At 38.2% G+C, this 144,179-nt stretch overlaps 1 protein-coding gene across 1 annotated transcript; it reads left to right on the top strand.

Moving 5' to 3' along the window:
• Nucleotides 1–81,108: 81,108 nt before the first annotated feature.
• HTR2A (5-hydroxytryptamine receptor 2A) lies at nucleotides 81,109–143,743 on the top strand (the record flags this gene model as incomplete). Its single annotated transcript, XM_084235580.1, has 3 exons — nucleotides 81,109–81,517; nucleotides 84,274–84,474; nucleotides 142,929–143,743. The coding sequence occupies 3 exons, from the start codon at nucleotides 81,109–81,111 to the stop codon at nucleotides 143,741–143,743; spliced, it is 1,425 nt and encodes a 474-aa protein (XP_084091706.1).
• Between the last annotated feature and the right edge of the window lie 436 nt (nucleotides 143,744–144,179).

Below are 144,179 nucleotides of genomic sequence, written 5' to 3'. Positions count from 1 at the left end.
AAAAACAAAGCAATAGTCAAAACCAAACCAAACAAAACTTTGAAAACTGAGTGTAGAATTGAGTCTATCAGAAGGGGAGGTTGAGGGGTGGGGAGGCCCAATGGACAATGGTGGAGGACTGTGAGGGATTTGCTGTGGCAGGATACATCTAAAGAGGTATGAACTTAAAACCCTAAATCATATACAGTGTAGTAAGTCAACTGTACCTCAATGAAAGTTATACAATAAAACTATGATTTGAAGTTAATCTGCCTTCTTCAGCTATAAACCAACCTCACCTGCTGGAGGACAAAATTGTAACTGGCAGTTCAAAGTTTTGTCTTTTGGTTTTGGGGTGAACTTGCAAGTTGGCTCCTTTCATACTCCAAGTATGGCTCCTTTCATTGCCAAGTTGCCAAGTTGGCTCCTTTCATACTCCAGCTCCCCACAAAATCTGTGGCAAATTATCTATTTATTGTTAAAGCTGGATCAATTTAGGGGATGCACTGAAGCAGAGTCTCCCTCAATGACAAGAGTGGGGTAAGAACCAAAACTGTCGATGTCTTCCCTGCCTCCCCTAGATCCCAGAATTTGATGTTCTAACCACAAAGAGGCATACACAGGCAAGTAGGACAGTACAGAGAAGGTCCACTTATTCTCCGTGTATAAGTTCCAGAAATATGCAAGAGAAAGAGACTGGTTAAGGTGGCGCTTGAATTGGGCCTTGTAAGTTTGAGAATAACAAAGTATTTGCGTTTGATTCCCAGACATAAAGATGAATTTTAGTCATTAAAAAAACATAGAATGGAGGTCAGGGGATGGTAAGCATAGCTCGTTTTAGTGTGTCACTTAGTGTCAGTCAAAGACCCTGAGGAAGAAAGTGGGAGCAAGGAACTCAGTGCCCCTATCCAGGAGCCTGAAGTGGGGACCAGGAATGGTGGCATGAGGGCTCTCCTCGCCTTTTGAAGAGCATGGTGTAATAGCTTACTAGGGCTCTCACCACAGACTGGCTGACTTAAATATCATAATTTGTTTTCTCAAAATATTGGAGGCTGAAGTCAAGATCTCAAGGCAGGATTCTTTTCTTCACCTCTGACATGTCTTACAGATGGCTGTCTTCTCCCTGTGTCTTCACATCATCTTCCCTCTGTCCCTCCCTGCCCTAATCACTTTTTATAAAGAGACTAGTCCTATGGATTAGGGCCTACCCAGATGAACTCATTTTAACTCAATTACCTCATTGAAGTCCCTATCTCTAAATGCAGTGACATTCTCAAAGATTAAGAATTCAGCATATACATTTTGTAGGACACAATTCAGTCCATAACAAAAGGGAAACATCTGCCTGAATTTTATGGACTTTTGTCCTATGATTGAAGTAGGATTCGTCTCTTCTTTAATTACATGTAAAAATTATCAATAGGTAGGTTGGCCGGTGTGGACAAAATTAGTGTGAAAATGAAGATATATAGATGCACATGTAGAAAAGACATATATCTTCATTTTAATATGGAAAAATATTGATCTTCATTTACATATCTTCATGTAGTATTGAGATCTACATTTTCTCTGAAATAGGTACCTTCAGCAGACAGTATTTCATAAAGGAAGATTTAAAGAAAATTAAAAAAAACTTAGACTTAAAAAGACACAGGACAGACTGGTGGAGAACTTTGGATCTAAGTCTAAGAAATATGGAGTTGGTCAAAGTGAAGGTATAAAAGGGTGTTTTAAATAAAGGTGTAATAAGAACAAAGAAATTCCTTTTGAAGCTTAAATTTAAAACATTATTTAGGGTGGGCTAATGGTAAAAGGAACACATTTCACGGGATAGGAAAACCTAGCCTGTGAGAGCTTATATCAAATGGGGGATAGTGGAGAGAAACTAAAGAGAAAATGAAGTGAAAGATCATATTTAATAACAAGTTGGAACTCAAGAAGGATGAATAAAAGATAATGCCAAAATTTAAACATGACTTATTCATCACCACCCTTGATAGCAAACAGTTTTCACTTTTTCATTTTAAACTCCTAATTAAATTGTCACTTAAAAAATATAGAACAACAATTTCTCTGTGGTTGAATGTCTGTTTATTAACTGATTTGCTTTAGCAAAGCTGTGAATATTATTTAGTGAGGACACCTATTTTCCCTTCAGAATGGTCTTTCATTCAGTGAAATGTTAAATTATTCACAAAAACTTACTAATTAAATTGGCTGTAACTGCCACTATTAAAATGTGATGGCCAACATAATTGGCCCAAAACTGACTGCTACTGTCTCATTCATAGAGAACATGCAAATTAATTTTATTGTTTCCAATTTCAAAACACAGTGTCTCCCTCCCTCCCTTACCCATCTGTCAGTCCCTGCCTTCATAACCTCCCTCACCAGACTATGCCATTGCTGCAACTCTTGGCTCCTGAATAGTGGTTATGGTGGGAAATAAACAGTCTCATCTTAACCTGGGAGTTTAGACATAGTCTCACGGCCATCAACTCATGTTCCCACATGCCTAACGTAAAATTCACAAATTATGGTTTATCCTCCTTTATCCCTTTTCCTCTTCCATGTATGCAAACAGGCATTTATACACACACACACACACACACACACGTGAGCACACACACAAACACACACACCTTGTTCCAAGAGCCGCTGTGAGCATCTGTGTCAGCTTCTCAACTCACAGCTTTTGTTCCTGTCTGATATAACTCCGCCCCAGGCTCAGCCCACCTGGTTAGAGCCTTTATGATTTGATGCCTTCTGACAATTATCTTCACTTAAAAGTGGAATCCTGCCCTAGACAAGAATTGAATTATTTTGGTGAAATAACTAGAAACCAATCACCCAACTGAAGTTCAACTATTTCAGACTTGAGTCAAGTCACCTGGCTTCTTAAATGTCAGAACTAAGCTGAGTTTGGTCCTCCTCCTCCTCCTGTAGGAAGGGTTCATGTCCCATGTAGACCAAACATCCTTTCATGTCTCCACAGATCCTTGTCTGAACTATCAGGAGGTGTCAGAGCTGAGCCCATGTGAGCTGATGCTGATTCCTGCTGGCATTTCAATGTGGCTGCCTTCACCAGTGAAAGAGGAAAGCTCATATTCCACAATTCTAACTTATTCCAAAAACAGACATAAAAATATTGCTACAGATAAGAAGTCAAAAGAAAACTTTAATAAAATGCAAATCAACAGTAACAAGCCTGAGGAATGGTTAAGCAATTCCAAAATCCTTGGGGAATCTGTTAATTCACTATCTCCAAAAGGTAATAACATGGCAGAAAGAACATCTATCTCAACTTTTGTTGTTGGTTTGTTTTTGTTTTTGGGTTTTTTTTTTTTTATAGACAGGTAGTTTATTAGCTTTTACAATGGAATCATACAAACAGTAACAACAATCCTCTAGAATTGTCTGGAATTTAGAAATCAATTTAAAGCCTTCAGCTTGAAAACCCTTTAAAAATAGTTGTCACAAAATGTTTCCAAGCACTTCAGAAGTCTATTTGACTTAATCATACAAACAACAGTCAAGCGATTAATCAAATTTGTTTGACAATATATTTTCTTCTTGAGAAGTTGTAATAAAACAGACTAGGGAATTAGAACAAGATGATCTACTTCAGTGACCAGTGTATAGTCAAAAATGACAAAAATCCATTCTAGGAAATAGAAGCAGACAGGACTTGATAAAAGAGAATTTTGTAACTGAGAGAATCTCTGTGGGAGGCTGGTGAGCCAGACTTACTCACTGCATACTCAGGCACGATGCAGCTAGTTAGCACTCTGCCAAGAGGACGCTCACATGTTCCCATGAGTGATGCTATAATGTTCCAATAATGGTGCTATGCCAGAGGACATTGCCAAGGTGGGGGACGGTCACTGTGGGTTCTCACCCATCTGCTCAGTTGCAAGACCACTCAGGCTCAGGTTCCAACGACGGGGTTTATTTAACAAACAAGAGATTGGGGAAAATGAAAGCGTTTCTGAGACCACAAGTGGCCAGCTATGTCACCTCAGATAGTGTCCACAGTGTGCTATAGTCCCAAACGAAGGCCACTTATGCTAGATGGCACCGTCCCTTCAAAGAGGGCCTGCTGGAAGTGCTCACAGGTGGGGCTGCCAGGGTAACACCATAACAGCCCACAAAAATGGTCTGAAGCCAGAATGGACAACACCACAATCCACATCCTCTGCAGCATGAGTTCAATGACTGGCCAGACAGGGAGCTACCCACATGGCACAGCAGACCCCTCCTGTCTCACCCACTATTCCCGTCAGCAGTGTATTTCAGTCTGCCTTCTGTTCCCCACTCTGTCTCTGCTGAATCCTCTCACTCCCACACCTCTGGACTGTACCCCAGTTCTTGTATGCATAAATAAATCTTAAATAAACAAAGAAACTTTGAAACATTGAATACCTGTGTCTCCCTCTCTAATACTAAGGGGTCCTCCCTTCTTCCAAGTCTGTCTGACCTCCAGTCCTAGAATCCTAATTATTGATAATAAACCTGGTACCAGTTACTAAGTTAAGTCCAAGATTTGGACATTGGTTTTTCCACCTCCTAGTCTTGTGATCGGATGCATTTTTGATGCATTTTTAACAATAAAATGGAAATAATACAACATAGTTTTTTTGAGGATTAAAAGTATGTGAAAATGCCTAGTGTTACACTTAGTAGATCCTTAATATATGTGAAGTAAAATTCATCTGATAGGAAATGGTAAAAATAATTTTGGGGTGTACAAGCATACAGAACAGAACGAGCAATGGGACAAAAGCCACTAGTTGAGATCCATGATTATCTAGAAAGACTGATGAAATACATAAAGAAAAAAGACATTACAAGGCATATAATCGCAGCAGAACAACACCCTAGGGTAGAAGCAGCTGCCATAAAGCAGAGTAAAATTTAATGGAAGGGTTTTCTACATCTAGAGATTTAGCAAAGGGTAAACAGGATGATCCTTCATTATCACAGCTTAAGAAGTAGAGTGAGTAGGAGCAGAGGGGCTGTTTGGAGGCCCAGAGAATAGAATTATCCATCCATGAACTCTTTATGGCAAGTCAAGCCATTCCAGGAAACACTACTCAGCAACAGGACTAGACAGCATGTGAATGGCAGCTCTTTCTGCTGCACAGGAACATGGAAGTTGATGCTCATAATGGAAATGTCCTCCATGAGGCATCTGCACATTGTCTCCCAATAGCAGCTCTCACCCAGCAGCATGGGCAACCTGCTGGATGTCTTTGGCCTTGGCAGCCTCCAGGGTAGGTCATCCCCAGCAGAGGAAAGTAGGTGATAACTCAGGTCAGGGCATAACTGCCCAAGGTAATGCATGCTAAAGGCGGGGACTGCAAAGCAGGGAAGTTGATGCAATCCCTTTAAACCAGGTTAGGCAAGAACCTGGAAAATTATCAAAATCATGAGGAACATGCCCTCTGGCTTATGTGTGGAATTAATTTGAAGACAGTAAGACTATACATTGATTTTAACTAAGTTATGAGTAGTCAGATTAGAGAAAAAAAAATTCTTATCTGAATATTTAGTCTATTTTAGATCAAAGTGCACATTCTAAATATTTAAAGGGGAAAAGTCCTGGAGAAGTGAGGTTCACTACAAGATACAGTTTTTGGGAGAACAGTTGACTGCATTTATTATCTTTCTATCATATTCTTCAAAGTTCCCCACCATACTTTGCAATATTTTCTACCTCTGACCTTGATGCATAGATTCCCAGGTTTCCAGTGAGATAATTGGACTCAGCAATTATGGTTCCCAACCTGACTCTACCATGTATTAACTGAGTGACGTGGACATGGAGGTGAGCTGCCCAGTCCTTCTCCACGGAAGACTTGCTGCCCAGCTGGAAGTATTGTCAGCGCACAACCATCAGCCATCAGCTAAAACACATCAGATAAAACAGCCAACAGATAAAACACATCTATTTTCCTGCTAAAAGCCTAAAATTGTTTCCAGTTTATACTGAGAGAACAAAATTCCTTCCCCAAAACTAAAATTATTTACAGGATATGTTGCCTACTTATCCCTTCAACTTCATTTCTATTAATGTTGTCCCTGAACCATCTTTACCCCATGACCATCTAATGCCTCGCTTACCCCAGGATACTGTTCCTTCTTCCAGAAAACTCTCACCAGTTTCCTTTACTAGTTTATTTTCCTCATCCTTTAGACCTCATCTCAAGCATCACATCATTAAGGAATTTTTCTCTCTGTCTAGGTGATATCTCTTTTGAGGGTGGGATAAGTATTACATACATTCAAATTTAGAGATACAGCATTTCTGTAGTAATCACCCTAGTTGTAATTTTACTCTTTATTTTTATGTAACTGTCTGTTCCCCCACCAAAGTATAAATTCTCTAAAAACAGAGAAAGATTTCAATACTACTCACCACCAATCCTAGCAACTATAATAGCACTTGGTACATAATAGTACTTGCTAAATGTTGAATCTGTGGATAAATTGAAACACCAGCTATTTCTAGACTGATATTTTGGTGGTAGTTATACAGGTGTGATATTGCTATCTTGTCTTTTCCCTCTGAAAACACAAAATACCAAACTTCCTGTTACCTTGTAGTTAGGTATAACATGTAACTAGTTGTGGTTAATATGTTGTAGATGGATGGAGCATTTAATTGTCAGCAGAATGTTAATAACTCTTTTCCTTTTGATTTCTATGGTGATCTTGGAAGCACATTGAAATGAACATTACATCATCTTGAATCCCTGAACAAGGACAGCACAAACAAGAGTCTGTCAATCATCCTGCAATGGATAGATAGTACAAGTGAGAATAGACCATTACCATTTTCACAGATATCAAAGTTTATTTGAGCAGCATAACTTATCTTGAAAGCAAGAAGTTGGTACTAGGAATATAATGTTCCTTCATTATACAGTGATAACATACTTAAGAAAATGATTATGTATCATAAGTTGGAAAATAAATATATTTAGTGAAGATGTATCTTTAAAAGAAATAGGAATCAGAAAATTAATAATATGTTCTTAGTGTCCTTGACTTCATGTGTAGGGTGTATTAGTTTCCCATGGCTTCCTTAACAGAGTACCACAAACTGGGTGGCTTAAATAGTAAAAATGCAGAAAGAAGTTGTGGAGGCTAGAAATTTTAAATCAGATTGTCGATAGGGTTAACTCCTTCCGAGACCTGTGAGAGATAATCTTACCAGGTATTTCTCCTAGTGCCTAGTGGCCTAGTGCCTGGCAATCTCTGCTGGCATCTCTGCTGGCAATCTCTGGTGCTATTTGGCCTGTTGATGCATTACCCCAATTTGTCTTCACCTTCACATGGTATTCTCCTTGTCCCCCTGTTCCTCTGTGTGCACCTGTCTCCGTGTCCAAATTTTTATTTTAAAATGATGTCTGTTATATTAATGTCTATTCTAACAACTCCATCACAGCTTGTTTACCTCTGTAAATACCATTTCCAAATAGGTCACATTCTGAAGTACTGGGGAGTTAGGACTTCAACAAATATTTTTTGGTAGGATAAAATTCAACACATACTACAAGGTATTAGAAGAAAGATATAATCAGGAAATAATTAGCCACATTGCAAGCAAAATTGTTAGGCAATAGAGTCCATAAAACACAAAAGCTTCTAAGTTTGGAAGATAACCATTTTCAAGTCTAATGAATAAGTGGAGAGGGTAAATGAGAAATATCTTGAGTAACAAATGTCAGTTAGAACTCACTGCTGCAGAAAAAAAAAATATACCAACATTTTAGCTGTCTTATCTACAGTTAAAATCTCTGCACTGATTTACGTGACATCCAGTAAGTCATGTGAGTTAGGGGGGAAATGGCTCAGGAAAAAGTAGACTAAGTAAATAATTCTGCCAAAAATTCTGATAGTCCATGGCATTAACAAGTAAGAGAGAGGGAGGGAGGTGAGAAAACATAGATATGAAGCAAATTCAGGAAAATACATAGAAAATAACTGTGGTATGGCTCTTTGCACATTTTGGCCACTGGACTAATACAAAAAACTAAGTTATTTTAGAGAACTGGATTGCCAAAAGAAACCAAATTTCAGAGGAAACTTTGCTATGAAACCTAAAAATAACTTTTGTATCTCAAACATCTATAGGCAATAAGTGGCCCAAGAAGACTGGGAAGGTCACAAGAGAATAATCCCAAAATTCATATGTGACCAAAGATGAAACAGGAACATCAAAAATTCCCCAGAGAATGGAGCCAAGTGCAATGGAGAGCAATATAGAGGAAACTTGACACAAGTCTAATTGCTTCCAGTTTCTATCTTGAGATCTATAGCAGATATAATGGTCCTCTCCCCATGCTCGTGTGGATTACTCTGCATTACCCAGAGATCTTGGACATTGAACTTGATGCTATTACTAAATGAAACTGCAGGATTGTGATCCTCAGAGAGGGGGGAGTGCAGTTTGTGTGTGGCTAAGAGATTAAGCCCTATATTTGATGAACATGTGGATAGATTATGGTAGTTCTCACTTATGCTCACTGAAATCCAGTTCTCTCTTCCTTTTGGGAACTTGGAAATCAGAATTTCTGGACTCAGTTTTGTGGAGTAGAGGCATGAGATGATGTTGCTCATTTCCAGGCCAGAGTATTGAATTGCTGGTATAAAACCCTCTAGATTTATTTCACCACTTCTCCTGAGCTGAAAACTATCACTATTTGCAATAACTTAACAGATAGTAAACGCTAAAGACTACACAACAACAAAATGTTAGAATAAACAAACTCTATAAAGTTGTATGATGCAAAACCAATAAATAAAAATCTATTGCATACTACACTCTAATAATATGTTCATTATAGCATTAATTACAATAACAATGTGGACGCTATCAATAGATGAATTTAAAAAGATGGTTTCCACACGCATCAGCACTAAAATACATATATACTAATAAACAATTATACATAAACACTACACACACACACCCTGTAATATTACTCAATCATAAGAAATTAAAAAAATCTTGCCATTTGACACAACATGGAGGAGACGTGGGGGGGCCACTGGCAAAGTAAATTAAAGAGAGAAAGACAATAAAGAAACATATGATCTCGCATGTAAACTCGAACCCCACCGCACCACCAAACAAAAAGCTGAGCTCAAAACCAAAATGGCCAACAAGAAAAACAGACGCAGCAAGTGGGACTGTGAGTGGAAAGGAACTATTGCAGCCACCACACCCCGTGAACAGGAGCTGTGGAGAACCCTGCAGGATCCACCACAGAGGTGAGCTCCAGGCGCCATTAAAGAGAGCCCCGCCCCCCAGGAGGAGACCAGCACCAGCACACAGCCCCGGCCGCCCGATGACTCCTGGAGGAACCAGAGGGGAGCAGAGAAGCCCACCCAAGATGCCGGCCAGTCCCAACAACACAGTGTCCCAACGCATACGGCAAATTAGAAAACAGACAGTAGGGAGGAGAAGAACCACACGCAACCTAGCAACTCTCCAGAGAAAAAGCACACCACAAAAAGAAAACCAGCCCCCAGATTGCAACGACAATAACTTGGAAGAATTTCTGAGCCTTCCAGAAAGAGAATTTAAAATTGCCGAGATTAAAAAACTGACAGAAGTCATAAAGGAAAACAATGATAAGGGAAAAATAATCAACGATCAGAAGAATGCAATTGAGTCCATAGAGAGGGAAAACAATGGTCAGAAGAAAGAAATTGAGTCCCTAAAGAGGGAAGTAAAAGAAATGCAGGAGATCAAAGAATTAATGGAAGAACTAAAGAATTCTGGGAAAAGCAATGAAAGCAGAATAGATGAAATGGAAGAACGAATAAGTAATCTTGAAGACACAGAAATAAAAAGAACCAAAACAGAAAAGGAAAGAGAAGTACGAAGGAAAAAGAACGAGGAAAGACTTAGGGAACTATCTGACTCCATGAGGAAAGGAAATATAAGAGTTATAGGAATACCAGAAGGAGAGGAGAGAGATGTAGGAACAGAGAAAATATTCAAAGAGATAATTGAAGAGAACTTCCCAAATGTGAAGAAGGAGCTGAAAATCGATATACAAGAAGCAAGAAGAACACCAAACTTCCACGACGAAAGGAAAAATACAGCAAGACACATAATAGTAAAGCTCCCAAGAATCCAGGACAAGGAAAAAATAATGAAGCTGGCAAGAGGGAAGAAACAGATAACATTCAAAGGAAAACGAATCAGGCTGACATCAGACTTCTCCGAAGAAACACTACGGGCAAGGAGAGAGTGGAGGGACATAGTCAACAGACTCCAAGAAAACAGATGCCAACCAAGAATACTCTATCCCGCAAAGCTCTCCTTCCTCTTTGAAGAAAGAATATGGACCTTCCCAGACAAACTGAAACTCTGGAATTTCATTGCAACTAAACCCCCACTCCAAAAAATACTACATGGAGTCCTAAAGCCAGAACCTCAGAGGGATGAATAACAATGAAAGAAGGCCAAAAAAAAAAAAAAGTTATTACAAGAATAAATAAATAAAATCAAAGGAAAGACAAACACAATGGCAAATACAGATGCTAACATATCAATATTAACTCTAAATGTAAATGGACTAAACTCTTCAATAAAAAGACACAGAGTTGCAGCCTGGATTAAGAAACAAAACCCAACCTTTTGCTGTCTCCAGGAAACACATTTAGCTACAAAAGATAAAAATAGGCTCAAAGTTAAAAGATGGAAAACAATCCTACAAGCAAATGGACCAAAAAAGAAAGCAGGAACAGCTATACTTATATCAGATAAAACAGATTTCAAACTCAAAAAGATAAAAAGAGACCCCAATGGTCACTACATTATGATCAAGGGGACAATACTTCAAGAAGAAATAACACTCATTAGCATATACTCACCAAACGAAGGAGCACCAAAATATATCAGACAACTGTTGTCCTCTCTGAAAACAGACATCAGAGAAAACACATACGTAGTGGGAGACTTCAACACACCACTATCAACAATGGATAGAACAACAAGACAAAAAATAAGTAAAGAAACCAAAGCTCTAAATAAGGACCTAGAGCAATTGGGCTTAACAGACATCTATAGAACACTAAACCCCCAAAAAACGGAGTACACATTTTTCTCAAGCGCACACGGATCATTCTCCAGGATCGATCACATACTGGGGCACAAGACAAACATCAACAGATACACAAAGATTGAAATCAGATCAACCATCTTTTCTGACCATGAAGGCATCAAACTAGAAATAAACCATAAAAAGAAGGCAAGGAACTTTCCTACCTCATGGAGATTAAAAACCGCACTACTGGAAGACCATTGGACTAATGAGGAGATCAAAGAAGAAATTAAAAAATTTTTTGAATTGAACGACAAGGAGGACACCAATATCCTAAATGTATGGGATGCAGCAAAAGCAGTAATAAGAGGAAAATATATAGCTATAGAAGCTCACATCAAGAAACAAGAAAGAGTGCAAAGAAACAACCTAATCTCGAAACTCAAAGATCTAGAAAAAGAACAACAAAAAAACCCCAAAACCAGTAGAAGAAAAGAAATAATAAAAACCAAAGCAGAAATAAATGAAATTGAAACTAAAAAAACAATCCAAAAGATCAATGAAACCAAGATCTGGTTCTTTGAAAAAACCAATAAAATAGACAAACCCCTAGCCAGGCTCACAAAGGAAAAGAGGGAGAAAGCACAAATAAACAGGATCATCAATGAAAGAGGAGAAATCACAACGGACACAGCAGAAATGAAAAGAATAATCAGTAACTACTATGAACAGTTATATGGAAACAAGTTTAACAATCTAGAGGAGATGGACAAATTCCTACAACTCTACAATCACCCAAAGCTAGATAAAGAAGAAATAGAACACCTAAACAGACCAATTACAATTAGCGAAATTGAAATGGTAATCAAAAACCTCCCCAAAAACAAAAGCCCAGGACCTGATGGATTTACAAATGAATTCTACCAAACATTCAGAGACGAATTAGTGCCTATCCTTCACAAACTCTTCCAAAAAATTGAGAAGGAAGGGACAATACCAAACACGTTCTATGAAGCCAACATTACACTAATACCAAAACCGAACAAGGACAACACAAAAAAGGAAAACTACAGGCCAATCTCCCTAATGAACACTGATGCAAAAATCCTCAATAAAATTTTAGCTATCAGAATCCAACAATGTATCCATAAGATAATTCACCACGACCAAGTTGGATTCATTCCAGGGGCACAAGGATGGTTTAACATCCGAAAATCAATCAACGTTATCCAACACATCAACAAAAAGAAATATAAAAACCATATGATAATATCAATAGATGCTGAGAAAGCTTTCGACAAAGTGCAACACCCATTCATGATAAAAGCCCTTGAAGTTCTTGGGATACAAGGAACATACCTCAACATCATAAAGGCCATCTATGACAAGCCAACAGCCAGTATCATTCTCAATGGTGAAAAGCTGAAAGCTATTCCATTAAGATCTGGAACAAGACAAGGATGTCCACTCTCACCATTGCTTTTCAATATAATACTGGAAGTCCTAGCCAGGGCAATAAGACAAGAGAAAGACATCCAAGGAATCCAAATAGGAAAAGAAGAAGTCAAACTATCACTATTTGCAGACGATATGATATTATACATAGAGAACCCCAAAAACTCCACAGAAAAGCTAATTCAACTCATCAATCAGTTCAGTAAAGTGGCAGGATACAAAATCAACACGCAAAAGTCAGTAGCCTTCCTATACACAAACAATAAATCTGAAGAAGAAGAAATCAAAAAGACCATCCCTTTTGTTATTGAAACAAAAAAAATCAAATATTTGGGAATAAATCTAACAAAAGAGGTAAAGGACCTATACAAAGAAAACTATAAAACACTGTTAAAAGAAATAGAAGAAGACACAAAGAAATGGAGAGACATCCCCTGCTCATGGATTGGAAGAATAAACATTATTAAAATGGCCATCCTTCCAAAAGCAATATACAGATTCAATGCTATTCCAATCAAAATTTCAATGTCATTCTTCAAAGAAATAGAACAATTATTGATGAAATTCATATGGAATCACAAAAAACCCCGAATAGCCAAAGCTCTCCTGAAAAAAAAAGAAGGGAATGGAGGCATCAGACTCCCAGACTTTAAACTATACTACAAAGCCATAATCATCAAAACTGCATGGTATTGGAACAAGAACAGACATACAGACCAATGGAATCGAATAGAAAATCCAGAAATAAACCCACAGATTTATGGTCAACTAATCTTTGACAAAGGAGCAAAGACTATGCATTGGAGCAAAGAAAGTTTGTTCAATAAATGGTGCTGGGAAAACTGGGTCGCTACATGCAAAAGAATGAAGCTTGACCATCACCTCACACCATACACAAAAATCAACTCAAAATGGATTAAAGAACTAGACATAAGACCTGAAACCATAAAATATATAGAAGGAAATATAGGCAAAACACTACATGATTTGCACATCAAAGACATCTTTACAGACACATCACCCAAAGCAGTGATAGTGAAGGCAAAGATAAACAGCTGGGACTATATCAAATTAAAGAGCTTTTGCACAGCAAAAGAGACAATAACAAAAACAAAGAGAAACCCCACCAACTGGGAGAACATTTTTGCACCCAACACTAATGATAAAGGACTGATCACAAAAATCTGCAAAGAGCTGATGAGACTCAACAACAACAAAGAAAAGAATCCAGTCAAAAAATGGGCAGAAGAGCTTAAAAGAAACTTCTCTGAAGAGGAAATGCAAATGGCCAACAGGCATATGAAAAAATGTTCAACATCACTTGTCATCAGGGAAATGCAAATCAAAACTACCATGAGATACCATCTTACACCAGTGAGAATGGCACATATTAAAAAAACTAGCAACAACAAATGTTGGCGAGGGTGTGGAGAAAAAGGAACTCTTCTGCACTGTTGGTGGGAGTGCAAACTGGTCCAACCACTGTGGAAAGCTGTGTGGAGATTTCTGGACCTACTAAACATAGAGCTTCCATATGACCCAGCAATTCCACTCCTAGGTATGTACCCAAAGGACACAGAAACATCAATTCCAAAGAACACCTGCACCCCTATGTTTATAGCAGCACTGTTTACAATAGCTAAGCTTTGGAAACAACCCAAATGCCCAAAAATAGATGACTGGATCAAGAAGATGTGGTACATATATACCATGGAATATTACTCAGCATTCAAAAAAGATAAACACATGCAATTTGCTGCAACATGGATGGCGCTGGAAGGGATCATGCTCAGCGAAATAAGCCAAAAAGAAAAAGAAAAATACCGGATGGTCTCACTCATAGCAGGAATCTAGAAAACTTAAATAATGGACCAGGAAAATGAATAACTATAAGAAAGTGAAAATCAAAATCAACAAAAAACTATGAACCAGAGACACTTTTAGGGGGGCGGGGGCGGGAGGGGAGGGATTGGGGTCAGAATGGGGGGCTGCAATTGTATGGGGAATATAACAATAAAATTTATTAAAAAAAAAAAAAAATTTTAGCTATCAGAATCCAACAATGTATCCATAAGATAATTCACCACGACCAAGTAGGATTCATTCCAGGGACACAAGGATGGTTTAACATACAAAAATCAATCAACGTTATCCAACACATCAACAAAAAGAAATATAAAAACCATATGATAATATCAATAGATGCTGAGAAAGCTTTCGACAAAGTGCAACACCCATTCATGATAAAAGCCCTTGAAATTCTTGGGATACAAGGAACATACCTCAACATCATAAAGGCCATCTATGACAAGCCAACAGCCAGTATCATTCTCAATGGTGAAAAGCTGAAAGCAATTCCATTAAGATCTGGAACAAGACAAGGATGTCCACTCTCACCACTGCTTTTCAATATAATACTGGAAGTCCTAGCCAGGGCAATAAGACAAGAGAAAGACATCCAAGGAATCCAAATAGGAAAAGAAGAAGTCAAACTATCACTATTTGCAGACGATATGATATTATACATAGAGAACCCCAAAAACTCCACAGAAAAGCTAATTCAACTCATCAATCAGTTCAGTAAAGTGGCAGGATACAAAATCAACACTCAAAAGTCAGTAGCCTTCCTATACACAAACAATAAATCTGAAGAAGAAGAAATCAAAAAAACCATCCCTTTTGTTATTGAAACAAAAAAAATCAAATATTTGGGAATAAATCTAACAAAAGAGGTAAAGGACCTATACAAAGAAAACTATAAAACACTGTTAAAAGAAATAGAAGAAGACACAAAGAAATGGAGAGACATCCCCTGCTCATGGATTGGAAGAATAAACATTATTAAAATGGCCATCCTTCCAAAAGCAATATACAGATTCAATGCTATTCCAATCAAAATTTCAATGTCATTCTTCAAAGAAATAGAACAATTATTGATGAAATTCATATGGAATCACAAAAAACCCCGAATAGCCAAAGCTCTCCTGAAAAAAAAAGAAGGGAATGGAGGCATCACACTCCCAGACTTCAAACTATACTACAAAGCCATAATCATCAAAACTGCATGGTATTGGAACAAGAACAGACATATAGACCAATGGAATCGAATAGAAAATCCAGAAATAAACCCACAGATTTATGGTCAACTAATCTTTGACAAAGGAGCAAAGACTATGCATTGGAGCAAAGAAAGTTTGTTCAATAAATGGTGCTGGGAAAACTGGGTCGCTACATGCAAAAGAATGAAGCTTGACCACCACCTCACACCATACACAAAAATCAACTCAAAATGGATTAAAGAACTAGACATAAGACCTGAAACCATAAAATATATAGAAGGAAATATAGGCGAAACACTACGTGATTTGCACATCAAAGACATCTTTACAGACACATCACCCAAAGCAGTGATAGTGAAGGCAAAAATAAACAGCTGGGACTACATCAAATTAAAGAGCTTCTGCACAGCAAAAGAGACAATAACAAAAACAAAGAGATACCCCACCAACTGGGAGAACATTTTTGCACCCAACACTAATGATAAAGGACTGATCACAAAAATCTGCAAAGAGCTGATGAGACTCAACAACAACAAAGAAAAGAATCCAGTCAAAAAATGGGCAGAAGAGCTAAAAAGAAACTTCTCTGAAGAGGAAATGCAAATGGCCAACAGGCATATGAAAAAATGTTCAACATCACTTGTCATCAGGGAAATGCAAATCAAAACTACCATGAGATACCATCTTACACCAGTGAGAATGGCACATATTAAAAAAACTAGCAACAACAAATGTTGGCGAGGGTGTGGAGAAAAAGGAACTCTTCTGCACTGTTGGTGGGAGTGCAAACTGGTCCAACCACTGTGGAAAGCTGTGTGGAGATTTCTGGACCTACTAAACATAGAGCTTCCATATGATCCAGCAATTCCACTCCTAGGTATTTACCCAAAGGACACAGAAACATCAATTCCAAAGAACACCTGCACCCCTATGTTTATACAGCACTGTTTACAATAGCTAAGCTTTGGAAACAGCCCAAATGCCCAAAAATAGATGACTGGATCAAGAAGATGTGGTACATATATACCATGGAATATTACTCAGCATTCAAAAAAGATAAACACATGCAATTTGCAGCAACATGGATGGCGCTGGAAGGGATCATGCTCAGCGAAATAAGCCAAAAAGAAAAAGAAAAATACCGGATGGTCTCACTCATAGCAGGAATCTAGAAAACTTAAATAAGGGACCAGGAAAATGAATAACTATAAGAAAGTGAAAATCAAAATCAACAAAAAACTATGAACCAGAGACACTTTTAGGGGGGCGGGGGCGGGAGGGGAGGGATTGGGGTCAGAATGGGGGGGCTGCAATTGTATGGGGAATATAACAATAAAATTTATTAAAAAAAAAAAAAAGAAACACCATCTCTGTATTACACTTTTGAAACCTGGTGTGTACTTTACACTCACAATGCATCTCAGGTCAGACTGGCTACATTTCAGGTACTCAATGACGTGTGATTGGTGGCTGGTACCAATCAGTGCAGCTTTGGAATATGAACTCCCTGGGCAAAGATTTGATTTACCCACATATAACCCAACAGCTAGAAGGTACTCTGCACCTGGTTTTTAAATTAACTAATTATTTAATTAACAGGTTTCTTATCTTGCATCTAGCAAGCTCACGTTGAATATAAACAACTTAGGGGACAAAAAAAAAAAAAAAACACCACCACAGTAGGAATAAAAATGATTATACTAGAGTACTCACAGTCTGGCAAGGAAGGTAATAAGTGATGTATAGAAACAGAAAGTCAGAAGGGTAGGAAAAAGTGTAAGGAAGGAAAAGGAAAACAACCCATATCACTTTTAAGGGGAGTTGCGAGGGATATGATTAATAAAAAAAAAAAAAAAAAAAAAGCTGAGCTCAGAGATATAGAGAAAAAATTGGTGGTTTTGATAAGTGGGTGTTGGAGCAGGGATGGGGGAGATGGGTTGGAGCAAAATGGAGAAAGACATTTAAAAAGTACAAATTCTGAGCCATAAAAACAAGTCATGGGGATATAATGTAGAATCTGGAAACTATAATTAATAATACTGTATTACATATTTCAGAGTTGCTAAGAAAGTAAATCTTAAAGTTTTCATTATACAAAAAATATCTGTAACTATGTATGGTCATGGTGGTTAATTAGACTTGTGGTGACGATTTTACAATATATATAAATATCCAGTCATGTTGTACACTACACCTAAAGTGAATATGTTATTATTTTAATTATATCTAAATTTTTATTTTTTTGAGATGGAGAAATACTTTCATAAGTTTTTTTTTTTTTTTTGAAGATTTATTTGTGCATACAAGAACTGGGGAACAGGCTGAGGAGAGAGGACTCACCAGAGACAGCTTGGAGAACAGAACAGGGGGATCGACAAAGTACACTGCTGAGGGGAGCAGTGGGCGAGTCCCGAGAGGTCTATTGCACCAAGTGGCCTGCTCCCTGGCTGGCCAGGGATCTAACTCATGCTGCAGTGGCTGCGGATAGCTTCATAGGTTGCATCCTAACCCTTTGTGCCACCAAGGCAGGCCATATGTCTAAATTTTTAATTGAGCTATCAATCAAAGCATGAGGAAATTTTAAATGTATACTACTAATTGAAAGAACTCATCCTGAAAAAGTTATCTACTGTATGATTCCAACTTTACAATATTAAGGGAAAGGCAAAACTATGGAGACATTAAAAGATCAGAGGTTGCCAGGGGTTTGTAAGGAGGAGGAGGATTTAGGGCAGTAAAACTATTCTGTATGAAACTGTAATGATGAATGCATCTCATCACGCATTTGTAAAAACTCAGAATGCAAAACATAAAAATTAAACCCTAATGTAAACTATGAGTAATAGTTCCGATACCTAATATATTGAAATTGACTCTTAAAAAAATAGAGATTAGTTATAACTGAATCATAACTTTCCCTATTTGTTGGCGCCTTACCTCGTGGCATCAGGATACTTCCCCCTTCCGTGATTGGCTGTGCTCCTTTCGGCCCAGTGTGCATGACGACCTCCGGCGCACCAAATAAGGGCATGTGCCCTTCCAGGATTAGCTGTGCTTCTTTTGGCCCAGTGCGCATGACGGCCTCCATCGCAACAAATAAGGTTATGTGTTTAATCATTGGCTAGGCACTGTTGGCCAGCTTCTTCCGCTTCCGGTCCCCAGCTATAAAGCCCCGCCGAAACCGAAAGTGAAAGAGACCTGCGATAGCTGAACGAGGAGTGTATGTGTCTCCCTCCGTGGTGTACCCCTTTTCTTCAGGTCGCTGCTCTCCCCTCGAGAACCTCGTTGACCAGTCCGCGGGCTCGGGCACCTATTTTTTTAAGATTTATCTATTTATACAAGAACTGGGGTACAGGCCAGAGGTGCGCGAGGGTTGAGAAAATTCACTAGAGACAGAGCGGGGAGCAGAACAGGCAGACAGACCAAAAACACTGCTGAGGGGAGCAGCGGGTGAGACAGGAGAGGTCTTCTGCGCCACGTGGTTATCTCCCTAGCCTGCCAGGAATCGAACCCACTCTGCAAAGGATGTGGACAGCTTCACAGCATTGAGCTCAACCTACTGCATTACCAGGAAAATCCAACTTTCCCTATCTTAACTGATAGAAATGAATCAATTAGTTTACTGAGTAAATATAAGGCAAAACAGTATGTGTGAATGTAAAATAGGCAAAATTCAGATTTATCAAATTTTTACTTTGGAAGCAATTGTATTGAATAATAAAGTGGTAATAAGTGAATAAAATAGCATAAAAGCAATTAGGCTTCTAAAGGTAAAATAGTTTCTCAAAAGTAACATGTCTAAGGCCTCCCCTGGTGGCACAGGCGGTTGAGCGCCACACTGTGACGCTGTCCTCGGTTCGATCCCCGCTGGCCAGCGAGGGTCCCACATGGTGCCACAGACCTCTCCTGTCTCGTCTGCTGCTCCCCTCAGCAGTGTATTTCATCAGTCTGCCTGTTCTGCTCCCCTCTCTGTCTCTGGTGAATCCTCTCACCCTCCGGCGCATCTGGCCTGTACCCCGGTCCTTGTATAATAAAACAAATCTTTTTTTTAAAAAAAAGTAACATGTCTATATTTAATGAAAAAAAACCCAAACTAATAAATCTTAATATATCACAAAAATATGGGCTTGATTAGCCCAAATTAATAAGAATTTTTGGGTAAATTATAGTGAATCATTTCAATCCTCAAGTTGCCAAGTCTGCAATTCTAAAGCAATTGTATTGGATTAATCGAATGCTCCTGTTAAAAATGCAGGTGCTGACTCCATCCTAAATTTATTGACTCAGAATCTGAAAGAGATCCAGGAATCCCAAGAATGTGAAACTTGCAGGTTTGACAGTCACTGACCTACATTTTGTATAAATTTTGGAACTCCATATAATAAATCTTTCACTCTAAAGATGCTAGTTTCTAAAGGCATTTTGTGGCCACATAAGCACTGCTTTCACAATTAATCTCATGCCTGCCCTCTATCCAGAGGTAGATGCACACCTGCCAGGGCACTAGAATTTCATACAGCCCTTGAATGGTAGTGCAAGGCATAATTGTGCAATAATCTGGTTCAGAGTAGAATTTACTGACAGAATGAAGTTCAAGCAAAAGGAAAGCCCATAAATGATTTTTCATTTTTCCAAATGCAAAACTGAGCTGATACTTTTTTAAATAGTTTTTTATTAATTTTTTTACATCATTGTTCATTTTTGAATAATATTTGCTTCCCCCCTCTGGTGGAATCCCCATAGAGTTTCCTTCACCAATGCACCAGTGCACTATCACCTCAGTCCCCTGTGCTCCTCTCTCCCTCCCGCTGAACCCTCTCCCTCCTCCTCCCCTGCAGGATGTCTCTGATTTATAATTGTCTGTTTTGTTGTGTTGTGTTTGCACTGTTATTATTTTTTTACACTGATGTCTTATTTGGCTCCCCTATATTCCTGCTACAAGTGTAACCATCCGATATTTTTCTTTTTCCTTCTGGCTTATTTCGCTGAGCATAATTCCTTCTAGCTCCATTCATGTTGCTGCAAATGGCATGAGTTTATCTTTTTTGATTGTGGAGTAATATTCCATTGTGCATATATGCCACATCTTCTTGATCCAGTCATCTATTTTTGGGCATTTTGGTTGTTTCCAGGTTTTACCTATTGTAAATAGTACTGCAATAAACATAGGAGTAGAGGTGTTCTTTTGAATCAATGTTTTTGTGTCCTTTAGTAGAGCCCTAGGAGTGAAATTTCTGGGTCATGTGGAGATTCCCGAGTTGATTCTGAGCCTAAATTTTCCTCCTGTTCACATTCCCAATAGGGGATAACTAGGACAACTTGAGGTAATGAGGCTTTGCAGTAAGGATATTGATAGAAAACAAAACAAGTTACAAAGATCTTCAAGTGGTTCTTTTGGGAGACCCAGCATTACGGTGGAGGCAAATAGCAACCAAATATAATCCAAATGGAACAGTTCATCCGTTGGTTTATTTTTTCCTAAGAGTGACAACACAATTTATTATTCTCAGCGTTTCTTCCAGTAATTATTTTATTCCATAATTGCACATCTCTGATTTTTACAATGAATCTATCAAACACAATTAAGTTCAGGAATGTTTTGCATCTGAAGAGTATGAAAAGCCTCTGCCATTCTTAGAAATCAAAGATTGGTCAGCTAAGAACAGTTCTATATGCTAAGTACAGCGAAGTTTAATTTATATATATATATATATATATATATATAGAGAGAGAGAGAGAGAGAGAGAGAGTAAAGTCAACTAGAGGCAAGAGTAGGCTAAGTCTCATTTAATGTGATTTATTCAACCTATACTGACCTTTCTCTTGTCTTAATGATATTTAGATTCATATTCAACACCACTTAACAATTCTCTAGTACTTATATATACTACTTGTCCTCCCCCAAATTTTTTAATGTAAGCTTTTAGAGAACAGAGGCTATATCTAAATGAAGTTTTAGCTGTGGAAACAGTTATTGACTATAAAAAACAACACAATGTTAATTATTATCATTACCATTCGTATCTTATTCTAAAACAGCAGAGGAAATAGAATCATTTAAGTCATATCTAATGAATACTTTTCTCTCAAAAGACTATTCAAAGATTTAAATTTATTTCATACTAATTAAATATAATACACAAGCTATATCTTGGTTTCACTTTTAATCTAGACTTTACATTATATGCTCACCAAGAAAAAAGCCATGGGTTATAGAACTATAATGATATCATAGTTTTAAAAAGGGCAAAACTAAGGTGTTATATGAATAGATTCATTGACAGATTTCTAAGTTAGCTATTTGGTAGTGGTTTTTTTTTCAGGGATGAGTAGACTTTCAAGATTTTTTAAAATATGAATACAAATTTGCATTTAATCTAAAATAATTATCACAATCACAATTGTCTCAGTGCCCGAGCATGGACTGAGTAAATAAACACTTCCTGATGAATGGGTATGAGATCAAAAATATGTTCCCCAAAAGGACTTCTTACACTGGAGGCAGCCCCACCCTGGAAAATCCCCATCACCACAATGGCTCAAGGCCTACAGACCTTCCTGGGGATAAACATGCTTGCATGTCAAGCCATCAAATAAAACTGAAGCTACAAAGAAGGTCACATAGCTGTCTTAGAGGTAGAAGTACTGGGGAGGAATTGTAGTGAAAAGGAAGCTGTGAGTCAAAATCTGGAAGAAGGAAACAAGACAAACAGGATCTGTCATGGGTTTGACTTACAATGCAGGAAAAATTTACAATGGAGAAGAGAATTGATGGGCATGTGGTTTACTTACTAAAATAAGATAATGTTTGTATTGGAAAGCACCATGTACAACACCTAACTCACACTATGTGCTTGGTGTTTGGTTTGGTATATTAATACTAATTTTGTAATACATGCAGTCAGAGAGCCTGAATTTCCACAAAACTCTATTCAGAGTTCCTCTGTTCTGTCAATGTGTTGTAAGACACATTCTGAAAGGAAATGAGACTCCAAGGATAATCCAACAGATCTGAAGGGTTAAATTATGGTGTCCTGCCATCTATGATGCGGTTGCTCTCTATAAAAGACCATTCCACTGCCAGTGCCCATTAAGATCCACTGTTAGCCCAGGACACAGACCCTGACACCTGACTGGGATGCTGCTGCAAAGCAGATGTACACAACTCTACTCCTTTCTTCTGGTCAAGCCTGCATCTCTGAGATCACAAGAGAAGAGAGTTTCCTGGGCTTTATGGAAGTGACAAAAGATCAAAGAGTCTGTCTAGGGGTCCACAGCACCTCTGGACTCCACCACCACTTCCAACTACTGTCAGTAACCATACTACACTCTGCTTTTATAGGTTTGACTAAATTAGATACTTCAAATAAGTAGAAGTATGTGGTGTTTGTTCTTCTGTGACTGATATTTTACTTAGCATCAGATGCTTACTCAAGGTTCATATGACATTTCCTTTTATGAGACATTCCTCTGTGTGTGTGGGGGGGGTGTGGATATGTGTGAGTGAGAGAGAGAGAGAGAGAGAGAGAGAGAGATTATACCAAAATATACCACATGTTCTTTTTTCAGTCATATGTTGATGGACATTTAGGTGTTTCTACCTCTGGGCTATTGTGAACAATGCTGCAAAGAAAATGAGTGCTCAAATACCTATTCAAGATCCTTTCAACTCTTTACCGAGCAGTAGGACTATTGGATCAGAAGGTGGTTCTGCTTTTTAATTTTTAGAGGAATCTCTACACAATCACATTAACAGTGTACAAGGGTTGCCATTGTTTATTTGTTTGTTTGAGAATAGCCATTCTACCAGGAGTGAGGTGATAAAAAAAAAAATAGCTCAGTGTGGTTTTAATTTGTACTCCCCTAATGATTAGTGATATTAAGCAGCTTTTAATGTACTTGTTGATCTTCTTTGAATAAATTTCTACTCAGTTCCTTTCTCCAATTTTTAATCAAGTTTTTTTTTTCTATAGGAGTCCCTTGTGCATGTTGTCTATTAACTCCTCATCAGATATATGATTCACAAACATTTTCTATCTTTCCATAGGTTGCCTTTTCACTGTGTTAAGTGTTTCCTTTGCTGATGTCCTACTTCTCTAATTTTTTTTTGTTAACTTTGCTTTTGTTGTGACATCTAAGATAACTGAAAGATCAATGTGATCAAGCTTTTCTTGTGTTTTCTTATAGGAATTTTATAGTTTCAGGTCTTGTATCTATGTCTTTAATCCAAAAGGGTCCAATTTCATTCTTTTGCATGTGCATACTTAGTTTTCCCAGTACTATTTGTTGGTACTCTCCCCATTGCTTAGTCTTAGTACTTTCCTCAAAGAAAATTTGACCATATATACATATCAGTTTATTTATGGACTCTCTAGTGTATCCCATTGACATATATGCCTGTCTTTATGACAACAATCATCACACTGTTATAATTATTGTTGCTTTATAATATGTTTTGATGTCAGGACATCTAAGAAATCTACCTTTGTTCTATATGGAGATTATTTTAGCTATTCAGGGACTTTTGTATTTCCATATGGAATTGATATTGCAAAATAAATTGCATCGATATATTTGAGATTTACAGCTGTAACAAACTCAGAAAATATCCTATCTATATGCAACAGAAATATATGTACTTTTTAAAAGTGTTTTTTAACTTAAATACAAATTAAGATGTCTATTATGTAGCTCAAGAATTAAAAAAAATGACATGGAAAAATAATACTATTCTCATTTGAAATATAACAATGCTGTGATTAGTAGTAAAAAATGATACAGTGGCTATGTTGACTAGAAAGATCATGGCAACAGTGGTTTATATATTTAAAAATAGAAAATATTCAATCACAGATGCAAATTTGTAAATGTACCCATTATCTTTGGTCCAATTTCTGTCATATTCATCACTCTAGTTGCTTCACAGACAGGAAAGCATGTGTCTCAAACTTTCCCTGCTGGAAACTCAGCAATATAAAACTTCAAGCAGCTGCACATACTTCATTTCTCTTTTGTTTCTCCTATTATATACACAGTTTGACCCCTTTTTAAATAAAGTCAGCAGTGAATAAATGCTTATTGACATATGTAACCATAAACCTCGAGGAACAAATTGTTTTTCCTTTCCTCCAACTGTTCCTAAAATGAGAAGCCACAGAAGTGATTTATCAGGAAAAAAATACAAATCAAGTCAATAAGAAAGTGCTTTCATTCTAATATTTCAATTCATTCCTATTAAGATAAAAGTGTAGATATTTCACAACATTTGGCAGAATGTTCTACATTTAAATACCTAATTTTTTTTAACAAATGTAAAAATGCCAACTAATTTGGCTAAAACCTGAACGACAGAAAGGAGTCTATGACTGAAGAAGCTGAGGACAAACTTTTCGAAAAGGAGGAGAGTTAGGGCACATGTCTAAAGGCAGGATAAGCACGGTGTGCTTTACAAGGGAGAGCAGAGAGTGTAGCTAAAGGGCATCATGCATTAAAGGAGAATTTTAATGAGAGGAGAATTACCAAAGTAGTACGGGCCAGGTCTATAGGACACGTAGATCCTGGCAAGTAGTTGAATTTTATTCTATAGAAAGCCGAGAGCCACTGGAGAATTTTAGCAGGAGAATGACATGACCCAGATGACATGTCAAAATGTACATATGGACAAGATCTTGGTTGGGGGTATGGGGGTAGAGGAAGAGCTGATAGACTATCATAGGCTTCCAGACAGCAGGTACTGGTGTCTTGGAATAGGGTGGTAGTAGTTCTAGCTGGGAGAGAGAACAAATTCAGGTCAGCATTTGAAGATGTTTCTAGGGCTTTGTTGATCAATGTGACGAGGAGATGAGGGGGAAAGAAAACAAGGATGTAGAAGAATACAAACACAAATTGAAGATGGATTTCTAGGAAAGTGTCAAAATACGCAAGATAAACTTTCATAAGAAACCACTTAACATTCTCTTCTTCAACTTTATAAAAACCCAATGCACAAGTTTAAGACTTGGTTTAACAGAGTGTGTGTAAAACAGGTTTTGGAGTTTTTAATCAAGCCCATACTTAACAGAACCCAACATAACAAGTAATAGAAAACATGGTCCCCACTATGTCCATGAGTATTTTTAAATACATATGTGCAATACACAAACACAGTGTTATCACTCAACAGTGAATTTATGTACATTTATGTAATCACAGACTTCATACAATCATTATTTTATTAGTGGCATAATGTTCTATTGATTAAATATATCAAATGTACAAAATAGTTCCTTATGGAATACATAGGTTATTTCCAGGGGTCCTATTACAGATAATTATCACAATGACTATCACACTGTATATAACTTTCTCAAATTTTAGCTCAATTCCACTGAGAAAAATCCTGCACAGAGAATTTTGAAAATAGAACTGATACATATTTAGTCACCGGTATAGCCATCTTGATTTATAACATATTAAAATATGTCCATATAAATTAGCAAACAACCACTGCCTAGCACCTCCTGAGAGGTCCCTATTCCTCAACAGCAAAGCTCTTGGAATCACCTGATATCTCCAGGATCCCAAAACAAAAAGTTAACATTTGGCTGCAAAAAGATTTCTGGACCCTGCCCAGGCACCATGACCATAGGCCTGATTTGTCACTGGCCATGTATTAGCAGTTATTAAATATTTTGACTTTTCAGGGTCCCCAGCATTCATACAAACTATTACGTTTATACAACTTAGCTCAGTTTTAATCATTTTAACAAGTTAAATTTAAATTGTATTAATGAATCAGTGCTATAATATTATAGGGCAAATGATTATCTCATCCAATTCATCCTCTTCTGATCATTCTCATATCTTCTGAGTCTAAAAATATCCCGCACAACATTGCCCACAGCTCTCCCCACCCTTTTCCACCTGTCCTCTATGCTCTCATAGGTGTCCTTTCTTCTTCTGAAGTGCTTAAAAAAACCTAACAGGAACCTTCTGTACTTCTCCACCACACTCCTCACCTCCATTTCAGTAAGTCTTGGTGGGTTCCTGCTGGTAACCTTTTTTCTCTCCTGTGTAGAAAAGGAGGGGCTAAAATATTTTTTTTTATTTGTTCATGGTACACAATCTATATTTTTTACTGTTGTCCTAAATATATTTTGGCTTTGGAAGATCATAAAATCGTACGTCCAGGGGTGCTCAAGCATCACACAATTCTGAACTCAATGAGTAAGTTATTATTCTCTATATTAAATAAATACTGATCTGTACAGGAAAGATAATCACTATTTAGTGAAAAACTCATATAAGCAATTTGTGTTGAACACGTCCTTCAAAAATCTTGAGCCAAGGGCATTATTACATAGCATCATAGTCACTGCTCAGGGTGTCATTGCATTATACAATAAGTGCAGCGCAAATCCCAACCAATTTTGCAGTTCTTCTCATATGTTATCTGCTTACTTTTGGCTGTACCAAATAATTTTGAAAATTATTCATAAAGCAACATGAACATAGCATAATTCAATTAAATCAGGACACATGGAAAGAATTCAGGATAACTGGGGATTCAATCATCAGAAAGGAAATTTGAGATGCTATGAGAAGGCTATCCTAGAAAGAAATGCTAGACTGACATCCAATAAAGAAAGTCTCAAAATTGTCTTAAGATACTCTTCAAATAAGTGAGAACATTTTTAATGAAATTAACATCAAGAACATCAAGAAACGAATACAATCATCTCATCTAAGACTCTTTTCAAATACTATTGAAAGAGAAAATCCATCAATCCAGTGACTATATACTTATAACTTACTATATGTGAGCGACAGTGATAGGTGATCCATGTGATAAATAAAATATGCAGTCCTCAGGGATTTTAAAGTCTTGTTCGCAATTGGATACATAGAGTTGAAAAACTATACTAAGGTCCAAATAGGAAAATCACTTACATAAGTGAGTTTTCCCATATGTTACAAAGTGAGCATGTGCTGGACCATAAAGGGTAAGAAACCTCTGAGAAAGTGGAGCAATGTGTAATTGAGTTCTAAATAATGTCATTAATAAAGAAACTGAAATAGAAATCTTTCAAGAATAATAAGTAGTTCCTCCTCAAGTCTATAAAGAGCAGTCAGAGATGTAATTAGTTTAATAGAGGACTTTGCATGTTTAGATTTGGAGCTTCCCTTAAAGGCAATAGGAAGTCAATAAACAGAACAGTGGTCAAAAGACATATTTGAGGAAGCTTAAACATGAGTCTATATGGCAGATTTTAGCTGGTAATACTGTAGTAGTACAAGGAAATGATGGCATGCCGGTAACAATGCTTATCAGCTCCCTAGAAACTTTTCAAAGATCATATATTCTTTCTACATTTGTCATTAGGCAAGTGGGAAATCTAGTAAGACTAGAAGAAAGGAGATATTTCCTTGTTAGATGAGCTCGTACCCTGCCTACCTGCCCTACCTGCTTATCAGTATGAGTGCTGCTCAGAAAACTTAGAGAGAACCACCCACAGATTCCCCTCTACCATCAAGTTCTCAAAAATTTCATCATAGGCTAATCAATTTTAAATAAACAATAGCAGAAATTGTTAATATGGCCATTAAATATTAAAATCAATCTGGGGCCTCCACGGTGGCACAGTGGGTTAAGCACAGTGCCGTGAAGCTGTCCACAGCCTCTATAGCACAGGTTCAATTCCCGGCCAGCCAGGGAGATACCCACATGGCCCAGCAGACCTCTCCTGTCGTGCCCGCTGCTCCCCTCAGCAGTGTTTTCACTCCATCTGCCTGTTCTGCTCCCCGTTCTGTCTCTGGTGAATTCTCTCACCCTCCCGTGCCTCTGGCCTGTACCCCAGTTCTTGTATTAATAAATAAATCTGTTAAAAACAAACAAATAAATAAATAAATAAATAAATAAATAAATAAATAAATAAAATCTGCCATGGTCCTAAGTGCCCCACCTCCACATCCTTGAAGTGTATACTCAGCTGCAATGCCTACCTGTCCCCAGAGGGATTGCTGAAACTAGTCACACAGTAAGGTAACCACAGAGCAACTTATGTGTGACTACCCACACCCCACAGGCAGGAGACTGGCTTATTCACTCTTTGCTACAAAAATTCCTAAGCCTTTGGCCCAGTATTCCTCTCATGTCACAACCAGCAAAGTGTGTCGTCCTTGTCTGGACCCATCAAGATACCCTACAGGACCTAAGGACAGGGAAAATGTTTTCCCCCCCTTGTTGACACTCCTGCTGCCTGATGTATTCAATGGTAAGGTGCTTTCTCAGCTCCTCTGTGTTTTGTTGTCTATTTTGTTTCTTATGGAATGATGGCACCGTTATCTTTAATGAGGCTGGGTTCTTCTTAAATAGCAGGTTGGGTGCCAAAAGAAAAATACCGGATGGTCTCACTCATAGCAGGAATTTAGAAAACCTAAATAAGGGACCAGGAAAAAGAATAACTATAAGAGAGAAAAAATCAAAATCAACAAGCAACTATAAACCAGAGACACACTATGGGGCAGGGGGTGGGGGAAGAGGAGGGATTGGGGTCAAAATAAGGGGGGGTGCAATTGTATGGGGAATATAATCAAAATGAAAATGCATACATTGTGCAAAACTGAAAAATGATGTAAGAATTATATAAAATAAAATACAACAAAAAAAAGACAAGAATCCTATTGATTAGGCACAGGGACATAAGAAAATTTCTAGGAATCAGGAATAAATGCTCCCACATCCAAGTGATGGGCCAGGAAATGGGGGGAATAAATAATCCCCATTGTTCTTTCTTGTTTATGAAAAGAAATTGAAATAATTCAAAATAAATTCAAAATAAGCTGCCCAAACAGTACCACGGTGTTCTTGTTCACCCATAGAATAGTAGACTAGGAAAGCAGCAGCAGAACCACACCCTGTTTTGACATCCACAAATACAATCATCTTCGCAGGGGAGCATGTCCGATAGAGTACACCACGCTCCACAGGAGGGAGGGATGGGAACTTGGAACCACTTGTCAGACAGAGGATCTATTACAGACATAGCCAGTGGATTTCTGTGATGAGAGAATGACAAAAGTCACACTCCGAAAAGATGAATGGCAGCATCGAGGCCAGCTCGCACGACACCTCACGCTGCCAGGTATGCCAGCAATTCAGCTGGCACCACCATGGTCCTCAATAAGGCCTCCTACTTTCAATTTCTGTTTCAATGACTCTATTATGACTGTCCCAGAAAGTCTTCCAATGGAAGGGAAAGTGCCTCTACAGAACCAGACTTCTCTGTGGAGATCAATGTTGCTCTACTAAAGAAAGTTAAGAGTTGGGTGACTTCCATAAAACAAACTTTCTTCAGCAGTTCTACTGCCTGGCCCTGCACTTCTGTATCCTGACTTGAGAATCTTTAGAAAAATAGGAACTAGGGATGTGTCCAAGTTTTCTCCGTTCTCAGGAGGATCAAAGTCTTATATATAATGGACTATGCATGGCTCAAAACCCCCATCTCTTTCTGACAGATGTCAATGATCCTCTGCTGCTATCTCATCACCACCACCAGTATCTAAAGACCCTTGAGAGTTACTCCAGTTGCTGACACACCAATGCAATGCTGCATACAAAGACATACCCTGTTATTGGATATTCAGACCCTTTACAATAAGACAGTGGTCCTACTCATGGCTAAAGAAAGTCAACAGTTCGCAAAAAGATATGGTATTCAATGGGTATTTCACATTTATTTTCCTGAGACTTCAGGCATAATAACAAGGTGGAAAGCACATTTAAATACGTGAATGAAGATTGTTGGACAGAACATGTCAACATTGTATACCAAAATCTTAGGGTGACAACAAGAGCATTAAATATAGTTGTTCCCAGTAAGAGACCATGTCCTTTGGAATGATTGCTTGGGGGAACTCAAGACACAGGAGGAAATGGGGAACGGAATGGGAAGTTCAGGTCTCTCTGTGATTCCATCAGTCTGACAATACCAACCCTCCTCTTTTTTTTTTTTTTTTTAGAACTCAACTATCATTTTTTTTTTATTTTTTGCATCATTGTTCATTTTTTTAAATAATAAATTTTATTTTTATATTCCCCATACAATTGCAACCCCCCATTCTGACCCCAATCCCTCCCCTCCCACCCCCCCACCCCCCAAAAAGTGTCTCTGGTTCATAGTTTTTTGTTGATTTTGATTTTCACTTTCTTATAGTTATTCATTTTCCTGGTCCCTTATTTAAGTTTTCTAGATTCCTGCTATGAGTGAGACCATCCGGTATTTTTCTTTTTCTTTCTACCAGCCCTCCTCTTTTGCCCCACTGATTGTGGTATCTGGGAAATCTAACTGGTTTTATCCTAGAGTGGTGACTAGAAAGAGGGTATAAGTGAATTCAACCTAATGTTTGAACTATACCTGGCTTTAGTTATTAAGTCTAACAGATAACAGACCATGAGGAAAAACAACCGGCAGCAGCTCTTAGTGTGGAACTCCTATCCCCCACATATGAGACCTATGTAAATTGTCACAACCTTGTTTCTATATGACTGATATGAATTCAAATGTCGTCTCCTGAGGCCCAAGTAACCTTGGATTATACCATGTGTGGCAAATGAGTCTCTGACTACCTGGTGACTCTGCCCATGAGGCTTAATTGAACCCATGAAATGGTGAACAAACTTAGTTTAACATCAACAGTCAAACTGGAGTGATTTATGCCCTTGGAGTGATGTATTTATATGTGAAGGAGAGTGGGTTATGGGGTGACTGCTATGGAGACAGAAGTTGCCTTTTTGCCTCTGTATTGCCCTCTGTAATTGTTGCACTGACACTGACCTATCTCTGGTGACATGTGCTCTTCTCCTGCAGAACAACCCACTGCACACTGGGTTCATTACCCTCCCTATGGGACTCCCCATGGGACTCCACCAAGGCCACTAGTGCCTCCATCATTTTGTTCCTTCTGTTTTCTGTGCTGTGAAAAATTATCTTATTCAGCTCATTGTATACTACACAGTGGTGGAAGGTTTACTACTTGTTGTTCATTAGGAGCTTGGAGGTCTTCCCTGACAATAAATAACTGAATAAGCCAATAAAGAATGCTAAAGAGAACATGAGCCTCATTAGAGAAAATATGAACCACATACTCAACGACTTTAAAGAAATGATGAGGAGGGAAAGTAAATGTAATGGCATTCACTAAAAATAAATACACACGTACATACATAGTTGAAACAGAAAAAGAAAGTAATAATAGCAATCCAGGTTGACTAATAAATTTTAGATAAAGTGAGAAAATCCATAAATAATTGAGAATTATTTATTTATAAATAAATCATAACAAATGATAGTACTGAAACTGGTAGTTGAAAAGAAAACATAGTTCTGGTAGATTTTTTTTTTTCAAAAATTGATTCATAAGAAAATATCATGTGGGTTCATGTAATATAAATTAATCTGTAAGGCTTTTTAAATACTGGATCAAAAATTACTCAGTTTACAAGAAAGCAAAACAGGTCCATAACTTAGCACATTAAAAAAATCCAAAAATGACATCCCCGGTGGCGCAGCGGGTTGAGCACAGCGCTGTGAAGCTGTCCACAGCCTCTGCAGTGTGGGTTCGATTCCCTGCCAGCCAGGAAGATTCCCACATGGCACAGCAGACCTCTCCTGTCTCACCCGCTGGACCCCTCAGCAGTGCTTTCGGTCTGTCTGCCTGTTCTGCTCCCCGCTCTGTCTCTGGTAAATTCTCTCAGCCTCCCATGCCTCTGGCCTATACCCCAGCTATTGTATAAATAAAAATAAATAACAAAAAAAATTGAAGCCAAGATGCAGAGGGAAATAAGAAGTAAATTTAAAAAAAATCCAAAAATGTGGATCACCAATATGTTGGCATATATTTAACAATTTCTACAGAAAATGAAACATTTGTAAAGTGTGTGCCTGTTTCCATGATATACATGAAATCACTATGGCCAGTTTTAAGTTGTCTACATGTTATTAATCAGAGTTGGAAAAAATTGTGCAGTTGGCTCTTGTGAACTGATATCTCAGCCCTGGCAAGCACTAAACTAGGGCGATGGACAAAATGCTGCATGAATTTCAATGATAGAGACAGCCCAAGGAAACAGTACAATTTATTGGGGGAAAATGTAGGCTGTGGTCTTAGATATATTTAGGTTAAAAAAATTCTTTACTATTTGCTTTTGTGTGGTCATAGGATTGCAATAAAGTTACTTCAATGTTGTTAGATTTACATTTCTATATGCACAATTGGAAAAACAAGAGATTCACCTTATCTTGTTTTTTTAAGACTCTATGAATGTAATTTTAAGCATGTAATCACTTGCTACTGTGCTTCACAGAGTATAAAGAAAAACTGCCTATCTTAGCTAACAATAGAATATGCTCAAACTCCTTAATATAATACACATGGTCCTTTCCAATCTAACTGGAAAACCATAATTCCTGCCTTCTCTCTTCATGTTTAGTCATTGACTATAGTTTCCTGAGCAGGCTAAGCAAATCCAGGCTACCTTACCTTAGTTTGTGGTTATTTCCTTTGTCATTTTGCTCCCTAGGAAATATCCTTTAGAGTCCTGCTAAAATCTTTGGTTTCTCTATGAATCTTTCTGTGACAAGTTCAACCTTCCCTCCTTTCTCTGTTTCTTCATGTGGCCATACAGACTTTTTTATAGTATTTGTCATATTATGTCTTAATCATTTGTATACACATATCTGTCTGCCTAACAGTATCTTTACCATCACATGTATTTACTCACTTCATGTCTACTATCTTGAGAATAGTTTATCATACTCATTTTTATATCCTAAGCCCTCCCCACAGTGCTTGGTGCAGTGCCTCCCATTGTTTGATGATTTAACGAATGAGTCTAAGCAATAACTATAAAGGTCTGGGATAAGGTAGACATATTAATCAGTATTCTTTTTAAAGTGACAGAAACCCAAATTCAATTCCCTTAAGCACAGTATTTACAGACAGTAAAAAACTTGGACAGCTCTCTGTATGCATTGGGGTTTAATTAAAGACTAAAACACCAGTATTTTGAACAATGAAAATATTAATACAGAGTAGTGTTAATGAGGTAAAGTGTAGTTAATTTCAAAAAGATCTAGAAGAGAATTCCAAGGTACAACAGAACAGCAACTTTAGAGAGTTGCTGCATTCCTAACTGCTGAGAGAAAAATGATTAAGGAAGAAATTTGGAAACTTCCAGGAAGGACCTTCCCTCTACATGAGTCTGATGTTTGAGGAGCAGCTGACCGCTGCAGAAACATGCTGCAACTGATCCATGTAAAGAAACAGGCTTGAAATGACTTGCCAGACCCTTGGGAGCAAGTTGCTGCTGAGGAGACAGTTGCCAGGACCCACTAATCCCACACCAGCATCACTCCCAGGGATAATAGAGGACACAGAAAGAAAAGCCTCTTCTCCCTTGTCCCATTGTTTATCTCCTCCAGCAACACCTATTGGCAGGGGCTTATAAACCAGTCAGGAAGAGAAAAAATGTAGTCTCTGAAGTTCAGCTTCACTATCACAGTGAAGGACCAAAAAGAGGAGGGCTTAGAGATGAGTAGTAGTAACCGGCACATTCCCCAAACTGGAATAAATGCTATAACATCAGGACAGAGACTCCAGGTACAAAGAGCAGAGACTCAAACTCTGGCAGTGTCCTTCCTGCCCCAGCTCCCAATGGGGCCTTTCTCTAAGCATCACACTTCTGCCACCATTCAATCCTAAGTCAGAAATCTCCGACACCCTTGTTGTCCAGGACCACACTTTTCAAATCAAAGCCAGAGTAGAGCCCAAGCTTGGAAGGCAAGTATCTGCTCCAGCTCCATCATAAATAAAGTCTCTATCCCAAGTCAAGGGTCCTCCTTTTTCAATAAGTCGATGTGACCAAGAGGGCACATAACTCTAGCACTTATGTGCATATGCTCATTTCTGAAGGGAGGGAACTGGGGGTTATAATTGTTCCCTCCACATGGGTGAAATGGAGAAGAAAACCTTCCCCAAAAGAAGGGGTAGGAGAAAAAAATCCTACAAATCCTTCAATGGGTCATTCTATGCCACACTTTCTCTCCTTCAGGCTATATGTTTTAAAGCACTATTTCTTTTTTTAAAAATTACTTTTGTGTAGAAGAACTGGGGTATAGGTCACAGGTGGGGTTAAGGAGGGTGAGAGGATTCACCAGAGACAGAGTAGGGAGCAGAACAGGTAAATCTACTGAAGTGCATTGCTGAGGGGAGCAGCAGGGGAGACAGGACAGGTCTGCAGCACCATGTGGGTTAGCTCCCTGACTGAGGATCAAAAGGCCCCAATGAGAGTAGTGCTGAGACTTAATTGCTAGGCCACCAGGGAGGCCCTCTACATCAGGCATTATCTAAGACCCTGTCGGTAAAGCACAGATGGAAGCCTACAAATCTCATGAAGACAATTGCACTCCTATACAACCACCTTGCTCATGTCTAATCTTGGCCTCCATTTCAGCAATGGCCGAAATACACGTCAACAGGCCGCAGGAGAACAACGACGAGACAGGGAAGTCCTAGCGCTGGCTGAATTTCACTGCTGAGCTTCTTAAATGCAGGACAAAGATGATTTGAAAGACAAGTTAAAGTTTTCTGTATTAGAGATAACAGGTTTTAAATTAAAATCCTTCTTTACAGCAAACCAATAAAGATTATGACTAAGGGGTTTTTATTCAAGAAGAGTAATATACATTGCTATGGTATTTTCTTTAAGGCTCAATTTATGAAACTGACAACAAACTTTGAAAATCTGACAACAAACTTTGAAAATCAATTTTTGAGCACTTAGAAATTTATTTTATAGCTGATTAATTAAATTTCCTTAAATAATTTAAATTATAATTATAAATTTAGTATATTTGATCCCTTTCTATTAAGCATCTAAAACAGCCAACAAAGCAGCTGTAAGTACTGACTACAAATTTTTCCAATTATAACTTCACTGCAACAGAATTAACTTTATTATGTATCTTATTTGAAGCCACAATACCTACACTACCTGTAACACTACAGCTAGTTATCAATGTGCTAAAATCTTCTTATCATTATTTTGATACATTGCTAGTGCTCCTATTTTTTTTAAACACTCTCAGACAGAAAGCGAAAAGGTGACTCGCATACAGGTCAAGACTGCAGATTCTGAGCCATGGACTAGGTTGTCTGAGCAGGGCTCTTGATGTGACTACAGCGTTATAGTAACTCAAGCTTGTGGAACAGCATCATAAGCTACATTCTTTTATACAAAAAATGTTTTTTAAGTTTCAATCTTTTGTACTGGTAGTTTTTTACCCACAATCTAGAATCAACTTATGTTCTTTTTTTTTTTTTAATCAAATCAGCACTGGTTTACAATCGACATTTATGTTTTAGAGGTATAGGATCTTCCCCTCCAGGTATTATTGCTCTACCACATTGGACAGCAAAAGAAACCATCAGTAAAACAAAGGACACCCTTCAACATAGGAGAAAATATTTGCCCACCATACATCTGAAAAGGGGCTGATGTTGTAAGTTTTATGGCTGATATCCAAGAAACTTGTACCTTTTCTGAAAATGATGTACATTGAAACCTGTCTGCGTGCTTGCTGATTCCTAATCTATGGTCTGTCATTGTGATATAATGGACCTAACCTACTGACATTATTAAAAGTTATATATTTTTACCATTTTTTTTAATTTTGCTTAATGGAATCACCTTGTGTTTAGTATGTATGGATAGTTCACCTCTTTAGGAAATTAGGCTAATTGGTTTTACTGGGGTAAAAATAGCTTTAAAATAGCTATCTTCTTGACCAACAAATCTGATAAACTTCTGTTCCTGATTTGCTAGATCCTTTCATATGACCAACAGTGCTGATCACTACTTTCTGCTCCTGGTAAAGTTTCTACCCTGTATATGATTCCTTTCTTGCTTATTTACTTACACACACACATACACACACACACACAGAGCAAAGCAAAAGTCCCTATTATACCCATAATTTTTTTAAATATCCAAGTACATATAAGTATCTTTTATATATTAAATACTCTTTGCTGAGTATTTATAATAAGAATATGAAAACATTTTCACTTGAGGTCTTGGAATTCATGCCCTTCTACAGATACATATTTCTGAGTGTTGTTATCATCATTATTGGATCCTCGTAGGAAGTCCTCTTTAGCAGACCTGTTCTCTCCATTTTACTGCCCTTTACATCTTGGGATATTCTCTTGTTTTCTGACAACAGAACATTTTGTTATATGTATAAGTAGGAGATAAATCCCATATGTTGTAGAAACACTACCAGTAACATATTCTAATTTTTTTTAATGCCTTAAGACAGGAAGAAAACAAGTACCTCCAATGAGACCCTATCCCTTTTATATAAAAACAAAATCAGAGATTAAACAAAATCTGGACAATAAGGTAACACTATAGAGATGGTTTTGGGGAAAAAAGACATGAAATGCTGTCAGACTTTTCAAGTGTCTGAGAGTAAAAAAAAAAAAAGTTTGCATGTGTTTAAAAGTATAACTTTAAGCTAAGTTTTCCAATTTTCTATGGTAGGTTTTTATTTCCTTCTTTCCTTATAGTACACTATTTTAATAACCTCTAGGATTTTTTCCTATATTGATAGTAAAATTTCAATAGCTCAGAAAGAGATCCTCAAGAGAGAGTTAAAAGTTTAGGATTACACATTGCTTACATAGCCAAAAGTTTAGGATTACACATTGCTTACATACAATGCACTAAAAGTAGAATTAAAAGAAATTTGTAAATAAATACATATGCTAAGGATGAAAAAATTAGAAACGGTGTGATTTGGGATTTCGGAATGGGGGATTACTGTAAATAATGAGACAGCCACATCTAGACAGAAATGCCACTCTCGCTGTGAACATGTGTGGCACTAGCAGTTGAAGGGTGGACTGCAGAGAAAAGCCAGCTACCAAGAAACAAGCAGCCAGTTTCATAAGAGTTTGTGGATAATAGTGGTGGATTAAATCAGTCCTACTTAAAGGAAATTTCTACATACTCATGTATTACCAAAGTATTTATTATAAAATCATATTTGCTGAAACTAGTCCAGAATTACTCAGTTATGTATTACTTTTATTATAGTATTTGACTTTCATTAGATATTCTGGAACATACTGAAATTTGATTAGAGAAATGGCAGCAGTGGCAGCCCAGTTTCTGAACCCCTTCAGATCTCACATTTGAAAGCAAACAGATAACTGAAAGCAAACAGAAACAGATATCAGCATCTTCAACAAACTTAGGTCACAAGGTGTCTTCATGCACACTAAAATATGGACAGAAGTGAACAAACTTTCAACAGCCACAAGACATGCACAGCTTCTGTGCCAGAGGAAGCCTAAGGAAGCAACCAAGTATGCGATGGTCCTAAGAATCCTACAATAGCTGACAGGAACTCACTAGATATTTCAGAGGATCAGTGTGACAACAGCAGCTGGAACCGTGGATTCTGCATTCTTTCCAGCGAGCATGCAAGGTGAGTGTCAAGCCTCTTGCACTAAGTTCTGGAGAAACTGAAGTAGTCCGTGCTTATGAACTCATAAAATTCCTTCCAGGACAAAGCCCAGTGCTAAGGATAAAATGCTAAGAATAAAATCTAATTTGAGAAGCATAGGACAACAGAGAAAAGAATAAAGAATAAAGAGGAGGTTCACATAAAAGCTGTGCATGGAAAAGAGCCAAGATACTTCAGAAAGCAAACCACCATATTTTCATGCTATACAAAATGGTACAAAAGTCAGCTTTGGGCTGCAAAAATTAGAAAAGTTATTTTAAACAACTCTTCCTTCTACAAGTTCACAAGTTGAAGAATAATGATTTTTTTAAAAAAAGGTAAGCCAAGGATAAGATCAATCTCATAAGTTAATGTGGGAAATATATTGTTACTAGAAGAGGGGAAATGAGTAACATAATGTTTATAATAAGTGAGGTCCACATGAGTATGCACCAGTAAGCAGCTTTTGAATATTTACAGAGTGAACTGGAGGTTACACTGATTATACTTAAGACAGTGAAATGGTAGACTCTTGGCTATAGATACAGAAATAATAAAATGTTACATCTGTAGAATGCTTTACACTTCCATATAATTTAAAATTTGGTCCAGCATTTGGTATTTATCATAAAAAGATTAGGAATTATTCTCATTTTATTACTGGAAAAGCTGAGATTCATAGAGTGAAATTTTTTCAGGACTACATTGCTTAAAGTGCTAGAATGCAAGTTTGCCGCAAGCGCAGTCTAAAAAAAATATGAAAACTATAGTATGTCAGAATGAACTAAGTACACTATAAAAAGTGGTTTTAAAGGATTAAAAGATTAGCATAAATCAGAATTAGATGCCCTGCGATGTTTGCATATGCTGGCTTTGTAATAAATAGTGCATACTTCAAAAAAAAAAAATCCTCAAATGAAGTGATAGAATTCAGGAGAGAATTAGAAATAATTTCAGAAAAAGAAAATGCTGACCTGGAAGCAATAGAAGGCTGAAAAGCAGGCATTAGACATAATAGAGGTAAAAGGGAGGGAAATGTTAATAATCAAAAAGTTAATAACTATGAGATACCAATACACACTTACCAGAGTGAAGAAAATCCCAAACGTTGACATCACCAAGTGCTGGTAAGGATGCGGAACAACAGGAATTCTCATTCACTGCTGGTGGAAATGCAAAATGAGCAACAGTCTGGCAGTTTCTTACAAAAGTAAAGTAAGCATACTTCTACCATATGCTCCAGCAATCACACCCCTTAGTATGTACCCGAGTGAGCTGAAGACCTATATCCACACCAAAAGCTGCATATGCATGCTTATAGCAGCTTTGTTCATAATTTCCAAAATTTTGAAGCAACCTAGATGTCAGCAGGTGAGTGGATAAATAGTGGTACAAACAATGGAATATTAATCAGCACTAAAAAGTAATGAACTATCAAGTGATGAAAATATATGGAAAAATTAAATACATATTAACTATAATATTAACCATAAATTTTTACACTATTAGTATTAATTTTGAAGATAATTATTAATGCCATTAAGTAGAAGAGCCAGTAGAAGAGGGATCAAAACAGAGGCAGGAGGAGCACAAGGGACTATGGTGATAGTTGCAGGAGAATTGGTGGTGGGAATTCTATGGGGACTACACTGAGAAGAGAAAGTAAACATTGTACAAAAATGAACAATGATGGAAAATATATATATATAAATAAATTCTAAAAATGTAAAAAAAAGAATAAGAAGAACCAATAAGAAAAAAAAAAAGGCTATATATGGTATATGTTTAACTATGGAGACAGTAAAAATCAGTGGTTCCCAGGAGTTGAGGTAAGAAATAGGAGTAGGCAGAGGACAGAGGATTTTAGGTAGTAAAACCATTCTGTGTGATATTATAACTGTAGATAAATGTTTTTCACATTTGTCAAAACCCACAGAATGTGTAATCCTGGAGTGAACTCTATTGTAAATTACAGACTTTGGGAGACAATGATGTGTCCATGCAGGTTCCCAGGTTATAATAAATGCACCATTGTGGGGGAAGATGCTGATAGCAGGAAAGCCCAGGGAATGGTGGGCTTATTAATAAGGGCAAGAAATCAGAATTCTATCAGAAATTTCAACTACAATGCTTTATGTAAAAAGAAAATAATGTAACATATTTAAGATATCAAGGAAAGCAATGCAAGTCAAGCTGATTTGCAAATAGACTGAACACATCCAACTAATATCAGCACAAAAGAACGCAGATATAGTTTTCTCATGATTATCCTGAGAAAACCAGTAGATAACAAGTGTCAGATCCCCAAAATTACACATTTCCATGAGGATACGAGATGAGCATTAAGTCCTACACATACTTGGTTAAAAGAGTAATATTATAATGTTTCATATCTGTGACAAAGATATCACACAATTAGTTTTTTGAGTGAAGAAGAATGAATAGAACCTAAGCATAAACAAATGCTGTTTCTATATTGGTGACAGTATTAACATGTAATTCTGAATCTGTTGTGGAATAAAGTAAATGAATAGGTGATGGTCTATTCATCCCATGACCATAAGAATCAGAATTCCTGATGTTCAAAGATTGATTCATGAAGATATAAGTTATGAAATAGAGCCCCATGAGGTCATGAACTTGACTTGGAAGTATCATTTCTTAGTATGAAATTTTTAAATTTATTTTGAGATATCACTTTTTCTTAATTCTGTTCACTGAAAAGATCTAAAAGTAATGAAAAGGCCTACCAATCCATCATCAGTGAGAAATCCTAGCACCTAGATTAATTTCATGACTTTAAAAGCTGGATAGGGTTATTAGAAGAAATGGAAGGGGTTATAAATGGAATAATAAATTGCAAATATGAACTTGCAGGGGCTGCAAAATTAACATAACTGACAAAAACCTATGTCTTCATTTGGGTTATTTGCGAATGTATCTGCCTTATAGTAATTCACTAAGTTATCCATTTGTTTTTTGTATTTTGTACAATGAAGATTTAAAAAAAATAAAGTGAATATTTTTATAAATCCTTTATATCTCAGGCTTATCTTTTGTTTTTTAACCTGATGTTCTGAGCATGCTTGTTTTATAACATCTCCCCTTTCTAGAGTCACCATTTTATTGGTAAACTTAATTTACCTATACTCTTATCTACGCTTGGAACAGAACAGTACATACAGCAAGAACTCAGGAAGTGGTTACAAAACAAAGTGAAATGTGACCCTAATAAAGAAATCTAAATGTTTGAATACTAACAGAATATCCATGGAAAAATAAATATAAAATTTTTATGTTAGCTCTAAGGAGAATGTGGTTTGTTCCTTCTAATATAAAAATAAAAAATAAAAACAAAACAAAACTGCAGTGTTCAGAGTTGGGGCACGCAGCAGCTGTTTGGGCAATGAAAATTCTGCCCAAGCAGCGGCAGTGTGTACTTTTCATCTTTGAAATGAAGAGTAGCTTTACACGAGGCACAGAACTCTATAAAACTATCTTTGATTGCAATTGATCCTCTCAGATTGGGACTTCCGTCCCTCGGAGGCAGATGCCCAAAAGCCAAGTGCGAGTAGGTATTTATTTCAAAAGATTGGTGAGTCCATTGTAGGAAGCGACGCTCGCAGGCTGAAAGGATGGCTGTCCACAGGAAAGCTTCCTTTAACATCCAGAATGTAAGTAGTTGCTCATATTTAATAAAATTCAAATTAATTTTAAAAAATCATTGAAGGTTTTTTCCTTATATCTATGGGACTCATATACTTTGTTTCCATTCAATACTATTTTCCCAGCTTTTTATTTTGAACATTTTCAAAGCAACAGAGCAGTTGGAAGTCTAACACATGAACACCCATATGCCCTTCATCTAAATTCACCATTTTTTAACATTATTGGCAATGTTATTCTCTTGCTGTTTATATTTTCTAGATCGTTTTATAATTAAATTGCAGGTTTTGCCTCATCATTCCAATAAATTAGCATCATTTCCTAAGATTACAATTATAAACATTCTTCTACACAACCACAATAAGACTCTCATACTTAGTAAAATTAAGACCAGTAAGGAGGAGGGGGCGGGAGAGGAGGAAGACATTCAAATCTTACCAATTGCTGAAAATATTTTAAAAGATTAGAGTTTTCCTTTTTTGACCCAGGATCCAACCAAGATTCAGGAAATGAATTTGGTTGTTTTATCCTTGGTCTTCTATATAAAATAGCCACTTCACCTATTCCTTGTTTGGGTTTTGTTTTTTGTTTTTTGTTTTTTCCAATGTCATTGATTCATTTTGCCTCAGGACAAGCTAATGGTCTTGTAGAATATCTCACATAATGAATATGTCTGACTGATGCTTCCTTAGTAGGTTCAGCTAAAACACTTTTTGCAAGACTAATACACAGGAAATTTTGTGTGATTCTTATTTTGTTGAATCAAGATGCCCATAACACCTGTAGGAACTCTTAGGAATGCTGTTTGATCACCCGGTTAAGAGAATCTTAGGTATATATCTGCATTGCAAAGGCTCATTTTTCCCTTTGTAAATATAGAGTTTAGGGGCTACACTTCAAAATCATGTGAGAATCCTGTTCCCGCAATAACTTTGCCCATTAATTTTAACATCTATTGATATTATTCCATTGGAGGTTACAAGATAGTAATTTCTTAATGCATTTATTAGCTAACGTATCACAGTAACTTTTTTTGTTATGTATTATCTTATTAAATAGATTTAAAAAAATGATTTTCATACAAGAGAGTAAATTTTCAGTAAGGTTTGAAGCCACAGATGTAGGCAGACACTGAACATTTGGCTGGAGACTGTGGGAAGGTTCCACTTCCCCCACACAGCTCACTGCTTCACCACATAGGGCAATTAGTTCTCTCAGAAGCTCTGTTGATTGACAGCATTGCTGTCTGAATTATTCGTGAAGATTTCGTTATTAGATTTAATAAGGATTAACATAATTTTTAACAAAACTGGAACTTCATTGTTCTTGGCACCTAGTATTAGGACTCTGCAGCTGTAGGAAGAACTGAAAGCAGGTGAAAGCTCAGCCAGGAAACATTCAGCACATGACAGTGTAACCCCCATCTTTATACATGCAGAGAGCAAGAGGATTTTAATATTTACTGCTTAATTTGTCTTCATTTTGCTTAATTTCTGATGTGTTTAATCCAAAGACTGCATGGGGCCCTGTTTTTAAACTTGTATGCACGTTATTCAGCAATTTGTGATTCCCTGGGCTTTTCTTGATAATCAGCCAGAAATTGCTACAGGTACAGAATTCCACAGTTTAAAAATTGTATTCAAGGAGGCCAGTTTCATTAAGCAATAACATGGTATATACATACTTCAAGTACTCAGACATAAGGGTTTTAATTACTTATTTTCTGTGTCAAACCAAGATTTTGGCAGGCCTGTCCTCCCCCTCCCAGTTTAAAAACAGTTGAAATAGGAGTTCCAATTCATAGAAATATCTCCACAGAGGTGTATATTTAGTTTTTTATTCTTAAAATTTCAAGATTTACTCAATTATCAAGTCTACCCACATAAATAATGACAGTCTCTTTTTCTGATCTGGGATCATCTCCCCCAAGGTAAATAATGGTAGTTATTTGAAATACGCAGAACTCTGAGATCATTATAGTCGAGAGGTCATACCTGAATTATTCTGTGATGATCATTTGTTTTCATCAAATTTGAAGGACAGTAATGTAGCAAAAACTTGCTTGTAGGAAACACTAGCTTACAAGAATTATGAAAATAAGTTAAATGAAAAACATTAGTCCTTGGATAGTCTTTAGGAATCATTCAAATTTGGGAATGAATCCTGGAGAAAAACCTAAAACAATGTTTTGTGCTTTTATCAGAAAATCACACTGTATTCTAATAATATGCTATATATTTTAAGATTAGCAACTATGATTTAAACAAAATTCTTATTTTTTTTCTTTTAAAGATTTATTTATGCATACAAGAGCTGGGTGTGAGGGGTGAGAGGATTCACAAAGGACAGAGTGGGGAGCAGAACAGGCAGATCAACTGAAATACACTGTTGAGGGGAGCAGTGGGCGAGACAGGAGAGGCCTGCTGCGCCATGTGGGTAGCTCCCTGGCGGGGGATTGAACTCATGCTGCAGTGGCTGTGGTGAGCTTCATAGGTTGAGTCTTAACCCCTTGCGCCACCAGGGAGGCCCCAAACAAAATTCTTCTATATAAAAATCTAACTATTTCCAAAACATGAAGAAGCTTGCCATTACAAAGGCAAAACACATAGACGCGTAAGTTTATAAAACAGATATACGTTTGCATGCTAAAGGCAAAGAAAAGCCATTGGTCTCTCAGTCTACAGTTTGAGCAATGTAAATGAGTGAGTGTCATTCTTTCAAGAACCTCTACCTAATACTAATACCTTTGGATTAGCAGAGTTCTTATTTGGGGCTGCATGTCACAATCAACCAGGAAGATTTCCAAAAATATGCATGCTGGAATGCACCCCCAGAAAGTTAGATTCACTGCATATAGGTATATTCATATCTGAAAAGTTAACCCAGATGACTCAGATATGGACTGCCATTTGGAACGAGACTCAGCCTAACTAGTTATGCAATATTGAGAAAGGTCCTTAAAACTCCAGAACCTTCCTTTAATTGTGTGTAACTGGGTCACAGCAAAATGAAAATAGAATCAAATGTCATCTTATTTCACTTTCTACTATTTGTGATTTTAATTTTGAAAATTTATGCATATATTTAATATTGTGTTTTTCTCCAAAACATCATGGTTCAAGTTGTAGTGATTCTTACTTATGATGAAAAATATTCTATGATGATGAAGTAGAATTTGGACCCAGTGGCAATACCAGTACCCCAAGTTGATGCTGCCTTTAGCTGCCTCAAACAGTGTTCTTTTGGCCACACAATTTCACTCTACTGTGCCTCAGTACTAGTCACAAAGGACCTATGAACCGTAAGAAAATTGAGTCTGAAAAATCAAGTCAGATCATTCAGACACTGGAAGCATGAATCTCTGTAAGAGTGATACCTAAATTTGGCTAATCAAAATCAGTTTACATTGTACCATCCCAGAATGTAAATATAACCTTAAAGTAGTACCAGAAATGATTCTAATCTAAATTTAGGTTCGTATACAAATTCTTCATCTCTTCATACCACCTTCAAAAGACACAGTTTTATTGCTTCTTTATCTTAATCATGTCTAAGATACTCTTAGGGTAGATAACTGTCCTTCATATGTTTGCGACACCACATATCATTACTCTTATCATATCCTTTTATAATGAGGAATACCTTTCTAACAGCAAAACTGGCATCTTCATTACCATTTTATATCCATTGGGATCTATTGTATTATGACCTATCTCAATGTATTAGGTATATCTAGCAAGAATTTTAAACTCCCCTGCCTCTCTCCATTTTATATCCTTTGCATGAGTCATATTAGTAAAGGAATGTTAAGTGTTCATGAAGGAGAAATTATGAAATGCAAAGTAGGTAAATGATTCCACAGCAGAAATTTATTTTATCTTCTTTTATATTCATAAGAGCTTATGATACAGAAAATTTAAAAAAAGCTAATACTTAGCTCTAGTTTTCACCAACTTTTCATTTAATTTTGGTTCAATGTTTCTGTTCTCTTTTGCTAGGCAATAAACTATCTAAAGGTTAGGATTTTGACTTATCACTGCATTATGCCAACAGCTCTGCACAATGCTAGGTGTATAATAGAATATCATTATAATTCTATTAAATGAATAAAATCATGAATGGTCCACTCGATCATAGAAAACTCAACTCAGAAGTCATTCCTGAGTCAGAATGGGAATCCTCAGACTTTAGATGGCAAGTAGCAGTGACTTTCTTCTTATAATATCTATAATATCTCCTAATATATCTAACATCTATCACAAGGCTCCTAATACCTAACATCTCTATAAGGCTCCCAGAGGCCCATGTCCTGGTAAGGGGAACTACTGTCTTGATCCAGGCTATAGGTCCTATCACATATGTGACAATTCTCATTTTGCTACATGAGATATTATGTCTGACATCAAATATATGGATACAGTTGTTGACATGAGACACTATAAACCTAAAACCTGGACAGTGTTGTAAACTAAAGTTACCTCTTTTAGAAGAAAAAATGACTATTACAAAAATGCTCCAGTAGGCAAATTATAAACACTTTTAAAACAAATTTAATAAATAGAAAGACTCATCAAATCCACAGGATATAAAAAATGGAAATTTTAGAATTTACAAAATATAATAAAAGCATTTCAAGGCAAAGGAATAGCAGTTGAAACTCCCTGAAAAGAGGCAGGCATGGGATACATTCATTTTCTTAACTCATACAGACATGACTTCACCAAATAGTTTAATTAAAAATTCTCAGTTTCAAATTGTACAAAAAATTTCTAAAAATTCAATGTTGCCCTTACTTATACCTCTAAGATAAGTTTTCTAACTACACAAATTATCTTTACAGTAACATATACAGTATCCATGAGCTCATTTCTCTATCATTTGCAACAGAGCTTTTTGGAAAATACTTATCAAATAGTTGCCAAATCTACTAGGACACTTAGTTCTAGCTAGCAAGGAATACAGCAAAGACAACTAGGTTCTGTCAAAAGGGCACAGAAGCTAAGCAGAAAGGATTCCTGTCAAAAATAATTAGAGCAATGGGTTTAAAAAATGAGTATTTTAAAATTCATGAAATCATAATGCTAATTTTATTTTTTATTTTTTTAAAGATTTATTTATCTATTTATACAAGCACTGGGTACAGTCAGAAGCGTGGGAGGGTGAGAGAATTCACCAGAGCCAGAGCGGGGAACAGAGCAGGCAGACAGACGAAGTACACTGCTGAGGGGAGCAGCAGGCGGCAGGAGAGGTCTGCGCGCCATGTGGGACCCTCACCCGGTGGCCGGGGATTCGCAACCCAGCACTCAACCACTGCGCCACTGGGGAGGCCCCATAATGCTAATTTTAAAAGAAATAAATTATAAAAGTTATTGAACATCTTTTGAAAATAACTAAACCACCAATTTCTTGTTCTGAAACTTGGTAAACAGAAATTAAGTAGAAAGAATGAAACAGTCAGCTTGCCTTCCCTACATGAACTATATTTCAGGGTAATTAAATACTATTAGCTGATGGAGATTTTCTTTAAAAAAATTAAAATTGAAGTAGTATCATTAGGGAGGATAACATTTAGAAAACCACTACTTCAGAATCCATGAGTGAAATAATTGATTCAGGCAACAAACATCAGAGAGATGAAACCCTTGGGTAGTAGGTTGATGAGGAGTTTTACAATGAAGAAATCAGGTTTCAGAAACTGAATGTTAGTATTGTGAGGATTAAAACAACCAGATGTCATTGTGTGCTAATGTGATACAGCTGGAAGCACATAGCACCAATCCTATGAAGTGTTCTTGCTAAAAAATGGTAAGCCAGCAGCAAATAAAGTATTAATACTTTATAGGAAAGTTTATAGGAAAGACAGAGGTGGAAAAATGGATTAAATAATACCATCTGGAAGCAAATAAACTATTCTGTACTTAGGACCTTCTACAGGTTTCTCTTGACAAGTCACTGACCCAGAGCATCAAGAATTAAAAATGTCTCTGGTTTATAGTTGCTTGTTGATTTTGATTTTTACTTTATTATGTCTTTTTCCCAGTCCCTTATTTAGGTTTTTTAAATTCCTGCTATGAGTGAGACCATCCAGTAATTTTCTTTTTCTTTCTAGCTTATTTCATTGAGCATGATCCCTTCCAGCTCCATCCATGTTGCTGCAAATTATATGAGTTTATCTTTTTTCATTACTGAGTAATATTACATTGTGTATATGTACCACATCTTCTTGATCCAGTCATCTGTTTTGGCACATAGACACACTACAGGAGGCGAGGAGCGGGGGTAGAGAGTAGGATCAAAACAAGGGCGGTGGGAATTGTATGGGGACTATAACCAAGATGAAAGTGCATACATTGTGCAAAAATGAAAAATGATGTAAAAAAATACATCATGGCACAGCAGACCTCTCCTGATTCACCCACTGCTCCCCTCAGCAGTGTATTTCCATCTATCTGCTTGTTCCGTTCCCCACTCTGTCTCTGGTAAATCCTCTCACCACCCCCCACCCCACACCTCTGGCCTGTACCAAAGTTCTTGTATGCATAAATAAATAAATCTTTAAAAAAAATACTTGAGTTTAAAGTTCTAATGAGTTTGCTTTAAAATGCAGTCACTTTTCTGTAGAACCAAGGCCAGCAGAGGAGGAGCACAGGGGTAGGGATTACAGGGGAAGGGGTTCAATGGATTATGGTGAAGATGGTGAAAGATTATGGGTATTTTGGTGATGGGCATGGTATGAAAAAAATCATATATATATAGAAAACATAGAAAATAGAAAACATAGGGAAAAATAGAATGCAATAACTTCTGTTTGGTCTTAACTATCATATTATTTTTAAGGTAAAAATCACCATAATTCTTAAAATACCAAACCCCATTTTTTCATTGATAATGGAAAACAATGTCAGGTAGAAGAGAATTGTTGGGCTTTATAACCATTCCTCTCATCCAGAGATTTACCTATGCATGCAGAGATTACAGCTCCTTCACAGGAGACCACTAATCCCCTAGCCAAACATTACAACCTCTAGCAAAATTGAATGAAGACTGTCACAAACAATAATTTAGTTAAAATTTGGGGACAATATGCACTAATAGTAACACATACTCAGATGAAGGCTATGCCAAGACTGACCTCTTGATCCAGGCGTATTGGTATCATTTGAGAATCTAACACAATTACAAATTTGCAGACTCCATTCCAGACTTAGTGAATCAGAATATCTGTGTACTGTCGTTTAAGATTCTGTGGTTTAAGAAACTTTCTTTTCTTGCAAAAGTTTAAGAATTACAGAACTTGGTAACCTCCAGAGATTCTGATTCAACTGCTTTATTATAATCATTCTCAAATATGGTGGTGCAATAAAATCACTTCGGAGAGCTTTTACAAGCCTTAACAGCCAGGTCTTACAACAAATCAGTTAAATCAGAGATTCTGGAGTACATTCCAGGCATCAATAGTTTTTAAACTCCTCAAAGGATTCCATTGTGCAGTCAAACTTTAGAGCCATTGGTGGAGAATCTGGCATGACACAGACATTGGTATTGTTTAAAAATTTCCTGGATAATGCTAAAATGCAGCCTGACCTGAGCACCAGTGAATGATTTATGGCTTATATTGTTGATCTATCACATCTGTCTTACATAATGGTTCTTCCAAACTATCTCACTATCTCCATATGACATTGATAATTTTTCCCCTGTACAACAAAAATGTCCACAAGCATGCTTTGATTATACAAAATTCAAGGAAGGAAGAATGAAGGAGGTCATAAATCCCCTCTTCCGCCATTCAGTGTTGCATTCCAAGTTCTGATAATTATCTCCCATAGAAGAGTGATATCACCCTCACCATGAGAAACTCCATTTCCTACCCTTAAAGGGTATCTTATGCCAAAGACATCAATAGACAGTCATGTCAGAATCTACCTCAACACAGTAACTTGAACAATTGAACACTGAGACACTAACTTTTGTTAGGAAAAACAATGCATGTTATCTTCATAAACCAAAAATAATGCAAGTTAAGTATTTACATATCCAGGAGTAGAGAACAAAGATATATGTACTCTATACACATGCGTAACCTTCTCTTGATTTGTAATTGAATTAATTATAAACCCTAAAGTGATTAAAAAATTTTAATATTAACATATAAGATTTCTGAGGGCTTCAGTCTCCAAATAACAAATCCTTCTCTGACTGATGCCATCCTGAACTACTAATAGAGGATATTACCACATTATGAGTTGGTGTTCTGGATTTAGACAGATGTGCTGTTAAAACTGGATCCTCCAGTTACTAGCGATATGATCTTGAAATGCACTATCTATTTGAACCTTGCTTTCCTCATATTTGAAATGAGAATGATAATGATACCTGCCTAAAGGAACTAATATATATGATATACTGAAAAATTGCTTAGCATATAATTTGTGGTCAATAATAGGTAGCTGTTGTTTCCAGAACACACTGTCATTTCATGCTTTTGTGATTTTGCCACACTAGTTCCTCTGCCTTAAATGTCTTTCCCTTATATCAACGTGGTTCATTGATTCACCTAGTACTTATTAAATACTTATTATGTGCTGGACCTCTATTAGGCATGAAGGATAAAATAAGTAATAATAACAATAATCAACTCACATGCAAGCCATCGACAAATCTTATTGACACTAAACTCATAATATGTACCAAATCCAATGGTATTTTACTACTTTCGCCTACACCAGCTAATCTAAACCTAGATTACTGCAGCTTCTGCTATCTGGACTTCCTACTCCTACAGAAGTAATTATCTACCCAATAGGCAAAGCATTCTCATGTTTGTTTGCTTTTTTATACATTAGCCTAATTTTTTTTTCTTGAGGTAACTGTACATAGCACTGTACAGTTTGTAGCACTGTAGATGATTTAGAGGTATAGGATCATACCCTTCATGCATATATGACCACATCACACCCAAAACCAATATACCCATAGTCCTCCACCACAATCTATTGTGCCCGCTTCCCACTTTTCTCTCCCCCCCATCTTCATCCCCCTCTGATATCCTCAGTTCTACATTCAGATTTTTATGGCTTTTTATTGGCTTGGCCTTATCTGACCCTTTGTTTTGTGCCGGGGACCAGCCTCTGGCAAAACGTCGTGTCAGGGTTCCTGAAAGGATGAGACAGCGTCGGCGAAAACGAAAGATCTGAAACTTAAGGGCTGAGGGGGAAGGGGATGAGGTAGAATGAGGAGACACTGACACTGGTGAGGTGCTAGTATCTTCTGCCGAGAGACTCAGCAGGTCTTTATTTATTCATTATTAGTAATAATAATAACAAAATACATTATCATGTGTAAAGCATAAACAATTAGTATATTATGTTTCCCATAGACTACTGGCCCCTACAGGTCTCAGCTAGACGGAAGCTTTCAAGGTTAACAGATAATAAACCAAACCTAACATTAAAACTACTTATTTTTTCATTTAGACAATTATTTAAAACAGTGAATAACCGCCAGTGCATCCCTATCAGCTAAAGCCTAAGCATCAAAGGACTATTTTATTCACATGACCTTCAGCCGGAGACCAGCTGTTGCTTAGCTATCAGAACTTTTTCTACCTAGAAATTCCTTAACTCAAATAGCTTTATATTAAAAACTTTTCCAAGAAACTTCAAGAGAAAACAAAATAGAAGGACCTATTATAATTATTGTATTGTAATGCTTGTCAGGCATGTTTAATAAACCATCTCCCATTGTCAAGTGGGCCAAACTGCCCAACAACTAATTTCTAAACAAACAATTTTTCATGCTATTTACTTACAATATGCTGATACATATAATTTATTGCCTAATATACTTTTTGATAAATTTTTCTCTCTCTATGACCAAGAACAAAAAGCAAAGGAATGCCAGATCTTCAGCCCCACGGTGTGAGGCCCTTTCTCTTTGCTGCTTGTCAGTATCCTATCTGGCTGGAGCAACAAGGCCTCCTGCAGCAGTTTTGTATCTCTATATATTCCACATGGAAGTGACACCATATGGCATTTGTGTTTCTCCTCCTGATTTATATCACCGAGCATAATCCCCTCCAGTTCCATCCATGTTGTTACAACACAGTTCCTTAAGTCCCAAGCTTCTTACCATGACCGGCATAACTCTGCACAATCTGATAGTTGCCTATTTATCAAATCTCAGGTCGCATTACTCTCTCCACCTCACTCCCTCTACTCAAGTGTTCTTCAAATATCCTGAGTCAACCCCATATTGGGGGTTTCACACTAACTTTCCCTGTGTTGCAAAAAAACTTGTTCTAGTTATAAGATCGGGATTCTCCATCTTATTCAGATCTTAGCTCTAATAACTTCCTGTAGACCTTTCCAAACAATGCTATTTAAACTCCTTCCCCACCCCCTTATCCTTATCTAGCTTCTTCTCCTGCACCATTGTTCTTCCTGACACTCACCATCACCTGGTCCAATATTATATCTAGTATGTTGTCATCTAGCTCCCACAATAGAATGGAAGCTCTATAAAGGAGAAATGTAATTCCACACTACCATCTCTATTCAGCATCCAGAGCACTGCCTGGAAAATTGTGGGTCCTTTAATGAAGAGTTCATGAATGAGGAAAATGTCAGAGGACATTTAAAAAAAAACTGGGAGCAAGGGTAGGAAGGATGAGGAACTGTCATGGAAACTGGAACTGAAAAGAGGTTACAGAAAACATCCTTCTCTTCAATTAGAGAGTTTTTATCAGAGACAGAACATCTCTAACCTAATTATGTTAGCAGGGATCTAACTAATTTTTAAATACTGTTTAAAAGACACAGTAAACACTGTAGAGAATGTCAAACTTCTGACAGGAAAATGACAGTTGAGAATTGTCATGAATATGTAGTGAACATCTACTGACTGAGAAGACTATGATTAATAGATTGCATCTTAGAACAAATATGTTTAAGTAGTGAATATGGAATTTGATAGCTTTCAGTTATCACATAAATTCACATTATATGGCATTTCTTCCCCATTTATTATTAAAGATTATTAATACCTATGATGGATTTTAAATTTACTTTTTAATCTCTCACAATCTAAGAGAAATATTCATTCTTTCTCATATTTTCATATTTAATTTGTTCATCTTATAGTTTTCAGATTGCCTAGAATTGCTAAATTTAATAATAGATATATTTTCCCAAAAGTGCAACAGGGGAAATAAAGCATTATTTCTTAAAAACCTTAAGAGTCTACACAATAACCATCTCCCTGTATATCAGCCCATTCAAACTCTTTTCAAAGGCTGTGCTTCCACCATCCCAGTTAAGTAGGTAGGAAGCCAAGGTATCGCTGCTGTGGACATACTGTAGATAAACTGAACAGAAGTGGATAACTTTCCCAAAATAGAGACATTCAGATGGTATTTTCTGACCAACAGTGAATCAAGAAATTGAGTTAGCAACCAAAAGACTCTCAGCACAGAAGAGTCCAGGAGCAGATGGTTTCACTAGTGAATTTGAATTTGAAAAATTATCAAAATTTCTTCTCCAACTCTTCCAAACAAGTGAAAAGGAATACTTCCACATTCATTTTATAAGGACAACTTTACTAACTCCAAAGACAAATGAAGACACGCAAAAAAATTGTACGCCCATATCCCTGATGACTATAGATGTTAACATTCTCAACAAAGTATTAACAACTAAATTCAATAAAACACTGAAAGGATCATCCTAAGATCAAGAGGGATATATTGCTCAGATGCAAGGATGGTTCAACATATGCAAATCAACAAATGTGACACATCACATTAATAGACTGAAATATAAAAATCATATGATCAACAGATGCATAAAATGACAAAAATACATTATTTCATAATAAAAATGTTCAAAAATAAAAATTTAAAAATCTGGGTATAAAATGAATGCTTTTCCAGAAAGAAAAAAAAAATACTGGATGGTCTCACTCATAGCAGGAATCTATAAAACCTAAATAAGGGACCAGGAAAAAGAATAACTGTGAGAAAGAAAAAATCAAACTCAACAAACAACTATGAACCAGAGACACACTATGGGGGCGGGGCGGGGAAAAGGAGGGAATGGGGTCAAAATACTGGGGTTGCAATTGTATGGGGAATATAAAAATAAAATTTTTAAAAAAAGAAAAAAAATAAAGTACAGGAAAAAAAGAATGCTCTTCTACTTTAAAAGGCTTTATACAACCCACAGCTAACTTCCACTCTAAAGTGAAAATGCCTTTTCCCCTAATTTCAGGAACAAGTCAGGAATGCCCTAGCTTACCACTTACACTCAACAAAGAAGTAGAAGTCCTAGTCAGAGAAGTTACACAAGATAAAGAAATTTAAAAAATAAAATCTATCTATTGGATAAGAAGAATTAAAATTATTATCTGTTTGCAGAAAATATGTTATCAACGGAAAACCATTTAAAAAAAACAGTAGAATATCTGAATTCAATAAAATTACTTAGCTTCTTACTTAACTTGTCAATAGGTTCTTAGAAAGTAGCATTAAGCAAAATTACATATAACAAAACCAGATTCTTGAATAGCCAGATTTTGTTCAAGTTCACCAGGATTGTTGTTTTTTTTTTTTTCTTATCAATGTTACAACCAGATTACATTGAACAAACTGATAATATTCAAGGATTTGCTGTACAATGAAATCTGAAAGACATTGATGAGAGAGATTAAAGAAACACAATAAAAGGAAAAGTAACTCAAGTTCTCAGATAGGAAGAATTAATATATGAATGTCCACACTATCCAAAGCAATCTACAAATTCAATGCATATTTACCAAATTTCAATGGCATTTTTTATAGAAATAGAAAAAATTATGCCAAAATTTGACAGCAGAAAAGTCACCAAAGAGCCAAAATAATCCCATGAATGAAGAAGTTAGAAAACTCAAAATTGGGCCTTCCCTGGTGGCACAGGCAGTTTAGTGCTGCGCTGTGAAGCTGTCCACAGCCTCCAGCACCGGTTTAATCCCTGCCGGCCTGTGAGGGTCCCACTTGACACAGCAGACCTCTCCTGTCTCACCCGCTGCTCCCCTCAGCATTGTATTTCTTCAGTCTGCCTGTTCTGTTCCCCACTCTGTCTCTGGTGAATCCTCTCACCCTCCCGCGCATCTGGCCTGTACCCCGGTCCTTGTATAAATAAATAAATCTTTAAAAAAAAAAAAAGAAAACTCACAATAGATTTCGATCTATATTACAAAATTATAGCAATAAACACAGAGTAGTTGTGGCATTAAAGACAAGTACACAGGGCCCTCCCTGGTGGCACAAAGGGTTAAGTACAGCACTGTGAAACTACTGGCAGCCTCTGCAGCACAAGTTAGATCCCCAGCCTGCCAGGGAGCTACCCACATGGCCAAGCAGACCTCTCCTGTTGCGCCTGCTGCTCCCCTCAGCAGTGTATTTCAGTCAGTCTGCCTGTTCCGTTCCCCACTCTGACTCTGGTGAATCCTCTCACCCCCCCTCCCAACACCTTTGGCCTGTACCCCAGTTCTTGTATGCATAAATAAATACAAGAGCAGTGGAAAAGAAGAGTGTCCAAGCATAACTTCCACATACACAGTCAAATAATTTTTGGCAGGGTTGCCAAGAATAAACAATGGGGAAAGTACACCATTCAATAAATGGTGCTAAAAGAACTGTGTATATCCACATGCAAACGAATGAAGCTGGACAACCATTTTATACCACTCACAAAAATTAATTAATGAATCAAAGGTAATTGTAAGACTTGAAAACATAAAACTTGTAGAATAAAACATGGGAGAAAGAACCTTGACATAGGTCTTCACAATGATTTATTAATTGACTAGTGCACAAACAACAAAATCTAAAATAGGATTACATTAAAGAGGTTTTGCACAAAAAAGGAAATAATGAATAAATTAAAAGGTAACCTACAGAATGGATGAAAATAGTCTCAAACCACAAATCTAATAAGGTACTAATACCCAAATTATGTATTTTTTTAAATCTCATACAACTCAATAGCAAAAAACTGCAAATAATCCAATTTTAAGATGAGCCAAAGGACTGAATAGACATTTTTCCCACAGACATGCAAATGGCCAATAGAAATATGAATATCACCATCATCAGTGAAATGTTGAGATATTGCCTCATACCTGTTTTGGTTTTTTTTTTTTAAAGATTTATTTATTTATTTATACAAGCATGGGTACTGTCAGAAGCGCAAGCGCGGGAGGGTGAGAGAATTCACCAGAGCCAGAGCAGGAAGCAGGACAGGCAGAAGGACCGAAGTACACTGCTGAGGGGAGCAAGAGGGACAGCAGGAGAGGTCTGCGCACCATGTGGGACTCTCACCCAGTGGCCGGGGATCGAACCGGCGCTGTACAGGCTGTGGGCAGCTTTGCAACCCAGCGCTCAACCGCTGCACCACCAGGGAGGCCCATACCTGTTTTTTTTTCCTAATTAAAATTTTCTTATCAAGCTAACATTGCTTGTGTTTTAGAGCTATAGGATAACCCCCCCTTCCAGGTGTAGTCACCATATTTCTAATAAAGGATCAATATGTGGATTATATAAAGTACTGTCATTGGTGCTGATCACAATGGAATGTAAGCATGATCACAAGACAATATGTCAAAATATAATGCTGGATACCTGACACATATGTTATAAACAAATGATATCTCAACTGAAATAAAAAGAACTCTCAGAACTCATTAAAACCATTTTGCAATTCAATCCAAAAGATATGAACAGACATTTCACTGAAGAGATGGCAAATAACCACTGAAAATATTGGAGAACCTAGTTAAAACCACATTTCCTGTAGAATGGCTGACATGGCAGTGAATTCTGGTGCGGCTATAGAAAAGTCAAGTCACCTAAGTGTTGGTAGCATGGATATAAAATGCATAGCTACTGTGGACAATTATTTGGCAGTTTTTAAAACTAAACGTATAATCACTTCACAGCCCAGCAATTATATTACTGTCAGTTATCCCAGAAAGCTTAAAACACACATACACAAATCCCTGTCCATGAATGTTTATACTCACTTTACTTGTAATAGCAAAATACAGGAAACAATAGCTGCTCCCACAGGTAAATAGGTACACTGTGGTGCATTCACACTTCAGGCTACTGCTCACAACAAAAAGAAACCACTGGCACACAAAACCCTGGATGTACCCCTCAGTGAAAAAGCCAATTCCAAAAGGCTATACTACCATTATTCCATTTGTACACCTTTCTTGAAACAAAATTATAATGGAGCACAGATTAGTGTTTGCCAGGGGCTAAGGAGGAAGTGGGGACAAGAGGAAGTAGGTGTGGCCATAGAAGAGCAACAGGGGGGGTTTTAGGGAGGAAAACATTGTGTATCTGAACTGTGTCAAAGTCAGTATCTCCATTATCACTTTGTGCTATCATTTTGCAAAATAAAAACATTGTATTATTGCCTTACAGGGTCTTGCCTTTGGAGAAAACTGAATAAAAGTTACATAGGATCTCTTTCTTAAACCTTGAGGTGAATCTACAATTATCTCAAAATAAAAAGTTTTTTAAAGGAGCAAATCTCTGGAGTTTGAGCTGAGATGATGATTTAAAATGGAGAGGAGGGGTGACACTGGACTAGGTAAAGCAGAGAACATCATTTGCTGTGAATGATTGGAGAAGGAAGCAAATGTGGCAGTTGGAACGAGCACCTAAGAAAAAGAAGCTGCCTAAGTGAGAACTGCCTTGATTCTTCCTGAATGTGGAGGGTTTTTTTTGTTGTTGTTCCAAATCACAATTGTGCTTCCCCTTTTGAGATCTGAAAAATTCATGCCCATGTGTCCTTCCAGTTAAATTTCCTTAGGGTTTAAGCCAATGCTGATGGGCTCTGTTTCTCCCTGTCAAATAATCACTAAACAAGAAAGTCATGTTCACAATTACCTTGAATTTCAGAAAAAAAAAAAATGGAGTGTAAATAAATATGCAGGCGATACAACACAGGTTGATTTATTTTGGTATTACCGTGGCACACATTTTTTAAAGAGCCTGAAGAAGTAATATTTATAATATTACCAATATTGATTACAGTTATAAACATGTACCTGTCCAGAGTCATTAACCTATTTATAACTGTGAAATAGGAGGGAGATGTCTCATTTCAATGGGAAAATTCATGAATTGTTTTTTAGTAGTTGATTAAGCTGTTTATATTCTACCTCAACTTTTACTCCTTAAATTAACTCATGGTCAATAACCAGAAAAACAAAAGGAGAATGTTTAAGAGAAATATTTTTAGAAAACATCTATTTTTTTAAGCTAGATGTCATAAATGTTAATTTCTATCAGTATTACTGGGCTATGTGCATCGTGGCCAAAACCTAATCCTTACACTCTTATGCTTATGCTCTTGCTCATGCCCACAATTAAATGCAAAAAGGTGGTTTTGATTCCTTCTAAGAAAGCAGAAGAGTAATTCAATTTTAAAATATCCTCTCAGAAACATTTGTATCAGGTTTGTTTAAAATGGCCATTACACTTCCATATCACAAAGTCCAGATTTATAAGAATTAGCCATAATTCTTTGTTTCAGAAATTGTTTATTTTATATAGTGAAGTACTCTCATGCACATGTATTATCTATTTAAGAGTTACACATTGAGCAATACAGTGCTCCTCAATGAACTAGATCTATAAACGCAGAGCCCTTAAGAGACCACACATGTGGTGAGCCTGTGAACTACATATCTCATGATTATAAATGATTAAGTGTATTCTTATATCTGCAAAGGCAAAAAATCAGCAAAACTTGGCCTGGTCAATGTAAAACTAGTGAGCCTGTATTTATGTATTCTGGGTATAAATCTAATCACATCATTATGGATTTGAACATGAACCAGTCTCATAACTTGTACAACAAATAAAGGTAATCAGGGACCTTTAGGAAAATGTCAGGATTCAGTTCTATGGAGGAAAAAACACAAACCAAAAGCAAGACAATGTTTTAGAAATTAGAGCTCTTGCATTAGACTCTAAAAAGTGCTTTTGAATAGAACATGCATAAAATTCAGTATGTCCCCATGAGCTACAACCATAAGGATGGAACTGTTTTATGTCAAACAGTAAGAGATTTCTAGAACCCATAAATTTTACCTTCAGGCAGTTTGGCATATTTTTAACTCAGGAAATCACTAAAATATTATCTCTGACATTTTCTGTGAAAGGGACAGGTTTCCAACTTGCTTCTGCTTATGTGAAAATAGATTACAATGAAAGAGGCATTTTAATAAGTTGAGCAAAGGTGCTTAGTGGTATATGAAGCACCTTCTTACCTCATTAAATTGCCTTGCTATGAAAACATATTAACAGCTACCATGATTATAGTCCTAATTGTTCCATTTGAGTATCTATCACATATTAGGTACTACATTTTGTACACTCTAGATGCTACTGCATATAATTCCCACAATGATCCTATGATTTATTACCACCCCAATTTTATTGAGGAAGGAGTTGAGACTCAGGATGATTTGGCTAGCCTCTGATCACAACCCACAGACCCAGTTAGCCACAAACACAAGTCTAACACCTTGTTGTGCTTGGAATGATGGAGAAGAAAGATGGTGATGGCCTCTGGGAAGTGAAGTTTAGGTAATGGGTAAACAAGCAGAACTTTCATTTTTATTTTAGGTATCTGCCTTTTTTTTTTTACAAGGAGAATGGATTGCTTTTATGATAAAAACTACTGAATCCCTTGATTTGATAAAACATCCACTATATGAAAATGTCAGATCCCTTGAGTGCTAAACACATAGCAGATACCAAGTAAGCATAAGGCAAAACTAAACTGGATTTAAATATTTTATTCTTTTAAAAATGAAAGAATATAAATTAGCTAAAGAAAGAACAAATAATGTGTCTATATCATATTTACAAAGCATAGATTATATATAAATATACATATTTACCTTGAATAAGTAGATATAAATAGATGGCTAGAGAATATTTAACAGTGTATAAACACTGCTAAAAAATATCAGTGGTTCTCAACTTCTGTTGTATAGTGAATTTCTATGAAGTTATTTGCTTTTTTAAATTTGCTTTGCTTTTTTAAATTTATTTTTTTATTTTTTAATTTTATATATTTTACATCATTTTTCATTTTTGCACAATGTGTGCATTTTCATTTTGGTTATAGTCCCCATGCAATTCCCACCCCGCCCTTGTTTTGAGCCACTCCCTCCTCCCCTTTGATTTTTACTTTATTATGCCTTTTTCCTGGTCCCTTATTTAGGTTTTCTAAATTCCTGCTATGAGTGAGACCATCTGGCATTTTTCTTTTTCTTTCTGGCATATTTTGCTGAGCATGATCCCTCCTAGCTCCATCCATATAAACACCGCCCCAACTAGATGACCTGAATATGAATCCCTAAGGAAGAATTCAGTCATGTTCATTTTGGAAAAATCACCACAGATATTTGTTAAATGGACCGGTGACTGAGAATCCCTACTAAAATTTTTTAAATCAGCATATACACAACAGAAGTGCTCTTGTTTATTAAAAGACTTTACTAGACTAAAAACAGCACAATTTATAATAGTCCAAAACTACAAAGTAACCAAAGCCTTGGGATAGTAGCTTGAATTAGTTCTAGTCTGTTAACACAACGGAATATTCTAGAGCTATCAGTACTGACATACAACAGTAAGATGAATCTCAAACAAAATGTTGGACAAAAGTTACCAGACAGAAAAGACAAAATACTCTATAATTTCATTAAGAACTGATAAAACTCACTTTTGCTGTTAACAGTCAGGCTATGGTACCGTTGGAGTTGGGGAAGTGTGAACAAAAGAATAAAAAAATTCTTGTATACATATATTTTTCTGTTTCTCACTCTAAGAAACAGTCACATGGGAACATTCAGTTTAAGGAAACTATTCAAACTATACGTGTATGATATGTGCAATTTGCTGTAACATATTATACAGTGCTACAATAGGGTAAAATAAACCTTAAACATCCATACCAAATAGCAATTGCGGGCTAAAAATTTTTAAATCACAAAAAATAAAATTCTTATATCAGGACAAAATAAAAATTTCAAATACATGGGAAAAAATGTGATATCATAGAAAGAGAGGGGATGCTATCCCGCCAGCCCATTGACTGTAAGAAAGATGAAACTCAAACAAATCTGTTGCCTTCTCTGAGGACATTTGTGTCACAGTTTCATATTTCACCTGACTTAGAGTTGGGCTACATAACATATATAGTTTAAGTATAATATTTAGCACATGATTCAATAAGCATTCATTTCTTTTCTTCCTTGCCTTTTCTGAAAATAAGATATATATTTCGTACAAAAGCAACTACTATATTCTTAACTAGTTTAAGGAAAGGTGTAGTAAGGGTGTATAACCAGTGCTCAGTATCAGTGTGGGCAAGCATACAACAGAATGTTTGCACTAGTTCATAATTAGGTAATTCCAGAGGATTTTCAGATAATGACAATTTTGCAAGCTTTTCTAGGGTGGTAAAGCAAATGTAAACTACCAGACAGACAAATGTAAGACATACTGGACAGATCTGGTTCTCCACCAACCATATATAATTTGATATCTGAAAGAACAGTGGCTGTGACACACTGCCTTTAGCACCCAGGAACTGTGATCCAGATTCTCTGAGGTGTTACTAAAGTAAGTACCACTGAAGGAGGAAGTAATGATCAAACTCCGGCAACCAAATTCAAATGTGTGGAAAAAAGCATGTCTGGGTATGGAAGGATACTAGTCCTTGCTAGCATTTTTCCATTTTAAGTGCAAATTGTTATCAGATGTGGTGAGAACTGGGACACTGCTAGTGTTAGTACCCTCACTAAACATGTACTGTGCACAGAACCTCTAGTTTCACAGCCCAGTTCTCACCTTGGCTCTGCAGCTGAAGGGATTTGGAGGAGATTGAGAGGAGCAAAGGTTGAAAACAAGACAAGAAAGTAAAAGCTAAAATTAACTAACATTACTCACACAAGGAAGTGGTAGGGTACAATTCAACAACATCTTTCATTGTGTTTGAATCAAATGATAATACAGAGGACAAATAACTGCCTTACAAAATCAAACCAAGCGATCAGCTTTACTATTTTTAGTGCCCTGCCTATTAGTTACATTCCTACTTTCCCAGGTGGAAGTAATGATGTCTCCTTCCCTGGCTTTATTTTGTTCTTAGAACAACACAGTCAGGATAGAATCACTATAACTTCTGACTACAGTAATGGAAAATGCCTGGAAATGAAAGTAAAAGGACGAGAGCAGGAGAAGATAGTAGTTGGGTGGGTAAAGTTGTTTTACATTTTATGATTCTCCTTTATATTTCTTGACCATTGGGTCAACTGCAAACAGCTCTAAAAGTCATGGGATCATGACCACCCCCAAAATAGATACTAACAAAATTTAGGGTCAGTTATACAGTCATGAAAGATCAATATATTACATGACAGACTTCTGAATATCAAAAAGGATGACTAAATACAACAGCAAAATATCAAAATGTTGCTCTTTATCTTTAAATCTTTTTTAAAAATTTAATTTTCTGGCATCTTCCAAAAATTTAATTGATTGCTTATAAAAATGGCATCAGTTCTATGGCAAAGACATAATTTAAAAGGTCTTGTTACAAGCCAAGCTTTCACATGCCATCTACTAGGATGACAGATAGGAAATGGAAGTTTCTGATTTATTCTTAGAGTAACTTTAAGAAAATTAGAAATGGAATTGTAAGGTAATAGATAATTAGTTCTAGATCAGGAGTGGGCAGATTTTTTTCTGCAGAGGGCTGGATAAATACCTTACAATATGGAGGCCAAATGATTTCTGTCACAAATACTCAACTCTACCATTACAGCATGAAAAAAGTCATAGAAAATATTAAGTAAATGAGCATGACTATATTGTAGTAAAACTTTATTGAAAAAATATGAGCAGCATTTAGCTCAGTTGGGGCTCTAGTTTGACAGCCCCTGCTCCAGAGAGTATTGCTAAGACCATCTTCCTATTCAGTGGATACATGGAATATATGAAACAACTTTTCTACCAAAGCTGGTAATAAGAAGACATTAATTCTCAAAAGCCTGCCAAAAGCTTAAGCACTGATACCTTGGAAGAGCCCGAATTCTCCATCAAGTTTCTTTATGTTTATAATAATCAGAAGACCTTCTCTTCCTCATGTCTAAATGTGTATTTCACCGGTTTTCACAAATTTAGAAAGCATACTATTAAAAAAAAAACCCTAAAATAAATAAAAAATAAAGGCTTAACATAAAATAAAATTGGTAGGGAAGAAAATCTAGTCTGGCTACTCAGACATTATTCATCTCAACACAACAAGATGTCTAATTCTAAAATATGTACTTATGACAATTTTGTTCCTTTGTCCTTTCAATAGCAACATAAAACACTATTAACAGTTAGGAACAAATGCAGGCTTCATCTTCAACAAAACTATCTTTTATGAGAAAGGGCTGCCAAGTTCAGGGGAGCTGAGTGAGTGATGAGGGAAAAGGTCAAGAGAGGATGTCATAGCTACAGATCCCAGTAAAAAATGTCACCTCTGTTTTTCAAGAGATGGCAGACTAGGAGAGGGGAGACTAACCATCCCCTTTTCGTAAGTATCAGAACGGAGCAGGCACACCGACGACATGAGCTTTACTAATTCTATTTGGCAGAGAAGACAGAACTGACTAAGAAATCAGGACACAGCCTGTCAGTGAGGCAAGGTGACCATGGGAGAATGTTTGCTCAGCTAGTTGTCCTGACATATCGATTTGCTTGTTAGAAGTAAAGATCAAAATCAAACACACACGTAGTATCAAGACATTGACCAAACCAGATGTAGATACCACTAGAACTATGCATAAATTCTATTAAAAAAAGAATACAGTGGGGAAAGACTACAAATAGAACGAGGATATTTCCCTTCTGAACAAAAACTTATAAGGAGATTAAAATTTTCACTGAACCTATGATAAGGCCCTACTAAAGCAATCCCCACATAAACTAGAACATGAAGCAGTGATTTTAAGTCCCAAGTAACCACAATTAAGATTTACAGGAACATCAGGAGGAGATAAAAGCATCTGGCTTACAAAAAATAGCAGTCACAGACAATAACCACATTAGAAGCCACAAAACAATAGACATTCCTAAACATAGTAACAGACAAGACAGACAGGAGTGAGAAAAGTGAATAAAAGGAAACATGAATAAATAAGCATTACAAAGAAAATGGTAGCCCCCGAAAACATAAGACAATAAGATATACTCATAATGGGCATCCCTGAGGAAAATAAAATAATTCAAAGAAAAATTTAAAGATATAATTGAAGAAAATTTCAATATTTGAGTAAGAGAAGCAGATGGGCTATGGACATGGGTGGTTTGATGGAGGGTGTTAAAAAAAAGAAAGGAGAGTCCTCCTTGGTGTCCTAGGGGTTTAGTCTCAGCACTATCACCACTATGGACTGAGTTTGATCCCCAGCCAGGGAGCTAACCCAAATATGGCACAGCAGACCTCTCCTGTCTCGCCCACTGCTCCCCTCAGCAGTGTATTTCAGTCAGTTCACCTGCTCTGCTCCCCACTCTGTCTCTGGTGAATCTTCTCACCCCCCACACCTCTGGCCTACACCCCAGTTCTTGTATGCATAAGTAAAATAAAACTTTTTTTAAAAAAAATGAGTCTTTACAAAAGAAAATTTTATAGATTTTGAAGAAGTTGATATATACATTGAAAGGGTACACTATGTTACAAGAAAAAATGACAATAGTAATGCAATTCTAATCAATAATAATATAGCCCCTAATAAACTTACTAGGTAACAAACATTTAAACAACCAACAGAAAGTTATTGAGCATCCAAACAAAATTCTTAAGACTATTAAAAGGCAGGTGAGGGGATATCTCAAACCTCTACACATCCATAGTCAATTCTCAATTGGTAAAACAATATGTACAGGGTCATCTTATTCACATTCAGCAAGATGTGGAAACAACTTAAATATCTATTGATGAACAAGTGGATTTTTAAAAATGTGATATGGCATACTATTCAACCTTTAAAAATAAGGAAACCCTGCCTTTGTGACAATATGAATGTACTGGAAAGACACATGCAAAATGAAATCAGTCAGATACGGAAGGATAAATATGAGTGAGAATACTTAGGAAAATCTAAAATAGTCAATCTCACAGAAGCATGAAGTAGAATAGTGATTGCCAAGAGCTAGAGAGAAAAATGGGAAGGCTCTGATGGTGCAGGCAGTTGAGCACAGCACTGTGAAGCTCAGGTTCCATCCCCACCAGCCGTGGAGATACCCACGTGGTGCAGCAGACCTCTCCTGTCTCGCCCACTGCTCCCCTCAGCAGTGTATTTCAGTCAGTCTGCTTGTTCTGTTCCCCGCTCTGTCTCCGGTGAATCCTCTCACCTTCCCACACATCTGGCCTGTACCCTGGTTCTCGTATAAATAAATCTTTTTTAAAAATGCATTTCCTTTAAAAAAAAAAAAAGAAAAGGAAAAATGGGAAGGTGTTAGTTAAAGGGTACAAAATTCCAGCTATGCAAAACAGATCACTCCTACTTGTGTACTATAAGCCCAGAGTGAACAATAGTATATTGCTACAAAAGGTACATTGTATGTTGTTTCTGTGGCCCCAAAAAAAAAAAAAAAAAAAGAGGTTGGGAAAAAAGTTTTGGAGGTCATGAATAGATTTGTGACATAGATTGTGGTGATACTTGCACAAATATGTAATAGTCTCCAAACCAATCAAGACATATACATTAAATATGTACATTTTTTTTTTACATTACACCTGTACAGTGTTTTCAAGGAAGGAAAATGTGACACAGCACTTTAGACTAAATATTTTTCAAGTATAAAGATAACAGAGAAATATCTTTTTAACTCCAGGAATATAGTTCCAGGAATATAGTTCCATGAGTCATTTTTGTTTTTTTTTTTTTTTTGGTTTTTTGTTTGTATTTTAGATTTATTTATTTATACATACAAGAGCTGGGGTATAGGCCTGAGATGAGGGGTGTGAGAGGATCCACCAGAGACAGAGTGGGGAACAGAACAGGCAGACTGACTAAAATACACTGCTGCGGGGAGCAGTGGGTGAGACAGGAGAGGTCTGTTGTGCCATATGGGTATCTCCCTGCCCTGCCGGGCATCGAACTCGTGCTGCAGAGGCTGCAGATTGCTTATAGTGCAGTGCTTAACCCCTTGTGCCACCAGGGAGACCCATGAGTCATTTTTGAAGAAGCCAATAGAGAACAATGTTCATACAACCAAAAAATTTTGCTACTATGGTAAAATAGATTCTGGTTTGCTTTCACCCCAGTAAGATGAAGCACTAAGCCTGAAACAGATGTGGGGATTATGACTACAAAATAGGATTTAGTGACCCCATGAACTATTTAGATATAATTAACAAAATTGGAAGGAAAAGAGTGAAGACAGTGACAAGCAATGTGTATGATTTTCTCTCCCTTTACAGATATTATTTAAAGCTGACAAATCTAACAACGAAAGAATACATATAAGTAAGGAGGGGGAAAAAAAACCTTGACGGCACGCCTCTGCACTAGACATGGAAGGTTAATTTTCACAATGCACTGATAGGTAAAATATTTTCTCCAAACATGTTATAACCTTTGACTTACTTTCAATGGCAAATGAAAATGGCATATGATGTTTGTAGGGAAATTATCTGGAACCAAGTCACTAAACTGCATTTAGAATGAACATTGATGAAAATGATAAATAGAGGGAATCTCAAACTGGAAGATGAAGATATTACAAGTACAAATTGTGATTTTTCTGAATTATTAAGATATGGCTTCTAAAAATGGCTATGTTATAGACCCTGAAAGTTTATGTAAATGAAAAAAATCAAAAATACCATAAAATTTTCATAAATATTTATTCTCATAAATATTTTATTACTTAAAATGTTTAATAGTAAGACACAGTTTTATTAGAGTAAAACTGGTAACTTAATGAAAAGGTGTAAGATGTAAATTTGTTAGAGTTGCCAATTTAAAGAACTCTATTAGGTATAGGGAAATACTAAGTTGATGGAATTATAAATGAAAATATTATTTTGATATTTTTGATGCAATTTTTGAAATTTAACACAAGCAATCATAATGCTGTAGCCTGTATATCAAGAGTGGTTAAATGAATTATGATATATCCATCAGAATTCTGTCAATTTATTCATTTTAAAATTATTTAAATGTATATAACTTTAGAATGATGTCACCAAGATAGCTACATAGGCTGTTCCTGACTTTGCTCCCTTTCACAAGAAGAAAAATGAACAACTATTCATGAACTAAATCTAGAACACAAGTGTGAGGCTGAGGCACCCACACAACATAGAGACTGAGACAGACTACATTAGAAAGATAAGAGAAGCAGTTCTATACTGACCACATTGCTTCTCCCCCAGACTAGCACATTACGTGGAAACTAAGTCCCAGAAACACCCAAGTGGAGAGTCTGGCAGGTAAGGTGGATAGTCTATGGAGCAAATCCAGTGGCCCCATTCAACCAGCAAACTAGGGACCACAAATATAGAGACTCTGACCTTGGAGTTAGTTCTGCTGCTGTGCCCACGCAGGGCAACTAATCCGTTGCCCCACAAGTGCTGAATGCAGCCTTCAGCCCATCCAACCAGGGGACCTACACAGAACACAGGGAACACAGCTCATTCAATAGTGTTGTTTACAGTGACGCTTGAACAGAGAGAACAAGTACAATGTGGGTCTTTTCCCATCTACAGTATAAAACTAGTGACCTCATCTGAAGGAAATTTAGTGCACAGTCTTCCTTGATCAGGTCCCAAAACAATGAGCTATGTAGGTCCTGGGCCATACCTTGTTGCCCTGCCATCAGACCCAAAGTAATATATAAATTCAATGCAACCTCTATCAAAGTTTCAATGGAATTTCTAAGAAAGTGAACAAACATTACTGTAATTTATGTGGCACCAAAAAAGATCACAAACAGACAAAGCAATATTGACAAAATATAGAGGAATGGAGGTCTCATGCTGCCAGATTTCCAAGTACACTATAAGGCTATAGGAATCAAAACAGCACATTATTGTGATAAAAATAGACATGTACACTAATGGAATAAAATTGAGAGCCTAGAAATAAACAAACATTTAAATGGTCAGTTAATCTGTGACAAAGAAGCCAGGGGTACACACTGTAGAACGAAAGACTTTAACAAATGATGCTGGGAAACCTGGACAGCCACATATAGAAAAATGAAACTCTCTGCCACCATACACAAAAATTAACTCAAAATGGATCAAAGATTTGTATATAGGGCTGAAAACCATAAAATACACAGAAAAAACAAAGGTGAAGATTGGGAAGATGGCATTAGAGGAAGTTCCCTGCTTCGCTCCTGGGAGGATAATCTAAAGCAGTACAGAGGAGCACCGGATCTAGAAGATCCTATGATTTGGGGCAAAACTAGAGCACCTGGACATTGGAGACCAACACTGATGGCAATAGAAGAGGTACTCGGGAAATTCAACTTTATACAACAAAGTATGGCTGGATCTGTTCTCCTGTGTTCGGCTGGTACCTTGGAGATGGGAGAGCTGATTAGTGTGGAGGAGCACCCTTAACTGAGTGGAGACACATGTGTATGTGCTGACTTGAGCCAGGCAGGCAGGGTTCTAAGTAAAGAGACAGGGTGTGCAATGGCATAGCCCACCCCTCCCTCAGGACTCAAGCTGATACTGTGAAATGGTGCCTGACCTACGGACACAGGTCTGGAAACCCAGAAAGAATTGCTATCGATGGTACAACACACATAAGCCACTCCCTCACACCATTTTCACCAGTGACAAGACCCTTCCAGACCTCTTCTCCACCCTGACTCAACAACTACAGAGCAGTTCTCCATGACATACAACTTCATACAACCTACTGAAATTCAATCAAGGGAAAACTTTGAGAAAAAAAAAAGACACAGCACCATCTGCTGGAAAAATGGAAGCTCTGCAGCCTAAAGATACAAAAAAAATAGCAAAATGTGCAGATGGAAAAATACAACGAATGGCACTCTGTGTCGTCAAGAGATTGTTTGACCACCAAGAGAACAAATCTCCAGAATCTAACCATAAAGATATGGAAAATATTTTCCCTATCAGATACAGAGTTCAAAGTTACCATATGAAAATTCAAAGAAATGGAAGCAAACACAGAAAAGCTGATCAAAGAGATACAAGAAAACCCAGAACCAATAAATATTCTAAAAAAATAAAACTTCTGATCAGAAGATAGAAATTGAAGCTTAAAATAAGAAAATAACAGATGCAGGATGTCAAAAGATTCATAGAGGGATTAAAAAAAAAAAAAAAACCTCTGGAGAAAGATATGGAAGTAGAATAGACCAAATAGAAGATCTAATCAGGGAACTCAAAGATGGTAATGCTCAAAGAAGCTAGGTGGAAGAAGAGAAATATAAAGAAAAAATGAAGAAACACTTCAAGAATTATCCAACTCCATTAGGAAAGGCAAAATTAGAATGTATATTCTGGAAGGGGAGGAGAGAGAGGAGGGGGTAGAGGACTTATTTAAAGAGATAATAGAAGAAAACTGTCCAACCTGGGGAAGGAACTAAACATACAAGTCCATGAAGCTAAAAGAAAAACAAAAAAAAATCTACAACACTTTGTGCAAAATTTATTGTTCCATTAAAAAGAAAAGAAAATTTCAGACTGATTTTCTTGATGAATCTACATGCAACAAATCTCAATGAAATGCTAGCAAACTAAAAAAAATTAAAAGGATCATTAACCATGATCAAATGACATTTATCCCTAGAACACAAGGATAGTTCAACATGAATAGAATGAAAGGGAAAAATCATGATCATCTCAATAAATACATAAAAATCATTTGAAAAATATAATATTCAAACATGAATTACATAAAAATGTAATAAATTGTATAATAAAGGGACATACCTCAACATAATAAAGGCCATGTATGACAAGCCTACACCTAACACCATATTCAGTGGGAAAGGGTGAAACTTTTTCCAGTAAAATCAGGTACAAGACAAGTCTGCTCATTCCCACCACTCCTGTTCAAACTAGTACTGGCAGCCCTAACCAACATAAAGAATTTATTGGAAATGAAGATGTAAAAATTGTCTCTATTTGCAGATGACATGATTTTATGTAGAGAAACCTAAAGGTTCCTTCAAAAAGCTAGTAATCAATGAATTACTCATTAAATTGCAGAAAATACAATATACAAAAAAAAAAAACAGACAATAAGCTCTCTCACATCGCTTTAATGAGGTCTGTGGGCTCATCTCCAACAGCAAGAGAAACAAAAGCAAGAATTAGCAAGTAGGACTGTATCAAGCAAAAAAGTTTCCACACACCAAAAGAAACCATCACCAAAACAAAAGGGCAACCTTTTTTGGAAGAAGATAGTCACAAATCAAATATCTGACTAGATTTAGTATCCAAAATATATAAATAACACATGCAACTCAATAACAAAAAATAAACCACTCAATGAAAAAATGGACAAAGTAGCAGAATAGATACTTCTCCAAGATGACAGAGACGGCCAACAGGCTATGAAAAGGTGTTCATCATCACTTATCAGGGAAATGCAAAGCAAAACCACAATGAGCTATCCCCTCATACCTATGAAAATAACTGTTATCAAGGAGACAAGAAATAACAAATCCTAAGGAGGATATGGAGAAAAGGGAACACACACTCATTCACTGTTGATAGGAATGTACACTGGTGCAGCAACCATGGAAAATATGGAAACTTCTCCAAAAAACGAAAAAAGAACTACCATATGACCCAACTATTCCACTTCTGGGTGTTTATCTGAACGATATCAAACCACTAACTCAAAAATATGTATGTACCCACATGTTCACTGCTGCACTATTAAAAATAACCTAAGTGCCTGGGATGGCTATAGTTACACTACTGTGTGGTGTGTCTGAAAATATTTGAGAGTTAATGTTAAGAGTTGTCATCACAAGGAAACTTTTTTTTTCCTTTTTTTAATCTATATGAGATGGATGTTAACTAAATTTGTGGTAATAATGTCACAATATATATAAGTCTTATGCTACAGACCTCAAATTTTTCGTCAACTATAGCTCATAAAATTGGAAAAGGCTTAATTTCAATACATAGTATATATGAAAATATATTTATATATTACCTATATGTGTACATGTGTGTATATATGCGAACATTTACATATGCAAAAATATTTGGAGGAATATAAAATATGGAAATTATGACTGAACAGGTGATCCTCTTCTTCATGATTCCTTTTTTTACAGTATGTATTTTATCAATAAAATAACAAAAACCAAATATAATATATAATATCAACTTTTCATTAACTAATATTTTTAGATATCCAAACTAAAACAGTATCAGATGGAAAGCCTAAAAGGACATGGTAATCCACTAACGTCATGAGTATTTTTTTCTAAAAATTCTTGAAATATCTTTCCTTCAGCACCTCTATTCTGAGAATTTACAACCTCCGGGGGCCAATATGGTTTGTGGTTCTGGCAGGAAGTTCCCTAGAACCACATCACCCTAACATGGTCAGAGGAATGACTTCGGGAGAATGCCACCACATGAATGTGACTACCAAATAGCACAGGGAGCAGGGTGCTTCCATGAGAATAGAGCCTGTTCTTGAAAGAGCAGGAAGAGGCCTCCTCACAAACACTGTGATCGTCAGCACTGGACGATCATTTTAATTCTCTCCAAATTAGTAGGACTGACCTAGCTGGTCTACGGGGCCAGAAACTCAAAGGAATGTAGGGTATTAGGGGACTTCAGAGGGCCACATTGGGTTTCCTGGTTTAAGGGCAGAGATGAGCTCATATGATTCATTTTTACAAATGAAATATGGCCATCTTTTTTACTGCAAAATAGTGGAGAAGGATTTAATGGTTTATTGGTATAGTGTATTGCCTTATACTAAGCAACACAGCTGAGCATAATTTGAAATGAAAAATAAAACAGGTGTCCATATAAGTGTGGTTATATTTCTGGGCTCTCTATTCAGTTCCATTGGTCTGTGCATTTGTTTTTGTTCCAATACCAAACTGTTTTAATTATTATGGCTTTGTAGTATAGCTTGAAGTTTAGAAGTGTGATACCTCCTTTATCCTTTGTTTTCATCAGTAGGGCTTTGGCTATTCGTGGTTTGTTGTTGTGCCATATGAATTTCATTAGCATTTGTTCTATTTCTTTGAAGAATATCATTGAGATTTTTAATAAGACATCAATATAAAAAAATAACAGTACAAAACACAACAAAGCATAAACAGACAATTATAAATCAGAGACATACTGCAGGGGAGGAGGAGGGAGAGGGATCAGAGGGAGGGAGGGAGAAGTACAGGGGACTGAGGTGATGGTGCGTGGGTGCATTGGTGAAGGAAACTCTATGGGAACTACACCTGACGGGGTGGGGGGAAACAAATACTGTTTAAAAATGAACAATGATGTAAAAAAATTTAAAAAAATAATTAAAAATAAATAAAACAAATCCATAAATCTATAAGAGAAAATTAAAAAAAGAAAAAGAAAACAGGAAGAGTAATTTCACCTCGATGTATAGTGTGGCCTTGGGAGAAACCAAATAAAAGTAATGTTTTCATCCATTTCAATAGATTCTGGGGCCCCATCTGAAATATTTACAGAAGACCCTGAGGGGGTTAACTACCCGAATCATCAATATCAGGTGGACAGAAGGAAAGATTACTGGTATATTAAAAGTGGCCCCATGAAGGTGAAAACTTGTCTTTTCTGCTATGCTGGTATACTGCTGAGGAAGCAACTGATCTGTGGCTATTGAATTCATTACAATACAAACAAACCAACTGTGAAGTCTATCTATTTTATCCTGTCAAAATTCAACACTTCCTTTCTCTTACGCTGCCACTCACCACAAAAGAGGAATAACTCCAATGTGGGTCAAAAGCAAGGACACATTTAGGCCACACAGCCAAAAGATACAGCCTTCATTGAAAAGAGCAAAGAGATTAAATATTTATTCTCTGAGCAGTGAGTTCTCACTACTTACTTTTTTAGATGTATTTATTTCCCCCAAAATACTGTTTTTCTGAAAGTGCTAGTTTTGTAAAATTGGCCCAAAGGGTTTCTCTCCCTGGGAAAGTACCCAGATGATCAGCCTCCCACCCCCCACTCCACCCACAGTGTTAAGAGAAGCCCAACAGGCTTTTAGGCAGGCTCAGACCAGACAGACAGAACTCCCACAGCCAATGTGGATTTAGTCTTGTTCACTACATGCCCCAGTTAGGAATAAGAAGTAAATTTGCCTAGAATATTCCTTCAGCACATACCACATAAACAGGGTGGCTATGCCCACGGCTGGTGCCCAAATAGAATGAGTTCCTACCCAACAATCTTCCTTTGAGATACAACCAACAGGCATATGCAAAATTTTATGAGGTCATTTCTTTGGGGCTAGCAAAAATATTTTGCCTCAAATAGTTCTGTGCTTTTCTTATAAGAAAGAGGTTATCATCTTGCTCAATAATGAGAATCTAAGTGATAATGTATTCATTTTTTTCCAAACCAAGGTCATGACTGGTAGTAAATTAAATATTTCAGGAAACACACCCTTTTAGGTCACTGACTGACTGGAGTGCTATTTACCTCCCAAGTAAGAATACACCAAATGGCCTCCTCACAACTGAAATAAATGTGATGACTTTTGAAACACCTAAGTATGACTCAGACAGCAGAGTCAATCTGACTGAAAAAAAACACTTACAGAAAAAATAATAGATAAGCCAAGTACTATATTCCACTAATAGAGTAGAGAGTCATCACTTTCTCTGGGCAGAATCTCTGCTTAGGAAGGGACTATTCCATGTAGCCCCAATGAAGCCAGCAATCATGGCTTACCACTCCCCACAAATACAGGCAGGTGGTGGGACCCTTGCTGGCCACTTCAGGTGCTTGATTACACTAGCCACCATGATTGGTTCAAAGATGGGCAACCAGGATCTTTCACAAAATATCACCAAGTTAAATCATTTTCCAAACGCTACAGCTATGCAAAAATTAGAATTGTTGACAGTCACATTCTCAGCTACATAAAGGAAGTTTTCTGCAGTATAAGAGAATCAGGTCATCTGAGGAAAGCTGATTCCAGAGATAGAAACATAATCTACATCTTTTGAGCTTCTAGATCCAGCCATGCCTGAAGTACCAGTTTCACTCATAGATTTGTCAATTACACGAGTCTCCTTTGACAATTTTTTGACTTGGATCTCCGCCACTTGCAATTGATAATCCTGAGTAATATAACCACTATTGCTAAAGAGAACAATATATATATTTTTAATCTCACTTTGAAACCAATATATATCAGTCATTGTGAGAACATAAGATCATTCCTGGCTCTCTTCTTAGGACCTTTAATTATTCTAAATATTTTTAAAATAATTATTTTATATTTATAAATATTGCATGCTTCAGAAAATTTATAAAATCCAAAATAAGCTTAAATTAAAAATCACCACATTTTTGGAACCTACACAGTATTTTCCATAGGAGCTGGACCAGTCTACATTCCCACCAGCACTTGTTGTTTCTGGCCTTTTTGACATGGGCCATTTTAATATGGCTGTGAGATGGACTTCATTGTGGTTTTGATTTGTATTTCCCTGATAAATGATGATGAACATTTTTTCAGGTGCCTGTTGGCCATCTGTATATCCTCTGTCTATTTAGCTGTTCTGCCCATTTTTTTTATTTTTTTCATATTCTTTTTTAATAAATTATTTTATTTTATATAATTCTTACATCAATTTTCTTTTTTGCATAATGTATGCATTTTCATTTTGAGTATATTCCCCATACAATTCCCACCCCCTTTTTCTGACCCTAATCCCTCTTCTCCTCCTAGCCCCCCACCGTGGTATGTCTCTGGTCTCTAGTTGCTTGTTGATTTTGATTTTTACTTTATTTCAATTAGTCTTTTTCCTGGTCTTATTTAGGTTTTCTAAATTCCTGCTATGAGTGAGACCATCCGGTATTTCTTTGTTCCCTTGTTGTTGACCCACATAAGTTCTCTGAAGATCTTGGATATTAGCACCTTGTCATATTACGATGTGAAATGGAGGGGATTATGTTAAGTGAAAAAAATCAAAAGGAGAAAGACAAATATGAAATGATTTTACTCATTTGTGCAATATAGAAAAATAAAACAAGGAACAGATAAACATTAACCAATACAAATCCAAGAAATATGACTGTAGAACTGAGGTTACTAACTGTGAGAGGGTGGAGAGCAAAGGGGGAAGAGGGTCCAATGGATAATGGTGTGGAAGATTTTAGGTGCTTTGATGGTAGGTGTGGTGTGGTAATACATATCTAAAGAGATGTGAGAGATGTGAACCTGTACATCTGAATCACATACCACCAAAAAATAAAAAGATAAAATTAAAAAAAGTCACCATTGCCTCTTGGCCCAGATGACTGATGTGAACTATTGAAAGCATTTCCTTTCAGTTTAGGAACATGTATGCGTTTTGTTTATTTTAAGTTTAGATCACTTTCTATAGAATTTTTGTATCCTGCTTTGTTATTTAGCATTAACTTGTAATTTCTCATAAAATGAAATATTTATATGCATATCAAGGATAGGATTCTTAAAAGCTTCATAATATTTCATTTGGTCTCTCTACTCCTTGAAATGTTTCCTTCTCTTGGGTTCCAAAGCCTCACATTCTCTGCTTTTTCTCCATCATCACCTCCTATCCCCGTCTCCTTTGAGTGTTCTTCCTCAACTCCTCATCTCTAAATGTTGAGGAATCTCTGCATTCATTCTTTAGATTGCTTCTTTCTCTTCTCAGATACTTGTGAAACTGCATTCTATCTCATGATCTTAGTACCAACCATATAATGGCAATTTTCTAACTTATATCTGTAACCTAGACCTCTCTGCTCTACTTCAGACACTAATAGTCAATTGTCCTATTTGTTTATCATAAGACAGCTCAAGTTTAGTATCTCCAAAACTGATCAGAGATTCACCCAAAACTTACTTCCTGTAAAGCCTTCCCCATTTAAGAACAACTCCACCTTTTTACTTGCTCCTATTTAAAACCTGAGAGTCACTGTGCCACATGTTACATCATATCCCTCTCCATCAGCAAGTTCTGTTGCTCAAAACTTCAAAACTTATATGACCATTTCTCACAAACCCATTGCTACTACTCTAGTTCAGTCACCATCACCTGTCACCTAAAACCAATGTTATGCCTCTGTCAGAGCCTGGAATAATCCTGCCCAAGTCATCAAAATGGCTTCTGAGTAAATCCTTTCAATGGTTCTTGTAAGACTATCCACAATGTGACTGCCCAGTCCCCCCATGCTGCTCCAGCCACACTAGCCTCTCTGCTGTCCCTCAAACTTCTCAGTCACATTCCCACCTTAAGGCTTTATGCACATAGAAACTTGCAGTCTTCTGTATCTAGAACATTCTTTCCCCAACCCCATCTAGATGCATATATTTTCACCCTCCTATTTCAAGCAATTGATCAAATACTGATTTCCCAGGAAGTCTTGCCTGAACACTTAATTTATATATCCTCTCTAACCTCTATCCCCTTCCCTTGTTTTCGTTTTCTCCATAATACTTAACATTGTCTACACTATATAATCTATGTTCTCACACCCTCACGGAACTCATCTACCCCACCACCAGGTTGCTATTGTTCATTTTAACATTGTCAGTGAAACTAATCTTATCAAGGTCACCAACAAAACCATGCTGACAAATCAAATGGTACCATAACAGATATCTCAATATCAGATTTCTCAACTGGTGTCTTTCTTGAAACATTTCTCTATTGGGTTCTGTAACATCAGACTCTCTTGGTTATTTTACCATGTAAAAGTCTCTAAACTGAGAAACCAGCAACTGGAAAAAGTTCAAGCAAGAGCTAACAATACCAATGAAACCACTGTAAAAAATTCAGCAATTAATTTCAAGCAATCATTTACTAGTTAACATTTAAAGATTGGAAACTACCCCCCCCATAGAAGGTGCAATTAATTACTAAAGCAATTCTGCCCAAAGTCAATTTTATTGTGAAGTTTAAAGTTGATTTAAATTCCTCTGGCAATAATTACATAATAATTATTATGTAATTGTCTATAGTACTCTACGTTTATGACAAGGAAGCACTTATCAACAGCACTTATCAACTTTAGACCTATTTTCTGTTCTCTCTGAGACACATAGTTGCTACAGAGGTGACATTTCAAGGTGTTAAAACACAAGTGAAAAAAAAAATGCATCTCTTAGGTTGTGTGTTCTAGGAAACCAAATCTAAGATAGCCTTGTGTGTAAGAGATTTATTGGGAAAAGTTCCAGATCAGTAACTGCAGGAGAGCTAAGGAAGCAGGATTAGGCAGGGGGAGAAGTTTAACACAGTCACAATAAAGACCTCAGGACATGATTAAAAAAGGGAAAGGGAAAAGAGGTGCAAGAAATGAGTAGAAGGGGCCATTTTGATAGTGTAAGTGGCATTAAAACATTGATGGTGGTGGGCCTCCCTAGTGGCGCAAGGGGTTAAGACATAACCTATGAAGCTATCTGCAGCCACTGCAGCACGAGTTCGATCCCTGGTCAGGGAGCTACCCACAAGGCGCAGCAGACCTCTCCTGACTCACCCACTGCTCCCTGCAGCAGTGTATTTCAGTACATCTGCCTGTTCTGCTCCCCACTCTGTCTCTGGTGAATCCTATCACCCCCCCACACCTCTGGGCTGTACCCCAATTATTGTATGCATAAATTAAAAAAAATAAACTTTGGTGGTGGGTGCAGAGAGGCTTGTCTTCATATCATGGTATAAAGCTGAACTTACAAAATTTATATAGTTTTGTAATATTGTAAAGCAATGGTAAATCAGTGAAATTTTATTTTAAAATTATAATACATTCCAACATACATAATTTTAACTCCCAAGTCAATCCTCTGTTTTCATTATTCCCTATTGGTAGATGAGGAAATTAAAACACAGAGAGGTTAAGTAACTTAATGGCGGCTACACAGTGGGTGGGAGTGGGATTTACAGAGGACAAAACTTGGGAACTGAGCTTTGAGAGCTGAGTAGATGAACTTTCACCAGATGGAAGCAAAGAAAGGGGGATGGTGAGAGCATTCTACTCACAGGGATCTGCAAGCACCAATTCTTTTTTTTTTTTATTTTTTATTTTTTTTTAAATAATAAATTTTATTTTTATATTCCCCATACAATTGCAGCCCCCCCCATTCTGACCCCAATCCCTCCCCTCCCGCCCCCCTAAAAGTGTCTCTGGTTCATAGTTTTTGTTGATTTTGATTTTCACTTTTCATCTGCAAGTAAGCTACATGTAGGGGAAATAACAAGAGTCCAGTCCTGACAGCAGCAGGGGATGGGAAAAGATAGAAGCAATGTGCCCTCTAAGGGAGAGACTGGAGGAAAGTAGGCAAAAACTGTTGGGAGTGACATCAGTTTTGTTTTTTATAATATCAGCAAGAATATTTAAAAAAAAAAATAAAATGACTAGCGTTTGTTAAAAGCACCCTATTAGTTGGGCATGGGGCTAAATATTTTCATGCATTATCTTATTTTAGCTTCATTACAATATTACCAGGGAGGTATTATTGCTATCCCATTTAACAAATGACAATAGTGAGACTTAAAGAGGTGACTAAATTGTCCAGAGTTCTATTGTTTATGAGTTAAGGAGCTGGGATTCCAAACTAAGGAGCTGTGACCACAGAGCCAGTGCTCTCAGCTACCTACTCTAATGTGTGTGGGGGCCACCATCCTCCTCCATTCAGGGGTGCAAAGGGTAAGAGGATGGCAGAAAGACCAGGGAGGGGCAACTCATGTACATGCATCCTGAACCCAAGAAGCCAAGAAGCTTGAGCTGCAGGCTGAGAAGAAATCTGAAACGCACGCGCACACACACACACACACCACCACCACCACCACCCCCAACACACACCACCCCCCCCACCCCGCCCCCAGCGCTTGGCACTGGAGAACAATGGAGACTTGTGAATAACAGTGGGTTATCTAAAGAGATGATGACTCCATTAACATGGGTGATTCCAAAAAGACTGGAGGAGAGAAGCACCAGGTTGTGGGCAGGGGAAGGGAGTGAGAAGACACTGAGGTCCAAGTCACCCTACAGACAGGAGAGCCCAGTGGGGAGCTGGATAGCTTAGATGGGGGAATCAAGGAATATAAATTTCTATAAAGGTACAATCTGGCCACAAATAGCATATTGAAAGCATGAGGGTAGTGGGATTTTTTCTAGGGAAAATGTAAAGAAAAGACAAGATGATGTAGAGAAATCTGGAAAACCACAACTATTCAGGAAGAGTTCATTTTCTCATTTGTAAAAATAAGGATATACATTTATTTGTATTTGAGTGTGTGTGTGTGTGTGTGTGTGTGTGTGAACGGATAAGTAAATGCCTGTAGAAACCTGAGAAGAGGTTCCTTCATAAGTAAAGCAGGGTGTCTTCCAGGATTCATGTCTGAAAAAAAGCAAGTTATTCTCATCCAGTTAAGAGGTTTTAATTACATCTAGGTGGAATATTAGCAAATGAGGTAGTTGAATGATGTAGGTATTTAAGAATAAAATAATATTTTTAAAATAAAAATACAAAACACTTTATTGCCCTAATCACCAAAAATCTGCTTGAACCCTTTGGACCCAATTTGCCCACTGCAGTTCTTCCTTTTCAGTCCTAAGCACTGTAGCCTTCGGATGGACGCACCCCCTGCTCACAGTGCTCTCAGGATATACCATTTTCTAGCCTTATTTATGTTATTTGCTCACCATTCACCCTAAAAAAAAATCACAGTGCAGCTCACCTGTCTTAGGATTTGGAACAAAATTGATTTCTCCAGTTTCTCTCTTTCAAAAACAAAGGCAAACTTACCAATGTAACAAAAAGGAAAAAGAAAAAAAGGGGCAGTTTGGTCCTCCCTCCCTGGCTGTTGCTACCTCGCAGTTTCTGACACACGGATAGAGGGAGGTCTGATGTGAACGGAGGCAGCCTGCGAGCTGGTCCATTCCCGGGGAAACCACGAGTCCCCAGCGCAGGCGGCTCTTCCTACTTTCCAGCGTGATTTCTTTTGTGCGAGTCCAGAGGGGCTGGTGAGTGATTTCTGAATGTGCGCATCCTCGCCGAGGGGAGCCGCGCGGGGAGGGAGTCGGCCGGCTGAGAGGCTTGGGGCAGAGGAAGTCAGCGCCGACCACGCCGGGCTGGGACTGGCTCGACAGACCCTTCCATGCAGTTTCTGAAGTCAGCAAAGCAGAAATCAAATTACTACCATATTATGCGGGTGGAAGCTCAAGGAGAAGGGACTTTACATCAGCTTAATTACTGTGAGAGATGGAACCAGACACAGAACAGCGAAGTGTGTCTGACGTATGGACCCTGAAGACAAATGTAAGTTCTCATGTTTTCATGCTGCTGTATTTTATCGCTGTGTAATTTTCTCTCTGGCTTGAAATCATGCTTGGACAAAATGTAATCATGTCAGTGAGCATTTCTAGTGTGGAAAGTTGGCTGCTAATCTTTGCTTAAGACTTCTTTTCTTTTATTAACCAAGCAACATAAAACAAGCTGAAATTCCTGGCAGCTGCTGTGGCAATTCAGCCCAAGACTGACTGAGAACTATAACCCAAAGTACATCCAATTACTATGGGATTAACATTGGATGTATTTTTAATTGACTTTCTTATTGTAGAATGCTTTCAGCGCCGCAGTTTTCGGATAGCATGCTGTTTTAATCCTGGTGTAGCTAAGGTAGCCATCAGCATAACCACCAGAATGAGATACAGCTAACAGATTCCTGGTAGTTACAAAACTTTTCTTTTTTGGCCAGGACCACATTTTTCTCCCTGAATGCTCAAAACTCTGCAACCTCTATTCTAAAAGTTCATTTGGCTTTTTTTACTGTACTTTGGAGAAAACAATGAAATCAAACAGTGGACTCTACTAAAATTGCAAATCAAGAAGATATAAAGAGCCTTTGCACTTCTTTAACTACTATTGTAATAATGGGAGGGAAAACGCCAACCCAAGGACCCCGGCACGTACACCAGTGTCATTGTGACTGTGTGGAGACATAGAGATGGTTGGTGAGCAGAGCCTGTAACTGGCTAGTTTTTCTACACTTCATCTGCTACAAGTTCCGACTTAGAAATGGATATTCTTTGCGAAGAAAACACTTCTTTGAGTTCGACGACAAACTCCTTAATGCAATTAAATGATGACACAAGACTCTACAATGACTTTAACTCTGGAGAAGCTAACACTTCAGATGCATTTAACTGGACAGTGGACTCGGAAAATCGAACAAACCTTTCCTGTGAAGGCTGCCACTCGCCACCATGCTTCTCCTTACTTCATCTCCAAGAAAAAAACTGGTCTGCTTTGTTGACAGCTGTAGTGATTATTCTAACCATTGCTGGAAACATACTCGTCATCATGGCAGTATCCCTAGAGAAAAAGCTGCAGAACGCCACCAACTATTTCCTGATGTCACTTGCCATAGCTGATATGCTCCTGGGTTTCCTTGTCATGCCTGTGTCCATGTTAACCATCCTGTATGGTGAGTGGCGTTAGCAACCCAGTTGTACACACTGGTAATAAAAAGCATGTGCATGCCATTAGCAGGTGAGCTGGGGCTGGGGACAGATTAAACACAGCCTCTGTTTCTAGACAAAGGTCTATCGACTTACACAACTTAATTTTTACTCTTAAAATGGGCTTTCACATATGAAAAAAATCAAGGCACCCTATTATCTGTGATCCTTGGAGAGTGTCATGCTTTGAAACATACTCTTTATGTAGAAATTATTATAACTGCCCCCGGTACTGTCTGTCATAAAGTAATTCTTGCCTGTCATGCTGAATTTCGTTGCTTTTTGCTTCTTTAAATTTCCAACTAAATATTCCAACCTTCAGGACAGAACAGTTTCATCTTTGTCACATAGTTTTCAGCACTTCTAATGGAGTGGTAAAACCTTCCCAATTACCTTGGAACATTTGCAGAGAGAATATTGGTGCAGTGGGTTTAATGTTAAAATATGCAGAATCTCCATTTGAATAAATGAATTACTCCAGTTTTAATTGTTCCCTGCTTAGAGAATCTAATTTGGAAGTGTGCCTTTGCGTTATACCCTCAACTCTTTAAAAATGCATATGCATAAACTCCTCTAGTCTGGATGGGAGGAGGGTGGAAAACAAATGGGAATCTCGCTTGCTTCTCAACAGAGTTTGCAACAGTGAAATCTCTGGCAAGTCAGCAAATACTAGGACGACTTTAGAGGGAGCAGAATGTGATATTCTTTCCAAGTTATTAGTAATGCAATCAGATTTCTCCTTAAAAGGAGAATTTTGACGCTGCTGACAGGCACCTTGGGAGTCACCTGGAGTTAGGAACAGTTCATAAACGCCGTTTTTTAAGAGGGGATTTTTTTGGCCAAGTCTGAAGGGCTTAAATAAATAAATAAATAAATGCACCCACCCCTGAAAAATGGGAGGAAAGGTGGTGGTGAACAACAGAAATCAAGATCAGGCACCGGTTTGCACAGGGTGATAGCAGACATAACAAGGGGAGCTACTGCTTGACCACGCAAATGTCACAGCGGGATTTCATTAAATTTGCCTGTTATTTCCCAGACATTCTGGAGAGGTTCTCGCATCCGAAAACCCCGCCCCTCTCAAAAGCAGACTCCAGGGGTGGGGGAGGTGCGGACTTCACCGGGTTGGTCTGGGGACCAAAACCATCACAGGAAGGCGGGAGAGGAGGTGACCCCAACAGCGATTGGGGGCAGACACCTACCCAGCCAGGTTAGAAAAATAGGAACCTGCCCACTTGGGGTGCAACCACGCCCCCTGGTGGCGGCCGCCCCTTGCGCAGCCAGTTCCAGCCTGGAGCTGCACCCTACGCTGATGTGGTTCTTTTGCCTGCCCAGGGCTAGGAAATGCTCCCTTCTGTATCCCGCCGCCGGAAACGCAGACTATGACCCACCACTGCCTCCTTGCAAAGAACGTTCTCTAAAGGACCAACATCAGTTCCGACCAGGCTGTGCATGACTTCCCCCGAGGTGTTGCTAAGGAAAAGTCTCTCGTTTTAGCTTAAGTTCTTTGTAAATAATCAGAGTGAACCGTGCAAAGCAGGCTTGTATCTAGATCTCTTCACTTTCCGAAATACTCGCGGTGGCACTTTATAGAGAGAATGTTTCAGTTTGGAAAATATTCAGTTTGTAGATCTGAAATATCATTAAGGAAAGGTAGTCTTTCTGATTTTTCTCTGATGCACACCTATCTATCATTGAATCATACTGTTACCTAAACTAATTTAAATTTATTTGACAGCTGAATCCCCCACACACAAACACACACTAAAATAGACAGACTCAGGACACTCTGCTTATGTCCACAAGGTATATTCTATCTTGCTTACAGAACAGGTGGCCTCCTGCAATGCTCTTCACACTGGAGTCATCTCTGGAAATTTAACATTTTGATGTTAGAAGTGACCTCTCTCCTCCCTCCTGCTACAGCCCTAGAGAAAAGCTCTCCAGCTACGCAGCCCATTGCCCTAAAGGAAGGTCACCAAAGTGTAGTTTCCGGCCCAGCACCACCTTGGGAACTTGTTAGAAATGAAAATTCTGCCCCACTAAATACTCAGACTCTCTGCTACAGAGGTCCGTGCAGCAGCTACATTATAAGAAGCCACTAAGGATACCCCTGCCCTGAAGCAATTCTCACTACAAACACCGTGGTCTCTGCATTTCCCCTCACTTCCCAAATTTGAGTTTAACACTCAGAGCATCATTATGTAATTTTTCATTTTTATGGATAAAGATATTCCTACTCAGATTTTTAACCATTTATTCATTAACACCAATAGTATTTATTGCCATAACACTAAATGTGTGAGACTATGTGTGAGTTATAATAATGACTAAGGAATGGGTTTAACCTGGAGAATCTACAGTATATGAAAGCTATATGAATAATGACAGCACACTGTCAGAGGGGCACAAAATACATCCTAACTTCTGAGTTAAGTCATTGAAAAAATAATAACCCTAAATAGAGACAACTGGAGTTGACCAAACTATGATACCTTAATTCTAGCCACGAAAAATTTTCAAACCTTGCATTCATCAGCCAGTGCAGTCTACTGTGGTTAAGTACAGTTGTTATTTGGCCCTTTGAGGTATTGCAAATATCCTGTGTTGGCTTTTGTCACCATCTATGCCTTTTCCCAGGATGGAGACTGCTGTAGCAAGGTAGAAACCCCACACCAGACAAGGCCCAGGCCAGACACTGATGTAATTTTCTGCACTGTAGGATACCGGTGGCCTCTGCCCAGCAAGCTCTGTGCTGTCTGGATTTACCTGGATGTGCTCTTCTCTACTGCCTCCATCATGCACCTCTGTGCCATCTCCCTGGACCGCTACGTGGCCATCCAGAACCCCATTCATCACAGCCGATTCAACTCCAGAACTAAGGCATTTCTAAAAATAATTGCTGTGTGGACCATATCAGTAGGTAAGTGGGAGAAAATATTTCAGGTCCTCGTTTGAAATGACAGCTTTTGCCTTCCATGATGTTTTGTTCCATTTTACTGCCCTGAAACCTGATGTCCTGCATTTATTGTTTTGTGTTACAAAATCTGTTACACCATTGTAATAACCAGGTTAGTTTTAGGATAGAAAAATCTGCTAATGCCACTGACTGGCAGTTTAAATATGTATCACTTCACACAGGTAAGACTGTACATACCAATAGAATCAAAACTGGGAATAACTGCAGCAGCCACTTCCAAATACTACTTCTTTATCTCATACATTCAAATTCTACTCTAAATCCTGAGTACTCTACTTCCTAGAGATCCAGACATTTATAATCACTGGACTTTTGGTTGATGTAAGGAGATTGACACACATACACAGAGAACACAAAGCTTCTGGAATCTAGGGAAAATAGCAGGAGCTGTAAGTCAGAGGTTGGAAGGGGCAGGATTTGCTCAGGACCAGGGCCTGTCACCCTGATATTGAGACAGGGCACACCAGAGGACTTCAGCCTACCTCCCTTAGGTTGATTACATGCACTCACTCACTTCCTGCCAATACTGATCATTTGTCACACACCTAACAGCCAGAAAAGCTCAGGTATTAGAAGTCAGAGGGGCAGCTCCAGGCAGCTAAACCAATTGTACCTGTCACCTCTGCAGGTGTGGTTTGTAACTAACTAGTCCCAGAGATATAATTTAAAGTTGCAAAGTTTTTCAAGCAAAAATGCTTCATCTACTTACAGCCACGTGGGTGCCAGTATCTACTAATATGAGAGATGGGATTTGATGACAGGCTTGAAATCAAGGACGTGAGTCTACCCACATCTTTGGACAGATAAAAATACAAAATCATTGCAAAAGCAATAGCCCAGCAAAAGATAATCTCTTGTGCTTTTTATTTAGTTCCTCTTGTTTGCCTTGCTCTTGAAACAAGTTGACAGCCCCATGTTCTAGAGAATAAAATAAGTTCAGAAAGTGTAAGGAACCAGTAAAATTGGCATATATTAAAAAAAAAAAGCTAGCAACAACAATGTTGGTGTGGATGTGGCAAAAAAAGGAACTATCCTACACTGCTGGTGGGAATGCAAACTGGTCCAACCACTAGGGAAAGCTGTATGGAGGCTCCTCAGACTAATGAAAATGGTAGTAGGGGATCCATTCTTAGGGATCTACCTAAAGGACACAAAAACATTAAAGGATACCTGCAACCCTATGTTTATTGCAGCGCTATTTATAATAGGTAAGACTTGGAATCAACCAAAATGCCCCAAAATAGATGACTGGATCAAGAAGATGTGGTATATATACACATGGAATACTATTCAGCAATCAAAAAAGATAAATTCATACCAATCACAGCAACGTGGATGGAGCTAGAAGGAATTATGTTCAGTGAAATAAGTCAGAAGGAAAAAGAAAAATATCAGATGATTTCACTTATAGGAGGAATATAGAGGAACCAAATAAGGAATCGGGGAAAAATAATAACAATAAAAACCACAACAAAACAAACCAAAAATAAACTGACAACTATAAATCAGAGATATTCTGCAGGGGAGGGGGAGGGAGAAAGATCAAAAGGAGGGCAAGAAGAGCATAAGGGACTATGGTGATGGAGCACGGGTGCATTGTTGAAGGAAATTCTATGGGGACTACACCTGAGAAAAGAAAGCAACCATTGTACAAAAATGAGTAGTGACATAAAATATATGTAAATAAAAAAAATTTAAAAAAGAAAGTGTAAGTAACAAGAGCATAAAAATGTTTTCATAGTGAGCTGGTTGCCTCTCCAACCAGTGGCAGTGTTAGGACTCTGGACTTCTGTCCGCAGACCTGCTCTTAATGTTGAATGCATCAACTTCCTTAGGAAATGCCAAGAAAATGCTGTGGCTTCTGGGCCTGTGCAATGATGGATTCATTATACTAGGAGCAAGAGAATATAGAACTAGTGGTTCTCAATTTCAGCTGTAGATAAGAATATCTGGGAACATTCTGAATTTAATGGTTCAGGTAGACCAAGTACTCCAAAGTGGCAGCCAAGATTGAAAACCATTGAAATGACTGTCAAAGAAGAACACAAATATAGTCAAAGAAAGCAAAAATAATGCAAATGAAGAAAAGTTATTGCCATGTTTACTGTAGTTTACTCCTGCACACCATCCCATCAGTGAGACAGATGCTAGGAGGGTCAGCCATCTTTTACCTCCAGCCATACTGACTTCCCTGTCTTACTTAAGCTTAATAATAGCAGTAGTAGTCAGGGATATTTCTGAGGAACAACTTCAGCCCATTAGTGTAAAGAGTACCTTACAAAATGTAATCTATAAATTGTACACAACTGGTAATTAACCCTGGTCATTCTGACTCCAAAGCCAAGCCTTTTCTACTGCCCAATAAAAATAGCTGCCTCATGCTCCTTCCAGCTATCTCTCCAGGAGGCAAGGAGGTGAAATTGGTTAGGTGTGCTGCTCAGAGGTGACCATTCCTCCACGTAGCAAAATTTCTGTTTTGTCGCTATTATGTCCTTGGCACTGATATCCTAAGTGAATAAGCTATGCATCTAGAGATTCCCATAATATGGTAGGGAAGATTGATAAGGAAACCCAGGAAAAGCAGAAGTTACATAAGCTCCATACCACAAGCCTGTAGATGTATGGTAGAGGAGGGGCCACCTGGGCAACAACAAAAAAGAATAAATTCCAATGAAGGGCCTTTAGGGGCTTATTCTCCTAAATTTTCTCTAGTGCTTCCCTTTCTATTGTCCTTTTATTTATTGTTGTGGTTTTACATTTAGTTCCTTGGACCAGTTAGAATTTGTTTTTATCGAGGGTCTAACTTGTTTTCTTAAAACAATGATTAAAACCTTTCAGCATCTATTGGTCAGTTTCTCCCCTTTGATTTATTGATATATTTCATTTCCTTGATAGAGTTCCAAATACTGAACTTCCCTTTCATACCTGAAATATACTCATAAATAAAACTGAATTTGGATGACTTTGTTAGTTGATGTATTATTCTCACAAAGTTTCTTTTTCTAGTTTCATTAAATAAATGTGAAAGATTTTATCTTTTTCTTTATGGTCTTGATGTATGTTCTTAAAAGTTTATGTAGAACTTAAAATAGTTATAAATCTCTCTGATCCTGGTGTCTTTTCAAGAGATATTCTAATCTCTTCAATAGTTATTTAAGTTACATTTTCTATCTCATCTTCAGTTAATAACTGCATGCAAATGTTAAGCAGGTATCTTTAACACTGATTTTTTATAATTATTAAACATAATATTACTTGCCCTAAAGTCTGTTTCATCTGATATTAGTATAAACTATGTGGCTTTCTTTTGGTTGTTATATTCTCAAGGTATCTTATTATCCCTGGTTGCTGTCAAACTTCTGACTTAAAGTAGCTTGACAAATACATTGCTTGTGAGCAATATAGAGTTGTCTTTTGTCCAGTTAATCTCTCTCTTTGAATTGGAACATTTACTCCATTTACATTTAATATAATCCAGATAGCTGGGTTTAAATGTACCCTCTTACAATTTTCCTTATATTGTCCCATTTACACTATATACCATTTTCTATTCTTGCCCTCTTTGGGGGACTGATCAAGAATTATGGATAACATATGGGTTAACATTCATTATGGATAACAAATGGGTTATCCATTCTTTTAAATCATCTTAGTAATTACAACATTTAATTTTAATCTAATACAGTTTATTATTTGTCCTACTTTTGGGGTAGGATTAAAAACCTTAGAAGATTTTTATTTCTGTTTACCTCTATTGTCTTTTAATTTTTTTCTGTTTTTTAATTCTGTTGTCTTTTTTAAGCCCTTGAAAAATCATTATAAATGTTCAACTCATATTTTCTTACATATTTGATGCCCTATTACTATTTTTTGTCATTTTCATGATTCTACCTGGGTTCATATATTCCTAATTTCTGAAAAACTTTTAGAACATCCTATTTTTTTCTTTTACATTTAAGTATTTTAGACATTTTGACCTTAGTTTATAAACATATTTTTGCTCAGAATTCAAATTTGGCAGTTGTATTTTTCAGCAATATAAAACTGCCATTTCAAGTTTTCTAGCTGTCAAACTTGCTGTTCTTTAGAAACCACTATCTTAGTACATCTTGCTACTTTAAGATTTTTTTTCTTTGTCTATGTGTTATAGAAATTTAACTGTGATGTGCCCAAGTGCAGGGTTTTCACACTGCATGGTGTTGTCTATTGGTTGTTAAATTTGTGGTTCATGCCTTTTGTCGATTTGAAAAACCTCATGACTATCTTTTCAAATATTGTTTTTGCCTTATCTTCCCCCTACCACCACCACCTCCTTTCTGGACTCCAATTTCATGTATGATAGACCCTTGTTTCTTACAGCTCAAATAGTTTTCTACATTTCCACCTTTTTCTTTTTCTTCTTACTTTAACGTGGATAATTTTACTGACTTTGTTTCTGGATTATTAATGCTCTTATCAGCTACATTGAGGTTACTGCTAAATCCATCTTTTATATTCTCAATTTCAGTTATTATATTGTTAATTCTAGAATTTCCACTTAATTTTATTTATACATTCTAGTTCTTTGCAGTAAATCTTCATGATTTTATCTATTTTCTTAAACATTAATCACAGATATTGGACATTTGAATTACCTGGGGATTTCTATTTTCTGGAAAATTTTTCATCTTGGTTTAGTCATTTAGTTTACCTAATAACTTTTACCAAGTAAATTTTTGGATACTCTGTTGATTTTTCCTCTAAAGACGGGTCCTTCAGCAAACAATCAGTATAGGTTTCCTAGCCCAGTCAGGGATTGCCCTTACTTTAGGCTGAGTTATGGTAAACACGACCTATTTTACTTTACCCTCACACCTAAGGTATATTCCTCCATGGTCCTAAATGCCAGTCTGACGTATTCTCTATTTTTGATAATTTTGAAGTCCAATTTTTGTATTCTTGGAACCATAAGAGTGCTGGTAACTCTTTTTAGCTATTCAACCTCAATCTGTCCATCTAACCGGCAAAAATCTTGAAAGTAAAGGCAGCAAATACAAAGACCTTACTTTTTATTCTTCCTTTCACTCCAGAATCTTAACTACTCATATTCTGGCTACTATGGTATCTCTAACATAATTTTTAATCTTCCTAACACCCTGGGACAAGATTTTGAGTCTTGAATTGTTTTATTTGTTGTCAACATTACCATGTCTTCTCATTTTTGTTTGATCTTTCTATCTTGTATCCTTTGCTCGTTTTAAATTTATCTTTGCTTCTTTGCTTTATGTTTATTTTTTAAAAAGATTTATTTATTTATGCATACTAGAATGGGGTACAGGCCAGAGGTGTGTGGGGGGGGGCGGTGGTGAGAGGATTCACCAGAGACAGAGTGGGGAACAGAACAGGCAGATTGACTGAAGCATACTGCTGAGGGGAGCAGTGGGCGAGTCAGGAGAGTTCTGCTGCACCATGTGGGTGTCTCCCTGGCCGGGGATTGAACTCGTGCTGCAGTGGCTGTGGACAGCTTTACAGGTTGCGTCTTAACCCCTTGTGCCACCAGAGAGGCCCTATGTTTATTTGCAGAAGTGACTTACAGGTGGATTTTTTTTTTTAACAAATCTCAACATGTTAACTAATAGCAAAATTCAGCCTGCCTGCATTTACCATATTTGACATGATCAGCTTTATTCTTCACATCTTGCTTTTGCCATATATTTTTCTTTGTAACAATTCATTTTTCCCCATTGCATATATTTGTGATTTGTACAATGTCTTCATTACCTTCACCACATCCCAATTAATCTGACTTTCTACTTGACATTTTAATTCCCTCATAATTATTGTCATTCCAAATAGTCATTATGACTATTTGGTATTTTTACTAACATCTAAAAAATAATCCCAGTAAGAGGTTTCATTTCCTCATTCACTCTGAAATCCAACTCATAATTTTTTTTCCATAATTTTGAAATAACATTGTAGTGCAATATATATTTTAAAACAAGTCAAAAAATGCAGAAGTCCTAGTGAGAAATATGATAATTGATTACATAAAACATTTAACATTTTGTATGGCTAAAAATCAAGACAAGAAAGATCAAAAGAAAAATATTTCAATGTAGATGATAACAGACCAAGAGTTGATATCATTAAAGTAAAAAGGCAACTATAACTTTATAAGCAAAAACAAAAAATAACAATCCAATAAGAAAAGATATAGGTAAGCTATATGAACACTCATTTCACAAAAACATAATTTGAAATGGGCAATAAAGCTCATGAAAACACGTTCAGCCTCTTTAATAGTCATGGATATGTAGTTTTAAACAATGATGCAGCATCACTCTTCACCCATATGATTGGAAAAATTAAAATGAGTGAAAACATCCAGTGTGGTTTTGGATATTATGCCGTATATATTTTCATATCCTGTAAGTGTGAATATGAACTGTTTGTTCTTGGACAATCTCATAGAATTTATTAAAATTCAAACTATTAATCCTCCTTGAGAGGATCTGTTTTACAGAATAACTTAGGTATGTGTAAGAATCTTTGATAGAGCAATTTTGGGGAATAAAAAGTAGAAGATTGGGCTGGGGTTGAATACATTATTAGTATCGTAATTATGGTGTATTTTACAACTCCTAATTACTGAGTTGCATTTGATATTCAACTGGAGAAATGTCCATGACATTTCTAATTGCACAAAAACAAGTTTCATGGTAGTATGCATGGTCTTGGTCCATTCAAGTAAAATGGCAAAAATAATAATATACAGGGATATTTACATGTTGACACTCAGGTTTGAAAAATTCCACATTTGTCAAAAGATGAAATTATAATGTTAGTGTGTTATATTTTTCCTTATATACTTTGCATAATTTTATTGGTTACAAGTACTACTCTTCGATGATCAAGAATGATCATTGAATGATCATCAAATGGTAGCCCACAGCATGGAAGACTGCTTCTTGGAGGAGGTAGCTGATAGTCACTGTTTGCTAGAATCTAACAAATAGTGAGTTTGTCATGTTACACAAGATCACTCAAGTTTTTTTGCACTAGGTGTTTGAGATTTGCTGCTTCATTCACCCTGCTTGCTGCTATCAGCTTGGTCATTTCACTGCTTGCCAAGGCTTCCATCTAATTCTGAGAGAAATGAACATAATTACAAATCAATTGAGTTTTCCATTTGTGAACTTATCTGGGTAAAGAGGTGATGACAGAAAAGATTGAAGCACTGGGATTCTCTGTGGATGTCATTTTCCCTTAATAAACCTAATTCCCCTGATCAGAGGTAACTATGACTTCAGTACAACTATAAAATGAGCAAACCCTTTCTTCTTGATGATTGCCTTGCTAATGCCCTATGAGGACAAAAAACGATGCTCCTTTATTCCAACTGTCTGTAGCATGTAAATGTATAGATCAGATAGAAAGAGTGAAAATGATTATTTTCACATTGTCATATTCTGACAGCCAAGTAAAGACACCAATTAAAGATTTTTTTCTTGTACTTACTTCAGAAATATATGTGCAGTTATAGAGTAATTTTGAAGTATCCTGGGTCTAAATTGGGATATTTTTTCCCTCAAGCTAAGCATGACCATGTATTTTCTGAATTATTACTATTGTAATAGAAAAGGCAAACTGGTCTCATTTATTCAGAGCCTTTGCCCTCACAAACTGACACCATTCACAAAATGGCAAAAAACATTAAGGTCACTGGGTCCAATTTCTTGCCTTCAGGCAAGTCAGAAACTCTCCTTCTATATAGGAGGAGGCTCTACAGGACAGTGAGAATGATCATTTTAATTGCTTTATTACATACAATTTTGAGTATTACATACAATTTTTAACATCTTTTGTGCTTATAAACAAATCTATATTTTGCTTTCTATTGTTGGTTGCTCATAGTTTTTGCTGTAGAACTTTGTGGTTATGAGCAAAATGTTTGGAGCCAGACTATCTTGCTCTGTCCTTGTAAGCTGTGTGGCATGACCTTGGGCAAAGTTATTTAACTTTTGAGGCTTATGTTCCTGATGAATAAATGATGATAGTAACAGAACCTATATTACAGGGCAATTTTAAGGAGTAAGTTTGTCTCATATAAAGTGTTATGTAAGTTTACAACCTATTTGAACCCTTTTCTTTAAGGTTCTTGTTTTTGTTTTTCCGATCTTGTAAAATAGCGGGATTAGCTCTGGTGTTATCACAGTTTATCTACATATCTACATAATCTTAAAGTGCTACTTGTCCCTTGACATTACTTATAGGTTTTTTTCTCCCACAGAGTTTTTATTTTTATAAGATCCTATTTATAAGTGTTCTTTTCTTTTATGGCTTCTGAATTTTAAATCATTTCTAAAATTGCCTTTTCCCTTACAAAGTTATAATATTTTCACCCATTACTAATTACTTTTGTTTTCCACATTTAAATCTTTGAATCATTTAGAATTTAATATAGTTTATTTTTTTCTACAGTTACCTGTTGTACCATTAATTTTCCCCATTGATTGGACCACCATCTATGTGGCATTCTGATTACCCATGTATTTGGGGTTACTTCTGGACTTTTCTATTCTATCGATGCAGTCTATTCATTCACCTATAGGGTTGCCTATTTAATGCCATTATCTCTTAGGTCTGGTGCTCCCTCAGTGTTCTTCTTTCTCAGACTTTTCCTGACCATTTTCATTTGTATCTCTGTATTAGTTTTGGAAATCAGGGGTTTTTTTCCAGAAAATTTATTGTAATTATAGCTTTATAAATCAGTTTTCTAGACCTTTTGGTTGGCATACGTGTGTGTTCTTTTGGTCCTGCTTTTCTATTTGAGTGTGTGTTTGTGAAAAGCCTCTAATTCTACTTGGAATCAGGTAAATGTATATAAACAAATATAGCTACCCCAAATATTAACACTTAGGCTTTAAAAAACTGCATGCATATTCAGGTCCTGAAATATTTACGTTTACTTCTGCATTCATACATACCATGTCTTCTAGAAAAAAAAATCGGCTGCATAAAATGGGCTAGAAACCAGATGATATCCCATTGACATTTATGCTGGGACATATTCCCAATTCCCCTGCCTGAAAATGAAGCATCTGAGGAGCCTAGTTAGGATCCCCTTGTCTAGGATCCTTCAGGTTTATGCCCAGTTCCCTACTACTGAGAGTCAGTCTAAGCAGTGGATTTCAGAAATGCATCGTGCAGCAGGACAGAAAGGGAGTAGGGTTACCTCTCCCCCTCCCACTGCTTGAAAATCATACTGCAGTAGGTTAGCGCCTACTAAGAAAAAGAAATGTGGAAGAATTAGCTGCACTCACTTTTCCCTTCATTTTCTCTCTATTTGTCTCCTGGGTGGAGTGAAATTTCCTTCTCTTTTTCTTTTTTTACCTCTGTCATACACACTGTCATACCCATAGGTACAGGAGGGAGTTCTGGGCACCCTTCCAAGATGCTGGCGGGTCAGTCTGTGTGCAGGAATCGGGATGCTCAATGACCATGGAGCAGCTGCCTCTGCTCCAGGGTATCATAGCATTAGTGAGCAGCCAAGTAGGTGGCCATGCTGTCACTGCCCTAAACTCTGCAGCATCTGGCCAGTCCGCGCACCCACTTTCTCTCGTCCCTTTTGTGCAGCAACCCGTTCCCTGTTCTGCTCGTCAATACAGGCAAATTTAAGGACATCTCTTCACCCAACCAGACCTTCCCATACCCAGGAACATAGTGTGCTAGACTACGTCACAGAAAGGCTAATGCTCTTGGAGGATATGTCCTCACCACTGAGAAAGAGGACACTTAATGTCCTGGTCAACTCGGTCTTCCAGGGGGGCAGCAGACTCCTCTCTGCATGGTAGACTCCAGCCACAGCTATGAGAAACCACACCCAATACACCAGTGCTGAGTAGTGTACACTCTCTAGGGTCACTGGAAATCAGTGAGAAAAAATAAGAAATGATCCAAGGAACACTTTGTCCTTTTGACCTGGCTTGCCTCAAGATGAGGAGTTCTTTGTTCTTTTGCTCATCATTCTCTTACAAGAGGAGGGGAGGCAGGACTGGAATAGCATCCAGATGCCACCCCTCTGACTCACCTCCTACCCAGGGGCCATGCAGAAGCCCACAGTCTATGGAGGCTTCCACGTTCTTCAGATCTGCCTGGTCTTTCCAGGCTAGAAGGCAAGAATCTTCACTAAGCCAAGAGCCATAGCAGATCACCTGGTCATCTTTTTCCACCAGCTTCCTTCATGTCCTTTTTTCTCCTTCATTGAAGAAACAGCATCCAGCCCTGGATCACTCTACACCCAGCCTTTACTGTCGCTTTGGCCATGTAACCAATGGCGACTGAAACCGGCTTCTTGAATCTGGCAGCTTCCCGTACCTATGTTTACAACCTCACCCAGACTGCTTCACTTCACTTCATTGCTTCACTCCATTGGCTTGGCCTGAATAGATTTCAAATCTTTTCCCTACTTACCTCCTCTTTGCAACCTTGGATTGTTACTCTAAGCAGATGGGTGTAACTCCTTCTCTAAGAAGAGATCATAATCACAATTCCCTTCCTATTTTTTCTACTTCTCCTTTCCAATGCAAACTTCCAGTTTGCAAACAAATATTCCAAAATCCTGTGTCTACCTCTTACCAAAAGAATCTTCCTTGAGTCCTCCCCACCCATTGCCCTCCAATTTATGTTAATTTACCCCCAAAGACCCTGTCCATGCTTGTTCCATTGTGTCACCTTTTGTTCACAGCTCAAAACAAAATCTGGCTTAACCTCCCTCCCTCTTATTGCTCTTCAAGAGCACAAAGCCTTCTTGATTTTCCATCAAATCCAAAAGACTATCTCACCATTAATAATGTGCTCACGATACAAGAAAACATTCTCAATGTGATAGAGTCAAACAGCTCAGACTACAGAGAATACAAAGTGAATTTGTACTTCATCCCTCCCTGCCTCTCCAGATAAGTACCCACAGCAACTGTGCTAACCTTGATCCTTGCTGTTACTGTTTAGTGCAGAGCATTAATAGGGGAGGCAGGCCTGAGTACTTCCAAGTCCCTCATAGGTCACACTTCTTCTTGTAAATCCTTTGACTCCATATTTGTATTTTAAGAAGTTCCCTTCAAACACTGCTGAACTTCGTCACATTTTTTTTTTTTTTTGCACTGACCTTTTCTACTAGTTCTGTTTCTCACTAAGCCAGATCCCTCCCATCTGCTGTGCCTTCCAGAGATTTCTCCATTTGTAAAATACTAATGAGATGCTTGTTTTAATTTTATAGGTTGTTATAATTTATTCTGACTAATGCTTATTATTTTTTAATCATTAAATGAAATTCAGGGCTGGAGTACTATAGATACATGTGTTAAGATACTATCTTGATCCACAAAAAAACAAAAAAAAAAAACCTGAGTGATACTGTTTGTGTGTGTGATCATGTCTTATCTGCTAATCTTTTATGTATTTACTTCTATGGATTGATCTCTCTTCTTCAGAACTGTCTCCTTGCTCAGCTCCACCCACCTTCCATCTTCCATTGTTTTTGTGAATTCCTTTTTTCTTATTCCTTAAATGGTAGTAGCCTCTGGAGATCCATTCCCCATCTTCTCACTTTTTATCCTCCTTGCTTTTGCTAGGTCATTTTTATTTCGATGGACTCAGCCATTAGGACACTGATAGACTGCTCACTCTAGATTCCAGCCCACAGTCCTCCCGAGGGCTTCAGACTCTGGCATCCACCTATCTGACTGACACTTCTAGCCAGAAGTCCCACAGGAACTTCAGTCCTATGAGATTAAAATCTGGACTTGTCTGCCTACTCCTCCCCCCTGAAATCTCTACAGTTGAGTAATAGGGCATTAAAATCTCTTCAGTTTCAAGACCCAGGAGTCCTCCCTTACCTCTGCACCCAAACAGATGAATAGTCCTTTGTGTCTACTTGCCCACCGTTTCCAAAATCATTCTTCCTTCAGGCTCTCCTGTGCCACTGCAAGTGTCATCCTGACCACAGGCTTGTCATGCTCTACCTTGCCACTGAGTCAGCCACATGCAATATAGATGTAACAAAATCACTCTCCTTTAAACTTTGAATGCTTCTGTTGTCAGTAGAGTATATCCCTTAACTGAGACATGCGGCCTCTCTGCATATGGTCCTTGCCCATCCCTTAACTTCTCTCCTACCATACGTTGTCCCACATTTTATTCTCCAGTTATAATAAATTGCCCATAAATTCCATTCTGAAAATGCATATTTACCTCCTTGCCTAATTTCTAATTTCATTTTCTTTTGGCAGCACCTACCCCATTTTGATTTTCCCAAAACCCTTCTATATATTAATTCACATGTTATATTGTGACCATCTGTTTCTTTCCCCACTAGATCATGAATTCCTGAGAACAAGAAATGAAAAACAAACAAAAGCAAAAAATAAATAAATTCTTTACCACAAGCTCGGCATAGATAATGCTTAGCTTGTTAGGCAGGCATACAAAAAATAACTTTCTAGAATCTGACACTAAAAGCACCTTTAAGAAATTTTTGTTTCCTTCTGCCATTGGTTTCAAAAGTTATTTTTTACATTGCTTTCTCCATAATTTAAATAAAAATCAAATGTGTGTTTAATAAACATTTTTCTACTTAATAGCAACCATGTTGCAATTATTATTATTAGTAGTAGTAATACCCGATTAATAGGAATTGTAAGAAAGATGTTGTGCATTTTTTTCTTCTTCATGAGATAGTGAACTTTGGTTTGGTAAGATATGAGACATGTCCTTGTCCTCTAAGGCAAGCTCTCTCATATCAGACCCTATGTAGCAACTCAAAGCAGCTTTTTTGCCATTAAACTGCTTTTTTAATGGTTATAAAAAGGAGTATGATGTATCTCCTAAGGGTCTTATAGGAACCCCAAGCAGGATCTCACCATTTAGCTAGTCAGTGGGTCTCCACATTCTACAGTTCAAGCATCGGCCTTATAAATTCAGATTTCTATTTACTTTCCTCTTTACTGCATGCTCTACTCTGGGAAATTGATTTAAATAAATCAGATTTCAACAAACTGATGTAATATGTAATTAACCTATATCCATTTTCTTGGATTCACCATATACTCCTTCATGGTAGGGCAAACCTAAATCTATTCTAAATAGCAATATAAAGTTAGTGAGGGTCCACATTGGACCAGGAGTAGTACAAGTATATAAGGAATGTAGGAAGAATTAAATGAATCTACAAGCACCTAGCATAGGCACACGCTGTGAAATCTACATTCTAAAATTTGTGTGCCTAGCTAGCTATAACCAAGAATAGAATTATAATAAAAATGCAAAGAACTCAGCAGAGTTGAGATTAGAGAAGGTTGTGTGAAACCTTCTGTTGATCTTCAAAGGATAAGCAGAATTTGGGAAAATGAGGAATGAAACACGACTTTTCAAGAAGAGAATGATGTGGAGGAAAGGCATTATGATTTTTCATAATAAACAAGGAGCTGATGTTTATTAATTTAGATGATTTTAAGGTATATTTTGATGACTGTAACACTGGTGAATTGCCCATTTCTTAACCAGTGACATTTGTGTTTATATAAGCAAAACTAGTTGTCTAGAATCAAAACATCTTTCCCCTAGACGGTACTGAAAAATGTTGTTTTCTTAAGTGCCAGAGCCTTTAATATTTATCTCGTTTATCAAATTAGTCCATTATATATTAATAACGTAAGATTAACTCTTGCTTTCGTTAGTTGATGGTGTAAGTATTTGCGGACTTTTAGAGTAGCACCTTGGGGCAAGAACTAAGAGGAAAGGACCCACAATGGACTGTGGTAGGTGACTATGGGTGACTGGTGGGTACAATAGCACTGTGTTGGTGCTATGTAATGGGGGCATCCAAACATTGCCTCAACTAAAAATAAATCAATTTAATTGAAAGAGTAGAGATGTATTGGGGCCTCCCCTGGCGGCACAGGAGGTTGTGCACAGTGCTGAAAAGCTGTCCGCAGCCTCTGCAGTGCCAGCTCGATCCTGGCTGGCCGTCAAGGGCCCCACATGGCGCAGCAGACCTCTCCTGTCTCACCCACTGCTCCCCTCAGCAGTGTATTTCGTTAGTCTGCCTTTTCGTTCCCCGCTCTGTCTTTAGTGAATCCTCTCACCCTCCAGCTCATCTGGCCTGTACCCCAGTTCTTGTATAAATAAATAAATAAATCTTAAAAAAAAAAAAAGAATAGTGATGTATCGTGGAATCTTAGATGAACAGGGAGATAAGCTTATAGCAGAAACATTTTTTAACTTTCTGCCCGATATTCACTTCTAGAAAGACTTCTATGGATGAGCAGTTTCATACATTTTATCATGTTCAATCTTGACTTTATTTCCAGAAGGTGGAATTTCCTGACCTTCCACTTCATTCTGAACTGTTGTTTATTTAGTAGTCTCTATCAGCTTTTGTATTAACCTAAGCAGTTAAGAAATGAAGTATGCCATCACTTTAAAATATCTTCCTAAAGTTGGTTTCTAATATGTCTTCATGTTTCTCTTTTTTTTTTTTTTTTTAGTTCATTAAATCTTGATTCCGGAATTAGGACTGGTAGCAGTTGTGGGGTGTAAAGGTAGAACATTCTTGCTGGCTTCCAATTAGAATTTTTCATAAGAATATTAATGCTAGTAATGCTTGCCAATGTCTTCATATTTTAAACATCTTCAGAAATGTCCATATCCCTGTTTTCTGTGGAGTGAGCTCATCATGACTCTTTCATATTCCTATTTCCTTTTTTTAAAAGATTTATTTATTTATGCATACAAGAGCTGGAGTGCAGGCCATCTCTTGTATGCATAAGAGTGCAGGGGGTGAGAGGATTCACCAGATACAGAGTGGGGAGCAGAACAGGCGGATCTACTGAAATACACTATTGAGGAGCACAGCAAGCAAGTCAGGAGAGGTCTGCTGCAGCATGTGGGTCACCTCTCTGGCCGGGAATCAAACTCAAGCCACGGTGGCTGCAGATAGCTTCATAGCGCTGTGTCTTAACACCTTGCCCCACCAGAGAGGCCCCCATATTCCTATTTCTTAAATCCCAAAGTGAGTCATTGTGAAGATTTGTGAGTGACCATGTTTATGGGCTACTCAAATAGTCACTACATGACCAAGTCAAGTCCTACTGTGCTTTATATTTAAGGAAACCACCCACCCTGTACATTTGATCTAGAGCCTTTGGAAACCACACAGTTGATATATAAAAAAAGAAAGGTCTACTTAACACAAGGGTTAATTTTTATGTCTTCCAAAGCCCTGCTAAATGTCCATCACATGCCATAAACAATGAGCAGTTCCCTATACATTTCTCAGCCATCCTAAGTCTCCAACACCTCCCTATACAAGTTTTATTGTGGTCCTGACCATTCTATTCAAGTATCCTCATTCTTTTATGTATATTGAGCCATTACATTGGATATTAATGATCCAGAAACCATCCCTAATCTTCCATCATTCCATTTTAACAGAAGTGCTCCCCAGATGCCCTAGAGTATCTCTGTTGGTTGGTTTTTCTCCTAAAGCCATCTATTAAAAAGTGTGACCCATGTAACAGAACAGCAAATGAAAGTTTGGATGACCATCATAGCTGCATCAGTATTTTCACAGATTTAATGGCTGTTTCCATAGAAACAGGCTTGATAAAGTTGGTCGTAGACAGAATCCAAGAATGACAGAGACATGCCATGAAAACTTAATGTTTAACCAGGCAAAAACTAAAAGTCACGCTTTCGCCTTTTCACTAACTTAGTACCTTAAATTCAGGAGGAAAGTCTTATTAATTCATGTAGGACATATTTTCATTTTTGAAATGAAAAATGAGGTTTCATTTTTCACTGTTTAGATTTCTCATAAAAGTGAAAACAATTACAGGAACAGTGTTACAGTGAATGTTCCTTATGGGAATTGGAGACCTTTTAGATTCTGGTTATAGCCTTCCAAAGCCCCACTGACGGCCCTTTCCTCAGCAAGCCCTCTTAGGCAGCACATGATCATCTGCCTGTTTCAAAGTATTTTCTTCACCATGTGTGGAAAAAACTTTCTGAGTGTCAAAGGAAACTGAAAAACTCAATGAAAGAGTAAGACTGAACTGCAAAATGAAATATTTCCAAGTGACTACAATAACCACTCCTAGACCAGTTTCTAAAAGGATGTGAAACAGATGCAAAAAGTAATGACCCATAGCTGAAGATAATTTTCACCCTTGAACGATAACCTACTTTCTGTGAAGGATGACTTTTCTGCAGAAAATCAATGGACGTGAGTAAGAATTACTGGGAAGTGCATTATTTCGCATCCCCAGAGAATCTGATTCAGATTCTGAGAGAATCTGATTCAGTAGGAATGAGGGGAAACCCAGGAGTTGGAACCCTCCAGGGAGTACTGCCTCAACTATCACTTTAGAATTTGGATAGATTTTTTTTTTCAGGTATACTCTTAATATACATACATGTTTTTTAAAAAAAATCAGTATGTGCATTGTATGTACGCTTGTTTATTTTCAAGGAACTCTGCGAACACTTCCACTAGTAGTGCACAGGGCTGTTAAATAAACCACAGGACAAAAGAGGTTTTAATTTCCCAAGGGCTGGAAAGGGTAAATCTTGTCTTTCAGTTCCGCCCTACTGTTAACAGTTAGCATTCAATAATTGCTTGCCAAAACTGACCATTAATAATGAGCCAGTCCTGGTTTCACCCTGAATCTTTATGACCTCCTCTCACATTTTCTTTGGTTTGAAAGCTATACTTAAATTTACATTTTATTTGAAATTAGCTAACATACCTTCTCACCTCTCAAAAAACACCATATTTTAAAAGTTTCACTGCCCATCAATAACAATATTACCAGACTTTAAGAGGAAAAATAAAAGACAACTCAAGTTCCCTAGAGCCCTTTTGAAATAGTTTAGGAAACCATAAGTCTTATGTGGGATTTGTCTAGAATTAAATTACATTTTGATAATCCTTTCCAGCTCTAAAATTCCATTCACTGCTGCTAGGTCTCACTACCTAAAATAGTCAGCAAGCCTCTGAACAAAAAATGCTTTGTTCTGGTAGCAAGGGATTCTATTTCTAGGCCTCCATATGACCTTCAGCATCACACCCAGAGCAAGTTAGTGCCAGAGATGGCGCTACCACCTCCGATTGGCATGGCCAAATACATGGAGTTATGTGCAACTCCTACCTCTATTTTCCTGGAGAATTTACTAACACTTTGTAATTATTTTGAAATAGGGTTGATACTTGAGTGAAAATGCTAAACCACAGACCTTATAACAATGCTAAGTAGTCTATTTTCAGCATGATTTGCTTGTTTTTTTCCTTTTCTATAATGGTTGAATGGGGAGCAGACAACTGATTATTTACCAATCCAATCAGCGGCTCAGCAGCCTAAAACAATAAGACTGCAATAGAGTTAGACCAGGAGAGAACTAGTAGACCAAAAGGGGTAATTTTTTTTATCCAGTCCCTGCTTCAAGTACAATTGAGTAGATAGAAGGCAGGGTTTTGTGATTGATTTCACTCTGTTTTTTAGATCAAAATTGACCTGTTTAGTTTACAGGCTTTTAAAAGATTTTTTCACTAGGACAGACTAAGAAATCTAATTCAGGTTGCATTTTCTGTTCACTAGGAAATTTTTTTCCACATTAAGCTTCTAATGTGTGCCAAAGTCCAGTACTAGTAAATTTAAATAATTCTCACCAAATAAAATGTCATAAAAGTTGAGGGGGGAATGAAGAAGGTATGATGGTTGTGGTTAATTTGGTAAGAGTAGCAACAAGTTAGCAACATTTTGAAGTTATGTCATAACTTAATTTTCTTTCTGATACCTAATTTAGGTGGTCCAATTTTCCCTTGTTTGCACAAAGTAATTTCGTTTGATTCTGCATAGACCTATTCTTTTTTGTCAGTTCTAACTGCCTCAGAGAGAAGCTAATGGAACATCCATTTGGGAAGAACTATAGTAATAAGTGGTATTACAGGTATCAATCTGGTAAAAACAGGAGTCTGAGACCCCTGTTGTTGCAGACTGCTGATTAGATTGCTAAATAATCGTCTGCTCCCCATTCACCCATAATGGAAAAAGAAAAACAAGCAAACCATGCTAAAAATACACTATTCCTACTTTGACCATAGGAGTATTCAAGTTAAAGGCCTCAGTTGTAAGGCTGGTTAATGTGCCCTGAGGATAGCCCCAGCTGCAAGGTGCTCAGCTCAGCCTCACCAGAGACTTTTATATTGAGGAGGAGGCAGAGAAGAGCCCCGCAGTTCTGGATGGACTCAGAGTGGAGCCCCCAAACAACTGCAGGCCTCCCACACAAGGCCGTTGGGCCTGGACCTTGTCTGTCACTCTCCCCATTCTTGATAATGTCCTTTGAGGCACATATATTTCCTTGCAATTATGTCTAATCTATCTTTTCTGCTGTTGCTGGTGATGTGATCTACTTCAGTCACTTTATTCCTTTCATCCAATTTCCCTTTTTACTTTCTTCACATTCTGAAATGTTAGTTTTCACCATGAGTTAACTTACTGGTTATTAATGGTAATATGGGGACAAAAGGGAAAGATTGTAAAAGCTGTTTTCTAGCAATTTCTTATGTATTTAATAAGCATTTTACAGTATTTAATAAGTATTGAAAGTTTTCTGTGTGGCTATATTAATGGCAATGAACAACTCCACTCCATTTTTAGAAATTGTAAGATTTCAATAACTAGTGAATGTAACCATGGCTTATAAAGCACTTTTTCCTCAAATTTTATTGTTAGTCATTGACATGCTAATATGGGGGCAGATTTTTACACCTCCATATGTACACATGCTTTACTTACATAACCTCCATCAAAAGTCCTGTGTCCATAGCCTATCCCCATCCTTTTCCCCCTTTTCCTAGCCTCCTTCCCCTCCCCCACTCCCTTAGTAACCAGGATGTTGTTCTGAATCTAAGAATTATTTTTGCTCGCTTTGCCAGCTTGTTTTTCTTTGGTTATTTATATTCCACAAGTAAGTGTAACCAACCAGTGTCCTTCACTTTCTGACTTATTTCATTTAGCATCATCGTACTCAAGATCCACCCTTTTGTCCCAAAAGGTACTATTTCATTTTTGATGCTTCCAGGATGAATAGCCACCCTAAACTTCCCCAGGAGGTACCTGATGATAACTAGTGACAATGCTATATAGCAGATAAAATAGTAAGTCCATTAAATATAGAGAATTTAAAATATACTTCCTGTGAACAGGTTCTCTCTAAGGAGTAGGCATATCATTGAGCATCTGATGGTGCTAAATCCCTCATTCAAAGGGGAACATTCCGGCAGTGATATTTTCGAAAAGTGTTGGATAATCTGTCATTCTTTTAGTTAGAGTTAACTTTTGGTCATGTTTGATTCCTCAAAATACATTATCTTCTGGATAGTTTCATTCTCAGCAGCACCTTCACCCTCAAAGACCTTGTGCAAGTGTTAAATCCCAAAACCAAGTTGTCAGAGCACTGCCTTCCAGCTCATCTGCAGGGGGCATGTCCAGTCCCATCGTGGCCTGCAGTGACCCCATCCATCTCAGCTCCGGCCATCTCTGGCAGCCTGTGCATCCAAGGATGGTGAGCTTTCAGATTACGCAAATGTTATGGGCTTCCTGAAGTCTGACCTCTCTGGGGAAAATACATTCCCACAGCTTCAGAGTGGTGGTAGAAAACATTTTTGAAAGTAGAAACAGAATTTCCATTAATAGTTTACCAAACTCACCAACTACTGAGGTTTCCAATTACCTAAGGAAACCAACTACTCAAGGATTGATCATCTCTTTGCAGTGATGCTAGGACAAGTGATGAACTGGCCTTGTCATTTTCCACTGTATGGCCTAGGTATATTATACTTTAATGAGAACAAAGTTAAATATAAGCTCTCAGGAAATTCCTTTAAACTAGTATTTACACATTTTATAGTTTAGCCATCCTGTTGTCACAAAATCTCTAATGCATCCAAATAATAAATGTGAAAACTATGAAGGACAGAGGCTTGATTTTACTCTACTTTCAAAGTGAGCAAATTACCCTGTCAGTTTTGCGGATGCTGGCAGAAAGCAGACTCTTAGATCAGAGATTCCTGGCAGTAGCAAAAGCCAGAGTATCATTTTCTTGCACTGGTTGTCTGAGCCCATTTCCCACAGGGGATGAAAAGAGGGCTGGGGAATGACTGCACTCAGTGTCTAGCAAACAGGAAAGTAATCTGGATTTAACAAACCTATGTCTTTACAATGATCAGTAGCCACCTGCCACTTGCTCAAAGTAGAGACACTATCTCTATCATCCATGGCTGCTCATTAATCAAACATCCTTACAAAGATAATCTTCTAGAAACAGCAACTGTTTATGCTAACGGTTTATACTACATTACACAAACATAGGCAACAGTCTCTGTCACAACATTGATACAAACTCAAGTTGAATTGTAAAGCAAGAAAGATTCAAGTTGAAAATGGCCCCCTCCCTGAGGCTGATCATATTTCAGGATATTGGGCTGACCTTCCACAGTCCTGGGTGCAGAAGCACCAGGTGCTGAGTTAGCACTGCTTATACAGATGTGGACATAAAATATTTTAAATAAAATATGTGCTAAATATTTTATAGCCACTGTATGCATTTTAAGAATAGTGTTACTGCTATTAGCTCCAGATAGAGTCTATCTGTTATTTTATTCTTATTTCATTTTTCAGTTTGTGGACAAATCTGCAATAATTAGAAGCTCTTCCATAGATAAATACAAGTTTTTGTGTGTTTCCTTCAGGCCAAGGATGATTTCTTATAATATCTACCCTGATTCCCCAGAAAAAAAAAACACTTTCTCTTCCATCTACTCCACATCATTTTACCCAGCTTCATTTTCTCCCTTGCTTATGTTATTAACGCCTATCTGCTGTGTATATGCATATGTTTTGCTGTCAGTTCTACCAATGAAATGTAAGTTCCCTGAAAGTATGGGTTTGTAGTCTAGTTCACCAATTTATCTGCAGGCCCCAGACACAATTCCTAACCCATAATGGGTGCTCAACAAATATTTGTTAAGTGAATGCAAGAACTAAGGCTCAAATAGACTAAGTTTCTGGTTAGGGTTTCAAAACAAGGTGGGATTGCAACTCAAATGCTAGTCTTTGGGCATCACTTCCATTACTATTTCTACTAGTTACTTTGCTCAGCCTCTTCCTACCCTCCTCCAGATAGGCCAAACCTAGGTCAGCCTGGGAGCAGAGAGACCCCAGAAAAAGGATAAGACAGAGAAGGAAGGAACTGAGGCTAGACTTGGGGTGAGGAGCAGGTCAACTTTACAGAGAAGCCTATCAGGAAGATTGCCTGACCTAAGTATCTGTGTTGCACCAGCCTTCTGGGTTAATAACACAGATGCATTTTTCTGCACCCTGTAAATGTGAACCGTCAGAAGTCTAATCTCTCCATGTCAGGACTGCCACTGGTAATAAGCACTTTATATAGAATTGTAATCTACAAAGCAATTCATAAAACTGTCACAAATGAATCCTCTTAGGAGTCCCAGGATGTGGGAACCATAAAGATAGCCGAATTTGGAAATAATGAAGTATGTGAAAGGAGAACAGCAGAAAGACCTCAAGAGACGGCTAGAGAGCCCAGAAAACTCATCACATTTGGAGCACCCAAATGTTCCCATTACTGCTAACAGCGTCTAGGAGCACTTCACCCTAGCACCTCCACATCCTCCAGTCAGTGACAAATGCTCATCAGCACCCCATCCATCAGGTTGTTTCCCCAATAGCACAGGTATATGTGGATAGACACACATATCACAGATACACACCCATTAGCCAAAAAATCTATTTCCCTTTAATGGAGTAAACCTGAACTACCCATAGAGTATGTGTATAGATGTTTAACCTTAACTTGATTTAAAAAAAAATAAAAAACCCAAGTCCACACATGGGTACATTTTCAGTGCTCAATAGATACCTATGGCTGGTGGCTACCCTGCGTGCAGTGAAACATAGAACACCACTGTCAGGGGGCCTCCCTGGTGGCACAAGGGGTTGAGACACAGCACTGTGAAGCTATCCCCAGCCAGAGAGGTGACCCACATGGCACAGCAGACCTCTCCTGACTCTCCTGCTGCTCCCCTCAGCAGTGAATTTCAATAGATCTGCTTGTTTGCTCCCTACTCTGTCTCCGGTGAATCCTCTCACACCCCCACCCCCGCACCTCTGGCCTATACTTCAGCTCTTGTATGCATAAATAAAATCTTAAAAAAAAAGAAAAGAAAAGAAAACCACCAGTGCAGAAATTCCACTGACAGGCGTCTATAGAGGTAAGCGAGGTGATCAAGACCTGGTTTCAACCTGTACCTCAACCTGAAGGGCTGAAACTGTTTCCTATGAGAGTTGCCTGGTACTAGAAGTTAAGTCAAATATTTCTTTCAGACTGTTCACTTACTGAGCTTTTATCTAATGCTTCATCTTGTCCCATCTTTTGAGACTAAAGGATGTTTGATTTTTGGCATGTCATACACTCATGGACCTTCAGTCCCAGCTGCTGAGCCTTTCTCCTCACCCACCCAGACTTGTGTCCTCTTTCTCGGCTGACAGTTCTCAGCCATATGAATGTTAGGGCCACCCACCTTATTTCACCTCACTCTTATGATTCATTGTATTATTAATGTTCCATATCCAAGTTAAAGCTAGGGCATTGTTAACTGTGATTGAGGGAAGGATGATAGTATATATACTAGTAGAAACTGGCCAGATTTGGGAGAAATAGGTTTCACCACTGATAGAACTTATCACGCCTGCCGCCTAACGTTTTTGAAGGTCTCCTTTGCTGTCAATTGTAAAAATAGGTGCAACATATCCTAGAGATTTGGTATAAATCTTAAGAACATGTGAAACACCTATATAATCAGTTGCAAGGGTTGTTGGGAAAATTAAAATGAATTCTCTCAACTAGAAAACTCCACAAAAGTTTATTAATGAATACGCGCTAAGAATGTGATACACATCCGGAGTATTCACTAGGAGATTGCAAAGACAAAATGAAATGACTTACAAGTTGTCAAGATCAACAACTAGTCCTCAAGTCACAACTTGAGGACACCAAATATAACCCCAAGTTCACCCTACATTTACCAAACAATGGGTGACTGTCTGTGTTAGTTAACTGGCTGTATACACAAGAAAAATAAACTTTCATATTTGTATGAGGTAGTTTTGCAACTTGGAGGGAAGCACTCACCAAAGTTAGCCTGGTGCCCCACCACAGAAACCAGGAGATGGTAGTTCTATCTGTGATCACTGCATTTCAAAGGATTGGCTCCCCAGTCTTAAAAAAAAAAAGATATTCTTAGTTGTAGGACAAGCAAGAGGCTTTTAAAAAGATTTACAACTCAAGGGGACAGAGAAAGAATTTAACATTACTAATCAGCAAAAGAAAATGCTCTAACAAAAAGGAGATGATGCATTCTTTAGAGAGAATTAAGTTTATTGCTTTTCATTTGCAGTTGTCCCTGTCACCTACACCAGGGATATTAACTCAAAGTTGTATAACCATTTATAATGTGATCTTATTGGACTAAGTGTTACAAATATAAGTCTGAAAGAATCTAAGTGGCTGATGTTTGAAATAAATTTCCACTCTCAAGCGTACATAATAACTAGAGTTATACCAAAGAATGGCTGAATAGAGGTGTTTGGTCTCTTCCTAGAGGATTAAATTGGAAAGTTTTAGAGCAGTGAATTTAATGTAGTATATACACTTGTTGAGTCGCTGGAGGGGTGCACACCTGAAACTCACCTGATGTTATAATGCAATGTTATGTCAATAAAAAATTGAAAGTTGGGCCTCCCCGGTGGCTCAGCAGTTAAGCGCTGGGTTGCAAAGCTGCCCGCAGCCTCTGCAGCGCCGGTTCGATCCCCGGCTGCTCCCTGGCCACCGGAGGAGGGTCCCACATGGCGCGCAGACCTCTCCTGCCGCCCGCTGCTCCCCTCAGCAGTGTACTTCGGTCCTTCTGCCTGCTCTGCTCCCCGCTCTGGCTCTGGTGAATTCTCTCACCCTCCCGCGCTTCTGACTGTACCCAGTGCTTGTATAAATTAAAATAAATAAATAAAGCACAAATGTTTATTTAAAAAAATTTTTTTTAAATTGAAAGTTTTATAATTCATGATTTAAATCATTTAAACATAAATTACTGACAAGTACTTTAAATCAGTCCTCTTGAATATGTATTTCTCCTTGTTAAATAATGAAAATCCAACTGAGTTAATTTTTTGTGGAGAGGGGTGGTAGAAGAAAGAAAGTGCTGTAGGAGGCAGGGCCCCAAGACCCAGATTTCCCTCCCTGAGTGGCCAGAGCAACAATTTGTATCACATTTTGGGAAACAGGGCTTGGAAGAACAAAGGAGTTGAATCTCACTGACTGAGGGTGAGACTAGGGGCACAGGAATAAAGGCTGGGAGAGGGACCAAGGGGACAGAGGAACTCAGAGTTGGCTGAAGTCGACTGGATAGTTATAAATCAGCTCAGCTGGGGGAAGGTCCTTTTCAGTCGACTAGATCTTCCTAAAGGTTGGGGCCCTTGCTGCTGTATACAGTATGGGTGTTTCCTCCTCTTGTTACTGTGGCTCCCTAACCACATTCTCTTGGTTCTGACTGTATGACTTATAGCCAAGATTTAGGTCTTTTGAAGTTGCATCTGTGGAAAGTGCAAAGTTCTTAAGTTGTGCTAACAAGAGTATTGAACTTCTCGCAGAAGGTGGTGAAATGGTGCACTTTGGCCTAGAATCCAATAGTGTGTCTCCATGAGACACTGATGGTGCAACGTGACGGGGTTGAAGCTGACCTCACACACCAGCAACACTCTGGCTTCTCTGGCGGCCAGCTGAGGTGTCCATGGGCACAGCCGCCCTCCAGGAGTAACAGACAGCCCTCCACCCCCTCAATCTCAGTCCCTTCTCCATACCAGTTAAGATCTAATTGGCTTTATCAAACAATTCATGAATTGGGCAGCATCACATCTAGCAAGTAGAAAGATGTTGCTTAAAGCTATAGAGAATGGAATGTTTTCATTGGCACAAAAAGGCAACAGAGGGAAGACAACTATTTCTGGTTTAGGTAACCCACTCATGGGAAGTGGAGAGAAGTGGAGAAAGGTTTTATGATAGATTCTCTCATTTTCCTTTGAAGAATGGATAGGATGACCTCATCAATGCCAAACATAAAATTCTATACTGACCAGTCAAAACTACGTTCCTGGGGTCATTGTAAGTGTAGGGGGCTGGAAACCAGTTAGGTTGAACATCCATTCTTGATGAGCTCAGCACAAAAACCACCATCCTGGGTCTGTCATTCTCACTTTGAACCTACTAATGTATTTTACACTATTTGTGGAACTGTTGGGGGGAAAGGATGTCCTGTGCAAAATCAACAAATATGTTATGGACCCCACCCTCACCATAGACCCAAGAGATCCAAGACACCAAGGACAACAAATCCCATAATGTCATCACCACTGAAGGGAGAATTGCTGGGGACCTAGGGTGGAGTTAAGCAGCCAAGTTTGGTATACAACCAGACTGTGGGCCTTGGGGTCCCTTGGTTTTGCCCCAGCTTCCGGTGTGCTATTAGTGTCTCAGCTCAGTGGAATTGGTAGGACACATTCACCAATTTCTCTCTCTCTCTCTCTCTCTCTCTCTCTCTCTCTCTCTTTCTCCCCGAGTTATTCTTTTCTTCATTTTCCCCTTTTTGTAAATAACTCTTTTGCTAAACTTTTGCGTGTGTGCCTGCAATTGAGTCTCATTAAGTCCCTTTTAAGCGTGTGAGTGAGAATCCACAGTAAGGCAACCCATTTCATATTGGGGTTGCCCAGTAACAGTACTAATGTCAGTAGTACAAATACATTTTCCTATGTATTCTGAATTAGTGACAGTTTTATTATATTAACCACACAAAGAACTTTATTTTTCTTGGATGTATTATTTATACTACTCTGTACCTCATTTGTTGCATTATTGAAAGTGTTGCATGTAAACAATTATATGGTCTAACTTCTGTTATAATTTAGGAAAACTAAAACATGCATATAAATAACATCATTAAAAAGTTGATTCTAATGCTTGATAAAATTCTCAGTCAAGAAAATTAGGTGCCATACCATAATTCAACTCAAGACACAGCACGCTGGGATCCACATCCTCTATAAACATTTCATTCTTAAAAATTGTCTTAAAAATCAAGTGGCCAGAACAGCTTTATGTTGTATTCATTAAAAACATATACCTTTTAACCCCATTGATTTGTAGCTGAATATGTGTTTAAAACAACCCCAGGTTTAACTCATCATTTTTAGGTGTTTTGCAGAATTCAGAGATGTGAACTATGAAGTAAAGATCTTTTATTTTTTAAAAAAAAGATTTATGCATGCAAAAACTGGGGTACAGGCCAGAGGTGTGGGTATGAGAGGATTCACCAGAGACAGAGTGAGGAGAAGAACAGGAGAATTGACTGAAATACACTGCTGAGGGGAGTAGCAGGAGAGAAAGTAGAGGTCTGCTGAGACATGTGGGTCACCTCCCTGGCCAAGGATCAAACTCGTGCTGCAGTGGCTACTGATAGCTTCATAGTGCTGCATCTTAACCCCTTGCATCACCAGGGAGACCTCAAAGTAAAGGTCTTTTAATAACTTTCCATGGCTTTCCATTGCCCTTAGGATGAATTTGAATGGCTTTTACTTGGTTGAAATGGTAAATGAATCCTTGGGCATCTGCTCATTTCTGCCCCTCATTACCTTTCTCATTATCTCCTTAAGAAAAGACTGACTCCCTTACCCCCACCTCCCTACTGGCACCCTGTCACAAGGCTACTAGGTTTCAGGATTGAGATGTCCTTTCCCAGCCTACCTTTCAGTCCCTATTTTTCCTTTAGTTTTGTTTCTAAATTTTATAAAATGGTATATTTTACCACTGGAGCTGTTAACTCTAAAAGCTGGTCATGGGCCTCCCTGGTGGTGCAGGGGTTGAGTCTCAGCATTATGAAGCTATCAGCAGCCACTACCACATGAGTTTGATCCCTGGCCAGGGAGCAACCCATATGGTACAGCAGACCTCTCCTGACTCACCTGCTGCTCCCCTCAGCAGTGTATTTCAGTAGATCTGCCTGTTCTGCTCCCCACTCTGTCTCTGGTGAATCCTCTCACACACACCCCCACACCTCTGGCCTACAACCCAGCTCTTGTATGCATAAATTAAAAATAAATAAATCTTTTTTAAAAAGTTGGTCACTAATTGGTCATTGACGCAGCATAAGTTTTAAGTCATCAGTTAATAGGAGCCACTAACAACTGTGTCTTCCAATGGAGGCTCATCGGTCTGGTTTTTCTTTTATTTATTTTTTTTATATTTTATTTGATAGGAAGCTCTTGAAGACAGCATGAAGTTTTTTGGTTTTTGTTTTTCTTTTAAAAATTCACTGATGAGGGGGCCTCCCTGGTGGCGCAGCGGTTGAGCGCTGGGTTGCGAAGCTGCCCTCGGCCTCTGCGGCGCCAGTTCGATCCCCGGCTGCTCCCCGGCCACCGGAGGAGGGTCCCACATGGCGCGCAGACCTCTCCTGCCGCCCGCTGCTCCCCTCAGCAGTGTACTTCGGTCCTTCTGCCTGCTCTGCTCCCTGCTCTGGCTCGGGTGAATTCTCGCACCCTCCCGTGCTTCTGACTGTACCCAGTGCATGAATAAACAAAACAAACAAATAAATGAATAAATAAACATGCCTCTATTTAAAAAAAAAAAATTCACTCATGCATACAAGAACTGGAGTACAGGCCAGAGATGCTGAGGGGGGTGGGGGAGGGTGAGAGGACTCACCAGAGTCAGAGTAGGGAACAGAACAGGCAGACTGATGGAAATACACTGCTGAGGGGAGCAACACACGAGACAGGAGAGGTCTGCTTCACCACGTGGGCTGTTCCCTGGCTGGCATGGGTTTGAACTCATGCTGCAGAGGCTGTAGATTGCTTCATAGTGCGGTGCCCAACCCCTTGCACCGCCAGGGAGGCCCCCCCCCCACCCTGGTCTGTTTTAATTTCCCTACTTCTCTTTCCTATTTCTGGGCTTTCTCATTAAAGGGCCTCTATATCCGGGCCTCCCCTGGTGGCGCAGCGGTTGAGCGCTGGGCTGCGAAGCTGCCCACAACCTCTGCAGCGCTGGTTCAATCCCTGGCCACATGGTGAGGGTCCCACATGGCACACAGACCTCTCCTGCCGCCACTGGGCGAGGGCCACATGGCACGCAGACATCTCCTGCCGCCCGCTGCTCCCCTCAGCAGTGTATTTGGTCAGTCTGCCTGCTCTGTTCCCAGCTCTGGCTCTGGTGGATTCTCTCACCCTCCCGCGCTTCTGACTGTACCCAGTGCTTGTATAAATAAATAAATAAATAAATAAATAAATAAATAAATAAATAAATAAGTAAATAAGTAAATAAGTAAATAAGTAAAAAAAAAAAAAGGGCCTTTATATGCTAAAAGTCACCTGTTTCTTTCCGGAGTAAATCATACAATGATTCTTTCCCAACTACTTTTTCTTGTACTTTGCATATTTTATTAAACTTGATAGTAAAATATAACTTGTCTCCTTAATATATTAATTTCATGGAGCAGATCCATATTATATAGTACTTATCGCTGTACTGTTGGGTTGCAGTACCTACCACTGAGATAATCTTTAGTGACTGCAGTGATTTAGGAAAACAAATTTTAAGGAGCTACTTGCCATGTGTCTATCCCCTGTAATGTGTGATATACTTAGATTGATTTAAAATTGCATCCGCATTGGTTTTATGCTGTGCACTGATTGTTGTTTTAAGTACACTTACAGATAGTAATTTGTTTCACTTTAATAGAGTGAAATCTAGAAAGGCATTTTACTCATTATGGTTCACTGTTTTTGCATGCTTGAACAGAGGTCATTTTTAGTCCACAGCTAATTTCTTATATAAGGAATGGGCCCAAAAGGAAAATAAAGGTCAAATAATAAAGATATTCTATTTTTGCCTTATGAAGAGGTTGTCACCACGTACATCCAATATACCTCATTATCCTGGGTTCCTTTGCAATATGTAAACATGTAAAAATACTGAAATCCATTTCATTTGAGGAATTAGTGGTCCAGAGGTTTTAGCAACAGATGAATTACACCAGAGAAGGGCCTTCCTTTTCTGAGTTGTACAGCAGGCAAAATAGGCGCTTCCAACTCTTAAGTGCTGGTTTCCCTTCTTTCAAATGAGAATTTCTCCAAAATAATCCACGTGCCTCAGTCTCTACACAACTTGTATTTGGGATAATATTTTAGTTGGTAGAAACTAATAGGTTCTAAGTTATCACCTCTTGCAGGAATCCCTGTTTTTAAACAGAAATCAGAAAGATCAAAAGCTTGATCAAAGCATTGATTGATTCAAAAAAATGAATCTGAGAGGTAGTAGCTGAGCTTCATTCTTTTGCATGTAGCGAACAAGTTTTCCCAGCACCATTTATTGAACAAACTTTCTTTGCTCCAGTGTATATTCTTTGCTCCTTTGTCAAAGATTAGTTGACCATAAATCTGTGGGTTTATTTCTGGATTTTCTATTTGATTCCATTGGTCTGTGTGTCTGTTCTTGTTCCAATACCAGGCATTTTTGATGATTATGGCTTGGTAGTAGAGTTTGAAGTCTGGGAGGTCTGGGAGTGTGATGCCTCCATTCCCTTTTTTTTTTTTTCAGGAGAGCTTTGGCTATTTGGGGTTTTCTGTGATTCCATAAGAATTTCTTCAATAATTGTTCTATTTCTTTGAAGAATGTCATTGAAATTTTTATTGGAATAGCATTGAATCTGTGTATTGCTTTTGGTAGGATGGCCATTTTAATAATGTTTGTTCTTCCAATCCATGAGCAGGGGATGTCAACATCACTTGTAATCAGGGAAATGCAAATCAAAACTACAATGAGATACCATCTTACACCAGTGAGAATGGCACATATTAAAAAAACGAGTAACAACAAATGTTGGCGAGGTTGTGAAGAAAAAGGAACTCTCCTGCACTGTTGGTGGGAGTGCAAACTGGTCCAACCACTATGGAGAGCTGTGTGGAGATTTCTTGACCTACTAAACATAGAGCTTGCATATGATCCAACAATTCCACTCCTAGGTATTTACCCAAATGACACAGAAACAGTAATTCCAAAGGGCACCTGCACACCTATATTTATAGCAGCACTATTTACAATAGCTAAGCTATGGAAACAATCCAAATGCCCAAAAATAGATGACTGGATCAAGAAGATGTGGTACATATACACAATGGAACATTACTCAGCAATCAAAAAGATAAACACCTGCAGTTTGCAGCAACATGGATGGAGCTAGAAGGGATCATGCTCAGTGAAACAAGCCAGAAAGAAAAAGAAAAATACCAGATGGTCTCACTCATAGCAGGAATTTAGAAAACCTAAATAAGAGACCAGGAAAAAAGACTAATCAATACAAAGTAAAAGTCAAAATCAACAGCAACTATAAACCAGAGATACACTATGGGGGCGGGGGGGAGGGATGGGCGGGAAAGGAAGGACTAGAGTCAAAATAAGGGGGGTGCAATTGTATGGGGAATATAACCAAAATGAAAAAGTATACATTGTACAAAGATGGAAAATGATGTAAGAATTATATAAAATATTAAAAAAAATTTAAAAAAATGAATCTGATGAGAAAACTTCTGGAAGGCAAGGTGTATGACAGAGATAATTTAGTAAGAGTTCTTTCCAGTATCCCCTGAACCATCACAGAAGCAAGTTTACTCTTTTGCCCACTGCTGATTCTATCCAATAGGGAAGAGAATAAAAAGGAACCGTGTTGGTACTTTTTGTTGATGGGTCGTGTGTGAGGTGCTGGTCATTTCATGGTTTTGAGGATAAGGGATGGAAGATTTTTATCAGCTAAAAGAAGGAAACCATTTAAAAGGAGAAAAAAAGATGTCCAAGCTTCCAAATTTCAGAAATAATATATAATAGGTTTTCATCTTATTTATTTTACTTTTCTTGATTCTAAGCTTTTCACCTCTCTTTATCTCTGGGCATGGTAGCTTTCTTCACTTTATTGTTTCTGTGAGTTTCCTACCAGCTCTTCTGAAGTACCTTGGAAATTTAGAAGGAAAAACTTCTTATTTTCCCACTTAACTTTTTAGCCCAACTACAACAAAACATGTGGTGACTAATTCTAAGTAATCTTTTCGATATGGGAGCCATTCATATGCTTTTCATGGCTTTCTTCCTCACCTTCTCCCTGTGGTGAACCTGCCTGAGTAAGTAGCTCTATTTCACTCCTGCTTTATGCTCTGCAAATGTAAAACCATTAGCAAATGTTAATAATAGTAAACCAGATTTCATTATTTCAGTAATGGAATCTGTCAAGGTCAGCCCCTGATGACTGTTAATGACCACTTTGTTGATAAATAGGGGGTAACTGCAATAATATTCATTATAAGCAAATAAAATATATTCTGATTAAGAATTCATTCTGCACAGTTGGAATCCAATTAAGCCGGTTTCTGGAGGAAAGCTTATTCATGATCTCTCCACTTAAGAATGTAGTCACAGAATCAACATAGTTTAAGTTTGACTTCATACAATAAAGCACTTACCTTTATGGAAACAATAAAACCTTGTCTTTCATCCAAAAGAAAGTGAAGACAATTGCTTTGCATTCCTCATTTGCAAAAGTCATCTCCATGTCAGACCTTAATACAAACCCACACATAGACCCATCTACCCATTTACTGTATCTGACAGCATGATTTTAACTTATCCACGTTACCATTGGGAATATCTTCTCAGATTATTCTTTTTAAATATGGAGGTTTCCAAGTACTCTGTAGGAATATAAAGTAGATTCTATCCTTGGATTAGAATTCTAGCCAGGACTTACAGTCAAAGTACTTCCCCATCTATAAATAGATACCAACCAGGACCTTATCATAAGATAAAAACAAATACATAATCAAATTAAAAGATAACTTGAAGCAGGTTATTTTTATATTAAAATTTAATATAAAAATTTAATATAAAAGTATATTAAATAGGACATAGTACCATGATAATAATGGGAACTACTTAGAGTTGTGTTCAGGAAAGGATTTTCTAAGAATTTTCAATTCGGCTGGACTAGGAGGAATTAGAAAACAGCCATATAATGGCAACTGGAGACCTTGAACAAATCAGAAATTTTTATTGCAGAGATCTGTTTCTAACTTTCTGTGACAGAATTATTCCATGCCTTGCTACTCCACCATGACCACTCTATACCTGTAGTCTTTTGTTGCATTATCCTCTGGTTCACCAACATTTTACTGCTTTCTAGAGCATCCTTCCTTTCCATCCCCTGACCACTACTATTCATGCTTCAACAACAGCTCAGTGCTCTCTTCTTCCTGGCATTCTCCCCTGAGGTAGGTTCATCCTAGAGGAATCCTTGGCACCTTCCTTTTCCAGGTTCATTTATTTGTTTACCAAGAAGTTCCACTTGACACACTCTCTAAGTATCTCCAAATCAGTTCATCCCAGTTGACTCATTATCTTCCCCTGAAACTTATCCATCTCAGAGTTTAAGTTCCATCACCAGACTGCTCTACAAAGCTAGGAATCCTCAGTCTTTATTTTCTCTCTTGCACATACACCCAGTCAGTTACGAAGTTCTGCCGAAGCTCTTGATATCTTAGAAATCCCCCCACTTATCTGCACCCCCTGGCCTCACTCTGTCTCTTCTCACCTTGTTTACTGCAGCAGCCTCTTGACTGGTCTAGTTCTGCTTTAATCCATTTGCCACACTGCCAGGCCATTTATCTTATTTCCGTTCTCTGCCTAAAATCATTTAATGGCTGCCCACTGCCCTCAGGATAAAGTTAAAACTTGTCCAAATGGCTCACAGGGCTCTTCAAGATTTGGCTCGTGCACATTTCTCCAGGCTCATCTCTCTTGATGATCCTTACCTCATATCGAATTACTTTCAGTTCTTATTATGAGCCAGGCTCTCTTGCCTCTAGGGAATTGATCCAATTTGTCTGGATAAACCCTTATTTTTGAGATCTCAGCTTTCAGTTAGTTTCTACAGAAAGTTCTCTTGATCAGTCCCCAAATTCATGTGCAGAGCTGCTCCCTAATGATTTTCCTAGCACCCAGAAATTGCCACAACCTAAGATTTAATGAACATGCAAAAAATTTGCTGGATGAATGATATGCTTTATGAATCATAGTTCTTTAGCCTAAGTTACAAGTCTTTCAATAAGAAACTCTGGTCTCAGGGTGGAAATACTTTGAAATCATATGCCAAGCAATCGGCATTCTAGATTGCTATAACAGGAGCTATTCATTCTTGTGATGTGTTACTAAGTGGAAGAAAACCCACTGGACAAGGTACAAGCTGATCTTCCCTTTCAAACTTCAAGTTACAACCAAACCTCATATCTATTTTTACAAAACCCTGCTGCATTTTTTATGTTTCAAGTTTTATCAATTTACATCAATGAAGTAACATTTTTCTTCTATTTTATCTACCAACCTGTCTTTGGGAAAAATGGAATTAGGTTTATTGAAATTTCCCTGGGAAGATGGAAAATTGTACCCAGATATTTGCATTTATTTCAAGTGTTTTCCAAATTTGCATATTAGTTTGATTATAAGGTCTTGAGGGATTAATGTTTTGCTTTTTGTTCTGATGAAGAATATTTAGGGAAAGATTGAAATCAGATTGGCAGGGACACAGAAAAGATTAATCTTGTTTTTAATCCACTGTCTATAACGCAGTCACACATTTCTCCCAGAAAACTGAGAGAGATGAAGCAGGACACAAGATTGCTTTCTTCTACCCCATTTGTCCTAAATCCATACTGAATCTATAATCTTATCTGGGATGGCAAAGAACACACCAGCAAGAAAGTACAGTACATTGATACATTGGCGTCTGTACAGGAATTTAGAAAACCTAAATAAGGGACCAGGAAAAAGATTATAATAAAGTAAAAATCAAAATCAACAAGCAACTATAAACCAGGGACACACTACAGGGGGGAGAGAATAAAACAAGGGTGGTGGGAATTGTATGGGGACTATAACCAAGATAAAAATGAATATATTGTGCAAAGATGAAAAATGATGTAAGAAATATATAAAATTAAATAAAGTTAAATAAAAAGAAAGTACAGTATAAAATGGTAGCCAGAGGAAAAGAACATTTGCCCAGATGCCAGGGTTGTTTAAGGTCTTTGTGCACTTTTACTACTGGAGACCTTGCCCATATCATATCTTTTTTTTTTTTTTAAGGGTTTTTTTTTTTTTTTTGGTAAGATTTTTTTTTTTTTGTAAGATTTTTTTATTTATTTATACAAGAACTGGGTACAGTCAGCAGCGTGAGAGGGTGAGAGAATTCACTAGAGCCAGAGCGAGGAGCAGAGCAGGCAGAAGGACCAAAGTACACTGCTGAGGGGAGCAGTGGGCGGCAAGAGAGGTCTGCATACCAAGTGGTACCCTCCTCCAGTGGCCAGGGAGCAGCCAGGGATCGAACTGGTGCTGCAGAGGCTGCAGGTAGCTTCACAACCCAGCGCGCAACCGCTGCGCCACTGGGGAGGCCCGCCCATATCATATCTTTTATATCAAATACAATTTGCATACTCAACTATCAGAGCTAATATGACTAGTTGACATAATGTTCATTTGATAGATAAAATCTTATTCATTTAGAAGTTGCATGTTTGTATTTTCAAATTGTTTTTTTTTCCAAGTCTCACAATTTTTCATAGGCTATTTCATCCCAACTCACTCAGGCATTCCCAAATCCCCAAGATGTGTAGGTCTTACAAAGGCACCACCTGGTAGAAAAAAGGTCAGGCTGGATCATGTGAATTGCCCTTTATGAATGTCTGAAAGTAGGTAAATAAATCTTTGCCTGGGCTTCAACCTAGTAATTCAATGAATGTCTTTGAATTTGAAAAATCCACAGCATCACTTATTCTGGGATACTGGGGAAAGGTGGTGTATTAATTCCCTAAGACTGTACCATCAGACTAATTGACTTAGAAATGGACTGTCAATTCTGGAGAATAGCAGTTTTAAATAAAGGTGTCAACAGGGTAGTTCCTTTTGAGGGAGAATCTGTCCCATGCACCTCTCCTAGCTCCTGGTGACTTGCTGACAGTCCTTTGCAGTCTCTTACATTCCTTGGCTTTTAGTCACATCATCTGATCTCCCCCTTCCTCTTCACAAAGTGTTATCCCTAGATGCCTGCTGTCTCTTAATTTTTTTTTATAAGGTCAAACTGAATTGGAGCCCACCCAGATGACATTATTTTAACTTGTTCTACAAACACGCTTTTCCAAATAAGGTCAAATTCAGTTTCTGTGGATGACAACATTTCCTAGTGGCACACTCCTCAACCCAAAATAGGGGTGAGGGGAGGAATCAATGACCTCTGAGCCAAGGCGCTCATTTGTTTCTGTGTCATGTTAATGATATTAATTATATTACATCCCTGTAAGTCTCTGCTGACTTCCATGAGTAGTCATATAGATCTTAAGCGCCCAGAGCAATTTCATCCCACTCCCCAACCAGGATCACCAGGATGGAAACTGCAACCTCCTGAATAGTTCACTATGGCAGCTTAGCTCCCACAGGGGAATATAAACACACAGAAAATCACCTAGGAGCATGGAAAGCACAATTGCTCTAAAAATAAAACAAGTAGAACCACCTTTACTGACAATTCAGATGTAATACATGATACAATGGAACAACAAAATCAAGTTAACACAGACTTCAGTACTGGGTGCAAAGTGATAATATTCCCAAGATCTTTATGGAAAGAAATCATAGGATACTGGACACAGAGATCACATAACACTGCAGGTCATGCAGCTAAAATATTAACTTTCTCTTAAATTAATCCACTATTTCAACAACTTCAATTCACATGTCAAAAGGATTTTGTTGAGGAAATAAAGTTATATTAAAGAGTTTATGAGAGAGGCGCGCAGACCTCTCCTGCCGCCCGCTGCTCCCCTCAGCAGTGTACTTCCGTCCTGCTGCCTGCTCTGCTCCCCGCTCTGGCTCTGGTGAATTCTCTCACCCTCCCATGCTTCTGACTGTACCCAGTTTTTGTAATAAATTAATTTTAAAAAAAAAGAGTTTATGAGAGAATAGAAGTTCTCCACACCCATAGCTTGCATGAGGAGGAAGGAAGGCCCAAGAGTGAAACCAGGTGTCCGTGTCCCAATGCAGCCCCATTTCAGCCACTGGGCCACAGCTGTGAATTGCATTTCAATAACACTTATATTGTGAAAAGCAGTACTGCATCCTGTGTTATAGAACAATTACCTTTTTCACAAAAAAAACTTTTAAAAGTCAACACATGAGTCTAACATGGCATCAAAACTTATCAAAGTTTGTCCCCTTGAAGAAGAATTCTGGTAAAAGCCAGACCAAATGCACAGAGACCAAGACAACACCCCAAAACAGGGCTATATCCACAGCAGGAGACATACAATCTAGAGAGGAAGGGCTCAGAGACACAGACAGGGAAGCTGGTTCCCGGTTAGTCTGGAAGCCCTCCTGGGCAGGGGCCTGGCGAGCAGAGGAGAGAAACAGCAACCTCTGCCCTGCCCTGTCCAGCAGGCACTGCCGCAGCTGCAGCACAGAGGACCGCAGAGCTCAGCCTCAGCAGCACATCACAGTCACCTGAGTTCTATACCCTGGGCCTCACAAAATCTCCTGAACTCCATGCAGGTGTCAGTACTTTTACAGTTCCCGGGAGGCTCAATGTGCAACAAAGTCAAGAACCACGGAGTGAGAAGGAGGGAAGGGTCAGGAAGTGGAGGGAAGGGTCAGGAAGTGGGCCTTGAGCGCTCTCTCCTTCTACTCCCCCAGGTCCACCCTCTTCCCCAACTGGGGTCACCAGGAGGACACAGGCTATGGTGGGAGCTGTGACCCCTCTGTGGGCAGCATTCATCATGGCGCTTATGCCCCCGGGGGAATAGACACTCAGGAAGAAAACACAAAGGCACAGGAGAAGCTCACTCTCTCGCTCTGTGTATAGATAAAGTAAAAGGCAAGGAAACCCAACTTCACCAACAATTCAGAAGCAACACACCATACAACAGAACAACAACAGAGCCATCAGATTAGCAAAGGTGGCAATACTGGATGCAAAGTGATGACATTGCCAAGACCAAGAAATCATAGCACATAAAATGGGACTTAACCAGTTGAGAAGATAACATGTTCATACTGGGATGACTTCATATTGTAAATTGTAGGGGAGGAAATGTTAGTTTTTCCCCAAATTAACCCACAATTTCAACAGTTTCAATTCAAAAGTCTAACATACTTTTTGTGGAACCTGACGTCACATTATAGGGAAATGTCTGAGCAAATAAAAGGTCTCCACCCATAGCTTGTGTAGAGGGCAGGAATGGCCACGGTGCAGGTTTTCTAATCCAGTAGCCTGGGTAAAGGAGGAATCAGAGTCCTGGAGTCCTCAGTGGCTTTTGCAGGCTTTTTTATTGGAATTTACCAGGCACACGGCAGGCAAGGGTGCTGGGGAGCCAGGCGGCTGGCAGGCCTCCCAGCTCCCAGCAAGTTTTCACTCTATCTGGGCTCTCCGGCCTTCTCGGCTTCTGCTTTGCTTCTCTGCTTCTTTCTCGGCTTCTCTTTCAGCTTCTGCTGACGTCCCCGTGACACCACCCTTAAAAGCCCAGCCGTAGCCCAGGTGAATCCCATCTCCCTAGGCCCACACCCTTTTCCAGGTGCCCGCCATCAGGCATGCATTCAGGACCGCAAGGATCCATCATCTATCCTGATGGCGAGAGGGCAGAAAAGCCTGACATTTTTCCTTACCCTACAGCTTGCATGAGGAGGAGGGAGGCCCAAGGACTGAGACTGGGTGTCTGTGTCTGGCCCAGCCCCATTTCAGCCACTAGGCCACAGCTGTGAACTGCATTTCAATAACAGCCACAAGGCAAAGAGCATTGCTGCTTTCCATGTTAGACAACGCTTAGCCTTTTTCATAAGGCTTTAAAAGGCGCACATGAATCTGGATGATGTCAACACACATCAATTTTGTCCCCTTGAAGATTCTCGTGGTGAAAATCAAACCAAGTCCATGGGGACTAAGACAGCCTTTAACACAGGGGCAGCGGGCACTGCCCTGTCCAAGTGAAAACTGCGTCCTGACCCCTAGCCCGCCTGTCCCCGCTGTTTCCATAAATGCACCAATGACAGCAACACCCAGGTATCTGTGCAGAAACCAGCCTGGGGAACTTGTAAAAATGACCACAAAACAACACTTTTGTTGGGCCTCCCCGGTGGCGCAGCAGTTGAGTGCTGGGTTGCGAAGCTGCCCACAGCCTCTGCAGCACCGGTTCGATCCCCGGCTGCTCCCCGGCCACCAGAGGAGGGTCCCACATGGCGCGCAGACCTTTCCTGCCGCCCGCTGCTCCCCTCAGCAGTGTACCTTGGTCCTTCTGCCTGCTCTGCTCCGGGCTCTGGCTCTGGTGAATTCTCTCGCCCTCCCATGCTTCTGACTGTACCCAGTGCTTGTATAAATTAAAAAATAAATAAATAAAACCAACACTTTTGTTAACTTAAAAAAAAAAAAAAAACACACACGAATTTATTAGTTACAGTCTGGTTCAGATTCTGGAATGGGCCCCACCAGGGCAAAGTCAGGGTGTCAGCAGGACTAGCTTCCTTCTGGACAGTGCAGGGGAGAAAGCGTTGGTGTTGCCTGGCTCTTCGCAGGTTTTGGAAGCCCCTTGCCCCATTCTCAAAGACTGTCCCTCCCTCTTCCACTTTTAAGGGCCTGTGATTACATTGGGGCCACCTGGGTAATCCACGAGCCTCGCCCTCTTATAAACTCAGCTGGTCAGCAGCAAAATTCTGTAGCTACATTCTGCTTGTTTGTATAACACAACATCTTCAGATTCTAGGTAGGTGTGGTAGATGTGGACATTTTGGGGTCATAAAATGCACCAGCCTCATATTTAGTGGACTGTAGTTGGTGAAACAGTGTCCTTATTACTGTCACAAAATTAGAAAAATGGTCGGTTTATCATCGAGAATCCACAGCTTATTTAGCCAGATTCACGACTTTCTGAGAGCCCAGAACATTGTTAAAAGGACCTTCTCTCCCAAGTGCTCTGAACCAGTGCTACCCTGGTAAGATGAAGTGGAGAACTGAAGCAATTTTTCAGAAGTCCCTGTTTCACTGTATGTCCTGGGTGAAAGTATTCTTTATCATGCAAGTGTAACAGAAAATTGACATCTCCTCAGGCTGTGGAAGTGATTGTGTTTTGTGATGTATGGTCTGTGTGTGCTTCAACCTGAATATACAAGTCATCAGATTGATTATTCTTTATCATTTCCAACATTTCCTTAAAATGATGTAGCTCATTAGATTCTTGGCTGCGATTATTGTTTGTGAATGTCCCTTAAAAGAATAAATGTCTCACATATTCTCAGAAAACTACCATGCAGGAAAAAAGGAACTATGAAATTGTCAATCTGTGAATTTACCAGTATACAAACGCACACACCCACAAACACAGGACACAATTTTTGTGCATCCCAGTTCTGTGGACCAGATTCTTTGTGTTACAAAATGTTAGAAGGAATTACCTCTACAGTGCCAGCAAGTTTCCCTATGATCTGAGCAGCCAGGTAAAGGAGAGTCCTGGAGACCCCAGTGGCTTTTCAGGCTTTTATTGAGTTTTTTACACCATTTGTAGTTCGGCACCCAGGTACACAGCAGGCAGGGGGTCTGACTGGCAGGCCTCCCAACCCTGGTGAATCTTCACTCTTCCTGGGCTCTCTGGCGTTCTCTTGTGGTCTCTGTTTCTTCCTTGCTGCTCTGCTGGTTCTGCTTTCATTCTACCACTGCTCACATCCCCGTGATGCCGCCCTTGTAAGCCCAGTTTCAGCCCAGGTGTGCCTACCTATGCACGCCCACAACCTACCAGGTGCCCGCCATCAGTCATGCATGTAGGACTGCAGGGATCTATCATTAATGCTAGTAGTGGGAAGGCAGAAAATCCTGACAATTTTCACTTATCCTACAACCTCTCTCCTGAAAAATGTACATAGCCACAAGAACATAAACTTTTACATTCATTTTCATGGGGTTTCCTCCCCAGCTTTACCCCCAAATCATTTACAGGTTCAGTTGAATGAAAAACATTCACATCAGCATAGGCATGAGGCACCCATCTGCTTTAAGTTATGGAAATAAAATAAACAATATAAAATAGTGGAGGAAATTGTGATTTTATTTCTAAAAAACATTCACCCAGGAGATGCGTATTAAAGACTTATAGCGGGAGGAAACTATTCCTTAACTTCAAGCTCCAGAAGAAAGGTCTCTAGTCCCCAGTCATATCTCATCGTGTCTATGTCTCTGCTATGGGAAGCCCTGATGGCCCCCCCATGGGTAGCATCTCAGTGTCTCTAAAAATTAAATTTATAGCCCTGCAACCCAACACATTGGTTGCTTGACCTATCTGTATCCTGAGTTTTTCCTCAGTAAATGCAGAAATTAATAGTACCTACTTTGCAGGGTTGCTGTGAGGATTAAGTGATCTAAAGCACTTAGAACATTCATGGAACATAGGAAACATACAAGTGTTTTGCTGCTATCAATAGCTTTATTGTTATTATTATCGTTACTACCACCACTGTGAGTATCCTCACTCTTTATGAGTAAACACTCTTGATTCCTACAGAAGCGTCAGTTGATAAAGTTTCATCATTAACCTGAAGAAAATAGAGCAAGTGTAATAGCTATAAGAAACACTCAGATTAAATGGTTTGCCTTCACCTTCTATAAAGCCCTAATTTGTCAGAACATTTAGTCTCTCAAATGACCTTATTTGGGTAAATTCTTGCCCTTGCCACTATAACCAAGGTGGTAAGGAAGTCTAGTATTTATTCATAATTGTTTACTTTCCTTTTTTATGTTACAAGGGCTCCCAGTGGCCTCTGAATTTACTTATCCATTTACTCCATACATCTTCATTTAGTAATTAACATTTAAATACTGTTTCAGGTATTACCTAAGGGAAAAATCCTGCTTTTGTGGAGCTCATATTCAGGAAAATAGACAACAAGCAAATAAATAGACCTACCAATAATTGACATATAATTACAAATACTATGGAGAAAATAAGTCAGAGAAATGTGCTATGTGGTGACTTGGGAAGGGTGAAGAAGAGCTCATTTAAGGTAAATTGTCACAAAGAGCCTCATTGAAGAGAAGGCATTAAAAGTGATGCTAAATAGTAAGAAAGAGCTGGTCTCGAGCATGTCAGTGAAGAGCTGGCAGTGGAATAGCAAGTGTTAAGCCCACCTTATAACCAAGGCAAGTAATTTGGGTGTTATTCTAAATGAAATGTGGGATCTCTCAGAGTTTTAAGTGGTAGGGGGTTACAAATATGTAAGGGTGGAAATAGTGAGCAATGAGAAAGTTCTTGTAACTCAGCCATGACTCTTAACGGCTTGGAACACAGAGATCGCAGTGGACATAGAGACAGAATTGGACATGCAATATATTTTGGGTGTCCAAAATATATTGGGTAGAGTTAATGGAATGACTCTAAGTTTTTAAGCTGAGCCCCTGGATGGATGGTAGTTCCATTAACTAGGAAGGGAATAGAGGAAGTGGGAGTTGGGGGTGGTAGATATGCAATCCACATCCTGCTGTGATTATGTAAGGTTAGGGATGCTCATTAGAGGCATCCAAGTTGAGAGTCCAAGAAGGCAACTAGATATTTGTGTATTACCTATGAACAAGTACTTTGTGACCTTGAGCAGGGGACTTTTATTGAAGAACTCTGTGAGTAAAGTCTAGTTGCATCACTGACAGTACACATCCTTTGGGGGAGGTTTTGCTTTGCATTTCCTACTCCTGTTTCCATTCCTCCCCCTCATATATGAGATCACATATGATGTTGTTATGCATCTCAGGGCTATTTATGAGCAAACACTCTTGATTCTTAAAAACCCCACAAGGATCTGTTATAATAAAATGAAAGCAATGAGGATAGTCAGCACTTGGATGTGTTTAAAGGGCCACTAGCCTAGGGGTCATGAGGAAACGGTCCTCAGAAAAAAATGAGGTACCAAAGAAATCAAATAAATCCTAGGTGTGAATGCTACCTCATTCGTTTATTAATTATAAGATCTAGAACAAGTTATAAAATATCTTGGAACATCAGTTTTCTTCACCTATAAAATAGAGACCATCATTCCTGCCTCACTGGTGCTTTGTAAGGTTGAAATTTGCTGAAATCAGAGAAGACATACACAGTGTCTAACACTTGGTCACCTGTGAATATTTTTCCCACTTATTTTCTCTATCAGTATAAATTGATATGTAAGTAGAATTTAATATCTCTCTAGCTTGGTCCATCCCCTGTAAAAAGAAGATAATTCACAAGATTACCATAAAGCTCTATTTAACATTTTTTTAAATGATGTATGAACTTCTGGACAACAAGGTCAACTTCTTGGTTAAAGTTTCTTTAACCTGATATCAGTACATCTTTCTGCAGACTAAGCTCATATTTAGACTGGGATAGACAGGACACTCAGGAGCAGAAATTTGATCACAGAAATCTCTCTGCAGTGTCAAAAACTGTCTCCCCCTAAATGACTAAAATTTCACTAAAACAATTTTGTGGAAGTTGGAGTAAATGAAGTCTGACTGAGTAGTGAATTTAGTATTCTCGCTGCAAGTATACCCTGAGTGAAATCAAAACCCAACACTGCATCTCAAGCTTCCTCAACCAGGGTGGAACATTTAGACCAATAACAGTGATGACTGGTGGGGTGGAAGCTGGCACTATAAAGAAGCCTCTAGAATCCCAGCAGCTCAAAGAGAATGTGGCTAACACAGAAGGGAGGTAGAAAAGTTTAGCCCAGTTAGAAAAAGGTGTCATTCGTTTGGGACTCTCTGTGTCCCCCTGTCCCAGAGGCACTCTTTGAACAACAGCTTGTCCATCTGTGTGGCAGTAACATTGACCCGAGTCCAGGGTGTGCATCTGAAACACTAGCTCAGAGAGACCTGCTCAATCTAGCACTTAGGACTCAAAGGAAAAATGTATTTGAGGCTGGTGGTGGAAACAGCATTTGCTATTGTGTTGTTGGAAGACATGATGTATTTTTTATATGTTATTCAAACAAAAATGCATCATGATTTTTCTGACAACCCAAAATTTATCAATTTGTCCCTGTAGGGACAGTGACCCCAAGAACAAGGCCAAGATGGCGAGCCCATAAGAGATGTGAATAAAAAGCTCTAATGAAACTTTCTGAAGCTCCATGCCTGTGCCAAACTAATTGAATAATGAGGATTTTGTGTATGCCACAGCTGTTTTGTTTGTCTTGCACAAAGTGTAATTTTACAATTGAATCTGATTGTCCTTAGACACTGTGCAGTTTACCCAGCACCATCATCCTTCCTTCATCTTATACCCCCATATAACTCAGTTATGTTTCTATGCTAGCACCGTAAATATTTGAGATCACAGTTATTAGATGGAATCTCCAAATTGACTCATTTTCAAGTATTAAATACTTGAACATATGCTTCTACAGAGATGATGGGAAAAGGACAATCACAGGAAAAAGAGAAAAAAGGAAAAAGTCAAAAATTCTAGCATCACCATATTTGGAAGAGGTATCTTCCTGTCCCAGATCAGTTACAATAGCTACAAATTGTGATAGACATAGGTCAAGTGAAAATGGATACCTGCTATGTCTGTGGCTGTCCACCCCCTACACCCAGTCTTGCTCTATTTGAGAAAATTCCCAGGAGGCAGGACTCAAATTCCTGCCTCTCTTATAGCTAGATCATTGGCTCATAGCCTAGATTCCACCAATTAGTAGCAGCCTGGCAAAACTGCGATTTGGAAAAGAGCAAAATGAACAAATAGAATACACAAGCTACCTCCATTTTTGCCAGACAGGGGGTGGCCAGATGTCAGACTCCTGGTGGTTGCACAATTGAGTCCCTGATACAGAGAAGCATTGGGGAGGCAGGGGCTTCTGTTGTTCTTCTAATACAGTTCCGTCTTCAGACCAGGTCTTCAATGCAGTATTAATCGTAGGATTTTAGCCTGAAGACCGACCCTCTAAAGAATTCTTTGAACTACTCAGTATCATTTTATTAAACTCATTTTCTGTTAAGTCAGCCAAAGTCAGTTTCTACTGCTAAAAACCAAAGCATCCAGGCATAAAACAAGCAATGGAAGATCCACATTTGAGAAACTCATTGGGCTGCCTTGGGAGAGAGCCATTCACCTTCATTTCCATGAAACCAACATTGTGGGAAAAGCCCCAGATTGCTTTTGTTGTTGTTGTTCTTTTTTTTTTTTTATTTTCTTACATCATTGTTCATTTTTGTACAATATTTGATTTCTCCCTTCAGGTGTTAGCCCCATAATTCTCCCACTATCACAGCACCCGCGATCCATCACCACCATCCCTTATGATCTTCCTTCCCATGTTTTGACCCCTTTCCCTCCCCCTCCCCTGCTGTAGTCCTCACATCGATGGTTTGCCTGCAAGTTTTGTCTTTGTTCATTTCCCTATATTCCCCCATAAGTGAAACTATCTGATATTTTTCTTTTTCCTTTTGACTTACTTTAGTTAGAAAAATACCTTCCAATCCCATGCATGTTGCTGCAAATGGCATGAGTTTATTTTTTTTGATTGCTGAATAGTATTCCATTGTGTATATATACCACATCTTCTTGATCCAGTCATCTGTTTGGAAAAAACCCAGATTTCTTAAGGCCACCCTTTCCCCACATAGGATGTGGACAGTAGAAATCTCAGTCTCTGTTTTATCCTTGCTCTGTGAATCCTAATGTGTACTTCCTAATTGCATACCAACTACTAGTACTCCTGGCAATTGACTTAATTGCCATTATCCACAGAAAAGATCATTAAATATCTTTATCATTTACTACTTGGTCAGTTGTGGAAAATGACAGAACTGAGATGTCCATTACCAACCATTCAGGGACACAGTCTTGCTCTTTGAGGTCCCTAGATTGAATGATGAAGTACTTCCATATTAATACAAATTCTGCACAAAGGAGACAAGACAGGCACAGATGGTGTAGCTATGCTATAAGGAGGACAGTGATATGGTTGTCATTTCTGTTGCAGCCTCACAAAAGGTGCAGGAAGCTTCAGCTGCAGCCGAGATTTTTTTGACAGAATGAAGAACTCTGTACATTAAGGAAGGTTGTAGAACATTCTTCTCTGTGATTTCCATCTGTTGGACAATAGAACACTTAGAACCAATGGTATACCAGTTCTCACTTATATTCTGCATGCTATTAAATAATCTCCATTTTATACCGGATGGTCTCACTCATAGCAGGAATCAAGAAAACTTAAATAAGGGACCAGGAAAATGAATAACTATAAGAAAGTGAAAATCAAAATCAACCAAAAACTATGAACCAGAGACACTTTTTGGGGGGTGGGGGGTGGGAGGGGAGGGATTGGGGTCAGAATGGGGGGGTTGCAATTGTATGGGGAATATAAAAATAAAATTTATTATTTAAAAAAATAATAAATAAATAAATAAATAATCTCCATTTTAGAGGAGTAAAAGCTCAGATGAATTAAGTGGCTGGCTTAAAGTCATAGGGGATACAAACCTGGGTTTTTTTAATTCCAAGCTGATAACATTTCTCCTACATTTTTATTTTTCAAAGTATGTTCCAGGGATCTCTAGGGGTACCTGAGACACTTTCAGGAAATCCCAAAAGACAGTACTATTTTCACCATCATAATAACATAAAAGGAAATGAAATCACTCTCTGGAAAAGCTATGTGTATCCTCATAGTCACTGCAGCGTTCTCCACAATAACCCAAGGCTTGGAAACAACCTAGGTTTCCATTGATGAATTAAAAAGATAATGTGATTTACTATCAAATGTAGTATTTTTCAGCCATATGAAAGAAGGAAATCTTCCCATTTGTGACAATATGGATGTCCTTCAAGGTGTTTTGCTTAGGGAAACAAGTCAGAGAGAGACAAATTCTGTATAATCACATATGTGCAATCTAAAAACATCAAACTCATAGAAACAGAGTAGGACAGTTTCCAGGGGCTGAGAGATGGGGAAATAGGGTGATGTTGGTCAAATGTACAAGCTTTAAGTTACAACTAAATTCCAGGCATCTAAGATTCAGCACAGTGACTGTAGTTAACAATGCTATATTACGAACTTCAAACTGCCTGTGAGCATAGAGCTTTAAACATAACAACAACAACATAACATAACAACAGCAACAAAATGGTAGCTATGTGAGGTGAAGAATGTGTTTCCCCATGTATATTTGTATCAAATTATCATATTGTACATCTTAACCCTACATGAACTTATATGTCAGTTATATCTTAATAAACCTGAAAAAAATAAGGTATTATTGCCCCTTTCCATTTCACCCTTTGATGAGAGTAAAGTTCACTTTTCAAAGGATACCCTGTGTGTGATATAACAAAAGACTAACACAGAAGCATAGATGAGAATCCAGCTGTCTTCTAAGAAGACATAAGTAAGGGGCCTCCCCGGTGGCGCAACGGTTGAGCTCTGGGTTGTGAAGCTGCCCGCAGCCTCTGCAGCACCAATTCGATCCCCGGCCGCCGGGCGAGGGTCCAACATGGAGCGCAGACCTCTCCTGCTGGCCGCTGCTCCCCTCAGCAGTGTACTTCGTCAGTCTGCCTGCTCTGTTTCCCGCTCTGGCTCTGGTAAATTCTCTCACCCTCCCGGTGCTTCTGACTGTACCTAGTTCTTGTATAACTAAATAAATAAATCTTAAAAAAAAAGACATAAGTAAGATTTTCAAAACTGTAAAACACTGCCATTCTTTTCACTATTTGATTTGTTCTGCAAAATATTATTTTTCATAAACATGTTATTTACATTGATATGGGATAGGCTTATTATTTTATTTTTAAATGCACTGATCAATTATATTTTAGGTGTATTTATATAAATATATAAATGTATATATTGATAAAATGTGGGTTTAGAATAACCCACAGAAACAAAAGAATTTTAGCAGTCCTCAGTAAGTTCTAAATTTGTAAGATTCCTGAGATTAAAATATCTGAGAAGAGCCATCCTGCATCATCGCTGCCTTTCAAAATAATCCAGGGTACATTCAGATTTACCTTGATTGAAGTATTTTTAACAATTCAATGGCAATGTTAACATTAGTTTTTCTGTTGACATCTCTGTAACTTCTTCATTCCCAGTCTTGTTTTCAATGGATGAGTTAGAGAAAAGTCTTGAACTGTAAAGTAGTAATTATATACTCAAGCACTTCTTCCTTTCAGAGACCTAACGTACCTAACGTTCTCTTTATGCTCAATTAATATTTGATTGATGGATGAGTGACTGAAATTGATTGCTGTTACAGAAAGGACCAGCTTGACACCTCTGATAAACGATATGTCTGCTGCCAAGTCCAATGCTGCATGACAAACCCAGCAGGACTCAGACCAGCAAGGCCTGGTGCCTCGCAGTCCCATTTGTGCAGTGATCATACACCTGTCCCCTTGCTTTTGCCCTGATCCCCATCTAGATTCAAGTCAGCCATGAGAACCAGCTCAGTAAACCTGTCTCCTAAACACCTTTTCCCCAGAGACACTGACCTGCAATGAGATCACATTTTAACATCACATAAAAATGTTAATCCATGTCATCGAAGTTGCCTTTTTATCTCATTCTGTCCTTCGCTGTTGTCTTACTAGATCAAGTGTGTACATTTGTTTTCCCTACAAGATCTTGAGCTTCAGGAAGATCCTAAAAGTTCTTTTATACACCCCCAGATCCCAGAGTCTAGCATACTGCTGAGTAAATTGCAGTCACTGTCACCTGAAAAGTTTTAAAAATTACTCAGACATATTATCTCACTGTTTTCTCATCAAAACCATTTATCTAAGTTATCATTTGCTACTTGGTCAGTTACAGAAAATGACAGAGCTAAGGTGTCCATTACCAACCATTCGGGGAAACAGTCTTGCTCTTTGAGGTCCCTAGATTGAATGATGAAGTACTTCCATATTAATACAAATTCTGCTCAAAGGAGATAAGACAGGCACAGATGGTGAAGCTATGCTATAGGGAGGACGGTGATATGGTTTTCATTTCAAGTCCCGCTCTTTACTATCTCCCTCTTACTGATAGAGGCTTTATTATTTTTAATAGTAAATATTTTTTAATAATTTTGATTTATTTTTAATTTATACAATAGCTGGGGTATAGGCCAGAGGTACAGGAGGGTGAGAGGATTCACCAGAGACAGAGTGGGGAGCAGACAGACCAAAAGCACTGCGAAGGGGAGCAGTGGGCATGATAGGAGAGGGCGGGTGCTCCATGTGGGCATCTCCCTGGCCAGCTGGGAATCGAACCCTCACTGCAGAGCAGACAGCCTCACAGTGCGGCGCTCAACACGCTGTACAACCCGGGAGGCCCAATAATTATTTTTTTTTTTTATTTTTTACGTCACTGTTCATTTTTAAACAATATTTGCTTCCCCCCACTCCCTCAGGTGTAGTCCCCATAGAGTTTCCTTCACCAATGCACCCGTGCACCATCACCTCAGTCCCCTGTGCTCCTCCCTCCCTCTAATCCCTCTTCCTCCTCCTCCCATGCAGTATGTCTCTGATTTATAATTGTCTGTTTTTGCTTTGTTGTGTTTTGTACTGTTATTGTTTTACACTGATGTCTTATTTGGTTCCCTTATATTCCTGCTATAAGTGAAACCATTCGATATTTTTCTTTTTCCTTCTGGCTTATTTTATTGAGCATAATTTCTTCTAGCTCCATCCACGTTGCTATGAATAGCCTGAGTTTATCTTTTCTGATTGCTGAATAATATTCCATTGTGTCTGATAGAGGCTTTAAAAGAAAACAACCAAAGATGGCCCAGCTGGTGACCGGCAGGGCCAGGAGGCAAACCTTTGCCTTGGGATGGTGCACTCTATGCCTTCTCCACTAGCTCATGATCTAAATTCCTAAGACATTCTTGTTAAGTTTACCTGAGAAGGAGCTTTGAAAAACACAAGAGGCCTAGATGCAGGTTATGAGTCACAGACAGGAATAAACCCACCACATCTCCTGATTCCCACTCAGGTACTATTTTATAGTGATTTTTTCCTTTGTGATTTTATTTTTTTATTTATTTTTCACATAATTGTTCTTTTTTTTAAGATTTATTTATTTATTTATACAAGCACTGGGTACAGTCAGAAGCACGGGAGGGTGAGAGAATTCACCAGAGCCAGAGGGGAGAGCAGAGCAGGCCGACTGAAGAAATACACTGCTGAGGGGAGCAGCGGGCGGCAGGAGAGGTCTGCGCGCCATGTGGGACCCTCGCCAGGTGGCCGGGGATGGAACTGGTGCTGCAGAGGCTGCGGGCAGTTTCGCAACCTAGCGCTCAACCGCTGCGCCACTGGGGAGGCCCACATAATTGTTCATTTTTAAACAATATTTGCTCCCTTCCCTCAGGTGTTATCCCCATAGAATTTCCTTCACCAATGCACCTGTTGTGGTTTTAGCTGCTAGTGCTGGCTTATCTGGTGCAATTACCTCCAAAGAGTACACAAATTAAATGTCACATAAATGTCTATTTTCCCTATTTCTGCCCTCTATGACTGACAGCCTTGTTTACTATATTTTCCCAGCAAAAATAAAGGGGAGCATTATGAAGTTATTCAATAAATTCAAGCTATGTCTATAAAAGTGTATTATAATTTGCAGCCCTCTTTTTATCTCTTCATCTCATTCACTTTTTTTCATCAGTCCCATAGCCATTTGCTAAGCCTGTAACATGACCAAATCTGCTGTAATAGAGTGACTTCCAGCAAGTAGAAGAAAAGATATCTCTGCCATTAAAGAGACTATCTCATGAATCAAATGACTTTTTTGAAGATTTATTTATTTATGCATACAAAAACAGGGGTACAGGCCAGGGGTGTGGGGGTGAGAGGATTCACCAGAGACAGAGTGGGGAGCAGAGGAGTAGAACAGGCAGATCTACTGAAATACACTGCTGAGGGGAGCAGTGGGAGAGACACGAGAGGTCTGCTGCTCCATGCGGGTTGCTCCCTGACAACCAAAGGATTGAACTCCTGCCACAGAGGCTGGTGATAGCTTGATAGCACTGTAACTCTGTGCCACGAGGGAGGCCCCCAAATGACATTTCTAAAGAAAAACACTAAGACACTGAAAGTGTGAACTATACAGTATAATTTGTTTATGGAAATGATGAAACAAAAAAGGCACCCAATTAGCTGCCACGCCTAGGCCTCTGCTACAGGAGAAATTCTGGAGTCCCTGCTGGTTGGTCGACCATTTCAGGGAAATGGCAGCAGAATTGGTCTAGGGCAAACAGAGATGTCTGTGTAGTTCCAAGTTACTATACAGTGTACCTTGCCCCGTGGCGCTCAGGGCTTTTAGGTGAAACCCATTATGCCACAGACATCAAATCAGTTTCAGGCCTGTAGCCCTGAGCGAGGCCTTGTGTCTTCTCTCATATGATGACCTTCCTGTGCAAGACCCATGCCTTCCAGAGTCACTCCTGCTATCTCCTTGTACATGTGCAACTGAGCTTGGAGTAACAGCTCACCACATTCCTCCGCCCCTGGGGGTTACTAGGACACAGAATGAATCCTCTCAGTCTCAGTGGGATACTGCAGTTTCCCAAGCAAGTCACTGAGAGGAGACACCTGTGGGAGCAGACAGACCTTGGGAGCGTCTCGGATCACACTATGTGGTTAGCTGAAAATCCAAGCTGTGCAGTAAGGTTCTGAATAGTCCAAGACATAACGTCAAGAAGAGAGAGAACATTACATGAGTACATCAGAAATTGAGAAAATTGAATAATCACATTAAGACCAATCACAAAGACTTTATAGGATGGGCTGAGTAGTTTAACTATTTGAGTTATAAGAACACTGTAGGTCTCCATAATATAATGTGATAAATGTGGTGCTTTAGAAAGAGCAGCTGGAGGAGGACTTCCTGCTTATGGGCCAGGACCTGCTGCAAACTAACTTTCCAGACTGTTTATACACACATCTTTTGTACCACAGCCTCTTAAATGAGATGTCACACATAAGACTCCTTCTCCATGCTTTCGGAAACAATCAATCTGAATCTTCACTTTAAAACAAATGAAAGGCAAGATGTTAATTCTTTAAACATGAAGTTCAATTATGTGGGGCAGACATGATTTTTTTCTAATAAACATTTGAACATGAGCGTGTTGCTAAAAATATAATGCAGAAAATATCCCCTTCAGCTGGTGGGTAAAGTATTATTTGCTTGCTTAAAAAAAAAAAAAAAGAATTGGAAGAAGTTTGAAGAGAAGAATTTGAAAAGTTGCTCTATTACGTAATACATTACAATAGAAAAATTGGACACTTCTATCTTATCATTCAGATTGTGTTTGTGTTTTGTAACATATCGTCAGGGAAAGATGGATGGAAGTTGATCTGATCTGAGATGAGAGGTGTGGATGAGTTTCTGGGTGTCAAAGTGACAGCTTGCATTGTACATCTAAAAGTAGAATTCAGGGGCCTCCCCTGGTGGCGCAGCTGTTGAGCGCTGGGTTGCGAAGCTGCCCGCGGTCTCTGCGGCGCCGGTTTGATCCCCGGCCACCGGCGAGGGTCCCACATGGTGCGGCATACCTCTCCTGCAGCGCCCACTGCTCCCCTCAGCAGTGTACTTTGTCAGTCTGCCTGTTCTGCTCCCGGCTCTGGCTCTGGTGAATTCTCTCACCCTCCCGTGCTTCTGACTGTACCCAGTGCTTGTATAAATAAATAAATCTTTAAAAATAAATAAATAAATAAATAAATAAATAAATAAATAAAAAATAAAAGTAGAATTCAGGGCCTCCCTGGTGGCACAGCTGTTGAGCGCTAGGTTGCCAAGCTGCCCACAGCCTCTGCAGCACTGGTTCAATTCCCGGCCACCAGCAAGGGTCCTACATGGCGCGCAGACCTCTCCTGCCATCCGCTGCTCCCCTCAGCAGTGTACTTCGTCAGTCTGCCTGCTCTGCTCTCCGCTTTGACTCTGGTGAATTCTCTCACCCTCCCGCGCTTCTGACCATACCCAGTTCTTCTATAAATAATAAATCTTAAAAAAAAAAAATCAAGTTTTTCATTAAAAAAAAGTCTTAAAAAAATTTAAAAATAAAAGTGGAATTCAGGGCCTCCCTGGTAGCGCAAGGGGGTAAGCACCAAACAATGAAGCAATCCACAGCCTCTCAGCACAAGTTCGACCCCTGGCCGGCCAGGGAGCAACCACATGGCTCAGCAGACCACTCCTGTCTCGCCAGCTGCTCCCCTCAGCAATGTATTTCAGTCAGTCTGTGTGTTCTGCTCCCCACTCTGCCTCTGGTGAATCCTCTCGCCCCCTGCATCTCTGGCCTATACCACAGATCTTGTATGCATAAATAAATCTTTAAAAAATAATAAAAGTAGAATTCAGACTCTTCATCTTTCAGTAGACAATCGTCCTGTTAAAAACACAACTCTGGGCAAAAAATGAGACAGACAGGAAAAGGAGTAAGGGTCAGAAGAGCAGGCGACTGCCTTTCTAGGAAGCAGTGACAGGGCAGAGGCCATCAGCTTGGGCAGTACACACTCCTTTAACTTCAGGGAGGTTTTAAGCATTTCTTCCACGTATCTTATACTGACCAGGCCAGAACACAAGGATTTTTGGATATGTATCCATAAAATTTGAACAACTGAAATAAGTGGCTTAACACAACAACCTCCTCAACCCTTTTTTTTTTCCCCCAGACAAGCAATGCCCATGAAGGGATGGAGGAGAAATGGTTTCATTTCCTCTCCTTCAGTTCTCCACTTTGCTTAGGGAAAAATCGATAGATTTACTTAATGAAGGCAAAGGTGAAGCTATAAAACTTTACTTGATCTAGTTTTCTTCCAAAATAAATACACTTTTTCACTATGCTTTCAAGCCAATCCACCCCAGCTTCTCAGCACTTGCTGTACATTAGGTTCACCCAGGGATTCTTTGGCTTTAATTTAAATAAAAAATAACAACTATGTGTGTTACCTGAGCAGTAGTACTTTTTGAATTACTAATGTCAGAACCTCTATATTTGGAAATGGAGTCCAGAAATATAATTTTTAAAAATTCTCCAGGTGGTTTTAATACCCAAAGTCAAGAAGTACTACTATACCAAAAAGAAACTAGATGTTGATTTTAAGGATTTTCATTAAAAAAGTATCTGCCTGGCCTCAAACAGTGAAGTCTGACTAGGGGAAACTTTGACTCTGAGACTTTCATGAAAAAAGAAAATACCAAAATACAGAGAATCGTGAAGGAAAATGTGTGTGTGTGTGTGGGTGTGTGTGTGTTCTGTAAGAAGGGTATTAATATAATTCAGTGGTTATTACCTATCTTGGGAACTGAAACATTTCTAATAAATTGATGAAAGTACTACCTTTCCCAATAAATGTAAAAATATGTAAAATTTGCATTTTTTAGGAATATCACAATTTTCCTGAAACATAGACTTTCATAACTACTACAAAAGGAATAAATAAGTGGATAGAATGAACTATAAGAATTAAGAAACTACATATTTCTTGATTTTGCACTTAAATTGCTGCATGATTCTAAATAAATCATGTAAACTACTAGACCTCCATTTTACTAGGAAGTGAGATTTTTATCTGCCCATATGGAGTGTAAGGGATGTTTTTACAATTTTGTACAAAAATACCAACTGAAGGCAAATAAATACATGTGAAAAGTTACAATTTATTGTTAGAGATACTCAGAGTCAATATAAGAAGAAACAAATTCTTGGATAACTACATGCTGTTCTAACTTTTATGTATGACTGCTCATCAGGAGACCATACACTACGAGGACTTCAACAACTTGAGCTGTATGATGTATGTAAGAAGCTGCTGAGTCCCAGCCCTAGTTGCCCTAATATTGATTTGATTCTTCTCAAGACACATATGACTACTCTAGACTTCACTTGTGGTGCTTTCTCTCACATAACTTGAAAAAAAAAAAAAAGCAGCATGTAAAGGAAAAAGTAGTCCCAGGATGAATTAAACCTACAAACTAAAATTTGGTCTTTTCACCTGAGCCTGGAAGTATTTGTTTCTTTCACGTCCCACACCCCTGGGTCCGGTTGCCATGGTCCCTGTCATGGGATCACTACACAGTAAGGCAACCTTCTCATTGCCAAAGAAACTATCTCAGACATGCATTCATTTCCAAGAAATTAAACACAAAAATCTAGGATTAAGAATAAAGTTTGTCTTTTATAGCCAGTACTTGAGAGTTAAGTCCATTTACCCAGACTGTAATAAGATGTTAGCAGAGGAGCAAACTATATGTGCAGAGTAAGTAGGGCTACCCGAAAGACACTAGTCAAACCCTTCACGTTCCTCACATTCTTCCCTGTTTCTTATTCATTTCATTGTCTGAGTTTTAATGAAAAGAAATAAAAATGTGCGTGGAAGAAGCAATACTGATAATGAATTTTGATTGCTATTTTTCACTCTTCAAAAATATATATAATAAACAAAATGCACAGTCACGTAGCTCAAATTATTGTCTGTTTGCTCATAAAGGAAAATGCTTTATATGCAGAAATTTCAAGTGAGAGGAGATGTCAGGTCTCCAAAAGTAGCTATTATCAAACAAAGCAGCCAGAAAATTAATGCAGTGGAGATGGCTGTGACCGCAATCTTGGATATCAGCCAGCGTCTTCATCTCTCTTGGAAAGACAGTGTTTCTGAACTGCTTATTGAACCCACAAAGGCTATCTATGTGTTCTAGTTCTTTGGTGTAAAATCCCTTCCCCTCTTTCATTGGGTGTTTTTTTTAACTGTCTAGTTACTTGTACCACAAACCCTTACTAACCCCTTCCCATGATTGAGGGTCTGAAAAAGAATGGCATGTGAGAATCCTGAGAATAATTTTATCATATAGAAATATAAATTGGCCATTTAAAGACCCAATCAGTTTGATTCTCTCCCTCTAATTTAAGGTAACCTGCTTGTGCCTTCTTGCCACATCCACTTTCATCTGGTTCTTTATCCCAGGCGGCTAAGAAGGGGAATCTCTACATTAGCAAGTTGACTCCAACCTCCCTTTCTCTCCCTGACCACAGAAATCAAACTGTTCTAGAGGGTGTATGTGTGTGTGCATGGTATTTTAGGTAATCCCATATTCTGATTAGTTGAAAATTGTCACATATAATTCACCAGGTCACAAATAGATAAAAGGGTCTAAGGCAGTGCCTTCCTTTTTATCAATTAGGAAAATTCACACCCAAGATTTTAATAACAAAATAATACACCTTTTTTGAATGTTTAATATTTTGTTTATGTATGTCATGACTAATAATAATAGCTGTAATTTATCACTTCAGAAAAGCAATCAACAGTTTTAACCGTACAAAATTAAAATTGATTGCGACCCTTTGTTATCATGCCAGAAGTTAATAATTATATTTATTAGCTATATAGCCAATAGTCAAACTTTTTTAACATCCTTTTGTTTAATAAAATCTATTTCATATCTATTAAAGTCTAGCAAATGCAAACAAAGCAAATAGAGCAAAGTCAAGTTAATATACTTAATGTGAATAATTCCCCAGAGAAAACTCTCTTATGTTTATCTACCACTGGCAGAACATCTCCTCTGGAATAAATTGTACTGGGTACCCTGATTATTTTATTCTTTTTATCCTCATCACATCCACAGAGGCATGTTGGTGCCAGCCTCAGGTTGTAGATGAGGAACGAGGCCTGCAGGGATGAGGTGTGCAGGCAAAGGGCACAGAGCCAGAGCCAGGGCACAGAGCCAGAGCCAAGACACAAAACCAGGTCTTTCTCACTCCAAAGCATCTGTTCTAGTCACTAAACATCTACACTGTCAACTGTACTCATCTTGTAGGTAAGTAAAGAATACACCTGCCATGGGTACATGTTCAAACACCTGGAAAACAAAACGTTCTTCTTAGAAACCGTCTCTTAACATTTACGATCAGGAGTTTTCTGAAGGATAAACAAAGCTGGTGTGCGTAGTGAGTCTCAAAAGATGTTCCTCCTGGAGTCACAGTTCTTCCATCTCTTCATGGCCCACAGAATGTTCCCAACATCGGGCCAGGGACAGAGAGGAAATGAAAAATCATGAATGCAGGAAGTGTCCCTTAAGGACAGCTCTGATGTCATTTATCGCCACCTTCCAAGAATATTGGGATGGCTTTGCATAGACAAGTGACAAATAATATCAATTAAGTCTGTTAAGATAATGGCAAATATCACTGAGAAAGATTTATTCTAAACATTACATTAACTCAAGCCAATGTCCCTTCTTTGCAAAGATGGGCAGTGTGAGGTGACATGAGGTTAAGACAGTCAGATTCATGACTGGATGGAGTTGAATTCTTTTTTGAGTATGCTAAGCATCTTCAGAGGAATTTTTGCCAGATGATGGCAAGATTCCCAGCTCTGTAATGAACCTGTATTCTTGGCTGAGTTCTTACGACATATTAGATGCAAAAGAGTGGTTAGAAGCAGTGACCAGTACACTCCCTGCTGCACACTGAAGAACTAAGAACATGGGCAGAGGTTAGAATAAAAATGTTCTCACTTTCTCCCAGGCTGCCTGAAAAAGAAGCGATGTTAAACTAAATTGTACAGAGAATTTAATCCATGCTTCCTCTCCTTCCCCATTACCTGATTCTTCCTTTGTGGTTGATTGCCTTGGCCTGACCAGTCAGCAGAGGAAAACACTTGTGTCCCCCCCATACTGCATGATTGTGGCAGTGACCTGTAGGCCACCTTTAATAAGATCCTATCATCATGGGGAAGAGATGAGCATGACCAAAGACCAGGCATTGCCTTTACTCGCTTCTGCCATCTCCTGCCTAAGCCCTGTGCCTGAGGGAGCTCTCGGATTTTCAAAATTCAAGTGACAGAGCAAATAAACATGGGCTCGTGTTGTCATATATTGTTTCTGCCTGTACTAAACTCTTATGTTTTTCAATAAAAGTAAGTGGCCACTGATTTTTTTTGTACTCCACCCTTATGAATGTTCTATTGAAAACACAGGAGTGAAATTTGTGGGACAACTGAATAATGGAACTCATAGCATACGTTCAAGTAATTCTTACTCAAACATTTCAGGAGTCCAGACATCTTCATATCTGTATCCAATGATTGTAAGGAAATAGTAAATTTGTATTTAGGGAGTGGGAATGGTTTTGCAATAATGTTTGGATTTTTTAAAGTGCATAGCTCTTAGATTCATATAATAAAACATTTATAAATTGAATGATAAATTGTTCAGGATTTGTTTCAAAGTGACATGGGAGGCATTGCAGTAGGTAGGGATATAGGTTTGGAGTTCACGGTTGTTGAAATTGGACAGTGGGCTCATTGTGCTGAGTTCTGTCTTCTGTATGTGCTAGAATTTTTAATAACACAGAAGCTCTCCAAAAGAATCAAAATTGGTTAAGTTTGCTTTATATTCACATTAGAAAACCATTTTTAAATAAAAATATTTGTGTAATTTTCATGATTTGCTATTAAATGGAATAGGCAGATCTAAAACTGCACATAAAATATTAACATATATACATATATACTTACATATACCTGTAAAGAAGAAACTACAGAAAATTTAAATTAGGATTGTCCCTAGCTGGTGAGAATATATGTAATTTTTCTTTGTTTATTGTTACTTCTATGTATTTTCTAACTTCTCAAGAAAGAAAATGTATTATTTATAATTTTATAAACCATGCTTGTGATAAAACGTCAATAGAAAAAAAGTTACAGAATTGCATATGAAATAGAGTCCCAATTATGTTTTTGAAAATGTGTATATAATTGTGCGTGTGTGTGTGTGTGTGTGTGTGTGTGTGTGTGTGTGTCTAAAAGAAACAGTATCAAATTGTTAATGGTGATTATCTCTGTCTGGGTGGTGGCATAAATGATAGCTTTTTTTTCTTTTGTCTCTGTATATATTCTCTTGAATTAATAAGTGTAATGATAAAATCAGAAAAATACAGCACGAACAAAGCTAAAGCTAGATTTATTGCATTTCTTTATAAAGAAAGGATTCTCAATAAAGGGCTGTGTATACACACACACAAATAAATCCAAGAGACTTTTAAATTTTCATTCAAAAATATATGTTAAGCTTTTAAACAATGTTGATATGAAGTCCTCTGAACAGCCACCATTACATGCACTCAGTTCCTTAATAACCATGTTTCATTTTCCGTCCATCTCCAGGTATATCCATGCCAATCCCTGTTTTTGGGCTACAGGATGATTCCAAGGTCTTTAAGGAGGGGAGTTGCTTACTCGCTGATGATAACTTTGTCCTGATCGGCTCTTTCGTGTCATTTTTCATTCCCTTAACCATCATGGTGATCACCTACTTTCTAACTATCAAGTCACTCCAGAAAGAAGCTACCTTGTGCGTGAGTGATCTTGGCAACCGGGCCAAATTATCTTCTTTCAGCTTCCTCCCTCAGAGTTCTTTGTCTTCAGAAAAGCTCTTCCAGCGGTCGATCCACAGGGAGCCCGGGTCCTATGGCAGGAGGACTATGCAGTCCATCAGCAATGAGCAAAAAGCCTGCAAGGTGCTAGGCATCGTCTTCTTTCTGTTCGTGGTCATGTGGTGCCCCTTCTTCATCACGAACATAATGGCCGTCATCTGCAAAGAGTCCTGCAACGAGGACGTCATCGGAGCCCTGCTCAACGTGTTTGTTTGGATCGGTTATCTCTCCTCAGCCGTCAACCCACTGGTGTACACACTGTTCAATAAGACCTACAGGTCCGCTTTTTCACGATATATTCACTGTCAGTACAAGGAAAATAAAAAACCACTGCAGTTAATTTTAGTGAACACTATACCGGCCTTGGCCTACAAGTCCAGTCAACTCCAAGCGGGAAAAAAAAAGAATTCAAAGAATGAGGCCAAGACAACAGAAAACGACTGTACTATGGTTACTCTAGGAAAACAACAACATTCAGAACAACATTCAGAGGATGCTCCTACAGACAGTGTCAACACAGTGAATGAGAAGGTTAGCTGTGTGTGATAGACTAGTTGCCATGGCAACTGTAAAGGGCACATTGAGCAAGTTTTCACCTATCTGAAAAGAAAAAGAAATAGAGAGGCCGAAAATAAATTAAGTCAGTCTAGTGGAGCCAACAATAATATCTATATGCCTCATTTTATTCTGTCAATGAAAAGCAGGGTTAAATGCCACAAAATGTGCACTTCAAAAATGTTCTGACAGCATTTCAGCTGTGAGCTTTATGATACTTATTTTTAACATTGTAAATGATATGTCTTTAAAATAATTAGCTTTTATCATATAATTATAAGGAGGCCATACATAAGTTTAAATTAACTTCTATTTTCAAGTGGAAACCTTGCTACCATATTGTTAATTGATGGCATGAGTTGGTTATGTATTGCTGTAAATAAAATAGCTATAAATAGTGAAAAATTGGTTGCATATAATGGCTTCC

Source organism: Talpa europaea (genome assembly GCF_964194135.1).
Source record: "Talpa europaea genome assembly, chromosome: 6".
Taxonomy (NCBI): domain Eukaryota; kingdom Metazoa; phylum Chordata; class Mammalia; order Eulipotyphla; family Talpidae; genus Talpa; species Talpa europaea.
The sequence above is the reverse complement of the archived record's forward strand: the minus strand, read 5'-3'. Positions and strand labels throughout refer to the sequence as shown.